Consider the following 144179-nt stretch of genomic DNA (forward strand, 5'->3'; position numbering starts at 1 on the left):
AAACAGTGGTAATGTCTTGTGTATTCAGCAGGGGGAGCAGTGTTTACATTCATTTACAGGCCTGCAACATTATTTATTTATAATTGTTCCATTTGTTCAGGAATCTCATTCTGACAGAATCATAACATTTAGCCTATTGAAAACTCACAACAGCAGTCACCTCGTAGCACTTTACATTGTAAGGCAAAGACCCTAAAATAAAATGGAGAAAGACCTTAATAATCAGATGAGCTATAATGAAGAAATGCTTTTTCAACAGTGGGAAGGAAAAACTCCCTCTTAACAGGAAGAAACATCGAGCAGAACCAGGCTCAGGGAGGGGCGGCCATCCTCGATCGTATCAGGATAAACCCACGCCGTAGAAGAGAGCCTTAGATGAATAATAACTAATGATTAAATGCATAGAGGTTCATAAACACAGTGGGTGAATAGCGCTCAGTGCATCATGGGAATCCCCCACCAGCCTGCCCCTATTGAGGCATAACTAAAGGAGGATTCAGGGTCAGGGGCAGTTATGTACAGCTACTTTTAATACTGCTGATATTTATTTAGACTCTTTTTCTCTGATTGATCTTTCTGAGTTAACTTCAATAATTACTTCCTCCGAATCATCAAGGCTGCTTAAAGAAGTCGAAACATTAATGAATGATTCAGTTCTACATATGATGAATCTTTCCCTGTTACTGGACTCACATGTCCTCTACCAGAATCTCTGAACAGGTCTGCAGAACCAGCATCCCTACAGTTCACAGCACAGTGTGTGTGCTGTGGAGTGAGTTTGTATGTTTGAGCGTTTGGAACATGCTTTGTCCAGTCCCCAAACCTTTGACTCAACCGCTGCCCCCCCCCATTGTGCTCCAGTCAAATTGGATTGATTTAAAGTTTTTATCTCTGAAATAACTCTCTGGATAAATGCTTTTGTTATGTAATTGGATTGCACTGTCAGGCCTCAACCCTGACCTGACCAACTTAAGTGTTTCACCTGAAGGCTAATCTTCTGCTCGTCTAGCTCTTAGGGTCACTGAGGCACGCAACTGACCACATAAAGCTGGAACTCTCTTAGGGGAAAAAATGAAAAATGAAACAACAAAAAAATAAAATTAATTTTTGCTCATTAGATTATAGCAGCTAAAAACATGAAATTTGCATTAATTGGATGGCCTATATCAAATATATTCGAACCCAACAATAACACCTCTCACTATTGCCAATTGTTATGGCCCTGGGCATTGGAGGGAGTGAGACTGCCTTTTTGTGTTCATGCAAATCCATGTGTGCCATGACTTGTGGGTGATTGGTTACTGGGAGACCCGTGCCAACCCTCTTTTATGCAGAATGAAGTGTGCCAGACCACGCGGACGATTGGCTGCCCGGTGATCCCGTGATGCTCCAAGAGGCAATCAGTGGCTGATCGTGCCCACCTGTGGCTACAAAAGGCTGGAGGTCCTTCACTCAGTGGCTGCTGCTTAGGACTGAACATGCAGTTTGCCCTTCATGGCTCCCTCTTCGATCTTTGTTGAACTTGTTCATAATGCTGAACTTTGTCAAACCTTGGTGCATGCTTAAACTTAGCCTGATTAGAGTTTTGAGCTGCTAGCTTGATGTGAGTAGAGTTTTGTAATGCTGGCTTGGTTTAGTTAACCCTTAGCTTTTACTTCTGACTGTTTTCTTCTTTATGTAATAATTGTTTGCCCAGTGGGCTGTTGAACAGCCCTGTCGGTTTTCTGTTTACAGTTTGAAATTAAAACCTTTTACTTTACTCAGTTTTGTGTGGGGGGCTTGTGTATGTTAATCCTCCCCTGATGCCTTGCAGAGGGGGTCGTAACACCAATATTAACAAAACTAAAAGGAGTAGGCCAAGTTATGAAAAAGGCAATGTGGCAAAATGTTGTAATAAAACTATTACAACAACTAACACCTGAGTAGAAAAGGTTTTTTAACTGTATAAAAAACATATTTAACAAATTATTTTCATAACATTTCTTAATGCATGCTCAATCACCCAGGTACGTAAAACCCCAAAAGTCTTGACCAAAGACCACTGATCGATAGTTTTTGATTGATGACTGCGACAATTTGAATATTAATGATCACAAAGCTGAGGTTACAGCCTATTGTTAGACTGTGGGCAGGTTTTAGTTATTGTGCAAATGTACTGTTTATAAGATTGGGGAAACCTCCAGTCAGTTGATACTGAAGAAGTCACTTGGATGAGTGACGAAACGTTTCTCTGACTGAAAACGCAACGTCCAGATGAACAGATTCAACCTTTTTGTAATTTTCTGAACTGAATGACTGAGTGTATATCGAGGTATTCTTCTGTTTTAATTACACATGATTCATGATGAAATGCTTTGCTTACTTTGCAACAAAAAACAACACCATCAAAGCTGCCCAAAGAGGCTATTCATACAATGAATTATATAAATGTAGTTTGTTCATGCCCCTTAATTGTAAATCAAACCACCAAAGCAGAAAAAAGCAACATCATGTTTTCATGCTCCTTCAGCACATTGATGCTAAACGTTCTCAAACAGCTGATTTCATGCACTGACCTGTGCAAGTGAAATGAGATAAACGCTGTTAATCAATAACTTTTGCAGCTTCTGGCAGTCTGAACTTTGGAATGAAGCACACTCCGAGTTGTAAGGGCTGTAACAACAACACTGGAATCACACTCACTTTTGGTCCAAACTAGCAGCTTCCTCTGAGTGAGTCCAGCTACAGGAGAGAAAAGTGGAAAACTCCAACACTGCTGCTTCAAGCTGCTGACGCTCCACACACTGAATGTGAGTTTGAGCAAAAACACAACTCAAAGGAAGTTTCAGTGAAGGTAGTAGAGGAGGGAGGGGAGCCAGGACTGACTGTACTTCCTGTCTGCTGTTTTCAGCTTCACTCACAGACTCAATGGCTTCCAGATCAGAGGAGGATCTCTGCTGTCCGGTCTGTCGGGAGGTCTTCAGAGAGCAGAGCACAGTGCCAGTGTGTCTCATCTGCAGAGACTCAGAAAAACACACCAATCAGAGATTCAGACCCATCGATGAAGCTGCACAACAACACAAGAAGGAACTTCAGGAAACTCTGGAGCCCTTAAAGAAGAAGTTAAAGGTTTGCAAACGAGTTCAAGTGAAGTTTGATCAAACAGCAGAACACATTAAGGTCCAGGCCCGACACACAGAGAGGCAGATTAAGGAGCAGTTTAAGAAGCTTCACCAGTTTCTAGCAGAGGAAGAGGAGGCCAGGCTGGCTGCACTGAGGGAGGAAGAGGAGCAGAAGAGTGGGATGATGAAGGAGAAGATGGAGGCTCTGAGCAGAGAGATAGCAGCTCTTTCAGACACAGTCAGAGCCACAGAGGAGGAGCTGAGAGCTGAAGACGTCTCATTCCTGCACAACTACAAGGCTGCAGTGGAAAGAGTCCAGCGCTGCCCCCTGCTGGATGATCCACAGCTGCCCTCAGGAGCTCTGATAGACCAGGCCAAACACCTGGGCAACCTGACCTTCAACATCTGGAACAACATGAAGGACATGGTCTCCTACACTCCTCTCATTCTGGACCCAAACACTGCTCATACAAAACTCATCCTGTCTGAAGATCTGACCAGTGTGAGACGAGGAGGAGAGAGGCAGCAGCTTCCTGATAATCCAGAGAGGTTTGATTATTACAGCTCTGTCCTGGGCTCTGAGGGCTTTAACTCAGGGACTCACAGCTGGGATGTTGAAGTTGGAGACAGTACATGGTGGGGACTGGGTGTTCTAGCAGAGTCTGTGCAGAGGAAGGGAAGCATACTGTCTGGATTATGGATAATATGGTTTGAGGAAGGTAAATACTCAGCATGGTCTCCATTAGCAGGATCCACTGCTCTCGCAGCACAGATGATCCAGAGGATCAGAGTGAATCTGGACTGGAACAGAGGAAAGCTGTCGTTCTCTGATCCTGATACTAACACACACATACACACCTTCACACATACTTTCACTCACAGGATGTTTCCATTCATTAGCACTGAGGATGAAGTGAAAGTGTTGCCTTTGAAGGTGTCTGTGTCAGTGGAGCAGATGAGTTGAGGATGATGATATTTCTGTTTTTCCTTTTTCTTCCTTTTAAAAATCCAGTTCTGTCTGGCAGCCTTTGCAATCAGAATTATGATATGAATGCACTGTTGTGCCAAACATATTTTGCTTTTCCAAATCAGCTCTGTATATTCTCTATGGGCTCCCCTTGTTTAAGGTTTAACTGTTTATTTCATCTATGCATGCTATTTTGGTTATTACAATATATGTTGTATAGAGTATGATCCTGTCTATGGCAGGGCAAGAAGGAAAAAGGGAAGAGGCCCTAGATGGGCACCTATGACCGAAGGGTGACAGAGGGCCAGAGTCAATGAGCAGCAGATCCCACTATAGGTGAGAGCCGAGACCAGGGTCCCAGGGCTCCATGTACCGAAGAACTGTCCAGTACACAAGACAGTCCCCTACTTACATGGAAATCTCAAAGCCACCCCTAAAGTCTGGCTGTACTTCACAGCAAAAGATGCAAACTCAGCAGCCTGCAACAAGTGCTTTAAGGCGATACTGTGCAAAGGAGGTAACACCTCAAATCTGATGACGAACCTGGCGATGTATAGTGGGTTTTTTTAAAGCCGGGTAATGCACCGTATTTGATAGCTTGCTGCGAGACCTCACACTGAGCACATCTACTGCGGGTGTGGTGCCTGTTATCGACCCGGAGTTAGCAACATCCCCCAAAACCCGAAGAGTAGAGTCCTGGCCCCCAGCCCTGCCAGCGTAGCAAAAATGATGATGGATGATGATGGCAGCAGCAGCCGTTCTTCTCTGGGTCAGTAGCTTAATGTTGTTCGTGTGTAATTTATGTTTAGTAGGTTAACCACGTTATTAAATTAATGCATGTAAGGTGAACTAGCAAAACACCGTCGTAGTTACATGCGGCTGTCTTCTTGTTTGATGGCAGATACTCCCTTCACCCTGGCCAAAAAGGCTAAAATGACCAAAGAAAAAGTGGAAAACAGCTAAACATGAGAGGTTTTTAGACAAAGTTTGTGTTTTTTCCATTGGTTAAGCACTTCTTCCAGCAAAGAGTGAGACCATATATGCCCTATAGCTGCAGAAAAGGCTAACATTGTTTCTTTTTACAAAAAAAACAGCTAAACGTGAGAGGTTTTTGGAAAAAGTTTGTGTTCTCCATTCTTTATGCACCTGTTTGAGCACCGTTTAAGCACCAGCACCATCTCAAAGTACCAGTTTGGCACCGGTACCGGATAAAACCTAAACGATACCCATCCCTACCCAGAAGTGGAGAGGAAATAACTCCTCCCACCACAGAGAGTAGACTATACTGTGTAGATGAGTCCCACGTCTTGGGGCTGTGACTGTGTCACAACACCAGAAAGGAACAAGACACACTAGTCTGGGTCTGGGACAAGCTGCACTCAGCACTGGTTACTCCCTCACATGGACACCCCATCCCATCCCACACAATGGGCCTGCAGGCACCCATGAGTCCCCCAAGGTACAGGCCTGAAATCTTAGCATGGCCCAACCACCCTACACAGCGAGGCAGCCAAAGGGGGTGCAGACTAACTGAACACAAAAAGATATCAAGCTAGAGAACAGGCGACCAGGGCGCCAGGGCCCGATGCCCCACACCCAAACCTACCTAGAAGAGGTCAGCCACCCAACTAGAGACAAGGACCCACACACCAAGGTTGCTAGGCAGCACGCACCCCAGTCCCCCACCACCACGAACTGAGGCAGAAACCAAGACACTCCAAAACTACAACCATAGCTCTTTAGGGCCCAGGAAGCCGCCAGACCTCTAAGTTTCAGAGAATGCCTTCATTCACCATTAGGGAAACCAGGCAAATGAGACCACCCCTATTAAATAATGGGATGAATGAGTGGGGACCAGAGAGAAACTAATAAACCCAGTTCGTCTTTTGAGGGGGAAAACACTAGCTACAGACTGATGTGATCTAGAAGTAAATGTCAGTATTGATTGATACACAAACTTTTTTTTTTGATTTCACAGTTTTCTTAGTGATGCATACGAAAGTAAGGAGTATATGTGATGTATTTACTTGTGTAGTGTACTGATGTCACCTAAGATGGACAGTTTGGGTGAGGTTGGGATACTGCAACTAAACCATGTGGACAAGTCTTCAGACATCCTCTGCCAGAACATCTAGAAAGGCGTGCAGGACCATATAGCTTGCATATAGTTCTCAGCAGAGTTGTCTTTGCAATGGGTGCATATGTTTGAGTGTGTAAGGCCCATTTGGGCCATTTGCCTTTGTCCTGTAAGTTTGGGCTTTCACTCATTTTGAAGGTATTGAGCACATACAGATGTTTTAATCTGGATTAATGAAAAGATCTTGGTCCCACTTTACGGTTGAGACAAAAATTGATGAATCAATTTTAAATTAAAGCTTATGCATTTTGATAGCCATTTGAGGGCACAGATATTTACACATCTTTAGGTATAGTAGGTATTTCTAGATTCAATTGATTGGGATTAAATTTTTCCAGTATGTCTCATATCAGTTGCTGATATTTAAGAAATTTGTTTGTTGATGATTCCATATCTGGATACAACTTCTTGAAATGAAATAAACTTTCCATTTTGTATAACATGTTCAAGATTTTGTATCCCTTTCTCAATGAACAATGATGATATTTCTAATGTTGTTTCCTGTCAGTGAATTGAAGCTGTTAAACTGCAGCTGTCCTCCTGCTGCCTCGTTGTTCCAAAGCTCTTTGTTTCTCTTTTAGTTCTCACTGTTTCTTTCTGTTTCTGCTGTCCACCTTTTCACATGGAAAATCATTTCACTGTTTCTCACTGAATGACTCCCCAAACTAGATTTGAAATTCTATCAAGAAACCCTGATCCACAATGAAATACTAGGCACAGAATCTCAGCCATCTCTTCCTCATTCTTTTCTGGGAAAACCATCTAACTCTAGATTACACTCTACATTTTTCAGGGTAAAGTCCTTCACTGTTGTCTATGCAAGTCTGAGACACTGCTGACTGTTTTATGACTACATCCACTTTGAGAGTGTCATTATTATTGACTCCAAAATCTTCAGTTAATCAGTGTGTTTATTAAAATAAAAGACATGTGAGCAGCTCAGTTATACCAAAGAAACATTATCTCTTATTAAACCTGTGTGTGTGTGTGTGTGTGTGTGTGTGTGTGTGTGTGTGTGTGTGTGTGTAACAGAGAGCGAGAGAGAGAGAGAGAGAGAGATATTTCCAGTAACTTACTGGGCTACTGCACATGTTCACACCTTTTCAGCACAACAGGTGCAGTTTAATGTATTACTGCCTCCTGCTGGAACAATGATGTCATTGTTAGTGTATCACTAAACTATTACTTAAACTTGATCTGTGTTACTGTTGTCGTGAGACCTGGTTTAGAAAGAAGTTTAATTCCCTCCAGTTGCATTTAAATCACAGCTGAGAGGTTAAAAGGTCTTAATATCTCGCCTTCTGTGAGTAAAAATGATCAGAGTGCTGAAACAGAGCTTTTCTCTATTTTGTAAGAATAATCTGTACAAAACTAGCTTTGCTTTGTCAGTTCCTGCAAACTCTTTATGGTTAAATAATTAAACTTGTGGTCTTTGATGTTCCTGTCAAAAAGCAGAACATCTCTGGAAGTCCACGGGTCTGATTGTCCATCGTGAATACTTCAAAGAGCTTCTTCACTTTTATAATGAGTCAGTGAAAGGAGCGCTGTGTGGTCCATCAGGTGTGTTCCACAAGCAACGTGAAGGGATGGCAAGACAGAGAAATACTGCAGGAGAGAAGACCTGCAGAAAGATTGAAATCGGTTGGCTTCATTTAAGCAGTAATGAATATCATCAAGTGAGAACCAGAAATGATGGAGGAACAAGACATGCAACAGTGGAGGAAACTACAACTGTAGCTCAGATTTTGGAAATGGGAAAGGAGCCGTTTGTTCCAGATGGAAACTCACCAAAGAGAGACTTGAACACTTTATCACTGATGTCTGTGATTTTAAAAGAAATCCAATTCCTTTAGATGATACTGTTGGAAAACTTTATGAACAAACCAAATTGAAGCTAATGAGATTTCACATTTGCAAGAAAGATGAAACAACATCAACCGTTCAGTCCTCATCTGAAGTGGATGAATATGGGGAAGATTTTATGTGAGGATTTTTCTGTCAGCATAACAGAAGAAGATTCACAGTCGACCACGCCTGGATCTCACAGTGAGACAGAAGATTTTGTCCCAGATCTAGTTGACCATGGAGATCAATCTGACAGTGACACTGGTGAACAGGTTTGTGGTATTTTTAAACACTAATACAGGCATGTCCAAAGTCCGGCCAGTTTTAATTGGCCCGCAAGTAATTTTATAAATAGAATAGAAAATGGCCCGCACTTCAACTTTTGCTTGAGTGTATTGCACTTCTTAGTTTTAACACCAGGGGGAGCTGCTGTTGATCAAGGCAGTTGCTCCACCAAAAAGGACAATCACAGAAGAAATTTACCCCCAAGTTACTAAACATGGCAGAACCAAAGAAGCAAAAGATAGAAAGTGAGTGCAGAAAATTTCAGAGACGGTGGGAGAGTGAATATTTCTTCAAAGAATTCAAGGGGAAGTGTGTCTGTTTGATTTGCACTGAAACTGTGGCAGTTATGAAAGAGTATAATGTACGACGTCATTATGAAACCAAACATCAGGCCTATGCATCCTACACTGGTGCTGAGCCACAGCAGAAATTAAAGCAAAGGGTAGCTATCCTGCGGGGTCAGCAGCAGTATTTTTTTCGTGCTCAAATTGTCCAGGAAAAGGCTCCAATAGCAGCTATGAGGTCGCCCAACTCATCGCAAGACATGGCAAGCCTTTTTCAGATGGAGACCTCATAAAACACCGCCTCGTTAAAGTCACCGAAATAATGTGGCCGGAAAAAGTGCAGGACTTCAACAACGTCAGCATGTCCAGAAATACAGTTGTGCGACGCATTGAAGACTCGTCAGCCAACATTAAACTGCAACTGTCTGATAAAGCTGTACTTTTGATTTTTACTCCATCGCATGCGATCCGAGCACTGATGCCACAGACACCGCACAGCTGCTAATTTCTTTTCCAGTGAGTGGACGAGAGCACGAGCGCTTTAGGTGAGTAAAAATATATTCCACAGTACCCGTGTGTTAATGTGCAGGTACACATCAAATATCAATAATGCGCATCAATTCTGTCACTACCCTGCTTTTGCGCACCACTTTCTTATATGCGTTTTTCTTGTTAACACACGGAGTACACACCGCTGTGCACAGCGCACGCACACGCAAAGTCAGCTGATCTCATCTGATGCAGATCTGCTCCTTGATCAAGTGACATTTGTCCGGATTTTTGCCACGAGTGGCGGACGATCAGCACCGCAGCCGGATGGCCCGATTTACATACCCAGCGCAGCTGATACTCACCAGAATAATTTACTCAAATTATATGGACTCCTGTTATTAAGTCCAGTGCAGTCTGTTAATGTTGATAATCGTTTCAAACGAACGTTAATAGATGTTTTGCTAAGCCTAATAACTTAAATAACAAACTTGAAATGTACCCGTCCCATTTTCCCCATTATTGTTTTTCTCTGTGCTGTAAATCTTCTGTCTAAGAAGAAATCTGAGGCTGCTGTTCTGAGAATGAGCTACCAAAGCTTTCTCTGAATAAATCAATAAAGATCCATTTATGGAAAACTGTGATGAAGGCAGTTTTGTCTTTAATTATATTCAACAATATAACACATTTGACCACTTTTAAGTGATTTTTAATACAGTAAAGTTAAGGTTATATACCTAATTTCTAGTAAGTGGCCCAGCCCCTCCTATATTTTTATGTATGTGGCCCTCAGCGAAAAAAGTTTGGACACCCCTGCACTAATATAAGTGTTAAAAAACTACAGAAATTTATTTACACTCGTTTTAGACTCTCTGATTTTAAAAAAAATGTTGCCAAAATGTAACCATGTCTGATATTTTCTGTACAATTATTCTTTGAGATCTCAAAGTACCTCCAGTACTGTGAAACACTTGCTCGATTTCCATTAACCAGAATTAATGTCTTGTTTGTTTAAAGCTTGATTTTGTTACAGCAATAATAAAATAAATACCTGATAAAAACCTGTGGAATTCCACTGTAATATGTCCTTTTACTCTTGGAAGTCAGACATGTAGGCTAAAAATAAAGAGGTGTGGGGTTTTTTCAGTTTCTTAATCTCTAACTGACATTTTACAGACTTTCCTAAGAACATTCATGATTTTTAACAGGTTAAGGTAGAAGATTGAAGAAGATTCTCATAAACTTGAAGGGTTAAGGTATCTGCTGTCAGTTAATGTAGTACTTCCTCCTTTAGAATGACGACCTAAATGGATTACCTACGGATGGTTTTCTGCCTTCATTGTCTTCAGCTAATGGCTTGCCCTCACCACATATGCAGTCCATACATGAGGAAGCACCCCAGCAACCGTGAACATCTATCTTTACATACTGTAGCAATGACAATTTGGCACACCATTTTCTGAGGATGTGGCAGTTTGTGGGTCCATTTTAATTAAAAGGATATTTTCAGTTGAGAGAAAATTTCTGTGTTTAAAATTAAGATAACATTAAACAGAAAATGTATTCTTGAAATCAAATTATTTACATAACAGAGGAGTGACAGATTATTTTTGTGTCACTATTATGTACTCTTTCACAGAAGTGAGTCTCATACTCAGCATGTAAAGAGCATTTGTATTATTTTCTGTGAGGCATAGGTGGAGCTTCATCAGGCCAAAACATTTCAAAAAGTAACAGTGGTATTGTTATATTGTGGAGGTAAGCATGGTCGACACAGAGCTCTCAGTTCTCACTCCTTCTTCTGGCGGGTCCATTTCCCTGGGCCGTGAAAGCGCAAGGCAGCAGGCAGTAACGCGCTCTGGCACCAAAACGCTGATGGTAGAAACAGATGCTCTTCCCACGGTGCCGGCGTGTAGCAATCCCTGCTGTCAGCAAAGGGGCGGATGTTCTGGGGGAGGCAGGTGGAGGCGTGGAAGGTGCCGCCGGCGGGTCCGTAACCAGGGCGTGAACGTCGAAAGTGCGGCTAGCCAGAAGAATGCGATCAGCTTCTTCAGCCAGGGAGCGATAATCCTTTGCAGCCAGAAGCGGGGAGTTGGCGAGGACAGCTCTCACGGCAGCCGGTAGTTGGCGGAGGAAGAGGTGGGCAAAGATGAAGCCCCCGTCATCCGGCGCAAGCAACGACTGGATGTTCACCATGAGCTTGAGAGCCGTACCACCACCCAAGCCTGACAGGGTGAGGAGCTTTTCGGCTCGTTCAGCGTCAGAGAGGGCATAGCGCCGAAGAAGCAGCTCTTTAAGGGCGGCTATTTCCCTCAGGTGGGCGGGCGGGTTCCGGAGGAGAGTCATCGCGCGATGGAGAGACAACTAATATTAGAGAAATATATTTCAACCATATTGAGAACATTGATATTTTGGAATCTATATAATTCATTTACATGTCTTATGGAATGTGCATGTCTTGTCTTGTACTCAGGACCATGGACTGAATTTCATCACACAAGGTTTTTTCTTTTGATTCAAGCAGCCAACTTTCCCCATCAAATTCAGGAGATCCACAGAGCCCCCGACGTGTATCAATTTGCAGGATAAAGGTTGTTGATGATCTTTTGGCTGTATTTATGGACAGCAGCATCATCAATGTGCCTTTAAAGATGAACTTTGTAAATGAAAATGCTGTTGATGATGCTGGGGTGTCAAAGGAGGTTTACACTGCATTTTGGGAGCAATTTTTGGAACAGTGTGAAGGTGAAACTGAACGAGCTCCAAGGCTGAGGCCAGACTTTTGTGAGGCTGAATGGCAAGCAGTTGGACTGATATGGGTGAAAGACTCACTAGACCATGGTGTCTTTCCAGTGAGGCTGTCAAAGCTTTTCATTTTACCTGCATCCATGGAGTGGACTCAGTTGATGTCAACATCCTGATTACATCGTTTCTCAACTATCTCCCTCCTGTTGAGAGATCAGCTGTTGAGAAGGCTCTCCAGGGCACATTGGATGAAAATGATGAAGATGACCTGTTTGACATTTTTACAAGGATGGTTCCCACTTCCTACCACCTAAGAACAACATGCAGCCTGCCATTGAAACAATGTCTCATAAGGCCATTCTCCAAGAGCCAAAGTGGATTGCTTCTCCACACCCATGTCTGCAGCTGAAACTGTCAGACAAGGAAAGTGTGTTGTCTCTGTATGAGACAAAGAAGGCCACAGGCAAAAGACTAGTGCAGCTATTTGAAACAACAAAATAGATGCTGTCTCAGGAAGAACAGACAACCTTTAACCATCTTCAGCATTATGTCAAAAACACTGATGAAACCAAAGCTGAAATAATCCTGCACTTCTGCACTGGGTCTTCTGTCATCTGTGTTGACAAAGTTCAGTTGTGCTTTAATGCTGAAACTGGGCTCAACAGAAGGCCTGTTGCTCACACCTGCAGAGCTACCCTTGAAGTGCCATGCACTTACAGTTCTTATCCTGGATTTCGCACCGAGTTCAACAATGTCCTTTCCAGCAATTACTTTGAAATGGACATCATTTGAACTTGATGGGAGTAGTAATGGTTACAGCTGTAACTGTTCTATGTATTATTATAACTTCTGTCTTTTTTTGTTTGTCATTGAAACACTTGATGCAGTCAGCTGTATAGTGAGCAGTCATCAATATAATTGTCTGATGGTTTATTTGTATGTTACCTCTGATTTCATGAGGAATGTTTACTGTTTAAAATGCTTTGCAAATGACTGCATGTTTCACTTCTTTTGAAAGCAGGTTTGATGTTATTGTTAAAGGGACAGTTCACATCAAACTCAGCTGTACACCTTGTCATTGTTTTGCCTTAGCTCCTGCCATAAGCCCGAATAAAGGCTCGCTTTTGTTTAAAGTTCAGTCTCCTCTCTATCATGGTCTGCTTTTAGGTACATTCTCTCAACACACCAGCGTACCCGCCGTGACACACACTTTCCTTTGGCCTGCTGTTTATCCACGTAGTTGTTTTGGTGTGAGTTGCCCAGTTTTGGGAGATACTAGCTGTAGAGATCTCTTCCTTCTCATAAATATAATGAAACTGGATGGTGCTTGCCTTGTGGTATAACAGCGAAAGAACCCATGAAAAAGAGGTCAGCTGATGGGGACAGCAGTAATTTATATCCATTTCCTTTTCCACAGTCCAAAAATACATAAAGACAATGCTGCTAAGCATTAAGTTTCATTGGAATCAAGAGAAAGGTATGTTTCTACAGTCTATATCTCCAAAATTAGGCAACTCACACTAAAACAATCTCGATTAATGAGTGGTACAGCTGGCGAGAAGAAAAATGTGTTAAATTGATTTTAGGGTGAAAGGTCGATTAATGTTTGTAAAGAATATCACTTTATGGTTGAGAAAAAAAGTGATAAAAAGTTAATGATCAGACTCATTTTACAAATTTTAAAAGCTTATGTAGCCTATAAACATCATCTTGTCACAATAAGTCATATTCTGCTTCATTAGCTTCCGAGATGTTTACTAGTTGTTTTGTTAAAAACCACATTGCCTTCACAAGTTTTTATTTTTAAACGGACTTTGCCAAAATGTGACATACAGATAATCTACATTTTTTTATACTGTCTTACATAATTAGAAATTACCAAGCAATGATTTTTGGATTTACCATTTTCCTGAATAATCAAGATTGTAGGCCCGGATTTCACATTTATTAAATAATATACATAGTTAATAGATATATAGATAGATATAAATATAATATAAAAATAATAATATATATCTAACCTGTGAAACATTTCTGTAACTCAACATCGTGGAGAATGAAATGAGTTCTTCAGGTGACTCAGCAGTCCCCCAAGAATCTGGATTTGTTTTATTCAATTCAATTCAATTCAATTCAATTCAATTCAATTTTATTTATATAGCGCCAAATCACAACAAAAGTCGCCTCAAGGCGCTTTATATTGTATAGTAGATAGCACAATAATAAATACAGAGAAAAACCCAACAATCATATGACCCCCTATGAGCAAGCACTTTGGCGACAGTGGGAAGGAAAAACTCCCTTTTAACAGGAAGAAACCTCCGGCAGAACCGGTCGCAGGGAGGGCGGGCCATCTGCTGCGACCGGTTGGGGTGAAAGAAGGAAAACAGGATAAAGACATGCTGTGGAAAAGAGACAGAAATTAATAACTGATATGATTCGATGCAGAGAGATCTATTAACACATAGTGAGTGAGAAAGGTGACTGGAAAGGAAAAACTCAATGCATCATGGGAATCCCCGGCAGCCTACGTCTATTGCAGCATAACTAAGGGAGGATTCAGGGTCACCTGGTCCAGCCCTAACTATATGCTTTAGCAAAAAGGAAAGTTTTAAGCCTAATCTTGAAAGTAGAGATAGTGTCTGTCTCCCGAATCCAAACTGGAAGCTGGTTCCACAGAAGAGGGGCCTGAAAACTGAAGGCTCTCCCTCCCATTCTACTTTTAAATACTCTAGGAACAACAAGTAGGCCTGCAGTGCGAGAGCGAAGTGCTCTAATAGGGTGATATGGTACTACAAGGTCATTAAGATAAGATGGGGCCTGATTATTTAAGACCTTGTATGTGAGGGGCAGGATTTTGAATTCAATTCTGGATTTAACAGGAAGCCAATGAAGGGAAGCCAAAACAGGAGAAATATGCTCTCTCTTTCTAGTCCCTGTCAGTAACCTTGCTGCAGCATTTTGGATCAGCTGAAGGCTTTTCAGGGAGTTTTTAGGACATCCTGATAATAGTGAATTACAGTAGTCCAGCCTGGAAGTAATGAAGGCATGAACTAGTTTTTCAGCATCACTCTGAGACAGGATATTTCTAATTTTAGAGATGTTGCGCAAATGGAAGAAAGCAGTCTAACATATTTGTTTAATATGTGCGTTGAAGGACATGTCCTGGTCAAAAATGACTCCAAGGTTTCTCACAGTGTTACTGGAGGCCAAGGTAATGCCATCCAGAGTAAGAATCTGCTTAGATACCATATTTCTAAGATTTTCAGGGCCGAGTACAATAACCTCAGTTTTATCTGAATTAAGAAGCAGAAAGTTAGCGGCCATCCAGGTCTTTATGTCTTTAAGACATTCCTGCAGTTTAACTAATTGGTGTGTGTTACCTGGCTTCATGGATAGATAGAGCTGCGTGTCATCTGCATAGCAGTGAAAATTTATGCTATTTCTTCTAATGATGCTGCCTAAGGGAAGCATGTATAATGTAAATAGAATTGGTCCTAGCACTGAACCCTGTGGAACACCATAATTGACCTTAGTGGGTGAAGAGGACTCTCCATTTACTTGAACAAATTGGAGTCTATTAGATAGATATGATACAAACCACTGCAGTGCAGTACCTGTAATACCTACAGCATGTTCTAATCGCTCTAATAGGATATTATGATCAACAGTATCAAACGCAGCACTGAGGTCTAGCAGGACAAGCACAGAGATGAGTCCACTGTCAGAGGACTCATCATTTTATTTCCAATCCAGTTAAACTATTAAGGATTAAGCAACAGTGCTCATTTTTGCTCTTCTGAAATCTGTGTTAAACAACAACAAACATAAATTGGTAACAAAAATACAGCTGAGTAGAGGCTTTACACACCACCATCAGCCATAATGCTAAATTTTAATCTTCAAATGTTTCTGAGCTGTCTTCAACCTGCTTTTAACACAGAAAAGTCCCACAGTCAATGCAGCCTGACTCAATCCTAGATGTTCAGCACACACAGAGACACAGAGGGACTGTTTAAAGTTTAGTGTTAACCCGAGTCACTGATCATTTACAGTATTACAGAGTCTGCCAGTCTTTGCATGATGTCCACGTCACTGTAAGTTTCTAGCTGACTCTCAGGTGTGACAGGTGTGCCAGCAGGAAAGAGTAATAATAACCTGCATCCTGAGGTTTGTCATGCAGGATTAAAGGAGCCAGGCTTTGTTCACACAGCTAGGATTGTATTTTACACTGACCCTGGGTCAGTATAAGTATCATACAGTTTAAACGAAGCACTGAAACTTGCACATATTTATTACAGATGCACTGAAGCTAATCGTGATATTTACCGTCAGTCTGTGGCTGCGATTAATCACTTTACTTGAAACTTTATTAACTAGTAACTTCATCAGTCATGACAGAAGCTAATATTTCTGTCCCAACATCGTTTAAACAGTAACAGCTTTACTACAATATAAGCTAACGTTTACACCGTAACTTTAAGCTAGCACCATAAAGACGGTAAAACACAGGGAGAAATGACGTATACCTTGCCTTTGTTCTCATCCTGGTTGCAAATGGAATACAAGTGTCAACCAAGAAAGGCCAGTCCTGTTTCATTCTCCAACCATCCATGACCTGCCTGTAAGTACACCTCTCCACTTACAACAATATTACATGGGGCAAATACATCTGATGATCCTGTACAGGCAGCACAACCGATCATAACAACTAAGGCAACATGTGCATACTGCTGCTCACCTGAACACCACATTAGTAAGTGTCCTGAGTTCATTCAGAAGACAAAGGATGAGAAAATAAACTGGATAAAAGCAAACAAACGGTGTTGGCGTTGTGCTAGGACTCATCAGGCTGCAAAGTGTGACCTGAGGAAAGCATGTGCCACCTGCATGGGACGTCATCTACAGATCCTATGTGATGTAAATAAGAGATCTAAAACTGAAACTAATCCTGTAGTGAGGACACTGTACTTTGATAGACCTAGTGATTGTCCTAGTGTCCTTTTAAAGGTTGTGAAAGTGCTCCTGCGAAATGGCAAAAGAACTCTTGAAACATACGCAGTACTTGACGATGGCTCCCAGCGTACCATTCTTCTAACATCAGCTGCGCAGCATCTCAACCTAACTGGGGAAGCAGAGAGATTATCACTTAGAACTGTCCGTCAAGAAGTTGAAACTATTCAAGGTTCTTCCGTAAGTTTCAAAATCTCACCCATCGCACACCCAGAGAAAACCTACACAATTAATAATGCCTTCACTGCAAGTCACCTAGCACTTTCAGACCACACCTACCCTGTATCATCTCTCCAACGGAGATACAAGCATCTTCAAGGTATCCCATTACCCATTATTAATAAAGCAGCACCACTCCTGCTCATAGGCTCAGATCATACTCACCTCATCACGCCTATAGCATTGAGACAGGGACCATATGGGTCTCCTGCAGCAGTTAAAACCCAATTAGGATGGACACTTCAAGGTCCGATCACAGATTTTCAGCCCCAGAGCAGTATAGAGCATGTGCAGTGTTTGTTCACATCTCTCAGTTCATCTGCAGATGTACTGCGTTATCATGTTGAGAAGCTATGGCAACTAGACACTTTACCTGAATACAGTGAGAAATCTGTGATCCGTTCAAAGCAAGATCAACTGGCACTGGAACTCCTTGAACAGGCCACAAAAAGGGTTGAGATCAATGGTGTTAATCGCTACACCACTCCTCTTCTTCGGATGGCAAACTTTCCTCCTTTGAATGTCCCTCCAACTGTAGTCATGTCTAGACTCCGCAACACTGAGGCTCGGTTAGCTAAAGATCCTGACAAAGCCATGTCTTACAAGGATCAGATTTTGAAATTGGAGCAAGCAGGCTATGTAGTTAAACTTAGACCAGAGGAGATGCGCAATAGCAAAGAAGCCTGGTATATTCCTCATCATATGACAAGTCAAAACAATAAAGACTGCATAGTCTTCGACTGCTCTTTCACATTTCAAGGTCAGTGTCTCAATAAGTACCTATTGCCAGGACCAATCCTTGGGCCAACACTTCTCTGTGTTTTGTTGCGTTTTAGGCAACATTCAGTGGCAATAAGTGGCAACATCAAAGGCATGTTTCACCAAGTCCGTCTTCAGCCTACTGATAAATCACTCGTCCGATTCCTGTGGTGTGACATGAACAAAGCAGCTCCCCCTTCAGTGTATGAGTGGCAGGTACTCCCCTTTGGTACGACCTGCAGACCTTGTTGTGCAATCTATGCACTGCAGAAGCATGTGAAGGAATATCAATCTGACAAAGATGTGCAGTCTTCAGTAATGCAGTGTTTCTATGTTGATAACTGCTTGCAGTTTCCCATCAGCAGAGTCAGCTTGAACACTCCTAGACAAATTAAGAAATCATCTATCAGAAGGAGGCTTCGACCTTCGCCACTGGGCCAGCAATAATCCTGTTGTGATTAGCCATCTACCATCTGAGGTAAGAACGGCAAGTAATGAACTTTGCCTGACTGAAGACATGCCATCTGGCCCACATGAACGCACATTAGGATTATTGTGGAATTGTGAGACTGACTTGTTTGCCTATAAATACAACTCCAGCCTCACACCCCACCACAGTGCGTCTTATCTATGCAGCACTTGCTCGTCTGTATGACCCATTAGGCTACTTACTCCCATTCACAACACGTGCCAAAACCTTGGTTTCAAGAGCTATGGAGAGAGAGATTGCGACGACCCTTCCCTTCCACACAACCTCTTAGAGACATGGAAGTCCTGGGAAGAAGAACTTTGTTATCTTCCTCAAATTGCCATCCCACGTTGCTATACTTCTAAGGAAATGGATGTTTCTACCACAGTTCGAGACATTCATATCTTCTGTGACGCTTCGGAGCGAGCATGTGGTGCTGTCGCATATTTGAGATCAGATGATCTTGAAGGTCATGTGGAACTGAGTTTCTTGTTAGCTCGCTCACGTGTTGCTCCTAAACGGAATTTAACAATACCCAGACTGGAGCTATGCGCAGCCCTACTAGGCGCACGCCTCTGTGAGCTCATACAATCAGAACTCACCTTACCAGTCAGGACTACCACCCTTTGGACTGACTCGACAACTGTACTTCACTGGCTTCAGTCAGATTCCTGCCGTTTCAAGGTATTCGTAGGAGCCAGAGTCTCAGAAATTCAAAATCACACAAACAGTCAAGACTGGAGATACATCAATTCAGCCACAAATCCTGCTGATGATGTTACAAGAGGTAAATCCTTGAAAGTGTTCCTTAGCCCAAACAGGTGGGCCGAGGGTCCCTCAATTCTGCATGAACCTCCGAATAACTGGCCCACAGTTACAGATCTCCATCCTGATGATGATCAGACTGAGTTAAAGAAATCCTACTTTTTTGGTATTGTCAGTATCCCCTCCCATACATACACACCCAGCTTCAGAACCTATCAAGAGCTATTGGATTTCACGGCTCGTTCACTCTCCAACCAAAAGGGTAACATTCCTTCTGCAGCTGATTATCTAACAGCAGAACAAGAAATCCTTTGTCAGGCACAACTGGACAGTTTCGATGAAGAGTTAGCCCGTTTACAGTCAGACAAACCCCTCTCATCCGACAGCCATCTATTGTGTTTGTCACCTGTGTTGTGCAGGAATTCTGGACTTATCCATGTAGGAGGCCGACTACGGCAAAGCCCAGACTTGGAATTGAATGTCATTCACCCAATAGTACTTGATCCTGCTCATCCAGTGACCAAACTGAGAGGAAGGAAAGCAGTACGCAGGCATCAGTATAGCTGCGCTGCATGTCAGAAATGAAGAGCACAGCCCATCATTCCAAACAATGTCAGACTTGCCTGCTGCTCGTCTTAGGTTATTCAAACCACCTTTCTACTCCACAGGAATTGACTGCTTCTGACCATACATGGTCAAGACTGGCCGCAGATCGGAGAAAAGGTGGAGAATAATATTCAAATGTCTCACGACTCAGTGTATACATCTTGACCTCCTAAACAGCATGGATACCGACTCCTTCCCTCATGGCCCACCAACGATTCATTTCTCGACGAGGAACACCCCTGGAAATCATATATGATCAAGGAACTAACTTCAAAGGAGGAGATAAGGAACTACGGGCTGCTTTTGACAACCTTGCTCCGACTCTACAGCCGGTCCTGATGACTAAAAGAATCCGTTTCAAATTCAATCCCCCGCATGCACCCCATTTCGGTGGAGCCTGGGAGAGGGAAATACGTTCTGTGAAGAATGCTCTGTAGAGAACCATTGGTGCACAAATGGTCACTGAACAGTCCTAATTGAGATTGAAGGCATTCTTAACTCAAAACCCCTAGGCTATGTATCCTCAGACATATATTTGATATTGATCTCATAACCCCAAACCTTCTCATTATGGGCCGACATGATTCTTCACTTCCCTTAGTATCCTATTCTGGTTCTGACCTCCTAGGTCGACGACGATGGCGACATGCACAAATATTGGCAGATCACTTCTGGCGGCACTTCATAACAGACTATCTACCATCCCTCCAAAGAAGATACAATTTGGCAGAAGGAGAACCCAGATCTCACGCTGGACTCTGTTGTAATGATCATGGATTCACGCCTTCCACGTGCCCTCTGGCCCATAGGAAGAGTGACACGCCTCCTGAAAAGCCCAGATGACCGCATCAGAACTGTGGAAGTCTTAGCACAGGATAAAACCTATATCCGCACTGTCTCCTGCCTGATTCCCCTGCCCCCGCTTCCTGAAGAAGACCGATTCTGATCATATCAACATATTTCTCACTAGAAATATGGGGGCGGCTGTTGTAAAGACCCACCTTTTAGCACATCCCAGCACACCCGCTCACTTCACCAGATGCACCTTGTTTCTCTCACCTTTAATTGGCTTGTCCTTAATTGCACTCACCTGTCACACATTATATAAGGACTGCATTCACTTTTGGCTCACTCTTTCTTCACTCCCACACAGGGTGGCAGCAGAGGTGAGGTTTTGTTTAGGTTTTTTTTATTTTATGTATTGTTTAAGGTAAGGAGTAACTTAAATCTCTGTTTTCTTTCAGCATTGGCAGTCCATGTGTGTCTTTCCTTCTTTCCTTCTTTGCTTTATTGATTTGTGAGAATAAAAGGGAGAACCCTGTGAATGAGTAGATGACTGCTTATTCTCATTCTGATCGGATGAGCCCATGATGCTGATTACTTAAACCCTGAGCCTTCCTTTCCTTCATAACAACTAACATAACCACATTAACATTATTGACACTCGCTGACTTTTAATAGTCATTCTATAAATGCTGTCCATTTAAATGGTCTTACCTGTACTGCTGTATCCACCGGATTCCAGCCAGAGTGGATTCTGGAGTCTTCCACGCTCCTGTTAGTGATCCTCCATCTGGATGGATGAGAACAAGCTTCTGAACAATCTAGCAGGTGGAGATGGCCCACATCTATGGGACTGATGTCTGCTAATAACCCCCATTGTATGGACTGATAACAGCCAAAGCGGGTGAATAAAGTCACCCAGTCGCTAGATGTGCCATTACCCAGCATACACCTCTCCCTCCATAAATGCAATAAACGATACAAAAGTAATGGCCTATAATTAATGTATCTGCTGCATCTGCTGTTTATCAGGTAGTTGCTTACATTATATAACAGGCGGCAATCTCTTGTCATCAATAAACAACATTTAGGGAGCAGCATGGTTTTCAATAGGAGGACCCTGCACGTCAGTTCTCGACGCAAGGGGGGTACCCTGCGCGTCGATAAGTGAAGCAGAGGGAGCCTGACCATGCGTCACACATTTGACGAGTTGGGAGTGAGAATGTGTTGCTTCCTCACTTGCTGCTAAAACCTATATTGTCTGTTCCTAGAACCATGCCTGAGCTTATTTGCTTCTTTTTTTGTTTCTGTTTTAACAGCTTGATTTTCCTAATGATTTGCATGTTGGTGAAATAGATTCACCTTTGTGTAACCTTGCTTCTGCTTCTTTAAGCATTGATGCACATCATTAACATAATTTTTGGTTTTAAAGAAGCATGGGTCACATGACCAAAAATACCACTATAGTGGTATTATTTAGTTTTTGGAGTGGCACCACTTCCAGAACTACATGTTGTTGTTTTTATCAATAAAAGTCTTTCAAACATGATCATCATAAAATGCTTTGTTGGTCAGTATATCACAGAAATATGTTAAATAAAAGTTTAACACTTTGGTGCCACTGCCAAACCTTTTGATGAGTGTATAGACTCACAGAACCTGTTGCCCTAAAGGTTTTAGAGGACAAATCTACACGTCCACTTTTTTAAAATTACAGATAGGCCCACTTGAAGATATCAAATATTTACATATACAATATTCAGCTTTAAATTGAAACATTTTCATGTTCAGCAAATCTTTGTAAGATCTCCAATTAGGGAAGGGAAGGTGTTAATCATTAAACTGGTCAGAGCTTACAACATAGAAGAATAGTTTAGATAATAGTGCAGTTTCTAGAGCGAGGTCACTCCCTTCTGGTTTCCTCATTTCACAGTAAAATATATGAAAAGAACAAACAAAGACAAAGACAAACAAAGTCAGCTTCAGTCAACAGGTGCAAAGATAAGCTGTGAGGTAAGTTATCCATCATTCATTCTAAACTTATATTCTTGTATATGTTTATATTCTAAACATTATTCTAAAACCTATAAATGATGATTCAAACCATTTTTTAAAGACACAATAGATTTTAAATATTCAAAAAGTATTGGATAAAATTATTTTCGATATGCATATAAACTATGTACTAAGCAACTTATTAGACTGCAGATAAGAAACCTTAAATGAGAAAAATCTTTGATAATAAATATGTCACAGTAATCATGGTGACTATATCTGTTATACAGAAGCAAAGAATGGAAGAAACCTGTTTACTGATCTTCCTGCTCATCCTCCTCTCAGGTCAGTAATATTAATATCTTAAACATTTCAAATATATCCTATAAACACACTGAGACAGATTGATGTCACTTGGGTAATCAGATTACATGTACAGGTTGTTTTTTTTTAAAATTTAGTTATCAACACACCAACTGCAAGAAAAGTTAGAAAGTCTTTATGTCCTCGTACCACAAGACCTGCGTCTTCCTATTTTAATGCTTCGATTGTGATTCATTGAATGACGTTTTGTTGTTATTTCTATGGTATCTATTGATTCAAATATGTCTGTGAAGGTTCTCAGTCATCCAGGACATCGTAGACTAAGGAGCTTGGAAAGAAAAGCGTCTGGACTTCTTGAGTTGCTTGAAGACGTTTCACCTCTCATCCGAGAAGCTTCTTCAGTTCAAAATGAACTGAAGAAGCAACTCAAGAAGTCCAGACGCTTTTCTTTCCAAGCTCCTTAGTCTATTGATTCAAATAGTTTTTCATGTTTTGGCTACTGATACATGGCAATTCCCCAGCTGTGGCAATAAATAAGATATTTTTTTCCTTCTACTTACTTTCCTTCTCATTCTTATTATTACTGTAATTAACAACAAGCCAGTGTATTCCTAGTGCCGGTCCTAAGCCCAGACAAAATGGGAAGACTTTCTTCGCAGGTTCTTGCACTACATTATCCACTACAATGTTTAACAAATAATTTTTGTTGTTCTTGTTTTTGTTTCTGTTTTGAAACATTACATAAACATTTTAAAAACTATTTATAATAAAAAAAAGCATGTATCAACTGCAAGTTTTAAAATAGTCAACTGAATTTTTTTTATTTAGCTTTAAATACATTTAATGCTTTAAATGTATTCCTTCTAATAAAAACCCAACTAGTTAGGTAGTTTTCAGTCACATTACTAATTTAAAAAAACACCAGGAGTAATTGTTAGATAAGTGACATGAGATGGTTAAAGCAAAGAAAAGAGGAATATGTTGCTGGTCTGCTAAGTTAAAACCAAAGATAATATAAATCCAGTATTATTATTATTAATTCTTATCATTATATAACAAAGGGGCAGTCTGCTTCTCCCTAGGAGTTGGCCGTCCGACTGGGGTCTGGAATGTGGGGCCTCCCTGCTGCTGCGGAGTCGGGGCGGTCTGCTTCTCCCCACCGCAGGGAAAAGGGTAACACCACCTGGGTCTGGGCGCAGTTTCCCCCCTCCAGGGGCAAGGGTACCTAGACCCGGGGCTTAGAGTACGCTTGGGGAGTGTGATTGTGTGTACAGCGTCTCTTCATGTCTGTCTCCACGTTGGGTGAGTGTTGAGTAATTGTATATGAGAGCATGAGGGTGGGAATAGATGTTTGTATCTGTGTGTGCCTGTTTGTCTGTGTCTATATGTCAGGTTGGGTATCAGATGCCACCTCTCTGGGGACATCTCAGGCCCTCCAAGGTTTGGAGGCCCATCTCCCCCCACCACTTCCCCTGCCGGTGGCAGACGCCCTCAGACATCGGTGCGTTGGTGGTTCTTTGTGTCCGGGGGTGGGCGCCCAGGTACCCACCGGCTCACTCCTTGGCGGCTGCTTATCGGGGCATGGAGCCTGGGGCTCGCTCGGGCCACTTCGGGGATGGGGTGCCCTTGGCCTCTCGGCCCGGGGCTCGGTCACTCAGGCACAGCTGGCTGCCGGCGGAGCTCACGGGCACGTCACTGCAGCCCCCCCCGGCTTCTGCTCCGCGGCTGCTGAGTGACCCCTCATCTGGGACTCTCCTCAGCTCTTCTGGGATAGTGGCACGGCTGCCCCTCTGTTGGTCTTCCTTGGTCTCTTGTGTTCTGGGGGCCTCTGGATGTCTGGAGTTTCGATCTCCTCCATACCTGCTTCATGCCCTGGAGGTCGGGGCAGTGGCCCCCCACACCCTCTAGCAGATCATTACATGAAGGAACCTTTTAAAAAGAAGCGCGTTCATGCTCACAGGTGCACACACAGGTGATCACACACAAACTACACCCTTTTTGGCTCCTACCTCAAAGCACACACTGCGCTGTCGATCTCACGTGCTGCACAATAATGTTTAATATTTAGTATTTACTGTCATATTCCCATATATCATTGTGATCTTGTTTATTACTCTCGTTTTCTTCTGCTTGCTTTCTTTTTTCTTTCTCAACAGGTGATCCAGGTGATCGATATATGTATTTTTTGTCTGCTTATTCTGTTGGTTTTTGTTTTTTGCCCTTTTTCCCCGTCCCTCTTCTCAGGTTTTTTTTTTTTTTTTTTTTTTTTCCCCCCTCTTTCTTTCTCCCCCTTCTTTCCACCAGTCAAGTCTGTCCCGTATTCAGCAAGTGAAAATAAAATAAACAATAAAAGGTGAATCAAATGGACCATTACGGCAAGGGTGGGATGGTCCATTTGGTAAAGTAAATCCGTTGGGCATCTTTCTTCGCCTTTAGACAATAATTCTGATGGCAAAAGAACCAAACGGGACAGGTTAAAAAAAAAAAAAAAAAAAAAAAAAAAAAAAAAAAACACACACAAACTACACCCTTTTTGGCTCCTACCTCAAAGCACACTGTGCGCTGTCGATCTTACGTGCTGCACAATAGTGTTTAATATTTAGTATTCACTGTTATATTCCCATAGATCAGTGGTTCCCAAACTTTTTTTGCTTGTCCCCCCTTTGTTTTACATGAAAAATGTTCGCGCCCCCCGCGCGCATGCGCACAAACACATCCTCCAACCACACACAACCCCTATTTTGCTCCATTGCGGTTTATTTCACACCTCAAACATTTAGTAAACAATTAAGCAAATACAAGTAATCTGCAATAAATTACAGGTAGTAATAAAATAAACTACTAACTCCCTACGTCCACACCTATACGGGTATTTTTGAAAACACAGGTGTTTCGTTCACACGTAAACAGCGTTTCGAATCACCAAAAACGGAGATTGTTTTAAAACTCCTTTTTTGCGTTTCTGTGTGGACGAGGAATACAGAGTTCGTCACGCAACGTCAAAGGTATGTGCCTTTTTTCACGTCATGCCGCGTTATTGTTTACATGAGATGAATTGCAGAATTGCAGATAGAGACAAAATACTGTTACTGTCATGGCCCTGGGTCGGTGACCCAGTGTTTTTGGTTCTGTACTTTTACTTTTGATGGTTTTGTATTATGACTGTTGTTTTGGGTTTCCTAGGGTTTAGTGGTGTTCCCTCTGTTTGGTGTCTTCCCTGCTTGTGCATCCCCTTAGTGTAGTTGGTCTCTGTGTTTGGTCCCCATCTCTGAGTCTGTGTCATCACGTGTATGTGTTTCCTGTTTTACTTTGAAGGTCTCTGTCTTATGTCAGCGTCTTCTGTTTACATTTCCCCTGCCCCGTCAGCTGTTATGTCTCCCAGGTGTGTTTCCCTCCTGTTTCCCATCCCCTGATTACTGGTGTGTATTTATAGTGGGTGTGTCCTAATTCAGGGGAAGGATGCTTAAAATGCCATATTTGGAGGCAATGAGGTCACAGAGACGCGACAAGGACTGTCCGAATTCAAAGAGCACTCAAATGTGGCGACAAACGTGTCCTACTCCTCCGCGAATTTGCGGGTTAGTCGTGTCCGAATTCAGGGGAAGGATGCGCCAGTGCCACATCTGGAGGCAATGACGTCACGGCGACGCGACGAAGGGTGTCCGAATTAAAAGAGCACTCAAAATGTGGCAACAAATGTGTCCTACTTTGCCCTGAATTCTAAGGATGGTCCGATGTATCCTCTGTGTCCTACTATATCCCAGGATTCATTGCGGGCCACCTGCCGCATAAATTCCGAACCAGTAGAATGATTTTTGAGCGGAACAATGGCGGGCGAACCAGGCGTGACAGTGGGAGAGGAATCCACATTCAAATGTAAGTACTTGAAAACTGGTGTTACAAAAGTTAAACCCCCGTAGCGGTTTTGTTGGTAGTCCCTGGGCATATGCCTGTTCTTAGCTTATAATCCATAGAATCCCCATGATAGATTGCACGTGAACTAGTATGGTGGCCCCAGCAGTCTGTCATGCATTGCCACTCACATACAGCTACGTTATATCTTGCTAATTAATCGTTTTGTGATACGTTGCAGGGAACAAAGAGCAAACAACACTCCTCATCCGATTACGAGGGGAAAACGACCACCTCTTCACTGGGGTGAAGAATTCTGCCACTGTGGCATGGAGGTACAGGAACAAATCAATCCACACCCATATATGAGTTTAGTTTCATTAACCCTCATGCTGCACAGAACCTATGATGTCCAGACAGTATTCCTCTGGCGTTCTGCTGTGCAAACGTTCAGATGTGGGGATCAACATAGTTGCCAAAGTTTCTGTCTGCTCTCATTTTTCGGGTGTGATCAGGACTATACTGGAGAAGATGGGCTTGCAGGGGACAGTCACCCCCTCGCAGGCAAGGAAAAAGTGGGATATCCTCAAGACAAAATACAAAGTATGTTGTCCTCAAGCAGATAAGTCATGAGGACACAAGTCAGTAAATGGACACCTACTAAGAATTGTTGTGGTGTTATCATGTGTTAACTGTCGTGTTTTTATTCCCCCTGCCTTTAGGAGTGCAAGTATCCAGGGTCAGGAGAGGGTGTAAGTGGTAAGCCCACTGCTGCCACCTGGCCCTGGTTTGCCCTCATGGACGAGGTAATAGGACAGAGGCCGTCCATCAGGCCCCCTGTCCTACTGTCCACGCTCCGTGAGGACACTCCAGGGCCAAGTTCAGCAGTGGGTGACCGAAACGGAGCAGAGTCTGACACTGATGAGGGGGAAAGTCAGCCGACCACATCAGCAAGGAAGAGGAAACGGGATCGGGATGACGAGCTGCTCCACCTCATCAGGGAGGGCATGCAGCAACAAAGGGAGGCGGAGGAGAGAAGGGCGCAGGAGAGCAGGGAGCGAATGGACAGACTCTTCTCAATCCTGGAACGTCTGATCCCAAAATGAGTGCTGTGCCCCTCTAATTTCCTTTGACAGTTTTGTGACATTTGTGTTGAGATGATTCCCCAGGCACCAGACGCCTTCTATTTCCTGCATTGCAGACACTTTCCTTTAAATTATTTTTTTACATTGTGCCCTTTGTGTTGGAAGTTACGAGTCTTATTTTTGCAATAAATGGAATCAAACAGTAATGGTAACTGAATCCATTTTATCAACAGTTATTGTGCAACAGGTACATGATGCCAAGTCATAATAAGTAATGGACATTCACAGAGTACAAATCAGGAACAACAACAAAAAAACAAAACAAATGTGCAATGCATAAGCAGCATTTGAAGACTACAAACTTTGCAGCTATGTACATGTGTTCACACAAGATTAAACTGAGTCACCTGTTCCCAGACCATTACATTCACAACCCCAATACATGCCAGGAAGTCCCTGGCAGTGTTGCTGGATCTGCTGAAGACAGAACTGACATGGATGGGGTGCTGCACCTGTGACCCTCGGTCTGTCTCGTCTAGTCAGCGAGTGGAGGATCACACAGGGTGGTCTGCAAAGGGGGCTTAGGGATGCGTCCTCCCAGTGTCCACTGCAACGTCCATCCACAAGTTTGCAGTGCTGGCTCTATCGACGGCTGCAGCATCACTAAGATGTCAGAGATATGCAGACAGGAGTGCCATGAAGTGCCATATGCCACCAGAGAAAAGGTTCCTAGACAAATTTGCACTTGCCTGTTAACAGTAGTCGTGGTCTGGTGGTACCTCCTCCAGGGCTGACACCTCAGATGACAGTTGGTCCCGCCAAAGAGCACCACTGACTGCCTCCAACCCAGCCTCCCCCTCCCCATCCTCCGCACCATCGTCCTCAGGCTCATCCACTGGGGCCACGATGTCACCGGCACTGAGGCAGATGTTGTGGAGGATGGCACAGGCTGTCACAACCTGTAGTGGTTACAACACACACGTGTGTGTGTGTAAATACATATACACACACACACACATACATACATACATACATACATACATACATACACATATATATATATATATATATATATATATATATATGTGTGTGTGTGTGTGTGTGTATATATATGTATATGTATATATACACATATGTATACATATATATATATATATATATATACACATATACACATGTATATATATGTACACACACGTGTGTGTGTAAATATGTATGTATGTGTATATATATATATATATATATATATATATACACACATGTTTACACACACACACACTTATATATGTGTGTAATACACACACACCATTTGCGCACAAACATTAGATGTTGCAATATTCACATGTCATTGGATGGTCACTTACGTGGGGTACAAAGGTGTGGTGCACCTCCAGCGCTTGCAGGAAGATGGCCCTGAACCTCGTTTTCATCATTCCTAACGCACGCTCTATGATGGAGCGTGCCCTGGAATGGTGGCTGTTGAAGCGCTGGGCTCCTACACCTCGGACTGGCCTCTTGTAGGGTGTGATGAGGGGGAGTGGACATTGGAGGCATGGGTAACCCCCATCTGCGAGGATGAAATGTCCTGGAGGAGGGTAGACTGACTGTCTGTACAGTGGGCTGTGGCTGAGCACCCTGGCATCGTGCACCGAACCAGGCCAGCCCACGTAGGTGTCGATGAAGCAGCCCCGATGGTCACAGACTGCCTGCAGGATGATAGAAGGAAACAGTTTCCTGTTTCTGTAGCACTGACCATCAGGGCCGCTTGGACACTTGATGCGGATGTGGCAGCCGTCGATTGCACCCACCGCTTTCAGGAAGGCTCTGTGACGTGCCAGCCCTGCAAACCCACGGGACACTGCCTCCAGGTCCTCTGGTGTCTTTGGGAGGTGGATGACCTGGTGGCGAATGGCCACCACTTCTTCAGTGACACGGTGGACAATGGTGTGGACAGTGGAACGAGGCATCCCAAACACTCTTGACACCACCCTGTAGGATGCTCCACTTGCCAACCAGAATGTGAATACCAGGATCTCAATTGTGGCACCCCAACCATGGCGCCGATCCTGGTCCAGGAGATTTAGCAACACTGCCAAGGACTCCCTGCTTAGCCGAAAATCGGGCCTCGTGTCCTCCTGGTTGTAGAAACGGTCCAGGACGGGAACACTCAGGTTGATCCTGCAGTATATGGTTCTACTCTGCTTGGATGAAAGGTGGAGAACGACATGAACAGTTATGGTGGCAGCGTATGGTTTCATTTATTTTGAGGGATCCAAGCATTATTCTGATTATTATGGTTATGTGACATGTACTACTGCACTGTGACAATACTTATGCTTTCATGCATATACAGTTCATCTGTGTAACTCAGCATGTTTCTGTATTCTAGGGTACCCTGTTTTCAGCTTTGTGGCATTTTTACTGCCCTTCCAGGTACACACATGAGTTACGGGATCCAATTCATGATTGTGAATGCATACTGCATGTTGTCATATCAGCTTCAAGGACATTTATTTTATCTATTTCTTCATGGTGACTGTGTACGCATGACTGGCTAGTATTCAGTTATTGACATTAGCAAATGGACTTAACAGTTGATTCTGTTCATTTGGACGTCGCGTTTTCAGTGGGGGACACGTTTTGGTCACTCATCCAAATGACTTCTTCAGTCTCAGCTGACTGCTGGTTTCCCTGGCTGGGATGGCTGAGTGCTTCCTAAAGGTGTGTAGTTTAGGGTAGCTTATTTTACCTGGATGTGACTGGCTCTGATGAGCCTGAGGTACCACACATGCCGGCGACGTTGGTGCTGGTTTTGTAGCTCCTCTTGGATTAGAACAGTGCACATGGCACGGAGCAACATTATCCGATCCATTTTTCCCGTTCTCGCACGTGCCGTTTGCGTTTGGCATAAACGTTGAGTTGTGGGCAGACTCGAACGACGGCAGGTTGTCCGCAGCCGTTTGGATGTTGTGACTCATTGTTTGTTCAATAAAGTTTCTATGGAGAAAAAAAGGGGGCTGTCCACAGCCGCTCATTTCCTGACTACCCGTCCGTCTAAGGACACTACCTTGTGACGTAGGTAGGTAGGTAGTGTCCTTATGAGCATCCTTCCCCTGAATTCGGACACAGCCAGTGTGTGTTCACCCGTCCTCGTTGCTGGTTTGTCTGTGTTGTTCCCCTCGGTCTCCCTGCGTCTCTCCGTCCGTCTCTCTGTGTATTTCCCCGGACCTCCCTGCATCTTCATTCTGGTTCGTTTTGTTAGTTTGCCCAGTTTAGGTTTTCCAGTTTCATGCTCACCCGTCACTTCTGTTTGTATCTACTTCTGTTCAATAAATATTCACCTGCACCAGAGCTGCCGCATTTTGGGTCCTATCTTCAATACCACACGTCTGCCACACCGGACGAGACAGTTACTGTTAATCTGACTATCTTCAGGTTTTACACGCTTACATATTCACACACAGTTACTGTCCTTCTATTTAGAAAGGCAGAGGTGTCACGGTGTAATTATTTTACGTGTTGTTGTTTTTTTCCTGTGTAATAATATTCAACATTGCTGTCAATACATTTTTCCAAAAATGCCTCTATGTGCAAAATGGGTTTAAAAACATAAACAGCTGTGGGATACTGTTTGTCCGTGATTTGAACTGGGGGACAAATCGTGGCAGGATCAGCCTGATATTATTTGTATCCCACTGTAACTCTACTGTATAAAGAGCTAACATCTCCAAAATGTCAGGAGTAGTTAGTTATTACAACAAGTGTTTGTGAACTAAAAATCAAGAATGTGGGATACTGTTTGCCCTTGATTTGAAGAGCCCAGTGCGTGCTCCCGATGCAGGGAAAACTAATTATGCAGGGGAGACCTACCTTGGCACTTGTGCAGGTGAAATCAAAGGGAAGATATGCTTCACCATATTTTCTAGTCTTTGGCTTAGAATGAAGTTGGTTTGGAAACATATTCAGCTATGCTTCATCTCCTGCTTTGCATATGTGTGGGCGCCCCATGCTAGCAGTGTCCAAGCGTTTTGGGTTTTTCCCCCCCTTTCATACCACGCCCCCCCTGCAATGGCTCTGTGCCCCCCCCCTAGGGGGCAGGCCCCACACTTTGGGAAGGTCTGGCTTACGCTATAATTCAGCACAGCAAGGGAGGGGGCTAGTGAGTCCTGAGAGGTTCGCTTACGCTACGATTCAGCACAGCAAGGCAGGGGTGAGTAAGTCAAATGAGTTTTTGAGAACAGCTTCTTTTACCTGTCACTACGATGGTCTGTTTATGTTTTGATTGAGAGACTCTTTTTGGGCAGCTGAAGAGGAGAAGTCTATCTTATGGCCAACCTCTGGCTGTAGCTTGGTTATATTTCCCAGCAAAACCCAGTATGCAGGTTCATCTGTAACAGTCCTTGTGCCACAGATCCTCACTGTTGCTTCTACTTTAAACAGAAGAGCAGCGACATGGGTGCAGGTATGCACGACTCCGGCCATACAGGTGCAGTGGGCGGCTTCAACCTTACCTGTGGTGCTCACAATGGCTGCAATGCTGGTTCATTCAGTCTTTGAGAGTGCAGTACCTGAAATGCACACAGACAAAGTTAATTTAAAGACAGGAACTTTAATGAGCCAAGACTGACACAAATGTGTTTTATCTACTTTCAAATCCATTTATAATAAATGTAAGAAATAAAGTGTTTAGAATGTTAGCACATACATGTAATTTTTTATCTTTTTATGTATCCATCTATAGATCGTTGCATGTTATATTCTAAATCTGCCTGTTTTTTTGTTTTTTTTATAAACCTATCAGCAAAAAATGAACCTAAAGTATGTAATGCCAGGATGTAATCACTTTCAAGATGGAGAAAGCATAAAGTTCGACTTTAAGTGACAATTATGGACACCTAATATGATAAGGGGGTTCTGCAGGTCATTAATCAATGTATAAAACTAAAACAGAATGTATTTTTAGTGACACAGGACACAAACAAGGAAGCAAGATGTGTAATTAGGATTATTTATAATAAATATGAATTAATTAGTGCAATTTCTTTAACCATAAAGAATAACTAAATCCTTCAGGACAATGTCACATCAGTGCTCTGAACTCACTATGTTATCCCTCTAACAGAGCCTCCACATGTTCTCACTGTAATTCCCCCCCCCCATGAATTAATTTATGCTTGCACTAATCTGAATGTTCGGTATAAATCAAATGCATTTTATTCACAGTACTCAAGCTGACTTACCTTTGTTTGGATGATGGCGTACTCATAACGTGGAGGCTTAAAAATAGCCAAATCTTGTACCCAGTCCTTGGTGAATTGGATGTGCGCCTCCAGATTTTTATAATTGCGAAATTGGTGCGCCGTGTATGTGCTGACTCCACAGACAAGGTACGAGAATATATCATGGTAAGTAAATAGAGGCTGGTCTTCAGGGTTTCTACTCCACTGCCGTTATTTCATATGGGTCCACATTTCCAATGCACACTATTTTTTGCAAGTACCGTCTATTTGCATCTGGATACAATCTGTCTCTATACCATCCCTTTTCTTTTGAGCTGCTTTTCAGAATGGTCCATAGCAATCTTCCTTCCACCACAGTGTTTGTTTTGATTCATGGCCTGCCAATATGGTGCTGCGCTCCCACAATGCATTGCGGCATTACGTCAACTCCAGGACAGTATGTGCATGCGCATTGCCATGGTGATTTTAAAAATAAAGATAAAATGAAAAGTAATTAATAAAAAGTAAATATTTAAAAATTCCCACGAATGTGGAATAAACGTGCAAAAATTCTGTTTATTAGTTGTTGCTGAGTCTTTCCTTTTTTTTCTTTTTTTTTTTTGAAAAATGACCGACGTCTCTGAGGCGCGAATTCCAACCAATGACTGTAGAAAACAAGGACGACGCGTAGAAAAAATATCCCACTTGTGGAGGCTGCCATCTTGCATTTTTGGCGCCAGAGTCTGCGCAGTAGTGACTTGAGGTGGAGCGACTGCGTCAAGCTCCCGCCCACACACTGAACATGACTGCAAAAACGACCCCTACACTTTTTATGTAGCCCAGCTGCTCCATTTTTTTACTGATGGGTTTACGGCGACTGACGACTCGTTAAATTAAGTACAACCACGTCACTCTAATGAAAAAGACACACAGCTTATCATCTTATAGATCTACAACATCTAAAATGACTCTGTTGTTAATTCGTTTGCTAGATTAGCCACTAGCATATGCAATGTGTTGGGGGCTTGTTGCTAGCTAGTTAGCGATGTTACACACCTGTTACTCTAATAGTCTGTGTTATTGAATGATTCAGGACTCCTTAGGTTTTGTTATACATTTTTAGACAGCGATAAGATCAGCTGCAACCTCCACAGAGGCCCAGAGTTACTGTTAATATCAAAAATGTAATGCTGTCCTTTGAGATTTTAACATTTAAGGCTGTGAGTGTCATGGATCTAAAACGGTTTAAATCTTCAGAACCGTCTACAGTCAGGTAACATGGAGACTTTAGTGTAATTTGTTCTTTTCATTTAATAATAGTCCATATCATATCAACAGCTACATTCACCCTGGGGAGAAACTAGTGAGGCAGACCATGGGGACTAAGCTGGGTTTCTGGGTCCAGAGGTTTGGAGAAACTTCTTTCCTTTTTTCAATCACAGCTGTCCACTGCCAGAAGTTCCGTTGACCCACTGAGAGAGGCATCATTTAAGAAACACCAGGAAGACTGAAGCTCATGGCATTGATCAAGCAGGACTCATCATCTTCACCAGCGGCTATATGATAACCCGACGGGCGGGGCTGAGATAGATTTTGGTCACCCGACCGAAGATATCGCTAGCTCCGGGACGTCGGGCTAGCGATTTTGCGAACCCTGAGTTCAGGAGGTTAACTCAACCAAGTAGTCTACTTTCATGTACTGTTTAGAATACCAGAATAGGGAGGATGGTGTAGGTTTAAGTTTATTAGATTGATACATATATACCAACAAGACAGTGTACATCACTGTGACAACAGCGTTTGTTTTCATTCAAAGGCTTTATGGTTTTTCCTATAATACCTGGTGGGCTGGTCTCTAGTCAAAATGCCCGGGCTAGTGGTGTGCGATACTGCATATTTTGGTATCGATCCGATACCAATTAAATACGGGCCAGTATCGCCGATACCAATACCGATACTTTTCAATAAATAAGGTGGATGCGTAATTGAATTGCTAAATCGCAATTAATTTTCATGACCTTAAGTGTTTTTTGTGATGTTTCCCTTTTTATTATAAAATAGTTAAAACCCAGGACATAATTAAGAGAAATAATTTATTTATAATTAAATTAAAAATGCTTTATTATTGTGGCGGGTGGTGGTCTGCCATGCTGCTGCAGGTGAGATGGACTCACCTTCACGGCATCTACAATCATACCTGGCCGGCTCAAAACCTGTGCGCTGCTTGTTCTTTTGTTGTTTTTGGTGTTGATGTGTACAGCTGGCAGCGGGAGAGCTGCAGCCGTTGAAAGTACTGTCACAGCACCCGTGTGATTACTGTAAGGGTGGACAGCGCGCGGCTCGGGGTGAGCCGGAGGCTGGCACGCCAGTGGGACCTGCCAAGCTGGAGACGGAGGTCAAGGTGCGCGGGGGTCATGCCAAGCCTGAGGGCGCTGTGCTGTCCGCTTTGGCCACCTCCAACTGAGGCTGGCACGCTGCACGGCTGTCTGCCCAGCTGCCTGTGAACCACGGCTCACCTCCATGCCTGATGTTTCCACGCCGCTGCTTGTCACAGCAGCGGCTGCTCCGGGGCTTCCGCTGGAGGCGCGGGCGACCGCCAGAGTGGACACTTCCCCGTTGCTGGGCCGGGGCATGGGGCGCCGATGGTCTGGGCCGATTCCCTCCCCTGCTCGTGGAGTGAGGAGGATGAGTCCCCGGCCTGAAGCGGGCGATGGGGGTATGTGGCGGGGCGTGATCTGCGATGCCGCTGCAGGTTTGGTGGTGGTGATGTGTACGGCTGGCAGCAGGAGAGCTGCAGCCGTTGAATGTACTGTTACAGCAACCGTGTGATTATTATAAGAATAAATGATGCTGTGAAGCATGAAAATGCCATCAGGTCTGGCGATCTTTTTTTTTTTTTTTTTTTTGAAAATCCTAAATGCACGCAAACCAGTAAACAAATTAAAACAAATACTGTTGATAAACTAATTCAAAAATTACAATTAAACTTCTCAACAACAAAAACAACTGGTAAAAATATGATTAATATGTAAACAACTTAAAAAACCTCAAAGTGTCTAAGTCACTTCACGTGACAGCACAACACCGAAACAAGAGTGGGGGAGAGGGAGCAAAGTGTGCCTGCTTTTCGCTGACACAGGAGCGGTGAGTCCAGCAACCTGGCTGTTTCGTCTTTGCCGAAAGCACAGTGTTGTAAATGAGCAGAACTCAAAGTAAAGAATCAATCTCACCAGGCTAGAATCGATCCGATACCGACTTGGTATCGATACTATCGATATTTGGATCGATCCGCCCACCACTAGCCCGGTCCAGCCCGGGCTGGATCGGTATTGGAACAGGTCACCCAGATTAAATTACTTGGTGTTACCATAAACCACCACCTTTCATGGTCTCAGCACATCAATTCTGTTATTAAGAAAACGGGACAGGGCATAGCTATAGCTAGGAAATGCTCCTTTTATATTACTTCTTCAGTTATGAAAGATGTCATTAATGCACTAGTATTATCTCATCTAGAGTACTTTCTGTCATTTGGTCAGCAGCTAATAAGACAGATTTGAACAGACTTCAGTTAGTCCAGAATAAGGTGGCCAGATTAGTGTTAAGGTGTTCATACTATACAAATATGCATGATAAACTTTCTTGGTTTTCTGTACAAGCTAAATTATACTATGGCTTACTTATATTTTTAAAGAAAGCAATACTGTTAAACACACCATACTTTTTTCCCGCTCAGTTGCAGTATCCAGATGAAATACATAATCATACTACACGATTTTTAACAAATCGCAATTTAGTAACTCCACGAGTTAAAAGCAACTTTTTGAAAAAGTCTATTATATTAAAGCATCTTTTCAGTGGAATAAATTGCCTTATGCAATTAGAGAACTGTCTTCTCTTCATAATTTTAAAAATCACCTAAAAGCCTATTTAGGCAGCTTTTAATTATTGTAAATATTGTAAGAGGGCAATGTCATTTGTAATGGAAATTTGTGTATTTTGTCTTAGTGTTATTGATATTTATACGCTCATATTTTCACAATTGTAAAACCTTACTGTGCATGTAAGAGCCAAATTATGTGGATATTTTGCTTCAACTTTATTGTGTAATATTTTATTTGATTGTATTTGATGGTTTGAGCCCCAGGAAGACTAGCAACCTGTCACGGCTCGGGGCAGCGGCCGTGTGAGGTGAGGAAGGAGGACTCAAATGCAGCACTTAAGATGTGAGGGTGATTTATTAAGAATACTAAACATAAGGTGGGGATGGCAAAACAGAACCAAGGATGAACTAAACTGGGAGAAACTAAACCAAAGAGTAGCAAACCTGAAACACGAGAGGAGAACTGCAGGGAGAGCACATAGAGGAGACAGAGTAATGCAGAGTATGCAGGGTAACACGGAGGATGAACACAGACGACGCGACGAGGAGCACAGGCAGACATGCAGTATAAATACACACACCAGGTAATTAGGAAATGGCAGACAGGAGGGGACACAGCTGGAACTGATGGACATAACGAGACACAAACCTACAAAGTAAAACAGGAAACTCACAGACTGTTTTACACAACTAACTGGGGACACAAACAGAACACAGAGGAGAGACACAGGTAGGAATGAAAGAAACACACAACTCACACCCTAAGAACAAATACAAAATCAGAATAAACTAGAAAAAGGATAATAATAAACTTAAAAGCGCTGGGTCACCAACCCAGGACCATGACAGTACCCCCCCCCCCCCCCCTCAAGGGCTGGCACCCGCCAGCCCCAAAACACAAATGAACCACCAAGCCCGGGTGGGCGGTGGGAGGCCCAGGACGGAGGATCCGGACCAACACTGTGTGTTTGTGAACACACAGGGGAGCAGAGTCCGAAACATAGTTCAGGTGGCCGGCCTGGGGCCTGATAGCACAGAAGGCCAGGACGGGACAGTTCAGAAGGCCGGCCATGAAGAAGGCCATGTCGGCACGCAAACAGTTCAGGAGGCCGTCCCCAAAGAAGGCGGAGGCGGCCACAGAAGTCCGGAGGCCGGCCACGCGGAAGGCAGTGGTGGCGCGCAAATAGTTCAGGAGGGCATCCACGACGGCGATGACGACCAGCCAGCGGCCTAGAAAACGGCCAGTGAAGATGAGGCACCAGATGTGGACCGGATGGCGGCGTGCCAGCAGTGGAACCAGGCAAGGGTGAGGAGAAGGATGAGGCAGAAACTACTGCTGAAGCCAAACCAGGCGGGGCTGGAGCTGATGCAGGGGCTGGGCCAGGCGAAGCAGGACTGGGCGGCAGCGTGGCAACTGCGGAAGCCAATGATGCAGACGCTGCAGGCGTGGATGAGGCTGATGCAGACGCTGCAGGCGTGGATGAGGCTGATGCAGACACGGAGGCTGGACCAGGCGAGAATGTCGCTGAAGGCGGCGGCGGCGGCTTGAGAGCCGGAGACGTAGGCGCTGCAGGCAATGGTGATAGCTGGATGGGCTCCTCGGTCCCCCCAGCGAAAGCAGCAGGCTGAAGCGGTTCCCGAGACCCCTCAGCGGAAGCTGCTGATGGCGAAGGCTGGATGGGCTCCTCGGTCTCCCCAGCGAAAACAGGCTCAAAACCAGTAGGCATGGAAGCCCCTGGCATACACAGAACAAAACCAGCAGGCTCGTGGGCCTCTGGCACACATGAAACAAAACCAGTAGGCACGTGGGCCTCTGGCACACACGTGGAGGGCTGTAGCTGCACAGAGCCCTGACCCTGCTCAGGCAGTGACAGCCGGGTGCAGTCCACAGCTGGCAACTTGGCCTCCAGGGGTCCAGAGTTAGCTGAGGGTTGTAACCCAGCCTCTGGGGAAGCCCTGGAGCAAGTAACAGTCTCTAATGTTGACAGCTTTAGAGGAACAGGTCCATTTTGAAACAGTTTGTCTCCCTGCTCAGAAACAGCGGTGGAAAAACAGTCCTTTAAGGGGTGCATGGGCATAGCTTCCTGTAGAGGGGCGAGTGAAGATCGTGACTGAGCCATGGACTGACATGTGGGTTGTAGTGATGCTAGTGGTGATGGTAGCTGAGTGGCTGGCAGAACAGGTAATTGTGCTCCTAGGGAGGCTAACGGTTGAGCTACAGAATGGGAAGCAAATGGCTGAACACAAAACTGAGCTGGAGAGTGGCAATAAAGTCCAGGCTCGGATGGAGCGGCAGAGACAGTCTTTAGGTTTAACAGAAGGTTTATAGACACCCACTTGGGAAGGGTCTGTTACCACAAAGGTAGGTAATCTACACAGACTGTCTCTCATCCCACTCTGAATAGCCCCAGAAAACAAAGTCCCGGAATCTGGGGAAGCCAAAGTATCCCGCTCACTCACCGCATCTGGCTGCTCGAAAGTGAATGCAGACGGGGGATGAAGTCCTAAATCCAAAAGAAGAAATTCCTGCTCCCACGGATATAGCGAGCCCAGAAGCCATGGGAGACCGGTCACCAGACGCTGTAGCTGTCTCTCTATAGCGCGTTGGGACTTGTCATCCGGGTTTTCCAGCCACAGGTCGATGAGTTCTTGTGTGGCATCGATGAGATTCTCCCGTAGCTCCTTAGACGGGTTAAGTGCTGCTGGGTCCATCTTGTGGTCGCGTCGTACTGTCACGGCTCGGGGCAGCGGCCGTGTGAGGTGAGGAAGGAGGACTCAAATGCAGCACTTATTAAGATGTGAGGGTGATTTAATAAGAATACTGAACATAAAGTGGGGATGGCAAAACAGAACCAAGGATGAACTAAACTGGGAGAAACTAAACCGAAGAGTAGCAAACCTGAAACACAAGAGGAGAACTGCAGGGAGAGCACACAGAGGAGAGACAGAGGAGAGACAGAGGAGAGACAGAGGAGAGACAGAGGAGAGACAGAGGAGAGACAGAGGAGAGACAGAGGAGAGACAGAGGAGAGACAGAGGAGAGACAGAGGAGAGACAGAGGAGAGACAGAGGAGAGACAGAGGAGAGACAGGGTAACACGGAGGTTGAACACCGACGACGCGACGAGGAGCACAGGCAGACATGCAGTATAAATACACACACCAGGTAATTAGGAAATGGCAGACAGGAGGGGACACAGCTGGAACTGATGGACATAACGAGACACAAACCTACAAAGTAAAACAGGAAAGTCACAGACTGTTTTACACAACCAACTGGGGACACAAACAGAACACAGAGGAGAGACACAGGTAGGAAAGAAAGAAACACACAACTCACACCCTAAGAACAAATACAAAATCAGAATAAACTAGAAAAAGGATAATAATAAACTTAAAGCGCTGGGTCACCGACCCAGGACCATGACACAACCACTGTTGTGGAAGCTAATGGGGTTCCTTATAAATAAACAAATAATCAGAGACCAGTAAATTCACCTGTAAATTCATCCTGTATCACAGCAGGTGATTCAGCATCCAGCTGTGATACAGGAAAGTTTACAGACTACTTAGAAGTGACAGCTGCATTAATTCTGGAATCAGAATTGCATAAGAAAAATGCAATTTGCAGTTTATTGTCTAATAGGTCAAATCTCCTACTCAGATATTCAGCAGTACATATCATGTATTTGGCATTTGAAATTCTTTTTTTAAACAATTGATTTTAATATTTTTTTAATATTAACAGTGCAGTGTTTTTGGTGTAGGCCGAGAAAATACGTTTTAACTTATGAAATGTACTTAGCATTACTTTTTGCAATCTTGGTAATCAGTTGTGTTAATATTTTTACATTTTATCTGACATGTTTGTTGAGTTTTAAATGTCCAGATCTTTGATTTTTTTTATAATTAAAAAAGATTATAAAAGTGAACATTAAATATTGAGTTTTGCTAAAGAGAAAAAGTGACTCGGTTGTACTCATTCCTTTTAAGTTTTGTTCCCCAAACATTTGTAATACATGTATTATTAGTTTTACTATATTAGTTGTGAATGGTTGCACTACACATAGATTTTGCAGTTTGACTACAGAGAAAAAGAAATAAAATTAAAAAATATAGCTCATTCACCAGGAGTACTTTCTTTTTTGTGTTATCGTTCCCTCCATTTAAACTCCAAGAACTTTGATGTTTGAAGTTGCACAGTGATGTGAAACACAAACATCCACCAAATGTGATAAACAAAATGTTATAAAAAATAAAAGGACAAATCTATGTAAAAATGTAAGGAGTAAAAGTAAAATATTTGAAAAATCTACTTGAGTACTAAATAAAGCATTTAAAATGTGTTACTTCCTGCCTCTGGCAAACCTCCATTTAGTATAACTATTTAAATGGTTTTAATTTTTCAGTAATTTTCAGTGATTTGTCTAACAGCCCAGTTTCCACACTCAAAAACTTTTTATTTTTCTCAGGAGGACTTTCCACTCTTCCTCCCCACTCCAGAGAATACCACTTTGTGAACCAGAAAATGACCTGGACTGAAGCTCAGAGTTACTGCAGAGAACACTTCACTGACTTGGTCACCATCTACAACAGCAACATCAACCAAGTGCTTGTGACAATGGCGCAAAATATTAATGATTGGGCTTGGACAGGGCTCTATGATGATCGTTACAGCTGGAAGTGGTCCATGCAGGAAAATAATTTTTATGTTGGCAGTACACATGAATTTTTGATCTGGGCTAACGGCCAACCAGACTGTCTAAATGCAAAGGAATACTGTGTGGCTCTTCAGGGACAAACACAGATGAATGATAGACCCTGTGGAGATTCTTACCCTTTCCTGTGTTACAATGGTAGGAAAAAAGATTTGTTGCCCTAGTTATCTCTACAATTTTTGAGATTCATAGTCTGTGTGTTTCAAAATTAATCCTTTTCTTTAACCTTTCACAGCCAGCAGTACAAGTTACATCTTAGTGATGGAGAGCCGCTCCTGGTCAGCGGCTCAGTCGTACTGCAGGACATACCACACAGACCTGACCAGTATAAGAAGCAAAGAGGAGAAATCCAACATCACGCTCACTTTGAATGGATCAGTGGTTCAGTATGTGTAGATTGGCCTCTACAGGGATCCCTGGGCCTTCTGGTCTGACAACACAACCTCTACATTCACTAACTGGATGTCTGGTCAGCCTGCGAATTCATATTCATCTGAGTACTGTGGAGATTTGAATTTAATGTCGGGGAAATGGAATGACTGCAACTGTGCCGTCAGAATCTATTTTTTCTGTTTCACAGGTGAGGTCCAGAATGCAAACACTGTAAGATCCTGTCATCATGTAAAACACTAATGTTTGTGTTTTTATATGTGGTTCATTTTTAGCAGTGACAAAGCAAACAGTGGTGAAAATGAAGCTTCAGTCAGAGGTAGACATGCACAGCACAGAGATCCAGCAGCAGGTTTCACAGCAGGTCAGCAGTTCAGTCACCAACACAAACTTGACACAATTTCAAACTATGCTTCATGTTTTTCATCATCTGCACATTTTGTCCAGCTGTCAGGCCTCATGCTGTCAGAAGGACTGACAGACTTCAGGATTCGATGGAGGAAAGTCCAGAGTTACCGTGATGACCAGTCAAAGAAGCAGGATGTGGACGGTGACTGCAAAACTGAAGTCTGACTGGACTGAACCACTTCATGTGTGAAGTTAATAACATGCTGTGCTGAGCTGTCTCATCCTTTAAATCTTTCAATATTTCAGAGTGTAAAGTTCCACCAACAGCTCATTTGTTCAGCTGCAGTTGTAGTTTGGTAGAAATTCTTTAATCAGAGGTCCACTCACTAGTTTTCCTGATAGGCTCTAGTCTCTTGTTTTGTTTTCCAGCATCACTTTCAACACTTTAGACACTGTCCGTCTGTGGACATCACTGCACAGGCTTTGTCTGTTTGCAGTTTGTTAGGATTCATAGTTCTATTTCATTGTGACAGCAACATCTGCTGACTTACACAAATGGTAAAGAAGAAAGTGAGGAGACTCAGAGCTCTGCTTGAGAAGGTCAGGGTGGACAACAAAACATTGCACTGTTTATGTCCTGTTTCTACTTTTACTGTTTGTTAACTGTAACAGCCATAAATGAGACCATAACAGTCCCAAACCTTACCTGATATACATTTGGATCATCGCTTTCAAGGAAACCCAGTTGCAATGCATGCTGGATGTCCTCGTATCTGTCACTTTAACTTCACTGTTACTTTGGAGAAGCAGAAAAAGTCATAAGGAGCTTACTGTAGGAAGTAGAGCAAGTGATGGGTAAAGTTTGTGCTGGTGTTGCCATAGTATTTTCTCCTGTGTTGACATATTTGTCTACTTTTGTTATTGTTGCTTTCAGCTTTCTTGATGTTATATTTTAAAGGGTTTTTATGTGGTGTGTGGTTCATTCAGGTTATTGTGTGTTAGAAATAATAAACAGCTATTTGTTTGAAAACAATGCATCCATATAGGAAGTACAAAAAGTAATGCAGAACGAGAGAGATATATTAAAGTAGTAAAATTGAGTAGTATAGATTAATTTCTTATTTAATAATATAATTGACTTTAACAAATTTACATTTTGCCAATATTGACATCTTTGTTTGTTTCATTAGCTTAGCTGGAATGAACTCATGAAAATAATTTTATATTATTCTTTTGAACTTAATGTGTGGTGTAGGTGATTTGAGCTTATTTTTCAATAACAAATGAATGAGTCCTTTATGGGGTTTTTCACTGAGTGATAAATCAGGTCACATTGATACTGATCCATGAAGCGCTGAAGCGTATCCTTGCTGCCATGGTGCAAGATGGTTGCCAGTCTATTACAGGTTTAATACATAGAGACAAACAACCATTCACACCTATGGGCAATTTAGAATGACCAATTAACCTAACACCAGGGTTCAGGTTTAGAAAGGAACCAGTTCTGTTCTCTATGAAGGAACATAACAACATCCCTGCCAAACACACTGGAGCCAGTGGCATTTTTTTAATGTAAAAATGCCAAACTTTTTAAACCAGCTGTTAAAAAGTAAAGAGGAAGTTTAACCTCTGGTTGATGACAGATTCATGTTTATATGTCCGAGGGTTTTTTATTTTTTTAACCAAAGCCAATCTGTGTGTCACGATCTGCAGGGCACATGAAGAAAAACAAATGATGTACTTTTGTGAGATCCTGACAATAACTGCTTCCCTGCTATTAGCACACATCCATCAGTGCAGCTTGCCAGAATACAGCAGCTGGTTGTTGTTGCCTTAAACTGACACAGAAGTGCTTGGAAATTAATTTTAAAACGCTTGCAGAATCTCACAAAAGCACACCTTCATTTGTTTTGCTCTAATGTCCCTTGTGGGGCTCCGTAAGATATGAATCAAGGGTTGTAGCGCATTATGTTATCACGGAAAGCAAACCACAGCAGAGCAGGGAGGATGGGAGAAGAGTGGCGCGTGTGCAGACATGGTTGCCGTCTGATGAAGCAGGCTGAGCTCAGAGACACAAAGTAAAGTATCAATCCTGGTCCTGTCGATCAAACACCAATAACACAGCGTCGCTGTCGCTTCTATCAATTCACCGCAGCTGAAGCAGCCATGTGTTCACTTGAGTCTCTGAGAGAGTTCATAGAGGAGAGGCTGACTGCTGTTTCTCAACAAATCTTCTGCGAGGTTCAGAAAACCGTCGTCTACTATGAGGAGGAGATCCAGCATCAGCGCAGACTGCTGGATATTAGTGATGGCCAAATTAAGCTTTCTGAAGCATTGAAGCTTGTATTAAAAAATGATTCATTACTCGAAGCTTTGCAGCCCAGTCCTCTCTGGGGACATCTGGTGGCCAAAAATATGAAGAGCCGCTTGAATCTACAAAATAAAACGAACTGCATCCTTAAGATTGCCCATTCTACAGAGTGGAATTTTGTCTGATATTGGGCCACCGTTGTGAACATGTTTTTTTTGTGGTGAAAAAATTGTTGTTTATTTGTTTAATAAATAATTTTGATCAATAAACTTCCCTTGTTTAAACATGCACCATGGTGTGGTTGTTACGCCCCAGTCTAGGGGTACAGGAACGCAACATAAGTTTGAAAAGATTGCCCCGCCCTGGTCCCCAAAACCATACACAGAGGGAAAACCAATTTCTTAGTGAACGGTGGTTTATTTTTCTACACTGCAAAATGAAGCTCCGGGGTGAACAAAGGCCAAAATAACAAACAAAACAAGCTAAGTCAGGAGGAGGTGCTATCTAAAACACTATGTGAAATCAAAAACCAAACAAAAGACAAGCGCTACACCTAACTCCCTAACTGAGATAGACAGGAGAAAACAGTGCAAGGGAAAACAATAAGGCAGCTTGCCCCTTCTGTTCCAGTGCTATTTACAATGAAAACTAATGTACACACTATATACAGAATTCAGAAAGTTGCAAAAGTCACAGGCACAAATGTCACAGGTTTTGGAGGCCAGGGTCAGGTCTGCTGCTGCTGTCAGTGGCTGCCCCGGGACAACTGCTGGTGAGGGATTTTGAAAGCGACCACGTGATCAGGGGACCAATCAGCAGCCATCAGCTCATCCCATCAGGGACCTGCAAAGACTTAAAGACACAGACAAAGAAAACAGCCACCAAAACAGATCATGGCCAGGGCCACAACACCCCCCTTCCCAAGACCAAACATCTCCCCTATAGATGTTTGGCACTTAGGAGTTCAGAAAACCACGCGACAGCTCATCTGCCATTACATTCTCGGTCCCTTTTTTGTGATGGATCTCCAGATTGAAATCCTGCACTAAGAGGGACCATCTAATGAGCCTTTGGTTAGAATTTTGCATCCTAGTCAAAAACATGAGGGGGTTGTGATCGGTGTAAACAATGACGGGTGATGAACTAGACCTCGAAATGCTGTAGAGCAAGCAACAGAGAAAGAGCTTTTTCAATGGTACTGCATTTCTGTTGGTGGGAGTTGAATATTTTTTGAAAAGTAACCAATTGGGTGATCAACACCCTGCCTTTCCTCCTCCTCCAAAATTCTTACAGAAGCCACGATAATAGCCGGCCATTCCAAGCCATTCTTATATATATTTTTGAACTGGGGGTAGAATTGACTGTGAACTGAAAAGGGATAATGCATATGTACTTGCAAATTAAAAACATGATGCATTTAAGGTAACCCTTTTATTAAAGAAGAAAATGTGTTCCTCTGTGTAATGGCCGAGTCTTTTTCTCTTCATGGAGATAATTTCTCCTGCCTTAAAGAAAACCCTCTCACATGGAACAGAAGAGACTGGACTGCACAGGAACTGTAGAGATGCAGGTATATGGTCTTGCTGCGGCCAACAAACTATCAGCTAAAAAGAATAGTTGAAAAAGAATTTTCACGGATAAAATAAACACGCACAATACAAAAAAACCCAAACAAGAACATAAAGCTGGCAAACCCAACCAAAGGTGACCAAAATCAACTCAAAATACTCCCACATGACAGAACCTCCCCTCTTCCTCACTGGTTCCATATCTCTGAATAGAATGATCAGTGGTTCGCTTTCTCTCACCATCAAAACACTCCACAAATCCCGCGAATGATTCACTTCCTTATAAACCACTGAATCAGTTACGTTCTAAATGAAGCTTCTGAAGCAGTGTGTTGATTTTTTTGACACACCGGAGCGTCAGCTTCAAGCGGGCCATCACTAGAGGATATCAGCCGGAGACCCGACACGCTCACACGGCACAGGTACGGACATGTGTGCAACTCTGTTGTTGGAGCTCAAGTTCCTCACTGTTGATGAAAACATGAAAGCTTGTCAGCGTCTCCGGGATTTCTCTGATGTTAATTGGGAGCAGAAAGCTGTTACCTTGGTGATAAATTTTATTTCAGAGTCTAATTTGTATAAAATGTCGGACACTGGGCATCTATGGAACGACTGACAAAATGAACTAATTAAATACACCATTAAATAGTTAATTAATAATTAATTAAAATGGGAAATAATGAATTTAAATATATATTTATGATACATTTAATTAATTAATTATTGACATATTAAATTAATTAATAACACATTTAAAAAATTGTTTCCCTACAGAGCATTTTTAGGTGAGCACACTTTATCAGCGGCTGATGTCCAATCACCGGCTGAGGTGAAACAACTGCAACCACATAAGCTAGCTCAATAGTATTTTGCCCATTGATCATAAGTCAATTAGCAGATGATACTACACGATTTTTAAAGAACATGTCACAGGTTCTCTCGCCCTAAATGAAATTTCACTATTTTCAAAGGCCTCTGGTTTGTACCTGAATACTAGAAAATGTGAATTATTATCTATTCATGATTGTAAACCCAGTATCTCTCTTAACATAGCTATTAAAACTGAAATTAAATATTTGGGTATTATAATCTCAAAGAATACTAATAATAGAGAAAATCTAAATTTGGAGCAAATTACCCAGAAATCTAAAAAGATTTTAATCAGCTGGTTACAAAGAGACCTCTCCATCTTTGGACGCGTCTTGCTTACTAAAACAGAAGGTATGTCTCGACTGATTTATCCATCACAATGCTTATATGTTTCCAATAGACTAATCAATAATATAAATCAAATTAACTTTAATTACATTTGGAGAAACAAGTAACATCATATTAGGAAGAATGATGTAGTGAAGTCATTTGAAAAAGGAGGTTTGAATGCGATTGATTTTGAAGCAATGGATGGTTCCATCAATCTCAAATGGTTGCAGTCTTTCATAAATAACTCAAACAGTATTTGGTTTTGTTTCCCCAAAGTAATTTTCGAGAAGCTTGATGGCATTGAATTTCTCTTAAAGTGTGACTTTGAAATTTCCAAATTACCAATTAAATTATCCAATTTTCATAAACAGGTTCTCCAGTACTGGAAAATGATTTACAAGCATAATTTTTCTCCACATACAAATTCGATTTGGAACAACAGATGTATATTGATAAAAAGAAAATCCATCTTTTATAAGCATTGGATGGATCATGGAATTTGGACCGTTTTACACCTTTTAGACAATGACGACAATGTATTATCATATGATAAATTCATAGATAATTATGGCTTATCATGTAATCAAAGTAAATTCACTAAAGTTGTGAAAGCCATTCCCCCTGCAATGATTCAGATGGCTAAAGCCAGTTTAACCTATTCTTCCTCTATAATTCGTGAACCGTCCTTAATTATTGATGATCGTCGATTTAAAGGAAAGACATGCAATAATAAATTTTTAAGGACAATTCTAACCAAAGAACTTTTTCCTTCTCAATTAAATAGAAAATATTTGTTTAAAGGTTATAATTCAAGGTTTTTGACTAAGTATCTTTCTTTTCCAATTCCACCAAAAGCAAAAGAAAATCACTTTAAAATCTTAAATGCCATATACCCGTCCAAGGACTATCTTCACAAGAAATTCAATATATATACAAACGCATGCACTTTTTGCAACACTGATATTGAGAACAGTGGCGGTCCTAGCCTGTTTGGCGCCCCGGGCGAACACTCCCTCTGGCCCCCCCCCCCCCCCACCACACACACACACACATAAACATATTAAGGATTATACATTAACATAAAACTGTTGTCGGAACCATACTGAATTTCGCCAGAAGCACACACACACACACACACACACACACACACACAAGAGAGGGTATGCATGGTATGCAAACGGCTACCAAACAGCCATCATAATTCGTCATACAATGAGAACAGGACAAATCAACAATTGACACTGACTAATTAATATTAAAATCTGTAACATAATGTATTGTTTGGAGTTTAGTCTGTTACTGTTACTATTTTTACCATTTCTTCTTGGAGCAACGGTAACCCACATTATTTCCTTAGGGATTAATAAAGTATTCTGATTCTGATTGTTTCAGGATGACCTGCCATTATCCAATGACACATCTGCTTACCTGTATCTTTGGCTCGTTTCTCCTCCTCTTCTTTTCTATTTTTTCTAAACTGAGCACCTGATGGCTTTGAAATTATCTTGTCCATCTTACATTGGTTTTAATTGTGGACTCCAGTATGAACACAAATCCCCCAACTCGAGGATCGCCACAACATAACCTAATAGACCTACACCTTAGTTCACAGATTCACTTTGTCTAAGGTGTATTACTGGGATTTCGCACAACCCAGGATTCAAATCATGAATACATAATAGGCTTGGATTTACAACATTATGAATGAAATGTGCTCTATTTGGAAGCAGCCCCCCCCCCCCCCCTTTCGTGTGTTAGATTTTAAATCATCAAACTGTAAATTATAAATTTTAAATTGTTATTGATCCCTTTACCCCGAGTCCTAAAGTGTAGGGGAGACCGGGGATAGTTGTAACATTTTTGACATTTCTGTCTGTAAATTGGAGCTCTTTTAAGATAGTGGATTCAAAATTTAATGCAAAGTATTTACATGTCTCTGCTATTAAATAGTGCAGCTATTTTCTCTGCAGCACAATTACTCATTGCATGGTATGGTCTCAAACACAAAGAGGGAAATGTTACAATTAACCCCATAGTCTGGGTTAGTTGTAACATATCCTGGGGTGAAATGTAACACAATGAAATAAGGGTACTGACAAAACATTAACATGTAATCTTTTTTATTCAACACATGAATGCACTTAGAGCCATTAATGTAGCTGTGTGTGTGTGACAGAATGCAGAAATCTAGCTTTTGAACATATTCCAACCCCCCAAAAAAGACAAATTATGGAATTTTCTGCAACTGAATATTTCATTAATTTTGGTTGGTTTTCCTTGAGTTTGGCCTCATTGGCTCAGTGGGCATTATAACCTACAACTCTTGCACCAACTTTTGAACATAACAATGAAGCTGAAAAAATGTAGCTGTGCACCAGCATCGCAATTCCATTACTTTTTATCATGGCTTACCTTGGTGTGGTTTGCAAAGTGCTTCAGAAAGATGATAAAATCTGTTTCTTGCACCCATCCTGATTTATTTCCACTACCAATACTTCCTACTGGTCCATCTCTGACACAGTGGTCTGCATAATGTATGTGTGGGAACACAAACAGTGGAGGAATTGTGTTGCCAATGGCATTAACACTAGAATTACTGAGCCTTTTTTCCCTGGTGCAAGTCCCTATTACTAGATTTACTGGCCTGCGCAGATTTGCGTAAATTCCCCCCGACCTTAACACCTCTTGGCACCCCGCTGAGATTTTCACAGGTCGTCAGCTCCATTGTTCTCCTGCTTTTGTTGTGCAAACACACCCTCCCCCAACCCCTAACCATGAGAGATTCAAGTTTTTCCTTCCCTGCAAGGCTACTTTCCTTCCTTACCTGCCTGCATGCCTGTCCATAAACATATATACACAGAGTTGTACATATATTTATATATTTATATAGCCACACCTTATATAATATGCATAAAGTCTAGTTATACACACAGACACATCTATATCATATATACACACACACACATATATATATACATACACATATATGTGTGTGTATGTGTATATGTTATAGATGTGTCTGTGTGTATAACTATGTATGTATATATATATATATATATATATAAAATGTTTGTATAGTGCACTTTCTATACCGTGCTCTGTCCACTTTTTTGCAATGACAATGCAGATTTTCCACTTGTGGGACAAATAAATGCAGATTTGCTGTGCGTGTGTGTGTGTGTGTGTGTGTGTGTGTGTGCGCAACATTGGCATTTGTTTACTCAGATCCAAGGCAGGCCAAACCTCTGTGTTACAACCTACATACAAAAGACAGACATTCACAATATATGGGTACACAAGTCTGTTTTATTTCAAAGTGTTTCAAACTTTACAGGGTTTGCAGACCCAGTGTCCATCATCCCTGCATTTGGCACAGGTGAATTTCTTACATGTTGCACAGGTAAATCTGCTGCGATTCCTGTTGCAGCTCTCTTGCACCTGGCACTGTGTTGTCTTTACAGTCCCTGGCACAGCACCTGCCTCTGTGCTAAGATTTCCTTGTGCTGCATGAATCGGCAACGAAGTTGCTGAGCTAGAAGACGTAGAAACAATCTTCTTTTGCCTGTCCACCCTGTACATGCCTTGTACAAAATGTAGGCATTCACTGCCGCCAGGTCCAGCATATTGTAGAAAACCGCTACTGGCCACCTGCGTGTTGCTGATCTTACAGAATACATCCGTGCCATTTGGTCCAACACGTCTACACCACACTGTAAAAGCAGAGCGAGAGAGTCATGAGTATATGTTTTTTTCTATAGGCCTGTATAGCACACATCAGAAAACATTGTAGCACTGGTGTAAAATTGTACACACATTCACATACCTTCATGTGGTTGTAGTCTGTGATCGTGTTGGGTTTCCTCTTTCTGCCGTCACCGATCGTCACGTCTTGGTGCATGGAACTTAGAACACACACAGTCTTGGTTTTTTTAGGTGCATAAATTGTCAAGGACACACTGCCACTTCTAAGCACTGAAGTGGAGAATACCTCTCGCTTTGCAGTATCTTTTGCAAGTTGAGGAAGTTCACGCCGGACTTTATTCACCATGCCCAGTAATGTTGTTTTGCGCTGCAGCAGTCTGTGCGACAGTGACAGTGAAGTAAAGAAATTGTCCGTTGTGACATTTCTTCCATCATCCAAAAACGGCTCCATCAGTTTCATGACCACGTTCTCTGCCAGCCTCTCTCCCTTCTGACGACTGGGGTCCTTTCCCAAGTAAGGAGATGCACTGCAGACATATTTGGTGTCCAAATCCGTGGCCATCCAGAACTTGATCCCAAATTTGTCTGGCTTGGTTGCAATATACTGGGTGAATGGACAACGAACCTTGGTAGGGAACAGCTGTTCATCTATGGTCATGTGTTCCCCTGGAGTGAAACTCTTAGCACAGTTCTCGTTGAAGCGTGTCCAGATGTCGGAGATCGCTGCAAATTTGTCTGTTTTCACCCGTTCTGCCCGCGTGTCCCTGTCATCAAATCGAAGGTGTTGCATAATTGAAATGAATCTATCTCGGGGCATTGTCTCTTTGATTAGTGGCACCAGAAAACTTTCTGACCAGCAATCCACAATGGCACCAACAGGACACATGATTGCTCTTACAAACAGGATTGAAATGAATGCCATAAGTTCATGAACTTAAAGCATAAAGTCTAGTTATACACACAGACACATCTATATCATATATATATATATCTATATCATATATCTATATATCTATATCATAGATATATATATATCTATATATATATCTATATATATATATCTATATATATATATATATATATATATATATCTATATCTATATATATATATCTATATATATATATATATCTATATCTATATCTATATCGATATATATATATATATATGTATATGTGTGTGTGTGTGTGTGTGTGTATGTATATACATACATACACACACACACACACACACACACATATCTATCTATCTACGTGTGTGTGTGTGTGTGTGTGTGTGTGTGTGTGTGTGTGTGTATACATACACCAATATTTTTGAATACACGTGTCCATATTTATGTTTCCAGATTGTTTGTATAGTGCACTTTCTATACTGTGCTCTGTCCACTTTTTTGCAATGACAATGCAGATTTTCCACTTGTGGGACAAATAAATGCAGATTTGCTGTGTGTGTGTGTGTGTGTGTGTGTGTGTGTGTGTGTGTGTGTGTGTGCAACATTGGCATTTGTTTACTTAGATCCAAGGCAGGCCAAACCTCTGTGTTACAACCTACATACAAAAGACAGACATTCACAATATATGGGTACACAAGTCTGTTTTATTTCAAAGTCTTTCAAACTTTGAAACGAACCTTGGTAGGGAACAGCTGTTCCCTACCAAGCATTTCTTGCAGCTGGCAACAACGGTCGTGCATTCAGTATAGTTGTGACTTCCGCAAAAAATGTGGTCAAAATCTCATGAGTAAGTTGAAGCATTTCTATCAGGCATTTCTGAAAGTTGTAACACAGAGGTTTGGCCTGCCTTGGATCTGAGCAACTCTGAGTGAGCAAATGCAAATGTGCCAGGCCTCAAGGACAATGGGTGGTTTGCACAACAAAAGCTGTAGGAGAAACAAGCTGACGACCTGTGAAAATCTCAGCAGGGGTGCTTAACACCTCGGGACTTGCACCAGAAAATAAAAAAGCCAGTAATTCTAGGGGGTATTGGGTTTAGGGAAGTTACGCAAATTTGCGCAGGATAGTAAATCTAGTGTTAACCGCATATACAAAGGCGACCAGTGAACCTCTCTCTGCTGATGTCGTTGCCCCAACTTGTTTAATATAAGTTAAAGTAATAGTGTGGTAAGTTGTACCATCTGCATTATTGTTACAACTAACCCAGACTGTTGCTGTTACAACTGACCCAGACTCCTATAGCCATGAGCAAACATTACAGCCAACGGCTAAAACATTAGCACTAAAGACCTACACAGAATATATCCCCATAGACATACAAATAACATAATTTAAGTTTGATGAGTTTAACTGCAAAGCAGATAATGCTATTAGAAATTGAAATAAAGTAGAAAAACTTACTTTTTGGCATACAAATTACTTTTTTCCTGTTAAATTGTCTGTGTTTAACAAAATGTGCTGATTTTTCACATGTGATAGCAGAACTGAATTGGGCATGTACAGGATGAATCACATCATTTGAAACTTAGCCCTGATTGGAGAAATTGGAAGTGTTACAACTGACCCAAGTTACATCTATCCCCGGTCTCCCCTATATTTATTTTCTTACTCTTCTTATATTTATTGTTTGTTTACTTGCACTGCTGTAACTGGAGCCTCGTCGTCTCGTCTCTCTATATCCTGGACTGTATGTAGCGGAGATGACAATAAAGTTTACTTTGACTTCAGCAGCGAGCAGGCGCACCGAGGGCTCTCGCGCTCACTTTTCGTGTATAGAATTTCGAAAAAACATCGGTGCAAATTATAAGTCTGTATCATAATGTCTGCTGTTTTCGTGTTTGTTGTTTTGTTTTTATTTAGTTTTATTTTGCGAGTTGGTTATTAGATGCTGCTCCAGCCAGCCACAGTCCCCCGCCGCCCCTCTCCTCCCTGAGCCGCAAGCAGCAGGCGCACCTTGCAAACGAGGGCGCCCTTACTCCCAGCAAATGGGCGATAGAAACCGATCGGTGCCTATGCCATTCCCATATGCGCTGGCTGGTGTCGGGGCAGCATGAGTATGAGCAATTTTTTTTTCTTTTTTGCCGATGCCCGTGATGCCGCCCCCCACCACGATGCCGCCCCGGGCAACCGCCCGTGTCGCCCGTATCTAAAACCGCTACTGATTGAGACTACAGAGCACCTTTTTTATTCATGTGAAAGTTCCAGAACTTTTTGGGATGATTTTCAGTACTGGTTAACCTTTAAAAATATTGACTGCCCTTCTCTAACCTTTCAAGTAATTAGATTTGGCCTACAGAAAATAAGAAAATAGAATTTGGGATTAACAACTTATTTATAGTTGCAAAATGTTTCATTCATAAATGTCGCTTCTTGAAAATTACTCCCATTTTTGCTGGCTTTAAAAATTAAGTCCTTCTATTGAAGGCTTCATTAGACAAGTGTAACTTAAATAAAGCTCAAACCTTACTTGAATTTTTGATGCTGCTTTTCAACTGATGTAGCTAGACTGTGTGTGAGTACTTTTGTTTTTGTTTTGTTTTCTTTGTTTTTTGTTTTTTAATTTTTTTTCTCTTACTTTATATGGAAGGTCATGAAATGTACTTGTATGCTGCTTTATGTTATTTCTGACCTATAATGTTATTTTCTTTTGTTCTTTGTTCGATGGCTGCTTTGTTCTTAACCACCTATACTTGTACATATCTTTTTGATTTGAAAGATATGCGCTGTATTTGTTAATTTGTACAATTAAAAAAAATGAATAAATAAATTTTTAAAAAGTATTTTGCATATGAAATTGGAGGAGTTGCACTTGCATCTTATGCCATCAGCTTGTCACGGTTTCCACATATAGCTTTACAAAATTGTATAAAAAGCACTTGCAGCAACAACAACGTAATATTTCAGAAACATGCTTTGCCGATCCGATCAGCTGTTCATAACACTTCCTACGTTGGAATAGACGTCAGCGCCAACTATCGCATGTCCGCCATTACCTGCCCGAAACCGGAAGTGACGGAACCGGATTTTCTGATGGACTTGGTTCTATGGCAGGTCTTAAAGGGTTAAGAACTATTGCTCAGGACCACTTTATAAAGTTACAAAAGAAAATTAAAATTATTCAGGAAATATGCTTTTTAAAATGTAAACACAGTAATGTTTACATGTAATGATTTTCAAGTTTTAGAAGTCAGAGAAGTCCTTTTATTCAGAATGGAACCTAGAAAACATTTTTTAATATTTACATTAAATAAATTTCAAGCTTTTAAGGAAACAAAAGTCTATTTTAATTTTGATGGCAGCAACATGTCAAAAAAAAGTGAGACCAGGACAACAAACAGCTGCAAAACAAGTGCTTAAAAGAAACGGCTAGAGGAAACATTTGGAAAAGGTGCTTGGAAACAAAAGCGTCTGGACTTCTTTAGGTTGCTTGAAGACATTTCACCTCTCATCCAAGAAGCTTCTTCAGTTCTAAGGTAAAATGGTGGAGAGTCCCAGAATAAAAGAGCCAAGAGCCTTATGCTCTTTTAAGGGGAGAGTACCCAGCCACTGTTACAAATATGTAGAAGACACTTGGGTCAAAATCAAAACACAAGAAGTGGAATCCTTCTCTGCGCACATTAACGCCGTGGATAAGAACATCAAGTTCACCAGGGAAGACACTAAGGACAACTGTTTGCCTTTCCTGGACTGCGCTGTGCACATTGAAGAGAATGGCAACCTCAACATCAAAGTTTACCGGAAGCCCACACACACGGACCAGTACCTCCTCTTTGACTCCCATCACCCTCTGGAACACAAACTTGGAGTAATTAGGACCCTACACCACCGGGCAGAACATGTTCCCTCTAAGCCTGAAGGGAAAAAGAAGGAACACACACATAAAGGAAGCACTCAAAACATGCGGTTATCCTAATTGGGCGTTTATTAAGTCAGCAAAGATGCACAGAAAAGAAGATCAGACACCAGTGAGGGAGGATAAGAAAGACAGATGCAACAACGTTGTCATCCCCTATGTAGCCGGTGTATCAGAGAAACTCAGGAGAGTTTTCTCCAAGCACGACATCCCAGTGTACTTCAGACCCAGCAACACACTCAGACACAAACTGGTTCACCCGAAAGACAAAACTCCTAAACACAGACTTAACAACGTGGTGTATGCTGTACAGTGCAGCGAGGAATGCCCAGACCTCTACATCGGAGAGACCAAACAGCCACTTCACAAGCACATGGCACAACATAGAGGAGCCACCTCAACACGACAAGACTCAGCAGTCCATCTGCATCTAAAGGTCAAAGGTCACTCTTTCAAGGATGCCAATGTTCACATTTTGGACAGAGAGGACAGATGGTTTGAAAGAGGAGTGAAAGAAGCCATTTACGTCCACTGTAAGCAACCATCTTTGAACAGAGGCGGGGGTTTATGACACCAACTGTCTGCCATCTATAATCCAGTTTTGAGTTCCCTTCCCAGACGCCTTAACGCCCACTCACATCCTGGGCCATCTGACCTCAGGAAATCACATGATAGGGTGGGGCCAGGTTTCACAATGAGCTCACCGGAAACCCGTTTTCACACCTTGACTCATGTGATTAGGTAGAGGATCACCAGGGGGTCCTTTTTAGGGGGATACTCACACTGGGTTTAAATCTGGGACTCTCGGCCATTTGACCTTAGAACTGAAGAAGCTTCTCGGATGAGAGGTGAAACGTCTTCAAGCAACCTAAAGAAGTCCAGACGCTTTTCTTTGCAAGGTCCTTTGACTAGATGACCTGGATGACTGAGAACCTTCACAGACATATTTAATTATTGTGGAAAAACATTTGGATTTCTGTGCACTTGTTTTACACGTGCATTAAATTAAAGTCAATTACGTCGTTTAAGCATCATGAGGTGGAGGGTGGTTCCCCTTTTTTTTTCTTTTTTTTTCTTTCTTTTTTTTCCCTTTTGGCTGGGAGTTGGCAACCCTATTACTTAGGTTGTTTGGTATTTTAAAGAGTACTTAGCGGAAATATTAGAATTGGAAGGATGGTGTAGGTTTAAAAGGGAACCCCGGCTATTAAGACATGTTTATCTAAAATATGTACTGTACTTTCAATAACACATTTGGCGTATTTTAATACCACAAATGTTTTCCTTTTAAGCACATTTTATATAAAACCGATTTACCAGTAGGCCGCCATTGTTATTTGCATCTCAATGCACTCTGGGTAGTGACGTCATACGGTTGCACCGCATCGAGTTCAGTTAGCGGCGCACTGCAAATGGCTTCTGTTCAACATTTCCAGTTTGAACCAGAGCAACCGAGAGAGAGGATGAAAATAGTCAACCAGCACTTAGTTTAGATCAGAGCTTCCCAAAGTGTGGAGCCTGCCCCCGAGGGGTGGGGGGTATGAAAAGGGGGGGAAAAAGAACGCTGGGACACTGCTAGCATAATACACAGGTTTTTGACGGGGCGCCCACACAAATGCAAAGCAGGAGATGAAGCATCACTGGATATGTTTCCAAACCAACTGATAGGTTTGTAGCTTAAACCTATTCGCTGGAACGTTCAAGACAATTCATTTACACAGCAAAAAGCATTAAACACCAAGCAGAGCTCTTTATGATTCTCGTATATGAGGGAGACCAACTGGACAAACGCCGTTCCTTCGCTTGACCCCAGTCGTCTGCTTCCTCGCAACACTGCTCTTTTATTGAGGTTACATGAATATACATAGGTTCATTAACATATGACGTATACAGACACACAAAGAGTACCTTGTGTGTCAAGATGTGAGCCTGTGAAGACTCCCCAAAGCTGGTGCCAGGAGTCTAGTGGTCAATCTAAACAAAAGGCTCTTATACTTAACCAGGTACACAGTAGGTGTCCTCTTATACCATAAATCAGTAAGATCAGATATAACGTCTCTCCTGACCTTAAGTTGTGTGTGCATGCCAGAGTGCTCTGGGAGGCACACAGAGTCTCCACAGACTACTAAGGACAGCGCTGCAAACCCTTGGCTTTCTCTCAATGAGCTTCATGATGTAGTCACCTGAAATGGTTTTCCCTTTCACAGGTGTACCTTGTCAGGTTTCATTTGTGGAGTTTCTTGCCTTCTTAATGGGGCTGGGACTGTCTGTTGTGTTGTGCAGAAGTCAGGTTGCTACAAAGCTGACACAGCAGTTGTCCGAAAGTGCAGTTACAAAAACCATCAAGATCTACAGTGGGATGCAAAAGATTGGGCAACCTTGTTAATAGTCATTATTTTCCTGTATAAATCGTTGGTTGTTACAATAAAAAATGTCAGTTAAATATATCATACAGGAGACACACAGTGATATTTGAGAAGTGAAATGAGGTTTATTGGATTTACAGAAGGTGTGCAATAATTGTTTAAACAAAATCAGGCAGGTGCATAAATTTGGGCACTGTTGTCATTTTATTGATTCCAAAACCTTTAGAACTAATTATTTGAACTCAAATTGGCTTGGTAAGCTCAGTGACACCTGACCTACATACACACGTGAATCCAATAATGAGAAAGAGTATTTAAGGGGGTCAATTGTAAGTTTCCCTCCTCTTTTAATTTTCTCTGAAGAGTAGCAACATGGGGGTCTCAAAACAACTCTCAAATGACCTGAAGACAAAGATTGTTCACCATCATGGTTTAGGGGAAGGATACAGAAAGCTGTCTCAGAGATTTAAGCTGTCTGTTTCCACAGTTAGGAACATATTGAGAAAATGGAAGACCACAGGCTTCCAAGCTCAAGTTAAGGCTCAAAGTGGCAGACCAAGAAAAATCCCGCATAGACAGAAGCGACGAATGGTGAGAACAGTCAGAATCAACCCACAGACCAGCACCAAAGACCTACAACATCATTTTGCAGCAGATGGAGTCACTGTGCATCGTGCAACCATTCGGCATACTTTACACAAGGAGATGCTGTGTGTGAGAGTGATGCAGAGGAAGCCTTTTCTCCACTGTTACGGGTTCGAAATTGAGGATGAGAGCAAAACAATGATGGTCCAGAAAAGGTCAATCAAACAATTGATTTTAATGAATGCACGCAGCGTGGAGAGGTGCAAACTGCAAAACAGTTGTACATCTCTACCCAAAATACACTCTAGATTGCTTTTATAACATCAGGGTATTGTAACGCCCCTTCTTGCGTTTACAAGCACATAATTTGCATGTACAGAACATTCATGTATTTTAAGAATTAAATGCAACATAGAGGTTCCTCCTTGTGGCATACTCTTCCGAATATGGTGATGACCTAAGGCCTTTGAGGTCACCATGGACTGGACATCCTTCCGTCACCTGTAACTAAGCAAACTCAAATGCCACAAGAAGCTGAATACATTCAGGCCTTTGCTCAGCTACTATTTTACTGTAACAATATACTCAGCATATGAGTTATGATACATATATATTTAACTCAATCATTTTAAAGTAGTTATAACTGCACCTGTAATAAACATGTTAATATTTGATTAGGATAACCCCTATAATATAAATTATAACATATTGCCAGCAACTTCAATAAATGCTTGGATGAAATGATAATTAATGCAATGACAAAGATGATGGTTATATAAAAAAATCCCTATTATTCTACAATTCCCCCTTTTGACGTCTTCCAAAGACGTCACTACACCATTCCCAGGTCCACTACCTTCGCTCTGACCCTCTCTAGCCGCCCCCTGACTCAGCAAATCAGACAATAACCTCACGTCATCTAGGTGGTCCAGCAATAAAACACCAGCTCCCACTTGAAAACACTTCATGCTTAAGTGGTCTCTGCTCCTTTTCTGGGTCCCTCTCTAGTGGAAATCTTCTCCTGTAAGGGATAGAAAACAAACAACCTTTCTCTGCTATACCTTACTAACTTACTGTGTTCATCTCAGGTTCCTGTCATTATTCAAAGTTGGTTCACAATATCATATCAGGCAAAATCACAAACCCTACTGCCACGTCTGCTTTGTTAAGCCCTTCAGCTAGACTCTGTACCGGTTTGCCAATCTGTGTGTACATGTCTCTACACTTTTAATGTCTAAATGCACATCTGGATGTATGTGCACTTGTATGTCAATCTACATCTATCAGTCAATCATTTTTCAGATATAAGGCGTTAATGTGAGAAATGTTTCCTGACTATTAACTCCTGATACTCAAGGAACTTTCCTGTTTGCCGAACTTCCTAGGTTTGGCCTTTTACACTTTTACTAAAGAAATTTTACCAGAGCCCAAAGAGATTTTTATTTTGCTCCTGTGCTTGACAGGATAAGGGAAGTTGTTTTTTGTTTTGTTTTGAAATTCTTCCCTTCTGTGTGTGTGTCTACATAAGTAAGCATATTATAATCAACATAACATCCCTGATTTGCAAATTATTTTCTGCCCCCGCTGCAGGGCAACATCCTACATCATTTTGTGGTGAGTCTATGTTGGCTAGTTTAATGCAAATATGTAACAGTTGCTTCATTACATTGCCCACTCATAGTTGCGCAGTGTCAATGTATGTGGAGAGTTCAATACACATTTCTTGGCTAATTATTTTCCCAATAAAAGTGAAATCACACATTGCATTTGATTTCACTTATATATTATCATGTTCTGGGCTCTATCCATTATATTAACTTTCTTCAATCTCAATACTCTTTATGTGTGTGTGCAACGCTTTTAGTTTTATTAAACACAACCCAAGTAAAATGCACACCATCCCCATGTCAGCCTAAATCTCCGCTAAAAAGCACACTTCAAAGTTTTCTATCTGGTTTTACGCCTCTTTTGGCCTCAAGCATATACATAACATGCAAAAGTTACTGTTAATGCCCGTTAGACAAGTTTCCATTATCTACAACATTTTGTTTCACCCGGCTCACCTTCACACATTTCCTGTTCACTTATTGCATATTTATCTTTAACACCTTTTACCTCAGGAGTTGCTAAGCAGAAACAAAGCAACCTGTGGTCCACCTTTACCCTGTAAAATAAACCCCTGTCATGATTGTGTCTGTAAGCATGTTTTGCATTCATTCATTACACTCCACGCCATTCCTACAAGTTAGGAGCTGTAAAGTTGAAAGCTACATCAAGTCCAGGCCTCTGGCCTGGCCTATATATTAATCATGTGTGTTTGTAAGCGTGCGTGCAATTCACCTGCTATGTTCTCATCATCCCTCAACATGTATCACCTAGACACTCTCACCAGTGAAGCTTAAAACCTGTTTGGACGGAACATCAACTCTAAACAAGCACAGTTATGCATTGTGTATAAAATTAACTCAACCTCATGCTAACCTACATAAGTACCTGTCTTAAGAGAGACCTCTGCACAGCTCAGACGCCAATTGCAAGAGCTCTCTAACATTAGAATCATCAACTGTGACTTATATAGTGTTATTTCGGTACTTTATACTTCACACATTTTTGAACGTTGTTTATATGGGGAGTTCCTCTTTTTGTGTCTATATTTATTAATATGCCTTGTGCACTAAAGCTTCCTGTTATTCAGTCTGGCTGAGCACTCGTTTGTGAGTATAAACTGGCCTCTACAAGCCTTCATTAGCAGATACACATTACAAATGCTTCATATATACAGAGAAGAACCCAATAATCCACATTTCACTATTTTGTTCTTTGGTTCAGATTTGGATTCTGTATTGTTCTTCATTTGTTATTATTTTGTCATAAAATAAATCAACCAAATAACTTAAGCTGTGTGACAGCACCTTTCATGTAGCTAATCGCATATATTAACACCCCCCTTTTTTTGACACATCTCATGTGTTACAAACTCAAAATCCTTCACTCAGGTTAGGGAATTAAAAGAAAAGTTTAGTCCTATCATATTATGTATAAATGCTCCATAACTTCAAACCTGTATTTAAGGAATGAAATCAAATTAATCATCATGTCAAATCCTTTCTTGGCTCCATCCACAGCCTGCATCCTTGACCTGGAAACAAAACCTGTGTGTTAACCAGAACATCACCTTTTATACTCAGTTTTCCACTTATGATCCAACCTGTGTTATAACAGAAAAGTTAAAACAGAACAATTATCAGTCATGTGTCCAACCTTAGTCCAGTCTTTTGTCAGTGTCCAGTCGGTCCAACCTATGGTCTGCCTGGTCCGTCCAGTCACCATCCATTTACACACATTCACTCACACGCATTACCATCAGGTATTGCTGACAGTGGAGACTATCTCGCAAATATTCAGTCTTCACTCTCAGCAACATCAACTCATTTATTTGTTTTACTTTGTTTTTAAGAAAATAGTTCTTTCTGCTTTTGGACTGGATTGGCTCGCGGCAATCCTTTTAGACAGAGAGTTAGCCTTCTCCTCTGCCTATTGTAATCTGGAGAAGGTCACCGAGAATTTTCAGCGCTGTTATCCACTCTTTTGCAAGCCTGCTTAGAACAAAAATGAGAAAAAGAGAGCTGATTATTAGCTCATCAAAACACAAAACAAAATCACCTGACAGGTTTTTTCTAAGTGCACTGTTATAGAAACTATGGGCCCTTTTAGACATGTCCATGTTTATCAAAACTCCCTCTATTAAAAATAAAACAACAACCTCAAAAATCTTCAACAATCTGAAATTTCACCCGTTCGACACACTGAAAACCTCGCCAAAAGCTGCACCGTTTCGTACACAACAATATCCCCCTTTAGGCACTTTACCATACTCAGATTCAGCCTAAGATCTTACAACAATGTGTCAACACTAATTTATAAACCTCCTAATCAAATTTGCACCTCTGAACAATCTACCCCTCCTTTAAGGCCTCAATCACACACACACAGCAAGCTCCTCTGTCCACATTCACACAAGCTCTCAAACTTTTTCCATACTCAGCCATATCTCAACAATTTAACTTGGCAAAAGAAATACTTTTTTAAACCTCATGCCACTATTCAATTATTTTCATTTTCTTTCTATACTAATCACTTGTTTTGATCACTCAGTGCAAAAGCACTCCTAAGTCACCCTTTTAAACTAGTTTAATCAGTTTATTCAACATTCACACCATTCTATCACTCATACAAGTAGCAAGCCGATCTTCATTGCGTATGTTTGTGTGTGCTATTTTGCATATATGGCTTCACAGTCTCACAGACACTTTCCCATTCTCCAGTTAAAGAGTCAGTTTTCTCCGTCCCCCAATCACTAACCCAAATTTTACTTCCCCACCTTAAATCACAGCCCTGCTGGTCTTCCACCACCAGTTAGGGCTTGCTGTCAGGTTCCTGGACACTGTAAACAATTCAACCAGAAACTTGCCTTAACATATCCATTCATGTTAACCTGTAGTTTCATCCGACTCCTGGATCTGGAGAATTGGTCCAGGTCTGCTTGCCCCTAAAAATAACAAAACTAAGACATTTTCATTATTATCACAAATGCTTAAATGACCCATTTCTCTATCTCTGGTCAGAAATACCAATTATGCCATGTATGTAAGCGTGTTCTTCCTTGCGTTTTATGTTAATTGAATGTAAGCTGCTTCTTCATTGCATCCTTATGTATTCATTGCATTTTCATGTATTCATATTTAATTTATGCATTTTTCACTGAGCTCTAGATTCAAACTATCTCACTTCTGATTCATTTCAAAAATAATCTCACATGTAACAATTTGTATGTGTGTTTTCTATTCATTAAGGTAATAACAATTATTTCTTTCATTATTCTTACCTTTTCTAATGTTTACCTCTTTGTTATGCTATGATGGACATCCCTAAACAATTCATGAGTTCAGGTTTCAATTTTCAATCCAATTATATCCTATATTCTCGCAGTCAAACTCGTCCAGCTTCATCTCTCACTGGTCCTCTCTGCACAATGTCCTGTTCGGGCTTCAAAGCTCCCGCAAACACAGTCTCAACTCAGCTGTTGTCTTCTTCTCTGTTTCTTTACAGTCTTTCTTTCAGATTAAGTCCCAGCATGGCAAAATATCACTCAATGTCCAGTGCTCTTCCACAATTCTTTATCCCACTGTTCAACTGCCCAGCCTGTATTTTCACAGTACATGTTACATTACTCTTACATGCTGCTGCTGGTCGTCAGTCGTCATCAGTGTTAATGGATCAGTGGCACTGTCATTTGCCTGCTGTATTCAAGTCCACGATGTTCTATCGGTCTTCATCAGGCGATTGACTGTCCTTTGAACTTCTTCTCCGCTTCAGGGACAAAGTGAGAGATCCAGCCGCACAATTTCGAGCCAAAAACTGGCTTATTCTCCCAATTCTTTTAATCTACTTTTCTGCTGCTGAACTCAAGGTTGCAATGTTGAGAGAGTCCACCTGTATTGACACACTAAAGCATACAATTAGTAATATATTCATTTTTGTCTTAAAACCTCCCTTTTGCTTCATCTGCCCAGAGTTAAATCTCTCTCTACTCTGGGTGCACACTTGTCACCGTGAGCTTCCCTTTTTATGGGCATGCATTTCCTGTCCCACACACACACATACTTCCTGTTGCAGCAGCCTCGGTACACAGAGCCATATTTCCTGTTCCTCAAACTAATCTAACTCCTTTGTTTTTTGTTTTCTTGAATTAAAAGCACTTTCAAACTTTAGCACATCCTACTTTTCATCACACAAGAAATATATTTCACACTCCTTTATTCCATACACACCTTTTAAATGCTCTAACCTCTTTCAGACGCCATAAATCGTCTCACACGCACTGCCTTTCTCTCTCTCAAACTTCCCCTTTTCACTTACTCAGACAAATCACCCAGTCACTCAAATCAAATACTGACAGCATTCACACAGTTAAAATCACACAAAATACGCTTTCATACGAGTATTTTGGACATGCCTTCCATGATCAGAAAGAGCAAGTCAAAAGAAAAAAGAAAAAGAAAACTGAAACCTCTCATAACATCACTGAAGGTCAAATATCTTCATAGACCCAAAAGTAAGCATATTATTTCCCTAGTCAAAAGTCAAACCGTTACTCACAGTAATTTTTAATCTAACAGCCTTTGTGTTTTGAGTCATGGTCAGTGGCCCCTATTTCACAGCAAACACGCACCTCTGTTTCAACCAGCCCTGTCTGACCATCCGTTATTGGAGTCAACACAAGACTAAACGTAAAGCCAGTCATATCTCTGCTATCTTCTTCCGAAACTCCATGGTCTGTTTCCTCCATGGAGTGTACAGGTTACATTACAAAACTACATTTGAAAGCCACTCGCACACATGCAAAATGAGACAGACATGTATCATAAAGTAGTCATCGTATTTAACAACCGTAATGCCAACAAAGTAGAAATAAAAGCAATTCTTCCCTTAAAACACCAATATAAGTCGTCCTTAACCCAGTCTCTGCAGTCAGTCATTAGTTACTCATTAGTAAACAGGAAATGTCACTCTAAATAAGTCACAGGCATCTCATTTACATAGACACAGACACACTCTCAAAATAAACAGCCTGCTGCAGTGCCCGTGGCAGACAGAGCCTATATACAAACATAGAAATTATAACACAGAGACGTCTGATAAATTAAATAATATTTACAAGGCCTTAAATTGCACAACCTACATAATTTAGACAAAATTTGAATTAACCCTCCAAGGGACAAACTCCAAGTTTTTGATAATCAGTGACCCAGTATCAGGTCCAACCTGTGTCTGGTCTAATTGCTAAAGTTCCTAAGTAAATTTAAAAGCGTCCAACGCCCAAGGTCCAACCTTTACTACCCAAAAAAAGTGCAAACACCGTTCCAAACGGTCAACTGATCCAATCAGTAGCTATTTTGGACCGTCCTCAGTTGTCCACGATTGCCAATCGAACTATCCCGTCCAACGGAAAATCCTGAGCGTCCTCAGGAAATTGGGAGCGTCACCTCCGAACAATGCACTTTCTTAGAACTTCCCACAGTTCCGTTCTACAGAAATTTAATTATGTTTTTAAAGACATCCTATGAAACCACCAAACCGACTTTATTGATGCCCAAGCCCAGCTTTATATTCAATTATGACTGTATGACCATATACAGATTTCAAATGACCTATATCCTAAATTCAGTAGTCCAACTACTTTAAATTCTCTTTCCTTAGCAGTCCAACTGCATTTCCTTTAATCAGTACTGTCACTTAACCTTACATTATCATTACTTCAACTTCAATTCTCATGAGATTTTCACCAAAATCAAAACAGACTTTTACCAGTAATTTTCAGTGAGTAGACTTTCAATTTTGTCAGAACCAATTCAGCACTGTTTGGAAATAATTCAACAGGTAGTGCCTTACCTTTGAATAAGCCGGCTTATGTCCACTCACTTCGACCACTGACTCGTGTCTGCCTGTTTGAGCACCTTGGACCCTCTCAGTCTCAACCTCCAACTCTCTCTACTCAACCTCGGCCAATGCACCAAATGTTACGGGTTCGAAATTGAGGATGAGAGCAAAACAATGATGGTCCAGAAAAGGTCAATCAAACAATTGATTTTAATGAATGCACGCAGCGTGGAGAGGTGCAAACTGCAAAACAGTTGTACATCTCTACCCAAAATACACTCTAGATTGCTTTTATAACATCAGGGTATTGTAACGCCCCTTCTTGCGTTTACAAGCACATAATTTGCATGTACAGAACATTCATGTATTTTAAGAATTAAATGCAACATAGAGGTTCCTCCTTGTGGCATACTCTTCCGAATATGGTGATGACCTAAGGCCTTTGAGGTCACCATGGACTGGACATCCTTCCGTCACCTGTAACTAAGCAAACTCAAATACCACAAGAAGCTGAATACATTCAGGCCTTTGCTCAGCTACTATTTTACTGTAACAATATACTCAGCATATGAGTTATGATACATATATATTTAACTCAATCATTTTAAAGTAGTTATAACTGCACCTGTAATAAACATGTTAATATTTGATTAGGATAACCCCTATAATATAAATTATAACATAATGCCAGCAACTTCAATAAATGCTTGGATGAAATGATAATTAATGCAATGACAAAGATGATGGTTATATAAAATAATCCCTATTATTCTACACCACCCACAGCACAAACGGAGCCACTTGCAGGGACTGGGAATCTTGTCAAAGTTGAGGGAAACATGGATTCCACTCAGTATCAGCAGATTCTGGAGACCAATGTCCAGGAATCAGTGACAAAGCTGAAGCTGCGCCGGGGCTGGATCTTTCAACAAGATAACGACCCGAAACACTGCTCAAAATCCACTAAGGCATTCATGCAGAGGAACAAGTAAAACCTTCTGGAACGGCCACCTCAGTCCCCAGACCTGAGTATTATTGAAAATCTGTGGTGTGAGTTAAAGAGAGCTGTCCATGCTCGGAAGCCATCAAACCTGAATGAACTAGAGATGTTTTGTAAAGAGCAATGGTCCAAAATAGGAAGGATGCTTAAAATGCCATATTTGGAGGCAATGACGTCACAGCAACGCGACGAAGGCTGTCCGAATTCAAAGATACTCAAAATGTGGCGACAAATTTTAAGGATGGGTTCGATGTATCCTTCGTGTCCTACTATATCCCAGGATTCATTGCGGGTCATAGAGGAGATTTGTTTCGGGTGGTCGAAGCGGGAGAGGAAAACACTTTGAAATGTAAGTATATGAAAATCTGGTTGTACAAAAGTTAAATTGTTATAGCGGTTGTGGTGTTAAGCTTTGGGCATCTGCATAGACATGTTTCTTTAATTTAAATAACCATAAACCAGCTTGTATGGTGGGTCCCGCGGTTTTTCATGTATTGCCGCTTACATACAGCTAATTTTGATTTTTTTCGAGTTGGTGATATGTTGTGGGGAACAAAGACCAAACGGCTTAATTTATTAAAACGAGGAGAAAACAAACACAAAACAAGAATTGGGCCGCTACAGCATGGAGGTACAAGAATAAATCAATTTAAACATCATATTCATATGTGTACTTTTCTATTAACCCTCATGCTGTACAGCAGCGGTCCCCAACCTTTTATGCGCCACAGACCGGTTTATGTCAACACTAACCGGCCTTTAAGGTATCGCGGAAAAATGCAACCACATAAAATGATCCGACCAAGACAAAAACTGTGGTATTTTGTAAATATATAATAATAAACGTGACTGTACTGTATAATTGTGTAACTTTAGCAGCGTCCTCCTGAAAATGCGCCAACAACATTGAGAGTAACATCCTCCTTTCTGCCGCTTAATGCTCTCTGGTCGCTATGGTAACGTGTAAATATTTCTTTCAAAATAAGACACACAACTACAACAAGGGAAAGACCCAGGGAAACAGAGTTAATGATAAAATCCCTGAAAACCATAAATGTCACACCGGAGCTTCAACTCTCGTGGCCCGGTACCAAACGACTCACGGACCGCTGCTGTACAGAACCTGTGATGTCCAGACTATTCCTCTGGTGGTCTGCTGTGAAAACCTTTGGATTTAGGGATTAACATTGTTGCCATGGTTTCCTTTCTTCTCTTATTTGTTGTGTGTGATCAGGACAATTCTGGAGAAGATGGGCCTGCAGGGGAAAGTCACCCCCTTGCAGGCCAGAAGACATGAGATAACTTAAAAACAGACAAAGTACGTGTGTGTGTTATCAAGAAGATAATTCTTAAGAACCTAAGTTAATACATGTGCAGTTACTAAGAGTTGTGTTGTTTTTATTTGCCTGCTGTCATTTTTGAAATATCCAGGGTCAGGAGAGGGAGTCAGTGGGAAGCCCACTGCTGCTACTTGGCCCTGGTTTGCTGTCGTGGATGAGGTGATAGGACAGAGGGCTTCCATTTGGCCTCTTGTCCTAATTTCCTCTCTCCCTGAGGACACTCCAGGGCCAAGTGCAGCAGTGGGTGACCAAAACGACAGCGATGACGAAGCAGCTCAGCCACCTACGACAGGGAGAAAGAGGAAAGGAAACAGGGACGATGAGCTGCTAGACCTCATCAGAGAGGACATGAGGCAGCAAAGAGAGGCTGAGGAGAGGAGAGCAGGGAGAGGATGGAGAGACTTTTTTCATTTCTTGAAAGATTAGTCCAAAATGACTTATGTATTGAGAAATTTATTTATTTGAATTTATTTGTTACATTGTTATGTCTTGCATTGGTTAAAAGGTTTTATGTTTTTAATAAATTGATTCAAACAAACAGTAATTGTCACTGAACTCAATTTGATTTAGTTTTGGCAGGCGACACTTTTTTGGCACAACGTGGAATTAGCTAAGTAATTCCTAAATGCGTGTAGATTAAAGGAAATTATTTTACCTGGATATGATTGTCTCTGATGAGCCTAAGGTACAAAACATGGGGGCGATGATGATAATGTTTTTCTAGCTCCTCGAGAATTAAAATTGTCCAAACAATGGAGCAACATTTCTGAGTCCATCTTAAAGTTTTCGCACTGTGGTGCTAGCGACCGGAAAAACACTCAAGTAAGGGTGGAGTTGAAGGCTAGGAGGCTGTCCACAGCCCATCTGTTATGTTGGATACTCATTGTTTGTTCAATAAAGTTTCTATGGAGAAAGAAAGGGAGCTGTCCACAGCCGCTCACTTGGTCTGCGCTTGAGTCCATCTACAAAACCGTGTCAACAAGTGTCACTCGGTGGTGCAGCTGTTTGTCTGCTTCTATTTTAGACTTTGTTCTAGTTCTTGTTCAGGTTCCCAGCAGTGGGAGTGTAATGCAGTCACACACACACAGGCGGTGTTAAGGTGGATTCACTTTGTTACAGACAGTGGTGTTATTTCTTGTAACTTAGGGTGTGTTTCATTCCAAAGTTCAGACATTAAACTGCCAGAAGTTGTAAAAGTTACTAATAAAGAGCTTTTATCTCATTTCACATGCAGGTCAGAGCATGAAAGCTGTGATGCAGCAGTTTGAGAAAAACTTGCTGCTGATATAAAATATTTTTTGTGGTTTTACAAAATATATACAAGAGCAGAAAGAAAAGAAATAAGTGTAAAGAGTGCAGCAAAATGCATGTTTTAGTGTGAGTTGGTTCATCTGATCTGGTTGTGTAAAAGTCACTGCATGACACTGAGTTTGACTTTTGTGTTACTGACACTCATCTCTGACTCAGAGAAACGATTTCTCCCCTGTGATGTTCACACAGTGGTGAGTTACATGTGTGTGGAATTTTTACTCTTTTATAGAATTAAAGTTTTGCTTTTCTCTTACTTTCTTTTTTCTGTTATTTACTAAAAAATCTCTCAAAGAAATAATGAATTCTCCACACGTGTTTGAAGGTTGCATGCAAATATCATGTGATCTAAAAGTCAAATATCTGCTGATGGAGCAAAACAAGGCCAGATGTTCAGCAGCTGTATCGCTGCGTGACATCAGCCCACAGCAGCAGAGACCGTGGAGCCAACATGTGAGAAACAAAGTAACACGCTGAACATGTGAACCACAGCAGGAAGTATGACTCTTTGTAGACCTGTGGACAGGAAACACACAGCAGGTCCTGATCAGTAACAGGGTCCAAATACAAACATGTGTTTATCAGCATCTGTATATATGAGCACACAGAGAGCTCAGCTGGATACACACTTCAGTCCTCCATCAAACACAACACACCTACACACTGTTTCCACCAGCTGCAGCACAGTCCAGTCTTTGCAGACAGGGAGGGCTTTTAATTTGAAAGGCACCATGGAAGTTTCAGAGGAACAGAAGAAGAACCAAAGGATTGTCTGTGATGTTAAGGTTAGGGTGATCAGCATCAGCTGGAAATATGAAACATATCAAACATGTGAGGAAGAAGCAGCAGCAGCTCACACGTTTACCACAACCACACACAGTCCTCTGAGAGCAGCGTGGCCTCCATCTTTGAAACACACAAAGTAAAACTCAAACGCACAAACTCACTGTTTGATTATTGATTCATTATTTTTCAGAGATAAGTTATCTGTGTGTTACAACAAGGATTTTAAAACAAATCCTAAAGTCTACTGGGAGTGAGATCTCGCAAAGTTTCTTGCAAGATCTCACAAGGCGCCATCACTTCCAAAGATGGGGCCTTTGCTCGGCTTGACTTCTACCTGCCTACGTTGTATTGTATTTTATCCTTTTATATCAACCCTGACATTTAATATATGGAGCCATGCTGATGTGATTTACGACCGTTCTTCCTTGCTCCACATCAAAGAGTCTATGGAACGTCTTTATGATGACTGGGACAGTTATAGAAAAACTTTCCCCCCACTATTTGTTCACTCTTCCACCTCACTGGACTACTTCTTGCTACCTACAAAACGTGCCCTAAGTAATTCCAAGAAGAAATCGAGGAAAAGAGGCTGTAGGGCCGGCATCCAGGTACACATCAGACGAGCCTACAGATCGGAGATTTCCCGACTCGTCTGGAGGCGTCCCCGGTTTCTGCTGCCAGTTACCCTTCCGGATTTGGTTGGAAACACGTACTCGCTGCCACTACAGCGTGGATCCTGCCCACCTGATGCTCTGGATTTTGCCAATTATTTCCCCACCGCTGCACCCTCACAGCCTGCATTGCACAACCAGTGGTTGGTCCCACCGGTTCCGTGGCACTGCTAGAGACCTCACGTGCGGACACGGTGTTTGCTGTCAGTTCCACTCTGACAAGCTGATGGGAAACCTGCGCTGCCAGCTTTTAATTGTATTGCGCTCTTGAACGCCCACTCCATCGCAAACAAATCCTTCTCCCTGAGTGAGCTCTTCACAGGGAAAAACCTGGACTTTCTGTTTCTCACTGAAACATGGCAGAGGGATGGCAAGTTTATTCACCTGAACGAACTGCGTCCTGCAGACTGCTCTTACTTGGGCGCCCCCTGTTTAGGTCACCGTGGTGGAGGACTTGCTGTTGTCTTTAAGGACAGTTTCACCTGCAGAGGTATGCAAACTGAAAACTATTCTTCTTTTGAGTCGCAAACAATTAAGGTGGGCTCTACGAACATCTTTTATTGTGTTTTAGTTTATCGCCCTCCTGGCCCTGCTACTGAGTTCTTAAAGGATTTTATGGACTTCTTATCTTCTATTATCAAGGTGGAGAAAGTTTTAATTCTTGGGGATTTTAACATTCATATTGATGATCCCTCATCTAACTCTGCAGCTGAACTTCTATCTATATCTGAGTCTTTTAACTTTGTCCAACATGTCTCCGGTCCAACCCATTTAAAAGGCCATACCTTGGACCTTGTTTTTTCCTTGGGCCTCAACATTGGCAATGTGTTTGCTGAGGATGTACACTTGAGTGATCATAATTGTATCTTCGTTGAACTCAATTTTAGCTTTAAACAAACGCCTGTGAAGTTAAAAACTCATAGACTCATAATAACTGAGACTACTGCTGAGAGGTTCTCTATTATGTTTGACAGTTGTCTACTTTTTACTGGAAACAATGTAACTGCTCTTATTCAGTCTTTTAATAGGGAATGCACATCCATCTTGGATCAAGTGGCACCTATTAAAACAAGCTCGGCTTTACAAAAGAAGATAGACTCATTTATCCAAGGGCATATCTTAAACTTAAGGAGAATATGCCGCAAAACGGAACGACTATGGAAGAAAACCAAACATGACGTACACAGGCTCCATCTTCAAGATCTCATGCTCTCCTTAAATGACACGGTGAAAACTGTTAGATCTGAATATTTTTCAACTCGCATCAAAAAACAAGAGAAATCCCAAGTTTCTTTTTGACAAAATTAGTGCTATTGTCTCCCCAGACGTGGTACCTTTAGATGTACACTCTAAAGTACAGTAGATAGTAATAAACTCCTCCGATTTTTTGTTGATAAGATTAAAGACATCAATGCTAAAATCTCCCCAAAGCTTTCTTGTTCTCCGAGTCAGGCACTCCATTTGTACTCCTGGTCGACTTTTACAACTGTAACACATGATGAAATAGCAGCCCTGGTGGACAAAATGAAGCCATCCTCAAGCCCCTCAGACATTATCCCCACTAAGCTTTTTATTAATGGCTTTGACACCATTCGTCATTGGGTTGTGAACCTTTTTAATGTTTCTCTTCAGACTGGGGTGTTCCCCAGCTTTTTTAAACATGCCATTGTGGAACCAAGGCTCAAAAATCCCAACCTGGACCCAACACTACTTCAAAATTTAAGACCTATCTCCAAACTCCCACTTATGTCAAAACTCCTTGAGAAGGCAGTAGCTGTCCACCTTACGGCATACTTGGAGAAATATAACATCCATGACCGTTTTCAATCTGGGTTCCGTAAATTGCATTCCACTGAGACAGCACTACTGAAAGTCACTAATGATATTATGATGTCAGCAGACTCCAGAGAATACACAGTCCTAGTCTTGTTAGACCTTACCTCAGCCTTTGACACAGTCAACCATACCATCCTGATAAACAGACTGAGAGACCTGGTTGGGATGTCTGGCTCTGTTCTAGACATCTTATTTATCTGAAAGGAGTTTTAGTGCGTCTGCAAACCAGATCATGTTGGAATCTACAGAGTTGTTGTGTGGAGTTCCTCAGGGCTCTGTGCTGGGACCTATTCTGTTTTTAATATACATTCTTCCTTTAAGTTAGATAATACAGCAGTTTCCTGAAGTATCTTATCATCTTTTTGCTGACGATATTCAGCTATATTATTCTTTTAAGCCTGCTGAAGATCATAAGCTCTCCAATCTGACTGTTTAACCAACATTAAACAATGGTTGAACAATATTTGCTTACAGCTAAACCCAGCCAAAACAGAAACTTTGATTATTGCACCAGGCAGTGTAATACCCGATATTAAACGGCGACTGGGTGACTTAGGTTCCTCACAGAAACATAACCTTAGAAACCTGGGTGTTATTTTTGATGAAGCTTTTTCTTTGGAGGGATATTAAAATCAGAAAGTAAGAACCTGCTTTTTTCACTTGAGGAACATTTCTAAACTTAGATCCATCGTGTCAACAAGTGAACTCGAGATGATAATACATGCTTTTATCTCCACAAGACTCGACTACTGTAACAGCCTGTTTACTTGTCTAAACATGAAAGGGCTAGCCCGCCTACAGGTTGTTCAAAACTCTGCAGCGAGGCTACTGACCCGCTCGAACAAGGGAGCTCATATGACCTCTGTTTTAAAGTCGCTGCACTGGCTACCAATCAGATTCAGGTTCCATTTTAAAATTCTACTTTTAACTTTTAGAGCATTAGAGAAACAGCCCCCCCAACACACACACACACATTATTGCCGATTTGATTCGTGCACATGCCTCCACTCGTAACCTGAGGTCATCAAACCAAAACCTTTTAGTGGTCTCCCGCACTCGTTTTAAAACCTGAGTGGATCTATCTTTCCAAGCTGTTGCACCCAGACTGTGGAATGCACTTCCTCTAAAGAAGGGCATCAAAAAAGCCAAGCACCATTACAAAAAGAAAGTAGAAGAACACTTCTCCAACTCCAACCCTTGACGCATGTGGCAAGGACTCCAGACCATTACAGACTACAGGACCACCAAACCCTCCCCCACATCCTCTGATGCCTCCTTCCTCAACGTGCTCAACAACTTTTATGCTCGTTTTGAGCGAGGGAACCCCACAACCACAACCAAAACAGACACGACGCCAGACCACCAACCTCTGACTCTCTCCCCCACCGATGTAGGAGCGGTGCTGAGCAGGATCAATGTCCACAAGGCTGCAGGTCCCGATGGCATCCCCGGGCGTGTTCTCAGAGCGTGTTCTGGGGAGCTTGCAGGAGTGCTCACAGACATATTCAATCATTCCTTGGCCCATGCTGTGGTATCGGCCTGCTTCAAATCCACCTCCATCGTCTCAATACCCAAAAATTCCAACCCATCTAGCCTCAATGACTACCGCCCAGTAGCACTCACCCCCATCATCACTAAGTGCTTAGAGCAGCTGGTCTTAGCACACTTCAAATCCTGTTTCCCCCCCACCCTGGACCCCCACCAATTCGCATACCGCCAGAACAGGAGCACAGAGGATGCAGTCTCCATCGCACTGCACTCTGTCCTCTCACACCTGGACAACAACAACACCTACGCCAGAATGCTGTTTATAGACTTCAGTTCAGCGTTCAATACAATCCACCCCTCACAACTCATCAGGAAACTGACAGACCTGGGCATCAGTTCCCTCATCTGCAAATGGTTACTGGACTTCCTGACCAACCGCCCCCAACATGTCCGGCTGGATAACCGCTGCTCATCTACAATCACAATGAACACCGGTGTACCACAAGGCTGTGTGATGAGCCCTTTCCTCTACTCCCTCACCCACGACTGCAGACCTGCTGATGGTTCCAACACCATCATTAAGTTTGCAGATCACACCACGGTGATTGGCCTCATCAGTGACAACGATGAGACCGCCTACAGGGAGGAGGTGGATCGTCTGGCTGAGTGGTGCGACACAAACAACCTGCTGCGTAACACCGAGAAGACTAAGGAGCTCATCGTGGACTACAGGAGGAATGCTGACCCACATCCACCCATCCACATTAAGGGGACGGCTGTGGAGCGTGTGAACAGCTTCAAGTTCCTGGGAGTCCACATCTCCGAGGATCTCATCTGGACAACCAACTGCTCCAAGCTGGTCAAGAAGGCTCACCAGCGCCTCTTCTTTTTGAGGACTCTGAGGAAGAACCACCTGTCCTCAGACATCCTGGTGAACTTCTATCGCTGCACCATCGAGAGCATCCTGACCAACTGTATAACAGTCTGGTACGGGAACTGCTCTGCCTCGGACCGGAAGGCGTTGCAGAGGGTCGTGTAAACTGCCCAGCGCATCGCCGGAGCACCACTTCCTGCCATAAAGGACATCTACAGGAAGCGGTGTCTGAAAAGGGCTGGGAAAATCATCAAAGACCCCAGTTACCCATCACATGGACTCTTCACCCTCCTGCCCTCTGGGAGGCGCTACAGGAGCCTCTGGACTAAGACCACCAGGTACCGGAACAGCTTCTTTCCTACAGCTGTCAGACTCCTGAACTCTGCCTCATGACATCTGACCCACGTTAAACTCATGGACTGAACATATACACACCCACACACAATGGACAACTGTACCCTCATACACATAATAATAACATGGACTGAACCACCACTCACAACCACTAGCACTTTATATAGCCTCTGTAGAAATTATCCACATATCTCACTTACCCTAACTGCACTACTGTATAGTTCTGTGTAAATAATCATTCTGTACATACAATAATTTTTAATCCTACAACTGTTTATAACTTGCATAGTTCACATTTCTGTATAGCTGTATATCTCATATTTCTGTATAGTTTTTTTCATATTTATATCCTGTTTATAGCCTGTACATAGCTTTTACTCACTACAGCCTGTACATACTTATAGTTATAGCATATTCATAACATACTTCATACCGTGTACATTATAACATACCATAATAGACCCATTTCTGTAATATACTTACATATCTATATTATTGCTAATATATATTGTAATATATCTATATCATGGCTAAAGCACTTCTGGATGGATGCAAACTGCATTTCGTTGCCCTGTACCTGTGACATGTGCAATGACAATAAAGTTGAATTCTATTCTATTCTATTCTATTCTCTATTTCTACGGGGTTTGGACTTGGTGGAGACCTTAAAAAAGCAGCTAAAGACATTTTTATTTCAAAAAGCTTTTAATTAGACCAGGGTTTTTATGATGTATTTTATGACTGTATTATGTTTTTACCTTGTAAAGCACTTTGTGACATATGTCTGTGAAAGGTGCTATATAAATAAACTTTACTTACTTACTCACAAAAGTTTAAAGTCCACATAGCAACTTAGAAACAACCACAGCGATGGAGGACACACCCATGTGAGAGATTCATTGATTTTTATTTTGAGCTTGAACTAAACTATAAAGACATTTAAACAGTGCTTGGCAGTAGACACTGTTTTAATATAAGTTTAAATATTGAGGGAATGTAGAGACTTGCAGGACGAAAGAGACACGAGAGGGAGAAGAGGTGGAGAGGAGCAGGGAGTTAATGAAATGAGAATTGTGTAAATTCTATAATTTAGAATTAAGCAATTGGCCGCCTTAACGAAGAACTCCACAATCAAGACTAGAGTAACATCTATGTTCAAGATGTTGACGTGGCATATGAAAATTTATCTATAATATTAAGTCTTTATAATAAACATTGTCCCCTGGTGAATAAAGAAAACTCAAAACTCAAAAAACACGGCAAACAAAGTGGATACTGAACGCATGTAAGAAAAAGAATATAAGACATTTTCAAAGACAATAGAAGCTGAACAAACTTAAAAGAAGTATAAGAATAAACTGATAATAATTATGAGAAGCAGCAAAAGAAATTACTACAGTAAACTTTTAGATGAAAATAAAAACAATATGAAAAACATGTGGACAGTACTAAATAATATTGTAAATAAAGGAACTAAGGGATTTGAATATCCAAATAACTTTCAAATAAAAAACACAATGATCAGTGACATGAAACAAATGGTTTTAATGACTTTTTTCTTTATGTTGGTCTCGGCTTGGCTAAAGAAATTGTAACAAATGGACACCCTCCTAAAACGAAAACTCTAAATGTAGCAAAGTCAATGTTTATGAGGGGAGTAGATGAGCCACGGTAAGGACTAATGTAAAATATCACAGTGTTACAGTAACAGGAGTTAGTGTGTGGAACACTAACTCCTGTGTGTGTGGGAAAGTACATCAATACAAAAATACACACGATTGTTTAAAAATAAGTTGCATGAATATAGTAAATCATCCTCTCAGTGACTGAGTTGTCTCATTGTGATCTATTTAAGCTTTGACCTAATTTTTATAGACCAAGGGAAAAGTAACCCAAGCTTAAAGTGTTCATTCAGGTATTTGTCACATTGATACAAAATAAGATCAGATTATGCAGGTGTAAACCACAGGATGCTTATTTTATGTAAAAATGTAGTTTGTTGTTGGTTTGGTTTATTAGCTGAAATTGTTTTATGTGAATATGTTTATGTGTTGTATGTGAGTGTAGACTTGTATATAGTTACACCTATATGGATCATATTCAGTGGGATGCAAAAGTTTGGGCAACCTTGTGAAGTGAAATGAAGTTTATTGGATTTAAAGAAAGCGTGCAATAATTGTTTAAACAAAATCAGGCAGGTGCATAAATGTGGGCACCAGAAAAAAGTAATGAATCAATATTTAGTAGATCCGCCTTTTGCAGAAATTACAGCCTCTAAACCAGGGGTCTCCAATCGCAGTCCACGAGGCCCGGTGTCTCTGCGGGTTTTAGATGTGTCCTTGATCCATCACAGCTGATTTAAATGGATAAATGGCCTCCTCAACCACTGTGTCCGAATTCAGGGGAAGGATGCTCATAAGGACACTACCCACCTACCTACGTCACAAGGTAGTGTTCTTAGACGGACGGGTAGTCAGGAATATACGAAGTATTCGGGAGAGGGGTCCGGGGCTCCATGGTCCAAGCAGAAGGGGAAGGGTCAGAAAACACACTCCACTCTCTCAGCAACGATCCCACTCCTTTTCCTCTAACGCTCCTCTCGCTCACTCAAGGATACAGGGAGGTGTCCAGGGAAGATCTACACACACACAGAAAAATCCAATTAGTACAAGGTCGCAAGAAAACTAACAGACTCAGAATTGCTGATCACAGAATAACTGACGCTGGTGGCTCAACGTTCCACCAATGAGTAGCGTAGGTCTTCCATCTTAAGAAGTCCTTCTTATTGTAGCAATCGGCGACAGGTGTGATGATGAGCACAGGTGCGTGGGCCAGGGGTGGGAGCCCACAAGGAGCACCGCCATGGCAGGGGGAAGAGAGAGAGGGAGAGAGTGAGTGAAAACAAAAACATGTTGCATAACACGGAGTCAGTCGGTGAGGTGAAAAACACCTTAGTTAAAAGGGTAACAGAGACATTGCTCTCCTCCCCTCGCGTCACTCAAATATGACAAACCAGGAAACAGGCTGCTCTTTGTCCTCAGTAAAGAGAGACGCACAGACGATCAGACTGAGTACAGATCAAACTAGCAGCTTCCTCTGAGTGAGTCCAGGAGACAAAAGTGGAAAACTCCAACACTGCTGCTTCAAGCTGCTGACGCTCCACACACTGAATGTGAGTTTGAGCAAAAACACGACTCAAAGGAAGTTTCAGTGAAGGTCGTAGAGGAGGGAGGGGAGCCAGGACTGACTGTACTTCCTGTCTGCTGTTTTCAGCTTCACTCACAGACTCAATGGCTTCCAGATCAGAGGAGGATCTCTGCTGTCCGGTCTGTCAGGAGGTCTTCAGAGATCCTGTTCTTCTGTCATGTAGCCACAGCTTCTGTAAAGACTGTCTGAAGAGATGGTGGAGAGAGAGACCAACACACGAGTGTCCAGTTTGTAAGAGAAGATCTTCAAAGGAGTATCCACCTTTAAACCGAGCTTTAAAGAACCTGTGTGAGTCGTTCTTACAGGAGAGAGATCAGAGAGCTTCAGAGGCTCTCTGCAGTCTGCACTCTGAGAAACTCAAACTCTTCTGTCTGGACCATCAGCAGCCAGTGTGTGTCGTCTGCTGTGCCTCAGAAAAACACACCAATCACAGATTCAGATCCATCGATGAAGCTGCACAACAACACAAGAAGAAACTTCAGGAAACTCTGGAGCCCTTAAAGAAGAAGTTAAAGGTTTGTGAAGAAGTTCAAGTGAAGTTTGATCAAACAGCAGAACACATTAAGGTCCAGGCCCGACACACAGAGAGGCAGATTAAGGAGCAGTTTAAGAAGCTTCACCAGTTTCTAGCAGAGGAAGAGGAGGCCAGGCTGGCTGCACTGAGGGAGGAAGAGGAGCAGAAGAGTGGGATGATGAAGGAGAAGATGGAGGCTCTGAGCAGAGAGATAGCAGCTCTTTCAGACACAGTCAGAGCCACAGAGGAGGAGCTGAGAGCTGAAGACGTCTCATTCCTGCACAACTACAAGGCTGCAGTGGAAAGAGTCCAGCGCTGCCCCCTGCTGGATGATCCACAGCTGCCTTCAGGAGCTCTGATAGACCAGGCCAAACACCTGGGCAACCTGACCTTCAACATCTGGAAGAACATGAAGGACATGGTCTCCTACACTCCTCTCATTCTGGACCCAAACACTGCTCATCCAGAACTCATCCTGTCTGAAGATCTGACCAGTTTGAGAGGAGGAGCGAGGCAGCAGCTTCCTGATAATCCAGAGAGATTTGATTTGTTCTGCTCTGTCCTGGGCTCTGAGGGCTTTAACTCAGGGACTCACAGCTGGGATGTTGATGTTGGAGACAGTACAGTTTGGGTACTGGGTGTGTTAGCAGAGTCTGTGCAGAGGAAGGGAGTCATAGACTCTGGATTATGGACAATAATGTTCTATAAAGGTAAATATTCAGCACGCTCACCATCAGCTCCATCAACTGCTCTCTCAGTAGAGAAGAAGCTCCAGAGGATCAGAGTGAATCTGGACTGGAACAGAGGAAAGCTGTCGTTCTCTGATCCTGATACTAACACACACATACACACCTTCACACACACTTTCACTCACAGGATGTTTCCATACATTTTAAGCGCTGGTAAAATGAAGTTGTTGCCGTTGAAGGTGTCAGTGTCAGTGGAGCAGATGAGTTGAGGATGATGATGTTTCTAATGTTGTTTCCTGTCAGTGAATTGAAGCTGTTAAACTGCAGCTGTCCTCCTGCTGCCTCGTTGTTCCAAAGCTCTTTGTTTCTCTTTTAGTTCTCACTGTTTCTTTCTGTTTCTGCTGTCCACCTTTTCACATGGAAAATCATTTCACTGTTTCTCACTGAATGACTCCCCAAACTACATTTGAAATTCTATCAAGTTTCTAATCATTACAAGTGATTCATGTTTCTATTTGATGTGTGTAAATGGAGATGATTTAGTTTGCTGGGATATGGACTGACATGTGTTGAATGGGAGGAGCAGTTTGTTGTTGTCTTCTTGTCTGTTTATGACAACAATAAATATATTGTTGAAACAATGATTCATGTTTAACTCCATATATGAAATGTTTCTGATCTTTGAATTCTGTTTGATTAAAGACTTTCTTCATGACACAAATGAGATTTCAGTGTATTAATAGAACTAAATAAGCTCAGAGTTGAAAGGCTGGAGTATTATGTACGTGCTTCACTGTCAGTATCTTCAGGGGGATTCAAAGGGAAACATCAAACTGCTGTAATGAGATAAACTAGTTGGGCTGAACACACTTATCTGTAGTTTGTCTCCATCCAGGATCATCAGAATTTAATGAACATGCGTGAAGAGCCAAAAAATGCTGCTCCCCTCTCAGCATGATGAGCTCCAGCCTTTGTTAACAGGACAACAGGAAACATGAGACATCTTTCAGAGACAGTAACCAACTGTGGCCACAAGATGGCAGCAGCTGATCTGAGATCCTTTATTGGACAGAACGACTCTGCTCTGTGACGTCATCAGAGAGACGGCCTTCACTTTGATAGATCTGACGTCATGTCTGCACTGCGATGATGAAAGCTGATACACACATTGTTATTTATCCATTAAATCACCTCTGTCCTCTCCAGGGGTGATTCTAGGATCAGAGCTTTGGGGGTGCTGAGCACCCAGAGAGCTGCCCAGCCAGGCAAAATAAACTTTACTCGTCACGATGAGACTTCTTCCCTGTCTGTGTCAGTCCCTGCATCCTTACATGTCTCCAGTTGTCCCGAGTTCTCTCTGTCTCCTTGGTGCATTTAAACCCCTGTTCCTCCCTGTCCTTGTCATCTGTTGTCTTCATCTCCATTATCAGTCATCATAATTTTATCATCTCTGTGCAAGTCTGCAAATTTCTTTATTAAATCATAAGATTCTTAAATTCATCAAGTCTCTCTGTGCCTGGGTCCTCGTCTCAAAACATGACATCACTGGTTTGTACATTTTAACACAATTTAATCCCAAACATTCGTGAAAGAAAAGCAAAACACTGTTTTTAAAGTCTGTAACCAAACCATCAAATCTGATAAAGGTTATTTAAATGCTGCAAATGAAGAAGAGGGGAATGAAGGGGGGTGGCAATTTTGATATCCTCGGCTTTGAACTATTAACATATTTCGGAACATAAAGATAAGGAAGGCAGATAAATATTGATAACGGGTAAAATTCAGGGTATAATGATTACTGTCTTAAATGTGTATATTCCCCCAGGCAGTAATTGGTCCTTATATGGGCAGATTTTGAATTTGGCAACAACAAGGAATCAGGGTATTTTCATTTGCGGTGGTGACTTTGACGTCACATTAAATGCCAAACTAGACTCTTCAAATGGAAAAGGCGATCAGAGGAGTATTGGAAGAAGAATGGTGCACTTTATGGACGATTTTGGACTACTAGATGTGTGGAGAGATTTTCACCCAAATGATAGAAAGTATACCCACTTCTCAATTCCACAAAATGTATATTCTAGGCTAGATTATATTGTCATGTTTAAGAAAGATCTATTTAGAATTAAAAGCTGTGAAATAGGCGCTTGTACCATCTCAGGTCATAACCCGGTTTATCTTGAGATCTGCCTGAATAGCAAAAAAAGAACAACCTTATGGAGGCTGAATACAAACATTTTAAACTATCCAGATATTAAAGAGAGTTTAAAAGAGGAAATAGAAACCTATTTAGAGTATAATGAAAATGAGGCGGTATCTCCAGGAATATTATGGGATGCATTGAAGGCAGTAATTAGAGGAAAAATAATTAGTATATCCTCTTACCTGAAAAAATCAAGGTGGGAAAACCGTTGTCAATTAGAAGACAAATTGTTAGAGCTACAACATCTACATTCTGTGACGCTGGATGATGATATTACATGTGACATAATAATACTTAAGAAAGAAATAGATGATCTAAATACGATGGATATACAAAAGAAAATCGTCTTTATTAAACAACAGCAATGCGAGGTAGGGAGGAAATCACTAAGACTTCTCCTCTTAATGGACAAATAGAAACTGAACTGGGGAAAATTAAACTATGCTTCCAGAATTACTACAGAAAACTTTACTCCCAACCCTTTGTAGACAACAACCCTAGTGTCAGTACTTTCCTGTCTGGTCTAAAGTTGCAAGGTGTGACAGAGGAACAAAACAAAATGCTGTTGTCCACAATAACTAAAGAAGAAATTTACTTAGCAATTAAAAGACTAAAGGGAGGGAAAATGGCAGGGCCAGATGTGTTCGGCCCAGAATGGTATAAAATAATGCAGGATCATTTGATTCCCATGATAAAGACATTTAATTGGGTAATGGAAAAGAAAACTATCCCTCCTTCATGGAGGGAAGCAATAATTTCTATTATACCAAAAGAAGGAAAAGATAAATTACAATGTAGTAACTATCGCCCTAGTGATGGTAAATTCGATTCCTTTTAGTGAATCGAGTTTGAATGAGTCACTCACCAAAATGAATCGGGTGTTTTGAGTCATTTGAGTCACTGAGTCAGTTGCTAGGAGAGTGCAAAAAATGTACATTTTCATGCAAACTTAATTTGTTTCTCTTTTCATGTAAACCCTATTGCTAAGATGAGTGATTGAAAAAGACAAACAACTCTTTTATAGAGCAAAAAAATAAAGATTTGTAAAGGGAACATTTATTTTTATTTCAATAGAATATCAATGAAATGTCTGACAGATAGAAAATGAAATGTGAATCAACAAAATCAAAATCAAAAATATAAATAAAAAAAATAAAATTCACAGATTAATGCGTTCAAAAGTACTAGTCCACTTCAAAATGAATTGTCCCTTACAGATTGGCATTGAGGAAAATAAGCTCCCGAACTTTTCCAGGGCTGAGACGGTTCCTCCTGTCTGTAATTATTTGTCCTGCCTTTGAAAAGATCCGCTCTGATGGAACGGAAGTTGCCACTATGCAGAGTCTCGTCTTCATAACATCGCAGGTTTTTTTGAAGACAGTGGCACGGGACTTCCACCACTCCAGGGGGTCAGATGTTCGGGGTAGGAGTGGCTCTGACAGGAATCCTTTAATCTCCAGCATTGCCTCTGTGAAGGGGTTTTGGACTCCTGGCCTCAGTGATGCAACCCGCTCCTCAAAATCGGTCCAAATCACAGGCACTGTCTCAGTAGAAGGATTGGCCTGTGGGACACCCTCTCCTTCCTCTGTGCTGGATGTTGCCAGTGGCAGTGGTCTTAAGGACCTCGATGCAGCTCCCACAACTCTTGTAACAGCATCTTCTGCATGTCTATCATGCAAAAATGCATGCTTCTTGAACCTGGGACCCAAAAGTGTAGCATCTGCAAGCAGGCTCACTTGTTCGATCCCCCCCAGCCGTTTGACAATTTCTGTCATGAGGATGTCTACCATGTTGCGGATTGGCTGATAGATGGAAGGACTTCTCTGTCTGTGTGCAGTAACCCTCTGCAGCCCTCTTGCCATTAAAATGGCTTTTGATCCAGTAACAAACCTGTTGAGGAGAAATAAAGGAAAGACTATAGTTCCATGCTTTTTAATGCAGTTACAGCCCCTGCAGTGCAGTGCATTAAGCATACATTGTCATATAAAACCATTTTACAGTTTACATTTAATTGTAAGCTGTTGTAAGAAACATCTTAAATACTATTATCTGGGAAAGAATTGAAAAATGTGTTTAGGCAAATGTAATGACACAACATGAAATATATACATGTATTATGACACTATTTTAACATACCTTTCGGCACTCAGTTCCACAGTCACTTCCTCAAAAGGCTGCAGGACCTCACAGGTTTCCTTGACCATCTCCCACTCTTCAAGTGACAGGGTTTGCAGCTGTGGATTTACCAAGGCCAGGGTGGAAATGAGGGGATCCTTCACTTCTGCAATCCGCTTCAGCATGTAATAAGTGGAATTCCACCTGGTTGGCACATCTTGCTTCAGTCGTAGTTGGGGCTGTCCCATCTGCTGATGTGTCTCTCTCAGTTTAGCAGAAGCCACTGTGCTGCGGCGTGTATGTTCAGTTATTGCTTTTACCTTTCTGATAATTTCTTGAATTTGAGACTGCTGGATTCCCTTTCTGACAATTAAATTCAAAATGTGTGAAAAACAATTTAGATGGTTCCAGTGCAGAATGTCACCCACAGCCTTCTTGACATTGGCTGCACTATCACTTACACATGCTACTATCTTTTCCATAATGGCCCATTCAGTTGCAATCCTTTCCAGCTCTCTAGCCAGGTTTTCAGATGTATGGTTGTCTGTTAATTCAAAACAGTCCAACAAGTTTGACTGCAGCTTAAACTCGGTCACATAGTGGCATGTAACAGACATGTAACTTGTTGATGTGCTGGAGGTCCAGCAGTCAGTTGTTAAGCACACAGCAGGTGCTGTCTTGATTTTTTCCTGAACATCAGCTCTTATCTTCTGAAACAAATCGGGCATCAGCTGTCTGGATACTGTACTTCTACTGGGAAGAACATATGAAGGATCAAGTGCCTTGGTGAATTCCCTAAATCCTCTGTCATCAACGATTGAAAGGGGCTGAAAATCTTGGGCAATCATTTTAACCAGAGCCTGGTCAACCTTGCTCTGCTGAAGTGGCATCATGGGCCTTGACACAAATGCTCCCATGTAAGACTGCCTCTGTCTTCTATTTGCTGATTGCTGTCCTTGCCCTGCTGTGTGTGTGCTTGTATTTTCTTGCTGAGTACTTGTTGATGTGCTGCTGGAATAAACAGGTGATGTGACTGCTGTTGATAATGCTGCTGTTGAAGATTGTTGCTCCTGCTGCTGGCCGCTAGGTTGTCCAATGGCAGTAGCTGGGTTTTGACTGTGCTGTTGTTGTAGCATGACTGTGGGGTGCTTGCTACTGAGATGTCTTCTTATATTTGATGTGCTTCCCCCTCGAAAAGACAAAACTGCCTTGCAAATGTTGCATTGTGCATGTGTTGCACTTTTCATTTCAAAATGCATCCAAATATCACTTCTTCGACGACTATCCATTTTTCCTCATATCATTAAGTCGCACTGCCTGCTGTTAAAATCTCCCAATTCTTTTAATCTTTGGGCTGAAGGAAGGACAATACTCGGTGTATAAATGCTCAATCAACAATACTTTATTTCCATATAATTCAACACTTAAGAGCATAAGAACCATCATGATGGGGAGACCTGCCTGCAGAGGGTCACAGCAAGTCTCAAAATGGTGACGGGTTACTCAGCCTTTTATAGCCCCTAGTGGCCCCCACCTAGTCGTAAAAGCCTAAACATTCACATTCTTTCTCTCACACGGCGCCTAAGTTATGACCTCGGCTCCTTGTTTTTCTGCTCTCTGTAAAGGTGGGGGTATGGAATGTAGTCTGTTTCTTCTATTCTAGACACAAGGTCCTCTGCACACAACATTCTCTTCATGATTCAGCAGTATGAAATGTCAAGAAACCATGTAACACATTCAACAGTGTCGAATAATACAGGTCAATCCAATAGATCTAATGATTTTCACACTCTTTTAAGTCAGAAGTATAATGCAAACTAAAACTACATACTGATCACACACTCTATATTAAGCGGTATAATATGATCTACAGCAGTATCATAATTCGACTACTTTGATTACAGATATATGGTAACATATGATAACAGAATAATCTCACAATTCCCCCTTTTGATCTCTTTTTTAAGAGATCACTTATAACATACACTCCAGCGTTACAAGGTCCAGCTCTTCTTGGTCCTGAGGCCCTCTGTCCCCCTTTAACGGGTGCACCGTATGTGGGATGACCTCTGTGTTTAGCAGTTCAGATGCAAGAAAAATTAGATTTACAACAATAACAGCAGTTACAGATGACACTCCCATCACTCCCCAATTCTCCCACAGCTTTATTTTGGTGCTCCAGTTTCCCACTCCCATTTTTGGTGCCACCTTATACCTTTGAAATGTACTCAGACTAGAACCTCTGTCTAAGGAGCTTTTAACCTTTATTTTATTGCTGCAGCTACCAGTATCTTCCAGTTGGGTGATTCTCAGCTTCTTTCTTCGACCTCCGGGGTTAGACCACCCTTTAGTCGTTGCACAGATCAGGGGATTATTCTGCCCCGATTTCAAACAAAGATCTGTGTATTTTGGGGTCACCGCCGTGTCCCCCTTTTTACCAAGATCCTCTCGAACCTCGTTGGTCTGGTGTTCCTAGATTTTCGCCAACCCCTTCATGGTTATTGCTGTGTTTATGGGATCCATCTTCTCGAGGAGCCCAAAGGCCATGACACTTGACCCCAGTTGCTGTCTCGGCAGTCCCTACATCTGTCTCTGCTGTGAAGGGTCCTCGTATCTCCGTAACCTCGTCTGGTGTCTGTTCCTTTCTCTGTAAGAGACAGAAAACCAAAACACCTCTCTCCCCAGCCTTGATAATCTAATGTTGTTATCCATTGTTCCTCTAGTGATTCAAAGTTGGTTTAGAATCTCATGTTCAGGTCTCTCTGACCCAGGGACTCATTCTAATCATAATTTATGTGTGTGTAAGCGTGTTGGCATTTAGCCCTCTGCACTCAAAGTCAATACCCACAATTTATCAGTCCGGACAGTCACGCCGAACGAAGCTTATGACCTTCAAAAGACTGAGTGTCAACTCATTATGAGCACATTTGCAATGTGTTTATGAAAGTGATTATAACCACTTAGTTTAGTCAAGAAATCAAAAACAAAAACAAATTAACCATTTTTTTATTCTAACACATTATAAGCTTACCATACCTAAATTATTAAACACAAATAAAGTCATAAAAATTTTTATAAAACCATTGTTTGCTTTTCAGACTCAACTCCCCCTTTTTGACACACTCCCATGTGTCAATTCAACGAAGCTAGAAAATTAAAGGAGAAGGTTAATGACATCATATCCCAGAACTCAAAATCAGCAACCAAAGGGTTAAGTCTGCAGTTCCACACTCTCATGTGAAGCTACCGTCTCCTCCTCCAGTCTCTCTTATCCTCCTGCTCCTGCAAAAACAAAACAAAACAAAGCGAAGCATCCACCCTTCTCTTGCCGGCTGGGTGAATTGTTTGTTGGCATTTACTAATCCTAGAGTTGGTGCAGTCTTTGTCTCAGTATCAAGTCAGTCAAAACTTTTAGTCCGTCCATCACAGTCCAGTCACATGCATTCATTCACACCCATTCATACCAGATGTTGCTGATAATGGAGTCTCACGCGCGACCTATTTGAGCATCCATCACCAGCAAGATGACGTCATCATTTTAAAGGAAAACAATTCCTTGTTTTTTGGACTGGATTGACTCGCTGCAATCCTTTTAGACTCAGGACTTACCACGTGATCAGTGTCCCCTATAAGTGACTTTCTCCCAAGCCAATTACAATCATGGAGAAGCACACTTTGCAACTGTTTACAGTAATAATATTTTATAGCGCTTTAAATTTCAATCTTTCAGGCCTGGTTTAAAGAGCTGATTGTTAAATCATGAACTCACAAAATATCACCACCGGTGGATCACACCTCTCAGATGTTTTTCCTCAGTGCACTGTAACAAAAACGAAAACAGACGTAACCAACAAAATACTAATAAAAATAACACAAACTAGGGCCCGTTACAGACATGTCCAAACATAAAATCATCCCTCTCTCGCTTAGAGAAAGAACACAAGCCAAAGCTCACTGATAAAATCAAGCTAGCGCTAAGCAAAACCAAAAAATCAACCAGAAATTCACAGGAACGTTTTGCTTCCTGCCGGGACAATATTGTGTAGGAATGAGAACCTCAGGTACCATAGCACCTTTGTTCCTCCTTGAATTAAATTTCAATCACAGAAAATGTGGTACTTCGACTTAAAACTTACACTATTAATTCATCATTTTCACTCTGTGCCTCTGTTGCTCACCAGGCTGTGTGAAGCACAGCAAAGAATTCAGTCAAGGCCTTGAACCATAAACAGACATCACGCACAGACATTGTTTTCATAACCAAACCGTTTCAGACCTTACCCCTAAAATCTACTTAAATGTCCTCTGGGTGACATAAAGCACATTTTAAGTAATCAATGGTAATCAATGGCTCCTCATAAAAATTATTTTTGGATGTTTGTGTGCAGCATGTTGCATATCAGCATAAGCATTTGTTAGCAAAGCATTCTTCATTGCATCAGCGTGTGTGTGTGTGCGCGCATCACTCTTCGTTGCACAAGCGTGTGCATGTGTATGTGTATGTGTGTGGATCACTTCTCAGTGAATCAGCATTTCGATGTGTGTGTGTGTGTGTGTGTGTGTGTGTGTGTTCATCACTTTCCTGTTCTGGTGTCTTGGGTAAACCACAGCCTGAAGCGTGCCCTGGGGTCCTGCCCTCCTCCTTTTCAGTCCGGTTGCGACCATTGCTGCTGCTGCTGCTGCTGCTGCTCAAAGTTCAGTCCGTCCTGGTTCTGACCCCAATTGGAGTAGTCCTTTCTCCAATGTCCATGCTCACCGTAGGTGAAACCTGCATCTTCCTCTGTGTTTTTGTCCATTCTGAGGTGCCTTTTGACCTCACTTGCTCCTCCTGTCTCGGCCACGCCCCTTTTGCTGCCCGAGCATGCGTGTTGGTCCATCACTGTCCTGCACAGTGTGAATGCAGAGTTATCAAGATCAGCATTCTTTTGTTCGGCCTTACTTTTCATTCGGGCTTGGCGGGCGTCTCGTCACAGCTCTGTCAGCTGAAGCTGTCGGAGAATTTTCCCCCGTGTAGTGAAACGGGCCTTAGGTTTAGTGCTCTCCGTCTCTGCTGCATGAGATCCTTTTCCTACAGCACTGTTGACATTTTCAGGTTGTTGTTGTGGGTCCAGCTGTTGCAGCATTTGGTCAGGGTCACGTAGAGGGAAGAGCAGGAGTCCAGGTCAGCCTCGGCTTTCAGGGCCGGCAAAGCAGCCTGTAATTAAACATAAAGAGAAAGAAAAAAAACAAAACAAAACAAAACAAACAAACAGAAGTGTACGAACAGGAAAATGATGTTGTGTTGGCTGTGTTACAAAGAGAGGGGAGAAACTCCGGGCCAGGCCCTGTGTCAGCCTTCTCTCCCCCTTTTGTTTTTTTTTTTCTCCTCACGATATAATCAACTCATAACCCACCAAGTTGACAGGACAACATGCACATGTTCAAATTCTTAAGATCATGTTTAAACTCACAAAAGAGAATTTTCTTTCCGTCAGTAATCACTTGTGTTGTTCAATCATCAGAAAACATCTCACAGTTTGACTCTTAACCACTAAATTTGTTGTTTCATCACTGGTTGGTCATACCAGTCTCTTTATTTTCTTTTTCTTTGAAGCTAAATTGTTGTCCTGCAACCCAGAGGGTTTCTTTGTCAGTAATGGATAAACTTCATCATTTAACAACAGAAGTATGTTAATTTTTTGCTGCTTTAACCTTGCTGGAAAATCTTCACATGTTCATGAGTGTAAGCTGTTTTTTCATTGCATGTGTGTGCATTTGTAGGCAGGTTAATTTTAACTTTTTCTCAAACTAGGCGTTACCTTAAAAGGAGTCTTTCTCTCACATTTCTCTGCTTGTGTGTGTTTTTGTTGCACCTTTTGTTGTGATGCTCCGGACTCCTTCCCAACCTCCACAAGTCCATTGACCCCAAAATTCAACCCAATTTCATGTGCTCTTAAAACCTTCATTTCTCCTCTAATTCTCTCCTCACTGCTGTCTGTTTCACAGCTGCTGATTCGTGCTGGGTGTGGTTCCCATTACTTATAATTTTGCTTCGGCCGCTGTGCTTGTGGGGGCAGTTGGTCCAGGTCAGTAGCTTCCTGTATTAACACACTAAGAGATTTATTTAATATCATTTTCATCATTGTTAAACAGATAAGCAGGCAACACGCCCACCTTGACAGCGCAAACTGCACGCCAGTCTCCCAACACATTCCTCTCTCTGCTTCTCAATAATTCTCCACTACACACCTCTTACTCTCTCTCTCTCTCCTTTTTTTAAATTATTTTTTATTACACCACAGAGTAATACACCCAATTATGCCCGTCTATCTCTACGTGGCTTCAAATTCCCTCTTTATTTAATTTCACACTCGTCAGGGGACAGGCACACAACAATTTCAACCACTGAAACGAGGAATTCAACCTTTTATCTTTTGACTAATATAGAACTCAACCTTAGATGTCAAAGCATTCTCTTGTTCTATTCCAGAATAAATGTGAACCCGTGATTACACGGCCGTTCCAGTGTTACTCTGTTATCGTTTGAGGGCCCTCAGCTCTCAGGTGATAAACCTGGACCTCCAGACGCCGCTGGTCCGTACGCCGCGTCCAACGTACGGTGGGGGAGCCAACCCCACGGCAAAATTAATTTCCACAGGTACACTAGGCGTCAACCTTTGATCTTAAAGCATTCTCTTCGCACTAATGTCCTCCTATTCACACATCAACCGTCACTGTCACTGTGTTCACGCTTCGCACAGAGCAGCACCCAGAGCGCGCCTCACCAGCAGTGAGACCCACAGAGAGTGCTTTTCACCAGCGGAAATTTACACAGAAACCTCTGAGCTCAACTGTTAGAACTCTTCCGAAGCACACCAGGTACCCCTTTCACTGCGCTTATGGCCGCCACCACGGGGCAAAATCGCATCATAAACAGAAGTGATGCATACGTCCCCGAGGCTCAAAACCGACACCATAAACCAGCGTCTGCTTTACCTTTAATCGGGGTGAAGTAAATATTTTACTTATAATTTTATGACCGCAGCCCTCGAGGCTCAAAACCGACACCATAAACCACCGTCTAACCTCTATTCAATGTGCTGAAACCAGCAACCCCTCACTACTGTACTTACGGCCGCATCACCAGAACACGGCCGCATCATAAACCAAAACCTACGGACGCGTTACGCGTTACGCGTCACTGGCGCTCAACCGCACCGTAAGCCAACATCTGCTTAACCTTAATTTCATACTAATTTCATGGCCGCATCAACGAGGACTCAACCGACACCATAAACCAACTTCAAAACCTCTATTCAATGTACTGGACTTATGGCCGCATCTCCAAAAAAGATTCTAATGTATTATTGCTACAGAAGCCAGTCTTAGACAAAGTTAAATGTGGAAGGTAACGTGGGCTGCAACTAGCTCAACGTAGTATATTATTAGTTTCTTGGTAGAAGCAGTTTATCTAACACACTGGAATTCGGCCTCAACTTATGTTGTTAGTATCTCGTGCCAAAAACCAGACACCGACAAATTTAATGTGAAAATACGTGTAACTCAGCGAACAGATTAATTTGGAAAGCCCAATATGCACATTTGGTATTTATAATACAACAGGCTGTGCTTACCTTTCTGTTTGGACCGGTCCTTTCTGTTCGCCTCGCCCCACGATCTCACCACAGGCCAAATCTGCCCCTCCTCAGCACACCAAAGATCCGGGTCACCAGGCACCAAGTTGTTAAAATCTCCCAGTTCTTTTAATCTTTGGGCTGAAGGAAGGACAATACTCGGTGTATAAATGCTCAATCAACAATACTTTATTTCCATACAATTCAACACTTTATGAGCATAAGAACCATCATGATGGGGAGACCTGCCTGCAGAGGGTCACAGCAAGTCTCAAAATGGTGACGGGTTAATCAGCCTTTTATAGCCCCTAGTGGCCCCCACCTAGTCGTAAAAGCCTAAACATTCACATTCTTTCTCTCACACGGCGCCTAAGTTATGACCTCGGCTCCTTGTTTTTCTGCTCTCCGTAAAGGTGGGGGTATGGAATGTGGTCTGTTTCTTCTATTCTAGACACAAGGTCTCCTGCACACAACATTCTCTTCATGATTCAGCAGTATGAAATGTCAAGAAACCATGTAACACATTCAACAGTGTCGAGTAGTACAGGTCAATCAAATAGATCTAATGATTTTCACACTCTTTTAAGTCAGAAGTATAATGCAAACTAAAACTACATACTGATCACACACTCTATATTAAGGGGTATAATATGATCTACAGCAGTATCATAATTCAACTACTTTGATTACAGATATATGGTAACATATGATAACAGAATAATCTCACACTGCAAACAACACCGTAGTACTGCCCCCTTGCCCCATACACGTGGAAAAAAAACACAAACACCTTTAAAATTTTCTTTTTTTTTTATTATTAGTATTTTCCTCAAATGTGTCACATATATATTTTCTTATCTAAATAATTTAGTGAAATAGTGAATTTCTAATTTTTTAACTTACATTATTGCAGCAGCAGAATGCGAGTCTGAGTATTTTTATTTTTTTAATAGTGGTGGAACTGAGTTCATATATTTTTTCCTTTAGTCTGCTTATAATCTTATAAACGCGAAAATTCACAGTTGACCAAACCTGGATCTCACAGTGAGACAGAGGATTTCGTCCCAGATCTAGTTGACCATGGAGATCAATCTGACAGTGACACTGGTGAACAGGTTTGTGGCAATAAGAAAGATATTATAACAAATAATGATAACTTTAATGTTACAGTGTTGTGTTTTGTTGTATTTAGTTGTGTTTGTTGGCGACGTGGGACAGTTTCTAATTTCGTTGTACTATTGTACGAGGTCTGACTGTGCAATGGCAGTAAAGACTTGTCTTATCCAAGTGCTTTATATACATCTACGAATAATTGCACTTCTGTAGGATGAAAATTATTCCAGGAATTTGTTGTAAACTTGTGTGGTAAGGTACGTTTAATACATCTGTGAAAGACTTACAGCTTTGTATTCATTAACATTTAGTAAATATTTAGCTGCTGAAAACAAGAATTAATTTCTGTTTGATTTTTGGTTTGTTTTCTGGTTCACAGATTCAAAATTTCCAGATGGAACCCAAACCAAAAAAACTGAAATCTCTCTGTGAGGCAGTGACAACACAAAGTCCCAGAGAATCACATCATTTGCAGACATTAAAAAAACTGTATTGGTACAGCAGCAGCAGACTGACTCCACTGATCATGATTTCCCTGACCTGCTCTGAAGTTACTGATCTGACCAGTGGAGTTTCTAACGAATCCTCCCAACTAGAGTCCAGCACACCTGTACAGAAGATTTGGAATTTGTTGCAGACATAGATGAAGCGGATACAGTTATAGAATCTTGATGAGGATCTTGTCAGAGCAGATGGTGATGACACAGTTGTGATAACCCTGAATTATACCAACAATGAGGATCTCACACAGGTAAGACCATGGGCAGTTGTGGGTGGGTGTTTTTAAACACTAATATAAGTGTTAAAAAACTATGGAAATGTATTTACACTCGTTTTGGACTCTCTGATTTTAAAAAAGTCAGGAAAGGAAATAACCTCCAGTACTGTGAAACACTTGCTCAATTTCCATTAATCAGAATTAATGTCTTGTTTGTTTAAAGCTTGATTTGTTGCAGCAATAATAAAATAAAGACCTGATAAAAACTTGTGGAATTCTACTGTAATATGTCCTTTTACTCTTGTAAGTGAGACATGTAGACTAAAAATAAAGAGTTGTGGGTTTTTTTTTTCAATTTCTTAATCTCTAATTGACATATTTTACAGACGTTCCTGAGAACATTCATGATTTTTAACAGGTTAAGGTAGAAGACTGAAGAAGATTCTCATAAACTTGAAGGGTTAAGGTGTCTGCTGTCAGTTAATGCACTACTTCCTCCTTCAGAATGACAACCTAAATGGATTACCTACGGATGGTTTCCTGCCTTCATTGTCTTCAGCTAATGACTTGCCCACTAAACATATGCAGTCCATACACGAGGAAGCACCCCAGATTGCACAGGTAAGATTTGTCATTCAGGCAACCATGAACATCTATCTTTACATACTGTAGCAATGCCAATTTGGCACACCATTTTCTGAGGATGTGGCAGTTTGTGGGTCCATTTTAATTAAAAGGATATTTTCAGTTGAGAGACAATTCTGGTGTTTAAAATGAAGATAAGATTAAACAGAAAATTTATTCTTGAAATCAAATTATTTACATAACATAGTAGTGACCAGAGATGGGCAGTAACGTGTTATAAGTAACGCGTTACTGTAATCTGATTACTTTTTTCAAGTAATGAGTAAAGTAAGGGATTACTATTGCAAAAACGGTAGTTAGATTACTGTTACTTTCACGTAAGCATGCTGCGTTACTGCGTTACTAAAACCGTGGTTTTTTGCGAGAATGTCTCATGACAGTGACGTAAGCGAGTGCGACGTTCATGACAACAGCTGTCTGCAGATCAACAATGGATAATATATCAAGTGCGGGAGAGAGTATGAGCATGCAGCGTTTAAAGCGTGGAAGTACTGACCTTATTTTGATTCCATAAAAAGTGACAAAAACATTAGTGTCCGTTGTGTGTGGGAAGAAAACTTCTTTTTACAGCGAAAAAAACCCCTAAACTTCCAAGCAAGCACCGAGTGCACTACGACTGTAATGGGAAATTCACAGAGAAACCCGCAGATTCTTCCACTGACCGCTGCGGCACACCTGCACCAGGGCAAACCTCCGCCTACCCCACTCCGGTTTTATAGGTGAAAATAGAGCAACAGGAACGCTAGTCTTTGATTTTATTTATTTTCTGCTGTGTTTTACTTGCATCTATTTGAAAGAGTGAGTGTAAACACAAAAAAATATTTTATTTTATGTGCTGGAATGTGCAGAATATAGGTTTAAATGTTAAACAAATTTCTTCCAGTCAGAGAATGTTGCATATCATTAAATTTTTGCTTGATGCATAAAGTTAAAAGATTAAAACTAATAAAACAAATTTTAAAAAGAGACTTTTCCATTTGATTACATTTTGTATGATGGATTATGCAGAAAAAGTAGAATTGGGCTGAAAGATCTATCGCTTTATTACCTATTCAGGTTGTAAGTCGTGTTTTTAAAAAGTAACTAAGTAACTAAGTAATTAATTACTTTTGAAAATAAGTAATCAGTAAAGTAACAGGATTACTTTTTGGGGGAAGTAATCAGTAATTACTTACTGATTACTTTTTTCAAGTAACTTGACCAACACTGGTAGTGACACATTATTTTTGTCTCTACCTGTTTTTCACAGACGTGAGTCTCATGAGTCTCATACTCAGCATGTAAAGAGCATTTGTATTATTTTCTGTGACACAGGAGGAGCTCCATCAGGCCAAAACATTTCAAAAAGTAACAATGGTCATGTTATATATTCATTGTCAGTGCAACCGTGGTTTGGGAATGGAGAGACAACTAATATTAGACACATACATTTCAACCACATTGAGAACATTGATATTTTGGAATCTATATAATTCATTTACATGTCTTATTGAATGTGCATGTTTTGTCTTGTACCCAGGACCATGGACTGAATTTCATCACACAAGGTTTGCCTTTTGATTCAAGCAGCTAACTTTCCCCATCAAATTCAGGAGATCCACAGAGCCCCGACGTGTATCAATTTGCAGGATAACGGTTGTTGATTATCTTTTGGTTGTATTTATGGACAGTAGCATCATCAATGTGAGTTTAAAGATGAACTTTGTAAATGCTGTTGATGATGCTGGGGTGTCAAAGGACGTTTACACTGCATTTTGGGAGCAATTTTTGGAACAGTGTGAAGGTGAAACTGAACGAGCTCCAAGGCTGAGGCCAGACTTTTGTGAGGCTGAATGACAAGCAGTTGGACTGATATGGGTGAAAGACTTACTAGACCATGGTGTCTTTCAGTGAGGCTGTCAGAGGCTTTCATTTTACCTGCATCCATGGAGTGGACCCAGTTTATGTCGACATCCTGATTACATCGTTTCTCAACTATCTCCCTCCTGTTGAGAGATCAGCTGTTGAGAAGGCTCTCCAGGGCACATTGGATGAAAATGATGAAGATGACCTGTTTGACCTTTTTACAAGGATGGTTCCCACTTCTACCACCTAAGAACAACATGCAGCCTGCCATTGAAACAATGGCTCATAAGGCCATCCTCCAAGAACCAAAGTGGATTGCTTCTCCACACCCATGTCTGCAGCTGAAACTGTCAGACAAGGAAAGTGTGTTGTCTCTGTATGAGACAAAGAAGGCCACAGGCAAAGATAACTGTAATGGCTTCTCCTGCTAAAATACAGGGCCAAGATTAAACAGTTAACAAGGTACATTTTCCCTCTTACCCGCAGAGATATTATAATACAAGTGTGAACTCAAATACATACAGTGCATTAATCCAGCAGAAAACGGAATACAGGTCCCTCTGAGATGAACGGTGAAGTTGGTTGCAGCAACTCCTGGTGCCTTAACTGTTCCACACTTTGCATCTAAAACAGACCACGCAGCGAAAAAGGCATTGCACACCCACATAACACCAATGCAAGCTAGCACTTCTGTGAATGTCTCTGTAGATCCCCATCATCCCTTGCTCTCTCAGAGGTACCCCAAAAGAAACAGTGCCATCCAGTGGCATGTCCCATAATATCGACCTTCCACCTGGCTACATATGTAATACTCCCCAATCACTTTCGGATTACTATTTGTTATGTAGGCGTTAAGCCAGATTATTTTTCTCGAGAAACCAAGAATACTCTTATTGATACAGATACCATACGGCTTCAGTTTATCCATGAGTTCTTGTGCCAGATGAAGTTCGGCTCTTTTGAAAAAAAGTTCCTTCGCCTGAGACGTCTTGCTTGCCTCAGGGCAACTGCTCGAGGATCCAGCTCCTTCATCACCAAGCGCACATCCTCTTTCCTTACGCGTACTCCGTGTTCCCTGCATTTAGCGTACATCCATCGGTACCTGTGTAGCTGCCCAGAGTACTGCAATTGGTTGTCAGTGAATTCAACCATGACTGCCAGGTCAGAGTAGCTTTGTGACGAGTGTGTCCCCTTGTGCTAAGAAGTCTCTTCAGATGTCTCTCAATTATATTAAAATGGTTTTAACACACAGAACACTAAATGATCACAACCTAGATTATTTATTTCAACTTCTTATAAAATATACTGCTTCTCATTGTCTCCGTTCACTGACTCATAATGTGTTAGTTGTTCCCTGTACACGACTAAAGACTAAGTGTTGTTGAGATTTAAATATATATTCTTAGTGCTTATTTTTTGATTATATTGTTTTATGTATTTTAATAATGAAGGCTTGTAAAGCAAGGCCACTTTTGACTCACAAACTAATAACTCAGCCAGACTGAAAACAGGAAGGTGATGTAGAGCTGTACAAGCACATTAATAAATACAGGAAGCCAGACAAAAGAGGAACTTGTTCCATATAAGGGTTTGTCTGTATCGAAACTATGGGTGACGTGTTGCAAAATATATATAGCGAGACAGGCTCCTGATGTGCCAGACTTGAGCTGGTGTTTCTGTGTGTGCTCAGTCTCCATTTTCCGGAGAATGTCAACTTAAAGATCATTTTTTAAGTTGGACCACTTTGAGCCGTGTCTTTCTTTGCCGAAAAGAATACAAAGAAATGAATTTAATACTTGGTGCCGTGACCCGGATTCTTTTGCGGCAGAGAGAACAAATGTGGCCGAAGGTTGGATCTGATATGAGGTGAACAGAAGACCGGTCTAAAAAGATTTAAAGGTAGGCACAAACCTGTTCAGAGAAAAAGCAAATTTGTGCAGATTGGATGAATTCTAAATTATCTGTTCGCTGAATTGATGATCTTAACTATTAAATTGGCTCAGTAGTGGCAAAACATAAGTCTTGTGAATAACGTAAAGCTTTGAAGTAATGATAATGAAACGTTGAGAATGACAGTACTGAGTTAAAAGTAATATGGTATTTCATGGGAAAAGAGAAAAGAAGTGATGTGTGTTTAAGAGAATATAGGTTAATAGGCAATTGGTCATTTGTTGGTGGTATTTAAGTCCCTATTGAATATAAAGCCGGGCTTGGACATCCATAAAATCACTTCTGTGGGCTTTTGTGTGGTGTTTTAAGATATTAAAATTATTGTAGAACGGAAGTTTGACTTCTAAGACTGCATTAAGTTCAGAGGTGGAGACCTCCCGCTTTTTACAGACGTGTAAAAAGACCCTCTATGAGGATTACTCCAGGTGGCACTGCCAAGACCTGAGACCTTGGTTAAAAATAGCTACTGGTATCTACCAGTTTGTTGTCCGGGATGATTTCATGCAGTTTTTGGGCAACAGAAACCGGGTTTTGGGCATGAAACTTTAACTTAAAACTTCGGGTAAAGCCTTGGCTGTGAAATGCCAAAAATAGAGCTTCGGGCAAAGTTTGGGTTGGTTGACCCTTTAAATTGACTTAGAGTTTTAGAAATTGGGCCACAATCCGGGACTGATACTGGTAAATTGGTCATAAAGAAGGTCAGACCCTAGTGGTGGACTCTTCATACAGTAGGTCAGAACCTGGGGTTGGATGCTACTAAAATTTGTTTGTGTTATAAGACATCTTTGTAATATAAAATAAGTATTTTGGGCATTTAAAAGAATTTTGCAATTTAACATTGATTTAAAGGCTGGAAGAATGCTGAGAGTGTGTGTTGAAATGACAGTATGCATGCTGTGAAATGCTTTTAATGATTGCTGATTATATAAATATACTTTTGTGAACCTCGCTGAATTTGTGGGTTTTCTGATGCTGGCTTATGCATATTAGAACATAATAAATAAAGTTTGGATTTGTCTTAGGGAAGGTTGATAAACTGATTTATTTTTGGGCCTATAGTGGGTGAACTGTGCAAACTGCAGAGGTTGTGGCCAAAAAAACTGAGGCATTAAAGGCAAAAATATCTCTGTTTGAATAGCAAGTTCAACCAGGCAAGAATTTCAGCAATAAATGCTGGTGTGTTTTCTTTTTTCCATTTTGGTGTGTGATGTGAGAATTATTAGAGGTTTTAATTGTTTTTCTTTCAGTTTAAGGCTGAATACGCAGTTGACAGGGTGCGGTCTACTTCCTCTTTCTGATTCTAAACAGCATGTTTGATAAAAATACTCTTAGGAAAGCGTATTTTGAGTGATTCTAAGTGTGTGAATGTTGTGGGTACTGGGTTTGAGTGATTCTGTGTGATTCGTACAAAATAATAAATAAAGTAATAAAATTGTGGGTTCATATCAGAGTGTGTGAAAAGAGGAAGACTGACAGAAGAGAGTGTGTGTGTGTCTGGCAGGAAGTGAACAACTTTGCATGCCCATAAAAGGAACTGGCTGATGTGTGTAATGTGAGAGAGAGACTTGTTAAACTCTAGGCAGAGGAAGACAATGAATGTCTTAAGAAATAGTAATGAAAATGATATTAGATAAGTGTTTTAGTGTGTTAATACAGGTGCCCATGGACTTACTCAACCTCAAAACATCAGTACAGTGGCAAAATGATAAACTAACAGAATTGGGACGACAAACAGGCCAGGCTTTGGCTTAAAATATTACAACTTGACCTCTCATTCTGTCCCCATCCTGAGAAGAAGCTTAAAGGACAGTCAATCTCCTGATGAAGACAGAAGACAGACAGAACACCGTGGACTTGAAGAATTAACAGCAGGCAAAAGACAGTGCAACTGACCTAAAACACTGAAGGGTCAAGCAGCAGCATGTATGAACACCACTGATGGAACATGAGCTTTGAATCAAAAGCTGGAAACTTGACAAGTGACATGACTGTTTGAAGGCACTGGACGTGATATTTGCCATGCTGGGAGTTAACCTACAAGAAAAGACTGAAAAGATTAACAGAGAAGAAACAGAGAAGAAGAAACAGCTGAGTTGGGCCTGTGTTTGCTGGAGATTTGAAGGTCACACAGGAACAAGGACAGGGACCAGTGAGAGGTCAAGCCCGGGCGAGTTTGAGTGAGAGCGGATGGGGAATTGGATTGAAAATGGAGGCTGAACTGGTGGAGGTTTAGAAATGCCCAGAGCATCATAACAGAAAGGTTTTTTTTTGTTTTTTTTTTAAAGAGAGAGAGAGAAGGAAACACACAAACTAATAATTACATTAATGAATAGAAAACACACATACACAAATTGTTACATGTGAAATTATTTTTGGAAAGAATCAGAAGTAAGACAGTTTGAATCCACAGCTCAGTGCAAAGATGCATGAATTAAACCTGATTAAAAATACATATGCAATGAAGAAAGCTTACACTCAATGTTAATATGAACACAAGACATAAACGCAATGAAGACACGCTTACACTTATGAATGTGAATACATGACATATATTGGTGTTTCTGGCCGGAGAGAGAGAAGTGTGTTGTTTAAGCAGTGATGATAATAATGAAAATGTGTTAGTTTTGTCACTTTTAGGTGCAAAGCAGACCTGGATCAATTTTCCACATGCAGCAGTCGGAAGAAAGTTATAGGTTAACATCACTGGAAACGTTCAGGCCAAGTTTCTGGTTTAATTGTTTACAGCGCCATGTGTCACTAAACCTGATAAGCGAGCTCTCACTCCTGGCTGAAGACAAGGAATGCAGTTCCAAAGAGCAATAACATGGCAGTTAAAGAGAGACAGTGGAGAATGCAGGACAAAGCGGAAAGAGAACTGCCTGGTATTGGACTGTTAAAGTGGGAGAGGACAATGGAGTGAGAGCAGTAGGTGAGAACACAGAGGAATGCTGTTATTTAATGTGGGAAATCAAAATTTGGGTTAGCAAAGCTGGGAAAAAGAAAACTGACTGTTTAAGTGGGAAAATTGTGAAGGAGTCTGAAACACTGCAAAAAGAAACATGTACAAAATCACACACACAAGCAGAAAATGCATTAACCTTACAAATACAAGAGAGCTCATGAAGATTAGACAGCATGTTGAGCATGTGAGTCTGTTTATCATCTTGTCCAAGTCGCTTAGTGTGATGAAAAAGTGATACAAAGATCATTGGACTAATAGCAAAAGTAGTTAAAATGATCCCATTATAGCAGAGAAATGTGTAGGAAAGAGCTTTGAGAACATGCCCTGGTGGATCTGCAGCTCCAGTGCACAGACATGGATTCAACCTGACTAATAACACACATGCAATGAAAATCAGCTTGTTATCTTTCATTAGTGTTAAAATAGAGTGAATTTAACACACTTAAACCCTGAAGTTGAGGAATAACTCAGGAAAGTTCCATGACAATAGAGTGATTTTTGTGAAAAGGGAAAAGTGATTAAAGTTTAAAGTAGTTTTTAGAATAGTGAATTAGAAGTGCTCTTGTACAGATTGATCAAAACAAGTGATTACTGTAGAAAGAAATAAAATAATTCAATAAGGTGGTAATGTTTAAATATTGTTACGATTTAATGTTGTCAGTGTTTTGTTTTGTGTTATGTTTAAGGATTTGTTCTCGTTTCCTGTTTTATTGTGAAGGTCTGCGTCTCATGTGAGTGTGTTCAGTTTTACCTCTGTCTCGTCTTGTTGATTATTCCCAGCTGTGTTCCCCACCTGTGTGCAATCTCCCTGTGTTTCCCTGTGTGTATTTAAGTCGCGTCCTCTGTCTTTGTAGTTTGGCTGGCCCGTCTGCGTATCCACCATGTCTCATCCGTGTGTTTTCCCTGCTGCCCAACCGTCATCTGTTTTCTGCTCGCGGTTATTTGTGTTCAGGTTTGTGTTTCTGTTCAGGGTCAGTAGTTTAGTTTTTCCCAGTATAGTTTAGTTCTCCGTTCACCATTTTGTCCATCTCTTTTGTTGTGTTTGCCTTAGTGGCACCAGCCATTTCTAGCCAACCTGGTTGTCCATTTTAAGATAAAGCCTCTTCTCACCCACAACCTGGTATTCATCTTTTTTTTTTGTTGCGGCCTTGAGCCGGGTCGTAACAATATGCATTTCTCTTGTCACAGCAACTTCTTGAGATATGACTCAGTATGCAAATTAGTTCAATGACGGGACAGGAAAAGAAAAAAGAGGAACTTATGTTTCCTGTCTAATTGTATGCATGAAGCTTGCACTGAAAGAGACCCTGTGACTGTGTGAGCAGTGAGGCTTGGTAACATACAGGATAATTAAGTAAAGTGGTCAGGTCTGCTATTACGTGCAGTAGTCCAGATTTGGAAAAGAAATTTAGAATTTAGTGATGATTGTTATAATGTGTTTAGAAAGGGCTTAATGAGAATATCAATGGTGTGCAAACTGTGTGGCTTTTAACAAGATTTTCTGTGTATTTAGCAGGTGAAATTATGCCAGTTGACCTCAGAGTATCAGGACCCTGAAGAACCTGAGGCAAAACCTTTCTGTGATTAAGATTTTTGGGGTTGTTGTTTGAGTGATGGGCTGATTCTGTCGGTTAGGTTTGGCTGTTTTCTTATTTTAATAGAGGGAGTTTTATTAATCATGGACATGGTTAGAACTGGGCCCTTTAAAATTGTGACAGTGCACTTAGAGAAAACCTGTCAGGTGATTTTGTTTTGTGCTTTCATGAGCTAATAATCAGCTCTCAAGAGTGAATTAACAGCGCTGTAAAAAATTTCTGGGAGAACAAATATAAGGTGAACTTTTCCAGATTACAATGGGCTGAGGAAAAGGCTACCTGTGGGGACCTGATCAGGTTGTAAGTCCCTGTCTAAAAGGATTGCAGTCAATCCAGTCCAAGAGCATAAAGAACTATTTTACTAAAAAACAAAACAAAATAAAACAAATGAATGAGCTCATGTTGCTGAGGGTGGAGAATCTGGTTATTTGCGCGGGAGTCTCCACTGTCAGCAATATCTGCTGTGAATGCATGTGAGTGAATGTGTGTGACTGGATTGACTGGACACTGAGATAAAGACTGGACCAAGAGTAGGATGAATAAATGTTGACAAACTATTCACCATGCTGGCAAGAGAAAGGGGATGCTTTGCTTTGCTTTGGTTTGTTTTGCTTTTCTTTTGCCATTAGCAGGAGGAGCGGAAGACTTAATTCTGGGGATGCTGATTTTGGGTGGCTGAGGTTTGCTTTGAGAAAATTCTGTTTTATTGACTGGGCATAGATTATGGTAGTACATTATATAGTAGGGAAAATACCAAATGCTAAAAGGGAAAATGTCGGATGTTACTCATGTTACTATTAACAAAAGCAGGCCACTATAGAAGTAAATTAAATTTGATAGAAGAAAATAATTACAACCAAAGTAATATTCATGAGTCAAATATGGGATCGCTAGACTTTTCATATAAAATGCAATTATAGAATAACAAAGGTTTTATGAAAGCATATATATTTTGGGTGAGTCTGATAAAGTAAAATAAAATGTACCATTACATGAAGAGGAGCAAGAAACCAAAGGGAGAAAAATCCTGACGGTGGATTACACTAGGTTGAAGCCTGAGGACCTGACTGAGCATGCCACCGGCTTCAGTGACAGTAACCTCTGGCTGGACTGGGTGGCTCAAAATGCTAAAGAACAAGATGTATCTGACTGTGTTGCCGGTGCTTCAGCTAGACCACGTTTGTTCACGGAGCCCGAACCACTGTATCCAGAGGACAAGTGGGGCTATGACTGTATGCTGCGGTTGACTAGGGAAGCGGTGAGTACTGGCAACTGCACTCTTTTATCAAGCTTATTTCTTCCAATTCACAAGCAGACGCAAGTAGGACCATTCATGCCCAAACAAAACAACTACACATGCTTTAAATTCAAAACGGATACGGTAAAGTACAAGAGGGAGAGATTGACCCAAGTTGGTGCTCTGTCACACTCACGGGCAGAACCATAAACAATGTAAGCAACACAAACACTTTAATTGGAACATGGGCAAGAGGTGGGCTCTATTATTATTGTGGATGTAACACCCTTTTGGTTCGTGCCCATATGGGAAGTGAAGGGATGTGTGCAATGGTGCACAGCAAATCCAGCATGTCCAAATTAACACTGTCAGATTTGATTTCAACACTATTAAAGTGTCTATATGGGTCCACACCAGAGAGTGTTAATTTAACTCTTTTTGGAGAGTTGGTAAGTTAACTCTGATTTAGTGTTAAACACCAAATCTATCTGGAGTTGATAATTTAACATTTACTAATGCTAACTAGGTGTTAAGAGTTTATATATTAACTCTCAAAGAGTATTTTAGTTTAACTACATAAGAGTTATCTTCTAATTAATTCTAAAAAGTGGAAATTCTACTGTTCTGAACTTCTAGAAATTCCTTTGGAAATAAACATTAAAAAGATGCAATGGTTTTTGAAAAACATTTATTCTGAACTGTGCACCACAATTTCAAAACATTTTCTGAAAGATGTAACAATGTACATGTTCTCACTTTCATTAGAATTTTGTTTATCAAAAAGTCTGACATAGGTGAGCTGGTAAATGCAAATAAATAACAGCATTGTCATCACTTATTTCTTCAATACAATATGCATGTCCTTCATTCGTCACTTTGTGGAACTTCAACGCACTTCTGCTCTCCCCCATATTCCACCTTCATATTCACGGCATATTCTGTGTGGAGATTGATTAAAAATTAGTTGACACTAATTAATTGCACAAATAATCCAGTAATCAATTGCAGCACAGTAAAAAAAAAAAAGGAATAATTTTTGAGCCATTACTTGTGTAAAGTATTTTCCCAAAAGACAAGGACACAGACAACAGGTAATACTGAACTAAATTTAAAACCTCAACCTTTTTCATTTTTACCTAAACCGTGTGCACAAAACTCTGGAGGGATCTAAATGCTAACATAGAACCCAGTCAGGACATATATAGAAAAGAACGAGCAAACAGCAGCTACTGCTGTTTGCTCGTTTTTTTTATTTTTATTTTTCTTTATGGGAGATCGTTTTCAGGCTTCAAGTAGCACCATTATACCAACATTTCACAGTCTAGACATTGTTTTAGGTGTATTTAAGTTGACCAAAAGTTTGACTGAAAATTCACATGCAAGCTTTTTTCAAGGCTGTAGTATTTGCCCGCAAACAATACCTTTCAGCTAGCTAAAACAGAATATTATGCTATCACCGAGCAACATGGCTAATGCCTTTCACACAGCTTGGTCTCAACTCCAAAGCGCCACAGAAGTAAAAGCTAATAATAATAAGTGAAACAATCTTTGAAAAAATGACTTACCAAGCATGGAAAACAACTCAGAAATATGTAGAGCAAAATGTTCTTAAACGCTTCACTTCAGCTTCGATTGGAGTGCTGGGGGCGGAGTCTGTGAATTTACTCTATTAGTGTCATAGCCCCTCTAGGAGTTCGGAGTTAAGAGCTCAAGAGTTAATGTTTCCATTGTAACACCTCCAGATTTGACATAGAAACACTCATTTTTAACACTCGGTTTTAACTACTATAATTTTACACCTCAGAGTTACATTAAAGGAATGTGACTCTACTAAGAGTAAAATTAACTCTACTTTTGCAAGAAGACTACTAACACCAATACATTTAACACTTTTGAATTTGCTGTGTGCGAATAGGAGCTCCAATTATGCTAATCGGGAACAAAGTAAAAGCCATACCACAACGCAACACATGCACACTGGCAGCCAGACGTAAGAGACACATTTTGGCAAAAAGAGGGACACAGGGGATACATGCTTATGACCCTAGAATGAACTCACCTCACTGGATTGACTCAATAGGAGTGCCCAGGGGAGTTCCAAATGAGTATAAACTAGTGGACCAAATAGTTTGAGGATTTGAAAGTATGTTCATATGGATAACTCAAAATAAGAATGATTGCATAAATTTTGTTCATTATACTGTGCTGAGACTCTCTAACCTAACCAGAGATGCTATGGAGGGGTTCGCAGAACAGTTGGGTCTGACCTCGCTGATGGGAGTGCAAAATCGAATGGCCCTTGACATGTTGTTATTTTACTGCTGAAATATAGACTTAATCATTAACATTGCATTAAAATGTTTATTAAAGCTACTGGCATTGGATTAAAATTTTTATTACAGGTGCAGCCATAATCATTGTGTACACACATTGCATGTCGTGCTCATTAAAAGAGTTGTTAAGCACTCAGCCCTAAGAAGGTCAAAAGCGTCGTTCAGCGTGACTGTCTGAACTGCTATATTGCAGGGATGGTGTGGAGTGTAGTGAATGAATGCATAACATGCTTATATACACAAACATCACATAGATTTATTTTCTAGGGTAAAGGTGGAACACATCTTGCTTTATCTTTGCTTAGCAACTAGTGATGCAGAAGGTGTTAAAGATAAGTATGCCATGAATAAGTCAACAGGAAACGTGTGGGGGTGAGATGGGTGAAACAAAAATGTTGCAGATAACGGTAACTTGTCTAACTGTCATTAACTGTAACTTTTGCATGTTGTGTATTTGCTTGAAGCAAAAAGGGGCGTAAATCCTGATAGACAAAAAATTTGGAGTGTGCTTTCTAGCGGGGATTCATGCTGATATGGTGATAGTGTATATCTTACCCTGGGTGTGTTTAAAAATAAATAAATAAAAGTGTTGCTGATACACATAAAGAACATTAAAATTAAGTAAATTAAGATTAAGTAAAGATTAAGTAAAGTTAATATAAAGGATAGAGACCAGAACATGATATTTTCAACCAACTTTGAATAAGTAAGGGAACAATAGACGAACACAGTAGGTTAGTGAGGTGTAGCAGAGAGAGGCGTTTTGTTTTCCATCCTTTACAGGAGAAGATTTCAGGACCACAGCGACCACAGGGGTGGTGAGAATCCTGGAAGCCCCAGACCGAATGGAACCAACCAGAGAAAGTGGGACCCAAAAAGAACAGAGCACAGAGAACCACAGTCCCTGAAAATGTGTTTAGGAGACTAAAAGCTTGTTAGATACAGGTTAAATGTGACCATAAAAATAATAAAGAGTAATATTAGGGACTTTAGTAATAGTTCGCAGGATTTCTATGTTATGTAAATTGCCCAAAAATAGTGTTAAGGCCGGATAGGCGCTGGCCCTAAAGGGGGTGGGAAACAAGGTAAAATTTTAAAGAGGAAACAGGTTAACTTTATAGAGGCTGTTTCCAAAGAGTGACAAAAGTAATGTAGGACCTTTTACCAGGAAAAAGCTAATTGTATCTGTTTAGATTTTACAGTGTGCACTGAGAGAAGTCAGTCTTCAGTGGGAGACTGCGGCACCCACGGTGTGGGACGGAGAGATTTCGCAGGTCTTTCCTCCCCACTGCTGTCAGACTCCACAATAAAGACTTTAACTGATCAAACACACACATCCACAAATATGCAATAACACTAATGTGCAATAATCTTTTCTGGCATCGTTGTATTTTTACTCAGTTGTATATAACATTTGTATTCTATTTTTATCTTATTGTATATTTTATTCTATTTTATTCTACTGTATATAGTATTTTATTTTATTCTGTAACAGTTGTGTACTGTATTTATTCTTATTTTATTTTATTCTAATTTTTGCTTCATAACTTTTGCACTGTCCACTTCCTGCTGTGACAAAACAAATTTCCCACGTCACGTGTGGGACTAATAAAGGTTATCTTATCTTATCTTAAGTCAGGAATAGTTTGAAACTGGGTGAAAAAGGGGGTGTAGGAAGTAGATTTAGGACAGCTCACAGCCCGGCATAAATGCAAGGTGCTGTCTCACAGCTTGATTTATTTGTTTGATTCATTCTTTGTGGATAGAAGTAATTATGCCAAAATAGTAAGGGAACATTGAAAATATACAACCCGTTGAGGGGACGGATGACCTAAATGGTTGGGCAAGTGAAAGGTTCTGTGTTGTTTAGCATAATCACTTATGTCATACCATAGTCTTTGAACATGCAAGTAAACTTAAAACTACCTGTTTATTTTACTGTCTTATTGAATCTTTATTTTTGCACATAATGTTCGTGTTTATTTGAGCCTTTTGTGTGAAGCACTTTGTGTCCACTGTGAAAAGTGCTTAATAAATAAACTTTAATTACTTATCTCTGAAAATCAATCAATCAATAATCAATCAGTGAGTTTGTGTGTTTGAGTTTGTGTGTTTCAAAGATGGAGGCCACGCTGCTCTCAGAGGACTGTGTGTGGTTGTGGTAAACGTGTGAGCTGCTGCTGCTTCTTCCTCACATGTTTGACATGTTTCATATTTCCAGCTGATGCTGATCACACTAACCTTAACATCACAGACCATCCTTTGGTTCTTCTTCTGTTTCTCTTAAACTTCCTTCATGCGCCTTTCAAACTAAAAGCCCTCCCTGTCTGTAAAGACTGGACTGTGCTGCAGCTGGTAGAAACAGGGTGTAGTTGATATGGGTTACATCTAGATGTGTTGTGTTTGATGGAGGACTGAAGTGTGTGTCCAGCTGAGCTCTCTGTGTGCTCATATATACAGATGCTGATAAACAAATGTTTGTATTTGGACCCTGTTACTGATCAGGACCTGCTGTGTGTTTCCTGTCCACAGGTCTACAAAGAGTCGCACTTCCTGCTGTGGTTCAGATGTTCAGCGTGTTACTTTGTTTCTCACATGTTGGCTCCACGGTCTCTGCTGCTGTGGGCTGATGTCATGCAGCAATACAGCTGCTGAACATCTGGCCTTGTTTTGCTCCATCAGCAGATATTTGACTTTTAGATCACATGATATTTGCATGCAACCTTCAAACACGTGTGGAGAATTCATTATTTCTTTGAGAGATTTTTTAGGAAATAACAGAAAAAAGAAAGTAAGAGAAAAGCAAAAATTAATTCTATCAAACAGGAAAAATTCCACAGACATGTAACCAGTGTTAGGGAGTAACGGAATACATGTACCGCCGTCAGGGCTGGACTGGGACAAAAAATCGGCCCGGGCATTTTGACTAGAGACCGGCCCACCAGGATAGAGATTGAAAATGTGACGTCATTCAGGGGTAAAACCGCAAAGGATTCTGGGAACTTGAGGCAAGAGGTACTAGTGCACGCAGGCTTTCAATTGAACTCAGTTACACAGCGATAAAAAGAAGCCCAAAAAATGGCAAGAAGCTGTTGTATTATTAACTGCAATAGCCGGTCGCATGACAGCCACGGGAAGCCGACGGGTAAAGAGATCGTTTTTTTTATCAGATTACGTCGTTGAAGAGAAATTTTTTAAGCCATGTTTCTGAAGTAAGAGCCGACGGATGGTCTGGATATACCAAATATAACGTCTCAGAACACTCCAGCTCACATGTTAGTCTGCTCCAAGGATTCCCACAAAGGTCAGTGTTTTGTAGTAGTTAATACATCACTTTTCTTAACATAATTGGTGATATAGGTTACAAGCAAGTCTGGCGCTGAACAGAAATTGTCGCGCTATGCTTCTTTGTTTAATGTGCATAAATAGTGAATTGTCCTGACACAATATTGCGTTTCGCTTCTGTTATTACCACGGTACATTGACGAAAACATATACTTTTATTCACAGGATAAAACAGTTGTTTTGTATCACTAATTGTCCAGTGCGATTACAACATACAATATTATTGTCACTGCTACATTTCTGTAATGCGTACCAGAAATTATTTCCACTACTAATTAATTACCGTTGAGTTCAAAGGTTATATTAATAAACGGTTAACGAATGTGTATTTATGACGACGATTTGTGAGACTGGTAAACTTACCTTTGTTTGTATGATGGTCTTTCGTTCTACATGGTGCATTTCAAGGTCCTGTACCCATCCGTCGGTAAACTGTACCTGGGCTTGTTGCAGTGACCTCAAGTTACTAAAAACTTCATGAGTGTATGCACTCACTCCAAGAACCGTATAATTATAAATCTGAGCATGGTGAAAGTTGGGCAGCACGCTAACGTCTTTTGTCCACTCTGTGCTCGTAAGGGTCTGACCCTTTCACTCCTTTGATTTTTTCCTCGTATCTTTTCTTTGCCTTTTCGTCGAGTCTGTCTTTGTACGGTCCGGCATTGTTCTCCTTAGTTTTGTACATTCCTTTTTTGTGCGGCAAAGAAAAATCAAGAAGGTATTGGAACCGGAGAATTAACGTTTTGCGGTGCTGCAAATGCTTGCATTTGATGCGGTACTTGGATTGTTTTGCCTCGAGTTCCCGGCATGCAATGCGCGAAAGTCACGTGATCTGTCAATCGCTATAGGAAAAACCTTAAATTAAGACCAAGAACACTAGAGGTGAGACATGATCATTAATTAATATTAAAATTAATAAATGACAGATTTAGTGATATTTTCATAAACACCTCCTTTCCTTTTTTTGTTCTCCATTTTCTTTAGTTCGTCTATAAGATTGCTAAACAAGGGGGAGGGTGCATCCGGCCTCCTCGGCTGTAATTGGTCCAGCCCAGAGTCGATCATGACCAATTGGCCAATCCAACACCTTTCATTATATATACCCTTCCTAACAAAAAAAACAAAAACAAAAAAAATAAAACAAACAAAAAAAAATCCATCGGCCCATAAAAACAAAAAATCGCCAGCGGCCCACCGGGCAAATGCCCGGTATGCCCGATGGCCAGTCCAGCTCTGACCGCCGTTACGTATTCAGAATACAAAATATGAGTAACTTTATTCCGTTACAGTTACCGTTTAAAAAGGTGGTATTCAGAATACAGTTACTTTGTTGAAATAAATGGATTACACTGCGGTACTTCCCTGTTTCATATTGTCGCGGGTCAGGATTGTTTGGGTTTGTTTGACAGCTAGGTTCTGTTGTTCCAGGCGGCAGCGTTACGGTTGCCATGGTTACAGGGTGACGCGCTCTCTCTCTGCGTGTTTCCTGGGTGAGAGCGCCTTTTTGTTGTTGTTGTTGTTGTTGTTGTGCTAAGCTAATAGACAGAATGCTACAGAATGCTACAGGCATAGCTCTAAAGAATGTAGCATCATGGGCAGTGTAGTCCGTGCTGCAGGGAGAATGGACTACCATACCCGTTATGTGTCTGTGAGCGAGGGAGGGAGAGAAAGGAAGTCCGAGCTGTCACGGAGCAAAAACGGGAGCTGGAAGCATGTAAATATAATAATAACCACTGCAGCCAAGAAGAGTGCCTGACGAGCCCATTTGTAAGTAAGCTGTTAAGACTCAACTGTACACTGTGTTCGTGTTTTCCTCCGGAAAAAATAAGTTCCGTTGGAGCAGCCTTTCAACGCCTCTCTCTGTCTCCCGCAAGCAAAGTTGACCCAGACAACAAAGTAAAGCTAGTTTTCGGCTACCAGCCCGACACGGAACCCAACGTATTAGCCAGAGGTCCCTTTACTACGGTTCGGAGCCGCGGACCTTCAGTAACAGTAATAAATCACAGCAATAGTACATTCACGTAGTTGTAAACAGCATGATAATATATTAAGTAATCCAAAGTATTCAGAATACGTTACTCTCATTGAGTAACGTAACGGAATACGTTACAGAATACATTTTGGGGCATGTATTCAGTATTCTGTAATGGAATACATTTTAAAAGTAACCTTCCCAACACTGTATGTAACTCACCACTGTGTGAACATCACAGGGGAGAAATCGTTTCTCTGAGTCAGAGATGAGTGTCAGTAACACAACAGTCAAACTCAGTGTCATGCAGTGACTTTTACACAACCAGATCAGATGAACCAACTCACACTCAAACATGCATTTTGCTGCACTCTTTACACTTATTTCTTTTCTTTCTGCTCTTTTATATATTTTGTAAAACCACAAAAAATATTTTATATCAGCAGCAATTTTTCTCAAACTGCTGCATCACAGCTTTCATGCTCTGACCTGCATGTGAAATGAGATAAAAGCTCTTTATTACTAACTTTTACAACTTCTGGAAGGTTAATGTCTGAACATTGGAATGAAACACACCCTTAGTTACAAGAAATAACAACACTGATTCTTCTGAGACTCACACTTATCGTTGGACCAAACTAGCAGCTTCCTCTGAGTGAGTCCAGCTACAGGAGAGAAAAGTGGAAAACTCCAACACTGCTGCTTCAAGCTGCTGACGCTCCACACACTGAATGTGAGTTTGAGCAAAAACACGACTCAAAGGAAGTTTCAGTGAAGGTCGTAGAGGAGGGAGGGGAGCCAGGACTGACTGTACTTCCTGTCTGCTGTTTTCAGCTTCACTCACAGACTCAATGGCTTCCAGATCAGAGGAGGATCTCTGCTGTCCGGTCTGTCAGCAGGTCTTCAGAGATCCTGTTCTTCTGTCATGTAGCCACAGCTTCTGTAAAGACTGTCTGAAGAGATGGTGGAGAGAGAGACCAACACACGAGTGTCCAGTTTGTAAGGAATTATCAGTGCAAGATCCACCTTTAAACCGAGCTTTAAAGAACCTGTGTGAGTCGTTCTTACAGGACAGAGATCAGAGAGCTTCAGAGACTCTCTGCAGTCTGCACTCTGAGAAACTCAAACTCTTCTGTCTGGACCATCAGCAGCCAGTGTGTCTCGTCTGCAGAGACTCAGAAAAACACACCAATCACAGATTCAGACCCATCGATGAAGCTGCACAACAACACAAGAAGTTACTTCAGAAAACTCTGGAGCCCTTAAAGAAGAAGTTAAAGGTTTGCAAACGAGTTCAAGTGAAGTTTGATCAAACAGCAGAACACATTAAGGTCCAGGCCCGACACACAGAGAGGCAGATTAAGGAGCAGTTTAAGAAGCTTCAGCAGTTTCTAGCAGAGGAAGAGGAGGCCAGGCTGGCTGCACTGAGGGAGGAAGAGGAGCAGAAGAGTGGGATGATGGAGGAGAAGATGGAGGCTCTGAGCAGAGAGATAGCAGCTCTTTCAGACACAGTCAGAGCCACAGAGGAGGAGCTGAGAGCTGAAGACGTCTCATTCCTGCACAACTACAAGGCTGCAGTGGAAAGAGTCCAGCGCTGCCCCCTGCTGGATGATCCACAGCTGCCCTCAGGAGCTCTGATAGACCAGGCCAAACACCTGGGCAACCTGACCTTCAACATCTGGAACAACATGAAGGACATGGTCTCCTACACTCCTCTCATCCTGGACCCAAACACTGCTCATCCAAACCTCATCCTGTCTGAAGATCTGACCAGTGTGAGAGGAGGAGGAGAGAGGCAGCAGCTTCCCGATAATCCAGAGAGGTTTGACTATTATAAATCTGTGATGGGCTCTGAGGGCTTTAACTCAGGGACTCACAGCTGGGATGTTGAGGTTGGAGTCAGTACATGGTGGAGACTGGGTGTGTTAGCAGAGTCTGTGCAGAGGAAGGGAAGCATAAAGTCTGGATTGTGGGGAATAATGTTCTATGAAGGTAAATATTCAGCAGGTTCTCCATCAGCTCCTCTCACTGCTCTCTCAGTACAGAAGAAGCTCCAGAGGATCAGAGTGAATCTGGACTGGAACAGAGGAAAGCTGTCGTTCTCTGATCCTGATACTAACACACACATACACACCTTCAGACACACTTTCACTCACAGGATGTTTCCATACATTTACACTGTTGATGAAGTGAAGTTGTGTCCCTTGAAGGTGTCAGTGTCAGTGGAGCAGATGAGTTGAGGATGATGATGTTTCTAATGTTGTTTCCTGTCAGTGAATTGAAGCTGTTAAACTGCAGCTGTCCTCCTGCTGCCTCGTTGTTCCAAAGCTCTTTGTTTCTCTTTTAGTTCTCACTGTTTCTTTCTGTTTCTGCTGTCCACCTTTTCACATGGAAAATCATTTCACTGTTTCTCACTGAATGACTCCCCAAACTAGATTTGAAATTCTATCAAGTTTCTAATCATTACAAGTGATTCATGTTTCTATTTGATGTGTGTAAATGGAGATGATTTAGTTTGCTGGGATATGGACTGACATGTGTTGAATGGGAGGAGCAGTTTGTTGTTGTCTTCTTGTCTGTTTATGACAACAATAAATATATTGTTGAAACAATGATTCATATTTAACTCCATATATGAAATGTTTCTGATATTTGAATTCTGTTTGATTAAAGACTTTCTTCATGACACAAATGAGATTTCAGTGTATTAATAGAACTAAATAAGCTCAGAGTTGAAAGGCTGGAGTATTATGTACGTGCTTCACTGTCAGTATCTTCAGGGGGATTCAAAGGGAAACATCAAACTGCTGTAATGAGATAAACTAGTTGGGCTGAACACACTTATCTGTAGTTTGTCTCCATCCAGGATCATCAGAATATAATGAACATGTGTGAAGAGCCAAAAAATGCTGCTCCCCTCTCAGCATGATGAGCTCCAGCCTTTGTTAACAGGACAACAGGAAACATGAGACAACTTTCAGAGACAGTAACCAACTGTGGCCACAAGATGGCAGCAGCTGATCTGAGATCCTTCATTGGACAGAACGACTCTGCTCTGTGACGTCATCAGAGAGACGGCCTTCACTTTCATAGATCTGACGTCATGTCTGCACTGCGATGATGAAAGCTGATAAACACATTGTTATTGATCCATGAAATCGCCTCTGTCCTCTCAAGTGTAGCTGTTTACAGCGCTAAAGAAGTCCTTCATCATCAAAACAGAAAAACATGTATTTTCTGTATTAAGTGACGTCATCCTCACTCTAACCTCTTACATACATTCTATTTAGTTTTCCTGCTGTAAGAAATAAACTGTGTGCAAATATAAATGCAGGGAAACATCCATTAATCACAGGTGATCCGTTTGTTTCTGACTCACATTAAATGAGGCTTCAGGTGTAAATACCTCAGAAGTGTTTCTGAGTTCAGTAGAACCAGACCCAGTCAACCATCATGGCATCCACAGCACTACACAATGCAACAGAAAGGCCTTCATCATCTGCTGAAGCACCTCTGAACCACGACGCTCTCCCTGCATCTAAAAGCTGTTAGTCAGGATGAGATGCTGCTGTGATCGCTCACAGTTTACCTGTGAGATCTTTGTAAATATTGTCTTTGTTTCTGAAGGAAACCAGTGATTCTTGAGATAAGGGACGAAACATGTCCGGCAGATAAAACCCAATTTTGTGGTTAAAAATATGCATACAAGTGTTAACCCAACTGCCTAAATGACAAACCAAGGAAATTTTTATACAACAAAAGTATGATTTTGCATTTTTTATACATATATATTTATTTTAAATGGTACAAAAGGAGCCAGTTGAGGTGGTTCGGGCATCTGACAAGGATGCCTCCTGGGTGAGGTGTTCCGGGCATGTCCCACCGGGAGGAGGCCCCGGGGCAGACCCAGGACACGCTGGAGAGATTATATCTCTCGGCTGGCCTGGGAACGCCTTGGTGTTCCCCCGGATAAGCTGGAGGAGGTGGCTGGGGAGAGGGAGGTCTGGGCTTCTCTGCTTAGGCTGCTGCCCCCGCGACCCGGCCTCTGATAAAGTGGAAGAAGATGGATGGATGGAACAATACATTACCAGTACCTTAAAAATCCATTGTCCAGAAGCAGGTGTGATAATATTAAAATACAGAAAAAAAATTAAAAGTAATGTTAAATTAAACATCATGGCTCTCGTCACTAAGTATTTAAGTCAATACCTTATATAATATCAAAATATGTAATTGAAAATTTATTTTTACATATTTTTTAAGTGATTAAAATCGTGTCCAGAGTTTTTGTCAACACCATCAGATTTTTTTTAAGTACAAAAAAAATCTGGAATTCTTGTGGACCCCTCTGAGGACCCCTTTACCACTTCCTGTTTGATACACATATTAATGATAGGTTTGTAGCTTAAACCTATTCGCTGGAACGTTGAAGGCAAAGTAATTACACAGCAAGCAAGACACGAGTAGGCTTTATGTTTCACGTGCACGGGAGAGAACTGGACAGGCGCCGTTCCTTCGCTTGACCCCAGTTGCTCTCTCCGCTCTCCCGTAACACTGCTCTTTTATTGTGGTACCATGAATATGCATAGGTTCATTAACATATGACCTCTTATATAGGTATACATGTGAACAAAGAATACCTTGTGTGTGTGTGTGTGTGTGTGTGTGTGTGTATCTGTGTGTGGGGGTCAAACTGTGACCCCAGGAAGACTCCCCAAAGCTGGTGCCAGGAGTCTAGCGGTCCATCTAAACAAAAGGCTCTTAGACTCAAACAGATATACGTGTGTATGCTATACCATATATCAGCAAGAGAAAATACGACCTCTCCTAGGAGGTGTGTGATCTATGCCAGAACACTCTGAGGAGGAGTGAACGCACTCCCCTCTTCATGCTACACAGAGTTGTTACAGACCTCCTAGGATGAGACATTCTTTCAATCTACAAATGATTATATACTTCTAAGCATATATGAGTAAATATTTCTAAGCATAAATGACAATAAACAATACAAATCTAACATTTCCCCCCTTTTGGCAATTATGCTAGAAAAGTCCCCAGTTATGATCACGTCACGTCTGACAGTGTCAATGCAAACATTTTTATACTCAGCATATGTAACCGTACACAGTCTGACAAACATATTAGCAGTTATCCAAGTTCTCATTGATCTCATTCAATGGTAAACTGCATCCTACGAGCAAACAAATGAATTGTTAATGGTCAAAAGAGAAATTAACATTTTCAAGATCACTCCAGCTTGGTGGTGCTCCTCCGCAAGACATGTAAATCACACGTCTCTCTGCAGAGTGGTTTAAGTTCTGCAGGGCGTCATAAATGTGCCTTCCAGTTGTTTCCATCACTGTTCATAGGACCAGAGTCCAAATGTATGTAGAATAGACATTCAAACATACCAGTTGAGTTTGTTGTTTGTCAACATGGGTCTCAGCCATCGTGAAAGCTGCAGACCTCTTCAGCACTCTAGTTTTATGGCCTCTGCCAACCCCCATCACCTCACTTCAGGCCTCTGTCCTGTGGGGTATACATATGACTCCATTGTCCATCCTCTGCAGGAAAACCCTCTGTGGAAAGGGTGCTGGATCCAGTTATCTTACTGCTGCTATGATCCCAGCAGTCTTCAGAGTGTCATCGTATGCACAGTACAGTGACACAGCATTAGGTGATGTTCATAGGAAACTGCTGTCATCACCACCATAGCTTCTGGCTCCTGTGCTTCTCACAGAATCATGATGTCATCCTTGGACTCCCCCTGCGCTGTCGGTGGAGCTTGGCACGCTCCCTTCATCCTTCAGGTGCCCGTCTGTCGTCCACAATCTCCTCTGTTGGCCTCTGGGAAGCCCCCTTGGCACAGCTCTCATCCTTCGCAGCTTCATGGTCCTTGCTGTGGCTCCGAAATCTGATCTCCCAATGGGCCCCAAACAGCTCGACCTTTGACCTCAACCACTGCCTGGGCTGTCAGCTATGCCTGGAATGGGTTGCATCTCACTGGGCCTCAGAAGATTTCTCAGGAGATTCCTTTCAGCAATACTTTAACTGCTGCACCTGTATTTCCTTGCTAGGAGGAAAAACTCCTAAAGCATGTCAATCATCATCAAACCACATTCTTTAGTTCAGTGAGCTTCATTTATGGACCATCAAAGCCTCATCTGAACATGGATGCACCACTTGCATAGGTTTAATACCCGTAAATGAACTGTTAATCACACAAAAATCATAAAAACATAGTTTAGAAAACATAGAAAAGATAATTTCATGTAATTCTGGACCCCTCCTCTTGACGCATGGACACTCCCATGAGTCAACTCATCAAACCTAGATTCCTGTCTTGAAGAAAAAGGTTAGCTAGATCACGTCCCAGGCAACATCAGGGCATCTCCTCTGGAGTAGCTCCATAACCCTGCAATAAAAGATGTTAGTGTGTTTTGCATATTAAGTTTGCTTAACATCTGGCTCCGCCTGGAGCCATCATACACACCATCATGGCCTGGAAAACAAGATCTGGAAGTGAAAATAAACTTCACACCTATAAACAACTGTATCATAAGAGTAAAGCATTCAGCGTCAACAGGACAAGTATCATGTATCATGTACAGGTTTTCTCAAATCAGTAAACTACAATTATTGGCATAATTTGCCTCAGACATGGATCATCCCATGTACTCAGTTAACATTAATGTAATCGGTGACTTCCCTTAAGCAAAGTCACTCCATGTATTTAACACTAGGAGCTCAGTAGTGGCCAGCTAATGAGCCCCATATTAAACTATTCCACAAACACTGCATCTCTTATTTGCTTTCTCATGTTACTTGTCCGTCTCTGCTGAATCCTCTACATGCACTCTTAGAAAAAACAAACATTAGCAACACACATGGACAATCCTGGTGGTCAGGCACAAGTCGACAGGTTCCAGAGGTGTTGTAAAAAGACCATAAAGTTAGCCATCCATAGCTGTGGAAAGAAGTGACACTAGTTTCAACACAGGGAATGTCTCACATGTTATTCACATCGTCAAAGTAACCTTTAACATTTTCCCAAAAACACAGTTTAACAGCATCACCAACTCATAACCTGTAAACACAGTTTTCTTCACACATAAACCCAGAAATCCTGTAGTAGAAAACATCAACCAGCTATCCTGGTATAAATCACATGATCAAATCACATGAAGACTGTGATGCTGTAGAAATGTTAGCGCTGCGCAGGTGTATACACACTTTCTCACAGTTACCTCTGTGAACAACACAAGGTAGTGAATAACACCCCTGGTAGATGCACAGACACAGAAAGTGGCATATAAAAGGTTAAATCAGTACAGCCAAGGCTCACGCAACCTCGAATGTTGTTGTCATCTTTCCGCTCCTGTAAAAAGAAACACACATAGATTCATCTGCACCTTTGTCAGGTGGGGGTTAACTTCGCACAGTGATGTCAGTCAGTCTGTCAGCTTCTGTCCGCTTTCACCAGTCAGTCAGTTTTATTTTCTCTCACTCATTCATTCATGCATTCATTCTTTGCTGACAGTGGAAATTATCATCGCATTTTCATTTCCACTTCTCAGCAAAATGACGTCATTTCAAAAAGAAAAGAATTTAGACTGGATTTTCTCGTTGAATCCTTTTGGACAGGAACTTATTTTCTAATTGTCCCAGATAAGTGACTTTCTCCTGAGCCCATTTTAATGTGGAGAAACTCACTTGCAACAATTTTCTCGACGACGTGTCGTATAGCGCTTCTGTTCTAATCGTGCAGATCTGCTCAAACAGAGATCATCAAACAAAACTTTCAGTGCACTGTGAAAGTATCAAAATAAAAAGGCCTCGTTCAGTCATGACACATGCTCCTCATCTCAGGAGGGTAAATCATACCATTAGCATGCTTTATCATACCATCATACTAATTGGCAGGCTCAACTTCACAACAAAGGAAAAGTCATCAGCTAGATTAATTCAAAACCAACCATCAGCCGCACAACACACAACATAAGCCTCATGTCTCATTAGCTATGAATTTTAATCCCCAGGACTGTACTTTTCACTCATTTAGGCCACAAATTTTATTTAGTTTTCCTTTTTCCCCGTCATCATCACAAACATGTGATATGTTGTCATGCATTTCGCAAAAGACGTTTGTTCTTATATATTCAGAGTTGTGTAATTGGGTACAGGATTCACTCGCACATCACAACAGGAAACTCAGTGTTTTAGAGTCTCCACTCTAACAAACTCCAACACATCCCATTCACTCGTGCTAGAATTCAGTCACCTTTCATTAATCTAAGAACCATCAACTAATTTGCATATCAGCTATTAACCCACTAAGTTGACAGGACAACAGAAATGCATGTTCAAAATATTATCATAGAAACAGAATTTTCCCTCATACAGTAAATTACTTGTGCTGCATCAACCAGGCAGAAAGCATCTCCCAATTTACTATATTAACAACTAAATTTATTGTCTGATCACTGGTTGATCAAACCAGAATCTTTTTTCCACAAAAAATAAACTGTTGTCCTGCAACCTAGAGAGTTAACTGTCAGCATTGGATAAATTCAGCATTTGATAACAAGTCTCTGTTAAATTTACACTATTTTAACACTGATGAGAGATAACAAGCTGATTTTCATTGCATGTGTGTTTGTGTTATTAGGCAGGTTTAATCAATGTCTGTGGAGCTGCATCTCCAGCAGGGCATGTTCTTAAAGCTGCCTTTCCTACACACTTCTCTGCTATTATTTGATCATCATTTTCAACTAATGTGCTATGAGTCCACTGATCTTTGCATCACACGAGGTGACTTGTACAAGATGATAAACAGACTCACATGCTCAAGATGCTGCCTAATCTTCATGAACTCTCTTGTGTTTGTGTTAGTAGGGTTAATGCATGTTCTGCTTGTGTGTGTGATTTTGTATATGTTTCTTTTTGCAGTGTTTCAGATTCCTTCACAATTTTCCACTTAAGCAGTCAGTTTTCTTTTCCCCAGGTTTGCTAACCCAAATTTTGATTTCCCACATTAAACACCAGCACTCTCTGTGTTCTTACCTCCTCTCACTCTGTTGTCCTCTCCCACTTCAACAGTCCAACAGCCGGCAGTTCTTCTTCAGCTTTGTCCTGTGTCCCACTGTCTCTTCTTGCCATTTTCTCCAAAGGTGACAAATGTCAACCTCCAACAGTCTCCTCAGTTCTCCTCAAACGTTCTTTTCCCAAGCACAGTGACTTTGCAGCTTGTTGGAAACACAGTGTCATTCATCCAGTCAGGATGATGGTTTGCTCTTCTTCTCCACTGCTGTTTGTCCACACTGCTGCTGCTTGCTGGGTCTCTTTGCTCAGGACTTTGCTGATATCTGTTATCTGCCATGTTATTGCTCTTTGGAACTGCATTCCTTGTCTTCAGGGAGGAGTGAGAGCTCGCTTGTGAGGATGAGGGACACATGGAGCTGTAAATAAGTTAGCCAGAAACTTGGCCTGAATGTTTCCAATGATGTTAAACTATAACTTTATTCCAACTGCTGCATGTGGAAAATCGATCCAGGTCTGCTTTTCATCTGAAAGTAACAAAACTAAGACATTTTCATTATTATTATCACTGCTTAACCAACACACATCTCTCCTTTCTTAAAAGCAGAAAATGAGATTGTAGTTGTTCTTGGCTAATAAACACAAAACCTTTTTCCAATGATTTTTCATCTACAATGTAGATTTTGTCTCTTTTTTACTCTTCTTTTTCTTTACACTAGCTGGTGACCTGCAGAATCACCACTCTCACAATTTATGACAATTACGTTTACACAGCGCGCACACACACTGCAATGTCAGGCACATTCACACTCACTCTTTTCATCTGCATAAATAAATCATATGGCTGATGACATGTGCCATGGTGATCCATAAGTATGATCACAAGTTTATTTAATTATTTTTCAACCCAACAAAGCAAATAAACAAAAACATGATGCTGATGCTATGACCACTCTACACACATGAATCAAGATCCAGGAAAACTGCTGCGCATCTGAAAGAAGAAGCTGAACTCACGGATACGCTACATACTTGAGTTATCATAGTTCTCTTCCCCTTTCTTTGATGAGTTCTCAGCCAGCTCCTGATCTGATAATGTGTAGCTTGCTCATCAGCTCAGAAGAGACAGCAACACAACCTCACACAGTGGTTGCATGCTTTGCCCACAGTGGCAAAGACTTACATTTTCATATTCAACTCAGCTTCTCCATCATGTAGTTTTCAGCTGCTTCATACAGGGTTCAACATATTAGTTGTTTTCACAGGTGTGCTCTATATCTCAACAATGGCTCATATTAGGATGACAGTTTTCAAACAGGTCAAGTGCCTCTATGCACGTAATTAGGTAAAATATTTATCTATTTTACTTCATCTCATATGTCATTGTACTGTATTTGAGCAACCTTAAGCTTAATGCAGATTACTGTTAACAACTGGTTAAAGTAATGGTCTGGAGCACAGGCCGCTGTTGATCAGGGAAATCATCTAAACATTTTGTGTCAGCATGGGGTGAGAAGGGTCTGGCTGCAGCCACTGTGGAGCTCCACAGTAGCCGGAAACACGTGACCTCCACAGTAACCGGAAACACGTGACCTCCACAGTAGGCAGAAATACGTTCCTGCGTGGATCATTGACTGTGGAAATCTTGCAAGTGGATCGTAAAGGTTGGGACAGAGTCTTTCATGTATAAATTTGCCGTTAATATTCATATAATTTTAGGAATCATCTAGTTTGCTTACACTGATTATGTTGGCACTTTGTTAGCGTTACAACAACTGTCATACCCCCGATGTATCTAAACTTAAGTGAGGAATGTGTGTACTTTTGACACCTCTGGTTAGCATTTAGTGGTCAGTTTCAAACTTATTTATTTTTTGCTTGTTATTGAACTACTTTTCACTATCTGTAACATCAATGCACATTGTTCCATTTACTGCATATTGCACTTTATTCATGTCTTTCATTCCACCTGCAAAAACATTGTAAAGGTCGTCACAAAGACGTTTATATATGTATAAATACTAATATTCTCTATTCCATTCTGTTCTGCTTTTTTATTGCCCAGATTTTAGTTAGCCTTTGTTAAATTGTCTGTAATATGTCAATAGATACGTATGCCACAAATAAAAGTGTTTTGTAAATTATGTTTTTTAAAGAATTTTCTCCACAAATCTCTTACATGCTAACTGTAATGTGTTATTTCTGCTAAAACCTGAACTTAAATGTGTATATGGTGTTTATCTGTTTTTCCCTCTGTTTTAGATGCTCATATCAAATTGGAGTTCTGCCTCCAAGCCAGAATTGCAGGAATGCACAACATGTTGCAGAAGACTTTCACTGCCCTCTGTGCCCCACTCTCAGCCCTACTATCAAGGCAAAGATTGAGGAGCATATAAATGGACACATTAAAAATGCTTTGCCTTTCAAAGGTATGTTGGTATTAAATATACCTCATAGTTAAAGTTATAAATATCCACTTCTTTTCAGCACTTCTACAGTCTCTCTGTTGACTTAAAAGTTGCTTTTCACATTGTACAGTTCAGTGCATTCATCAGCGAGAGAAAAAAAAGCGTGTTTTCCTTAAATATTTTTTTTTCCTGTTCAGCACATTTCCTGACAGCTCTTGTAATCTACACCATTTTGCTTTCAATATTGAGGATGGCTTGGATATTTTTGTTAATATGTACAATCCGATTGTTAGATAAACTGATTGCATTCTATACAACTACATTTAAATTACATGTTGTTGTTTGTTTTGTTTTTTTCTCTCTCTTACAGACAAAATGATATGCCGGTGCATTTTCACTGCCCTGTCTGTAACATGACAGTCATACAGCGTGGGGATATGGCAAGGCAATTTTTCTCATGTCAGCATTCAGGACTGCTCCCCGCTGAACTCTCCATGGAGCCACATCTCCCTCTCGATGTCTTGTCTCCAGCATCTAAACCATTTTCTGAATCTTCAGTAGAACACATTCATGTGCTCTACCCTCTGTGCTAAATGAAACTGTGGCTTGTGGAAAGTCCTTGTCTTAGTCTTCTTAAAAAAAAACTTCAAGGCTCACACGATGAGGAGGCATTCAAACAGGTCAATAGATGTTTGCCTGACCTGTCATCTGCAGTGTTTTTGTGTGGAGGGGACTTCTTCCTCTTTGTTTTTCAGTTTGCAGAGGACATGGAGCTCTTTTTAAAAGCTTGTGCTGATGAGCAGGGGCTACGGGTCAATGCGATGTTTGACATTTAATGGACAGATGAAGTCACTGGCTGTTTGTTTGTGTTTTTTATGTGTTGTTGTTTGTTTTTCAGTGTACAGAATTCCAGTTAAACTTATTATTAAATATTCACTTGTTTCCATGTCCATACCTATAGTAAAAAAAATTAAGTGTAAATGCAACAGCATTGTTTACACTTGTAACTTCAGAGTAAAAAGCTTATTGGTGATATTAACATTAATGTATTATCCTGTAATCAATAATATTTTTATACATTTTACGCATTAACCCTCTGGGCTCTATCCTGGCCATTTGTGGCCACTTGACTTCTCTTTTTTTTTCTTTTTTCTTTTTTTTTTGACGACTACACTGCAGTGGACCAAAAGAATGACACAGGTTTGATCTTAAGGATCTAATACTTGTGTGTGTTTGTGCATGACATTGCAACGCAAATATGTATTTGCAAGATAGACTGAAATAAATAATGACGCATCAAATATTACACAGGCTGCAGTGAATTTCTGTTGATACAGACTATTGAGCTTTGAGTTTCCCAGTCAAACTTAGCTTTGAAGCACATGCTAGAAACACTTTTACTCTTGTACATTTCATAACAAGACACCATAGCCAAAATATTAACAAAATATATATTAATAAAAAATTCAAAGCTGCAGCACATACAGCAACAAACACTGTTAGTAAATGTGTCCTGGAGTTTATGCAGGTGCAGAAAGTGCTGTTGCTGTAAGTAAGCCTAACAGCTTCCAGATCACTTATTTTTCTGGAAAGATGGTAAGAAGGGCATCACTGCTCATTTCTACAGTCTCCCAGGTCTCGGAATACAATGCCTTTGTACCATGAAATCACTTCACAGTACTAGGAGTCCACTAAAACCTATAAAGAGAGTGATCCTGGAAGAAATGGGGCACACACTAGTGCCCTCAACAATTGCAAGACAGCCTTTTCCCCGATGCTGAGATGGGGAAAAAAAGCAAGTTTCATGAAAACATTAGGACTTTATCACCGTTTTATCTGAAAAGTTAATGGTAATATATAACCTAACTGGCTATAAAGAGTAAAAAATTTAGATACAATTTTGATTTTGATGAAAAGGACTGGTGCTATTTTAAAGAGTCACGTCGGTAAAAGTAGATAAATGTTTTAAGAAATATACATTTTATAGCATTTTGTGAACATACACAAAAAGTGGACATTTTTGGCAACGAACAAACTGAACAAAAATAACAGTGCATAATAATCAGTGTTGATGTTAATTAAATGTCCCAGACTCTACTATTAATAATAAAGCAGTCCCTCGTTTATCGCTGGTGTTACGTTCTAAAAATAACCCGCGGTAGGTGAAATCCATGAAGTAGCCAACTTTATTTTTTACAATTATTATAGATGTTAAGACTGTAAAACCCCCTCACTACATGCTTTATACACTTTTCTCAGACAGGCATGAACATTTTCACACTTTTCTCTTTTGTTTAAACACTCTTAGAGTTCAAACCTTCGTAGAAACATAAGTCCAGTATTATGGAATGAAACCAAAAGGTGCATTTGAGGGTGCAAAACGTTTCGTCGGCATTGTTGTGTTTGTTTGGAAGAAAACTTACAAACATACAGTACAGCACTTCAGAGTTACACTGCTAGCGATCGAAGATTTATGTAAATTCGACAAGCTAAACGCATTCTGTACTGTACCGCAGCGGTCCCCAACCTTTTTTGCACCACGGACCAGTTTAATGTCAGACAATATTTTCAGGGAACGACCTTTAAGGTGTTGCGGATAAATACAACAAAAGAATAAAAAAGAAACTGTGGTATTTTGTAAATATAATAATAAACGTGACTTGAGCTGTGCGCCAACAACAATGACAGTGACATCCTCCTCTCTGCTTCTTAATGCTCTCTGGTCGCTACGGTAACCCGTAAATAGTTCTTTCAAAATAAGACACACAACTACAACCATACATTTCACACCGGAACCTCAACTCTCGCGGAACGGTACCAAAGGACTCACGGACCGGTACCGGTCCGTGGACCTATTAGTGACCGCTACTGTACAGGAGACACTGGACTAGATTGATTGACAATGGTCTACAGCAATCAGAACGCACAACATGATGTACTGTAAAAAAAAAAAAAAAAAAAAAAAAAAAAAAAAATCAGCGAAACAGCGAGTGTCGGGGAAGGTGCGCCGCGTTATAGCGAGGGACCACTGTACACTTTTGGCCACGAACAATTTAGGGGATGGTGAATTTTTTTGAACAAACCCAGAGTGTTAAAAAAATCTCCACTTAAAACCATTTTTATTTCTCAGCAGCATCAATAGTAACAAAAACGCAATTTAGTTTTCGCTGTCAAAGTCGATTTAACTGAAGTTACGTGTTTCCGGTTACTGTGGAGGTCACGTGTTTCCGGCTACTGTGGAGGTCACGTGTTTCCGGTTTGTGTGGAGGTCACGTGTATCCGGTTACTGTGGAGCTCCACAGTGGCTGCAGCCAGGTGCTCTTGCACGGGGTGGGGGAAAGCCATTCACCAGAGCATATCTTAACTGCTGCTGATGTGGGCTGGCCTTCTCCACACGCTCTTCAAGGCTGCTGTTTTCCTGAAAACTTAATCTCTTCCATTTATAAGCACGCGATTAACCGCACGGCTCAGGTCCGCGTGAAACCCGCGCGACCGTGCTCGCGTGAACCCGCGCAGCTAAGGAGCGGTCACTCTTTTTTTCGTCACTCATTAACACAACACAACAAATATCCTCGCTCACAAACAACAAAAATTAGGCCTATTTTCTCAACGCAGTCTCACACAGTGGCTGCGCGCTTTGCCGCACTCAGTGGCAAAGACTTTCAACGCAACCTCACACAGAGGATGCGTGCTTTGCCGCACTCAGTGGCAAAGACTTTCAACGCAACCGCACACAGTGGATGCGTGCTTTGCCGCACACAGTGGCAAAGACTTGAAACTTACTCAGTGTTGCTTAGCGTGTAATATCAGCCTCGGATCCCGCCGATTGTCATTCATCGAAGAGAGAAAATGGACAGCTAATCCACCGGCCCGATGACAAATTCTCACGTCTCGCTGACGTCAGGGTTCTCTCCTCGGTGAATGTCGACTCCAGGAGGACCAATTAATGATAGGTTTGTAGCTTGAACCTATTCGCTGGAACGTTGAAGGCAAAGTAATTACACAGCAAGCAAGACACGAGTAGGCAACGTTCTTTATGTTTCACGTGCACGGGAGAGAACTGGACAGGCGCCGTTCCTTCGCTTGACCCCAGTTGCTCTCTCCGCTCTCCCGTAACACTGCTCTTTTATTGTGGTTACATGAATATGCATAGGTTCATTAACATATGACGTATACATACACACAAAGAGTACCTTGCCTGTGATTTTGTGTAAGCGTGTGTGTGTGTGTGTGGGGTCGAGATATGACCCCGTGAAGACTCCCCAAAGCTGGTGCCAGGAGTCTAGCGGTCCATCTAAACAAAAGGCTCTTAGACTCAGATATACGTGTGTTTGTTATACCATATATCAGCAAGAGAAGATACGACCTCTCCTAGGAGGTGTGTGATCTATGCCAGAACACTCTGGAGAGGAGTGAACACACTCCCCTCTTCATGCTACACAGAGTTGTTACAGACCTCCTAGGATGAGACATTCTTTCAATCTACAAATGATTATATACTTCTAAGCATATATGAGTAGATATTTCTAAGCATAAATGACAATAAACAATACAAATCTAACAGCCATGAGGTCACTGCTGTGATAATTTTTTAAAAATTTTTATTTCATTTATTGCTTACCTTTCTGATAATATTCTGTGTGACAACCATAGTGCGTCAACATCAAAGTTGATGTTTTTTTTTGTAAAAAGAGCTTAATTTAGGTAGATCATAGATCCCATAACCAAATGATGAAAAACAAGATGGCTTCTGTCAGAAAAACATGTGTTATGAGAGAAAGTAGAGTATTTTGTCAACACCATCAGGATTTTTGTCTGACGGTGTTGACACTTTTTCTAATGGTGTTGACAAATGCCACAAAAATGTGTTATATTTATATTATTTTAACTAAAATTTCAGATATATTACTTCCTGTGTATTTTACTGATATTTCTGCTTTACAGATGTGTCAAATATTATCAAATTTGCCTTATCTTGAATCTCATTGTTTATGTATATATTATTAATCCTGTAGGAAAATGCTTAGTCCTCTGCATTTAACCTATTCACTCAGTGATGCAGTGGACAGCGACAAATCCAGGATAGCAGCTGTTCGTTGGATTTGAACGCACAACCTTCCGATCATGTGGCATCTACTGAGCTATCTCTGCCCCGAGAGCTGGTCTTTAAGTGTTGATGTATGAATCCTGCTTCCGGGCCTAAACTACTCTGTGTTTATTAAGCCTGTTGTGCTTTTAACACGTTTTAATGCTTTTTATCTTGTTCTATTACATCTGAACAAGCCCCTAAAAACAGTCAGTGATCACTGTCAGCCTAACCATCGGGAACCCTCACGTTAACTTTTATCAAGTGGAAAAAAGTTAGCATTCATCCTCCAGCTTCACTGTGTGTAAATTAACCAACAGGCCAGCATTTACTGCTGTGTCGCACCAGAAGCTCGGGAGGAATGATCCACCCAAAAAAAAAAAAAAGAAAAAAAGGAAAAAAAACGGCTTCCCGTAGTTGCGCAGCGAGAGCGAGCGCAGGAGAGCGAGCGAAAGCAGGAGAGTGAGCGAGAGCGAGCGAGAGCAGGAGAGTGAGCAAGAGCAGTAGAGCAAGCGAAAGAGAAAAATAAGGCGAGTAGCCCATCCAGCTACATCTACCCCCCCTTTTTGTATTGGCACCCCGACAATAACTCAAGGAACCTACAGTAACACCATGGCCTGAATACGGCAAGCTGAGCATTAGCGACTGGTGCAGATTCAACAGGACGTGGCAAGTGATGTACATTTGAGTGCTGACCAGCTGTCGAACGTGCTGTTCTCCGCAAGTGTGGCCCACTCCCCTCAGACTGTTCAACAGAGCCTGAGGAAGAACCTGGGGGAGCAGAGGTCGAGGGTGCTACAATCACACTGGAAGTAGACCGGAGCTCCACCGATGGAACTCTGGAGGCATCGGAAAGTGACGCCACGGGTGCTACAGGGTGTGAGGGTACTTCAGGGATAAAGAGCCACAAGTCGTCTCACTCAGAGAGGTCAGCTCTGAGTCAGCAGGCACAGGTGGGGGTGGAACCTGTGGAACAGGTGTAGGAGGCCCTAGGCTGACCTGTGCCTTCAACATGTCGCGATGGACATGTCGAACCTTCTCCAAGTCTCCCACGGGGGCAATGGTATAAACAGCCCCATTCTCTTGGGGTGCCCTCAACACCTAATAGACCACAGAGCTCCATAGGTCCTGGATCTTGTGCCAGCCCCGGGCGCTGTGATCTCGAAGATACACCAGCTGACCGACCTTTAAAGGAACAGGGTGGACTCTCTGGTCATGCAGCTCCTTGCGATGGTCAGCAGCCAGCGACAACCGTGCCAGAGCTCCCTCAAAAGCCACTATTAACCTGGCTTGGTGCCCGGCCACCCAGTCTTGTACCTCTCCAGGCACTGGGTCCTGAACGCGGCCTAGAAGGAAATCAATAGGCAGCCTAGGATCCCTGCCAAACATCAGGAAAAACGGCGACTCTCCACACACCTCTCCACACGCTATAATAGCACACCCCTGATGGGGTGTGCTATTATAGCAAAAGAGCACGTGTGGTAAGCACGCAGCCCAGTCGCGTTTCCGAGATGATGGCAGGGTCCGTAGGAGGTTGTGGAGGGTCCAGGTAAACCGTCCGCACTGCCCATTACCCGCTGGGTGGTAAGGGGTTGTACGGGACTTGGCTACCCAATACAACTCGCATAGCTGTTGCATCACCAAACTCTCAAAGTTTCTACCCTGGTCAGAGTGGAGGCGGCTGGGAACGCCAAAAAAAAACAAAAACAAAACACTCTGTTAAAAGGGCCTGGGACACAGTAGAGGCCTGCTGGTCCCGGGTAGGGACTGCAACAGTGTATTTGCTAAAAACGTCAGTCATAACCAAGATGTTTTCAACTCCACTACGGGAAGGTTCCAACACCATGAAGTCTATAGCCAGGATTTTTTTGGGCCCAGACGCCAACAGGTGACCTATATAACTATGAGACCCCAACTCTGAGTCCTTTGCGACCTGACAGCGTTCACAATGCTGAACCCATTGCTTGATGTCAGAGGACTTCCTGGGCCAATAGCAACGCTGCCTGACCAGTTCAGTGGTACGCTCAATACCTTGGTGCCCATGGTCCTGGCGCAGCTGCCTCAAGGTCTCAGGCTTCAGAGCCTCTGGAAGAACAAGTTGGAGGGCTTCCTCACCTCCACCCGGACGCAAAATACGGCGATAAAGGATGCCATCCTTCTCCACCAGACGATCCCACTGACGCAGCAGAACCATTACTGGTTTGGGGACCTGACTCCTTTCCTCCGAAGAGGGCGGGGACTGCCTCCTCCAGTATACTAAGAAATCCTTCAGGAGGGGGTCAGCCTCCTGCAAAGCACGGATATCCCCCGGAGAATGAGATGGAAAGGCCCCAATCTCCAACTCAGTAACGGCGGGCAGCACTGCCGGACACGGAGCCTGCTGAAGCGAAGTCGGGACGGGTGTCCCAGGCAACACGCCCTCAGCCAGGCTGGAGCTCATCTCATCTTGTCGGGAGAGAGCATCAGCATTCCAATTACTGCGGCCCGAGCGATACTTTATCTCAAAATCGAATGCCGCCAGCTGGGATGCCCACCTCTGCTTGGTGGCACCCAGCTTAGCTGAAGAGAGGTAACTGAGTGGATTGTTATCAGTGTAAACCACACACTTCTGCCCCAGCAGGTACTCCCGTAACTTCTCGGCCATGGCCCACTTGAGCGCAAGAAACTCCAGCTTCATGGAGCTGTAATTGTCCATATTGTGCTCATGGGGCCAAAGACCTCGACTGGCATAAGCCACTGGCCTAACAACACCCTCTACGTCTTGGGAGAGAACTGCACCCAAACCACTGTGACTGGCGTCAATCTCCAAGATGAATGGGCGTGCGAAGTCAGCATACGCCAGCACAGGGGCAGCGACAAGCTTGGCATTCAGGGCCTCAAAGCTCTCCTCACACTGAGGTGTCCAGATAGCACTCAAACTCTGTCCCGAGCCCTTCTTTGTCTTGGTGCCAGCCAATTTAGCCACCACTTGATGCAGGGGAGACGCCAATGTGGCAAACCCCTCCACAAAGCGCCAGTAATAGCTGGCGAAACCCAAAAAGGATCGCAACTCTGACATGGAAAGAGGACACTGCCACTTGGCTACTGCGTCTGTCAGGAGAATTATTCTAAGACACTTCTTCAGTTGAGAATCAGAGAGGAGAAACACAGTTTTACTTGTATACAAGGGCAGCACAGAGCAGGGCTCTGTGACACGCACTCTGAGACTGCCCTGGCCTTTATTTTATACCTCAGTGGGTGTTTGTTCTTTACATTGGAATGTGGATGTTTAGGTATGTGTATGTGTGTGTGTATGTGTCCTCCTGGTGACCAAAAGGGTCATAAAAGCAGGAAGCTTACAACACAGAAACAGATCTTTCAGATAGGATGTATCTACAATAAAACACTACAGCCCCTCACCCAGAACCTCGAGGATCTGGGGAGGGGACTGTGGAATTCCTTTCATTCTACCGTAAAACAATAAAAGAAGGTACGACCTTTCCCATGCTCCAAGAATGTGGGGGGTGAATGCCAGAACACTCTGGAATCACACAAACCTCCTAGGATGAGACATTCTTTCAATATACCATCAACTACATACTTCTAAACACAAATGATTACATGCAGCATTCTACCATAAGTAAACTTATATTATTAAAAGATTATACTGAATACCAAGTAATAATTTTATATTGACAGCGTCAACCTCAGCTGGATCGGTGGAGACACTCTCACAAGAGATTACATGGCGCAAGTAGTTAATCTTCTGCTGAAAAAAGGCACACTTTTCAAGCTTAGCCTTGAGCCCCTCTTGCTGCAGCCTTGCCATCACCATCTCTAGCCTTTGCAGGTGCTGAGAGACGGACGAGGAGAACACAATGATGTCGTCTAGGTACAGCAGTAGCGACTGGCACTGCTGATCCCCGAACATCCTCTGCATTAGACGCTGGAAGGTACCAGGAGCATTGCACAGCCCGAACGGCATACGATTCCACTCAAACAGGCCAAAGGGCGTGCAAAAAGTGGTCTTGGGCTTATCCTGCTCAGAAACTGGCACCTGATTCTACCCGCTGGCCAGGTCGATTGTAGAAAACCAGCATGCGCCAGCCAGGGCATCCAGACTATGCGAGGTAAGGGGAAGGCGTCCTTCCTTGTTTTGCTATTCAACACGATGGGAGAGGCATAAGGACTGCTACTCCGCCTAATTACCTGGGCCTCCAGTAGCTGGTTGATATGGGCCCTGACAGCCTCAAGACTCCAGCACAGCGCCTCTATCCCGGCGCAATTGCTCATTATCTGCTTTTAACTGCGCTACCAAGTCTCTAAGTTGCTGCAATTCTTCCTCCATAATAAATTTTAGACCACAAACAGGGAAAATTAAATTAGCAAGGTACTAAAATCCTATTACTCTTCCTCCTAAACCTGGATGCTGCCGTCTTGTCTACAATCACACACTAAAAAAACTAGAGCCTTTAAAGCAGGTAAACTAAGCTCTCTGCAAAAAATAAAACAATTTACAAGACTAAACGTCTACCTCAAATGTGCATCCTGTCGACCAACACCAAGTATGTGACCAAGTGGTCGGCGGGGTTATAAAAGAAATAATAAAATGACAATGCCACCTGGGGGAATTTAACCCCTAGGAAATATATGTTTAAGAAATAGATAAAAGGAATAAAAAGAGTCTGCACAGATTCAAGGATGCACACTGAGGCAGGTTGGCTCCAATATTAAAACAGTTTTATTTATGGTAAAAGATAAAGAATAAAATATTAGGAGAACAAAATGTAGCGTCTTTGTTGACAGTGTCCTAAAAGTACAATAAAACAATGATGGAACTTGGACTTACCAGCAGCCGTGGACCCAAAAGAAAATCACACAAAAAGAAAATCACTGCAGCCCACCCAGTGCTGTACAAAAGAAAGTGTGAAAACGACCCACCACCTGAGGTCCCAGGGCCACTAGCGCGTCCTCCGTTCACTGAAATAAAACACAGAAAAATACGTTAAAGGAATAAAAGGACACTGAGCGTCTAGCTCGCTACAGATCATAAAAAACTACAACACACTTTAATAACAGAAATCGCACATGCACACACACACACCACACTGGAAGGCTTATGCCCCACGGGTCAAACTACCACTCGTGCTGGTAGTAGTTGTCCAAGCCTCAATCGCAAGCTGGTCTGGCTCCCCACAGGCTAAGACCAGCAATGGAGGTGATTTAAAATTCCCGGCACGACACTCGGGCACAGGATCGCTTCAGCCCAATCACAGAAGCGTGGGTACAAACGACAGTCCAGAATGAAATAGAATAAAACCAGGCAAACCAGGAAAAGGTAGGCCTACTTAATAAAAATAGTCTCATGACAAGATAAAACAGGGTAAGACAAGATAGGACAAAAGCTAGGCAAGCGTCCCGACTCTTCGCTTAAAATCAGGCAGTTGGTCCCTGAAAGGGTCCAGCAGCAATCAAACCTTACAAACAAAAAAGGGCAAAGATAACCTTAATCTTCTCTAATTTACAAATACTAGCAGCTATAATATAAGACTGGAGGCGGTGTACTGCATAGTGGACGCAACTCACGCGTCTCTCCACCACGGCTGGAGTAAAGAAAAGAAAAACAGCTGCGCTGTAGCGGGCTGCAGAAATATGACTACTAGTTACCAACTTTTGAGAGAAATCAGAGGTCAAAAGGAGGCCTACCTGTAGCAGTCACACGATCCGATCGGATCGGTAAATTAACCAACAGGCCAGCATTTACTGCTATGTCGCACCAGAAGCTTGGGAGGAATGATCCAACAAAAACAAACGGCTTCCCTTTATACAGGTAAACACCACCCTGTAATCAATATGCAGGTGGGTTCCTAATTAACGTACTTGCGCAACGAGAGTGAGCGCAGGAGAGCAAGCGAGAGCAGTAGAGCGAGCGAAAGAGAAAAGAAAGGCAAGTAGCCCATCCGGCTACACTTGCAAGGCAGACCACTGAGATGGCGTACGTTCAGGAAACAGAGGAACACCACAGGTTAGATTTTGTAAACGCTCCTGGTTTTACTTGCTTACGCCAACACACATTGCTTTGACCACATTTACTTCAACCTGTTTAAAGGATGGAACCTCTACTTCTTCCCTTTGTCCCTCTGTATCCTCAGATACTACAGGTGATGGATAGCTGGATAGTGCATCTGCACTCTGATTAATACGCCCTGGCAGATATTTGATCTCAAATTGAAAACTCGCCAGGTGTGCTGCCCATCTCTCCTCTAAGCTACCAAGTTTAGCTGAACTCAAATGTACCAAAGGATTGTCTGTGTAAACTGTAAAGGGTGCACAATACAGATGTTCAGCAAATTTCTTGGTTACTGCCCAGGTCAAGGCCAGAAATTCAAGTTTGAAGGAGCTATAGTTCTTATCATTTTTCTCAGAAGGGCTCAAACTCCTACTAGCAAAAGCAATTACTTTCCCTTTTCCATCCTGAACTTGTGCAAGTACGGACGAGATGAAGGGTAGATTAAAATCAGCAAAAGCCAACACTGGTGCAGATGTTAGAGCCATTTTTAAATCACTAAAGGCTGTGTCACATGTAGAGTTCCATTTAGTGGACAAGGGAACATCCTTCCTCTTAGAATTTTGTGATGCTCCAACTAATATTTGATTTAATGGTTGGGAAATTCTTGCAAAACCTTTCACAAATCTCCGATAATAGCCTGCCAGACCCAGAAATGATTGTAATTGTTTCACAGTAGTTGGGATAGGCCATTCTTGAATACATTTAATCTTGACCTTAAATTACACAGCTTCTGCAGCTTTACGTAGGAAATTTAAAATAAATTGGGATAATGAGAAAATCAAGTACCTGGGAATATACCTGACTGCAGACCTCTCGGGCCTCTTCCAGGCAAACTATGAGCCAATATCTGCAAGTATAAAAGATGATCTGCATAGATGGAATCTGGTCCCTTTTTTGAGTCTCAGCTCCCGGATATCGGCAATCAAAATGAACATGCTTCCCAGACTGCTTTACCTTTTCAGAAATTTGCCAATAGAAGTGTGTGATTATCAATTTATTGAGTGGGATAAATGGATCTCCGGATTTATCTGGCAGGGCCGAAAGCCAAGGGTTAAATATGCCACCCTACAGCTCCCCAAGGAAAAGGGAGGATTGGTGATGGATGCCTCAGGAACTACTATTATGCCGCTCAAATAACCCCTCTCCTATACTGGTGCAACGAAACATATACAGCTAGGTGGAAGGAACTGGAATCCAGCCTAGTGGACCGGCTCCCTCTACAAGCTGCTATGGCAGATAAGGGTTTAATGTGTCAGCTGGAAACCTTGGGGAACCCCTGGCTAACTCACACCCTCCAAGTTTGGCAGAGGATAATTAGCATCTGTGGGATACATAAAATGTTAAAAATTTTCAGGTGGTTTGCTTTCAATTCAGATTTTATCCCAAATAGACATGACTCTAATTTTAAAGCATGGATATGCTATGGCCTTATGACTTTCCTCTCTCTTACTCATAGAAATATTGTGCTCAGATTTGAGGCCCTGCGGGATAACCATTATTTGACAAAATACGATTTCCACAGGTATCTACAGCTGAGATCATATATTGATCATGAATGCAAATTGTCTGACTTTAGTGATGTTGAGTCGCATTTTTTCCTTATTCTGAAAAATGCCACAACCACGATTCCTACTAAATCCATCTCTAAATTATACAAAGCTCTCTCTAGTGCCAGCGAGGATAATACTTTATACACCAAAGATAAATGGGAAAGGGAATCAGGGATTGTTATTTCTGGGGGTGAATGGGAAAATGTTTGGCACTGTCAGAGGGCTACATCCAGTTCTATGAGCTGGAAGGAACATGGCTGGAAGAATATCAGTAGGTATTTCAAGACACCATATCAGGAGAGATACAAAGGGGTCCATATGCAATGCTGGAGACAATGCGGCTCGACCGTGGCTAACCACTTTCATGTCTTTTGGGATTGTCCCAAGTTAAAAAATTTCTGGATGGGTGTCCAGACCTCTTTAAGTGCAGTTTTCAATGTCCAGATACCTTTAGATTTTAAGGTTTTATACATGGGTCTGGTCCCCTTTCTGGAGCGTAAGAGTGAGATTAAGTTGGCACAATTACTTTTGGTGGCAAGTAAAAAAACAATTACTAGAAGATGGTTAAGCCCAGTCCAGCCTACACTAGAGGACTGGTTTGGGATCATTCTAGAGATATTAAGGATGGAAAAATTGACATATTTGATAAGAAACCAAAAGACCAAATTCTACGAAATTTGGAACACCTGGATACAATTTATTACCCCCACCAGAGCTGACTTCACTTGATTTTCACTGTTACCTTTTTTTTTTTTTGTACTATTATTATTCATTTATTTATTTACTTGTTTACCATGACAGCAGCACGGACCTCCTCCCAATTTGTGCTTATAGATCTATGTAATGTGTTCTAAGCATCTCCCTTTGGAGAGCAGGTGAACAACTCTCCCAGTAATGGCCAAAGGAGGGTAATATGTATCTGTTGATTATTGTTGTTTATTGTTGTTGGGGCTAGGGATAGCTCAGTAGGTAGAGTAGTGGCCCCATGATCGGAAGGTCGGGGGTTTGATTCCCCTGAACAGCTACCCTGAGGTACCCCTGAGCAAGGTACCATCCCCACACACTGCTCCCCGGGCGCCCAATGGCTGCCCACTGCTTCACTGACTGAATGGGTTAAATGCAGAGAGGAATTTCCCCACGGGGATCAATAAAGTACACTTTTTTTCTTTATCATCTGCTCTCCTAAACTAAATCTAAAAACCCGGAATGGACTCTGCTCATATGTTACTTGTATACTGCTATGCAGATGCCTTATGTTTTCCTATCTCTACTTGTCCAATCCAAATAAAGATATAATTTTAAAAAAAAAGGAAAGTGAGACAAGATAGAAGACCAGGTATTTGAAGAGCACAAGGCGGTTAATTAAAGGCTTGAGAACCCCCCCCCCCCCCCAAAAAAAAGAATACATTTAATCTTGTCAGGGTCTGGAGCAATCCCTTTTGCTAAAACATGATGGCCCAAATACTGAACCTCTGGTTTTAGAAGACAGCACTTCTTGAGTTTTAATTTGAGGCAATGCTTGGACAGTTTTCCAAGGACTGCATCCAAATGAACCAAGTGGGTGTCAAAATCTGGAGAATAGATTATTACATCATCTAAGTAGACAAGTACAGACTGTAAGTTTTCTTCACCCAGGCTGTGATGGCATCAGCCACACAGGGGTAAATTAGTCCATTTTTTACTTTATTAGTTTGCTTTGCAGTTTTCTTCATTAATCTAATTCATTAATCATTTGGTTAAACCTAACACTGGTATTATGAGGCGTGCACATAGTAACATTGTGTGGTTTTTCTAAAATGTTTTGTTATACTTAGGCTATGTCCACACGTACCCGGGTATTTTTGAAAACGCAGATTTTTCTATGCGTTTGCACCTTTCGTCCACACGTAAACGCCGTTTTCGGTCACTGAAAACGGAGATTTCTAAAAACTCCGGCCAGGGTGGATATTTTCTAAAACTCCGTTTTTGCATTTACGTGTGGACGAGAAAAACGGAGAAAACGCAGCGTCAAAGGTGTGCGCCTTTTTTGACGTTACAGTGTGCGCCACGTTGTTGTTTCGGTGAAATGAATTTCTACAATACTGTTACTGTTAATTGTCCTCTCTGCAGTGTTTAAATGCTTACATATACACACACAGTTACTGTCCCTCCACACATACGACTCGGTTCTGCTTCTATGCCCCATCTTTGTTTACTATTTCCCACCGAGGCTTCTAGACTTCTGATTGGCCAACATTTCTACACGGTTAGGAATATATCGCCACCTGCTGCTTTGGCATGTTCCTAGCAGCGTTTTCCTTCATTTCTGCCTTTGCGTGTGGACGGGATTATTTTTTAAAACGAAAACGGAAAATCTCCGTTTTCAAAAATACCCGTGTACGTGTGGACATAGCCTAATTATGTTTCTCTTTTTGAGTTACCTGGGTGTGGGCGGTGGCTGTTTCCTGTCTGGACAAAAGGCGAGGCTGAGGACTGGGAACAAAATGCCTGCTCAGCAGGACCAACCATAGGCTTACCAGGAGCAGGGGTGTTTTAGGTTTAGTTAGATTATTCTTCACTTAGTTAATATTAGTGTGTTTGTGTTTTCCCCCCTATTGTGTGTAAATGGTTTGGCCAAATCATTATAAAAGCTACCCTCGTGTCTTTGTAATTAGGTCAGTTTGTGAGTTAAGTTGTGTCTCACTTTGTTTTGTTTGAGATTCTGGAAAATACTTTTTGTAGAGTTATCTTTAGTTGACCTCTTTTATGGGGCTGCTAAGTATGTTTTTGAATTTTGTTAATTTTGGACTTTTTTTAGGGTTAAAATAAAGAAAACCCTTTTTTGAAGATACCTTTTTACCTGTGTCCTCTTTGCTTTGGCTGCTTGGTCCCTCACACAGGCATACATGCATCAACCTTTGGAAGGTGGCTGGTGCAATTGACAAGCCAAAGGGCATTCTGGTGAATTCAAACAAAGCCATAGGTGTAGTGAAGTCTGTCTGGAGGGGACACCCCAACCTGCCAATATCCACTGGCAAGATCAAGTGTGGGAAAAATACTTTGCGTTACCCAAACTGGCAAGTGACTCTTCTATTCTTGGTAGAGGGTAAGCATCTTTATGGGTCACAGCATTAAGTTTACGATAATCCACACAAAATCTAAGTGTCTCATCCTTCTTACGGACTAACACAATTGGAGAAGCCCAAGGACTGTAACTAGGCACAATAATGTTAGCATCCAACATACCTTGAATCAACCTCTTCACCTCCTGATATAACTTTGGTGGAATTTGTCTATAGCGCTCACGGACTGGTGCAGCATTGCCCGTAGCAATTGAATGCTGCATGGTGCTTGTCAATCCATAATCTTCCTCATGCACAGCGAACACTGCTTGGTGCTTATGCAATAAAGCCTGCAGTTTCTCCAATTCCTCTGTGGACAAATAAAGACCAGTTAAATGAGGGAACATGCATTTCTCCTTGGGCAGGGCTTGCGTTTGGTCCATACTCACTCTGTGTTTACACCAACACGAGTCATGTCCACACTATTCTCTTGTATGATATCTGCTGGGTCAATAACAAAAGTCTTAGCCAACTTCTGATGTCTGTAAAGGTACATCGGTGAGTCATTAAGGTTTTGGACCCTAATCAAAAGCCTCCCATCCTGGACTGTAGATAATGTTCTAGCAATTAAGACTTCACCCACCTCGACAGGTTCCACCAGGCATTGATAATCCCTGCCGTCCACTCCAGTCTTCGTACGACCCCAAACCAACATCTCACTCCGAGGAGGAATCTGTAAAGGATGGCGATTTATGGTACGTACACACCCAATTGACCCATCTGAAGCTGCAAACCATGCCTGACTGGCACAAATCTGAAAAGCAGTAGTCCAAACTCTCTCTTCTGCCTCACTAGAGGAGAGGTAGGCTAATGGCTTCTCCTGATCCATTTTTTCGTAACACTGTGAAATAACATTCATACCCAGGACGCCTTCACTGTCGGTTAAACATTGGTCCTTAACCACCAAAAAGCCACATTCATGGAGTTCCACCTGTCCAACCTTCACATGTAGCAATACATAGACCAGGTATGGAATATCTAGTCCATTAGCAGCCTCGAGTGCCAGCCAGCTGCTTGCATCCTTCAATTTCATACCATTACTGCCAAAGTGTTTAGAGAAGTAGCTGTTCTTTATCAGTGACACATTTGATCCAGTATCAAGAATACACTGTATTGGGACATCATCAAGACACAAGCTGACTTTAGGAACTTTTCCAATCAGTTTTTTCACATCAGTTTGAGGCCCATTGGCATCGACACAACCCACTGTCTGGGCCACCACAGTGGTGTCATCTAGTTTAACAATCCAGATCTTTGCTTGCTTTTACAGAACCGTGCTGTGTGGCCTGGCTGGGAACAAGTGTTACAGATGGGGCTACCTTGTTCGTCATACCTGTTTGAGTGGACTCTAGGTCTGCTCCCTCCTTTCTTTCTTGACCTGTACTGGTCAGTCTGTTTCCAGTCCAAAGTCTTTGTGTAGCCTGATGAAGTTCTGATCAGATTTCTTTTATCAAAGTCTGTGATAAATCATTGAATTGTGTGGTCATTTGCTTGTTCATGTCATCCCACAACTCTGACTTGATGTGTTCCATATCCTTAACATTACAGGTCTTGCATCTTTCCCCTTTGGCAGCAAAACAATGGACTGGCTCAACCGTTTCACGATAAACGTGTTCCCTCAGAATTAGTTCTGCTTTAATTTCTGCAAATGTCAACTGATCATTCATTAGAAGTTTTGTTCTGAATTCACCTCTAAGGGCAGTGGCTCTCAAGCCTTCAACCAGATGATCTCTGAGAAGAATATCTTCGTCATTCATACCTCTAGGGTCCTTCCTCTTTAACCTGAGAAAATGTTCTTGTAATCTCAGTGCAAATGAACTGATGTCTTCATCTGTTTCTTGACGAGCATTGAAGAGCTGAGAGCGCAGGACCGAAGCAGTCGTTTTATCCCCATACAACTTTTCTAACTCATTAAAAATCAGCTCAGGTGAATTACGCTTCTCTGGTGGTAGAATTAAAATCTCTCTTTTAGCCTTTCCTTCTAAGCAACAGAGTGTCAATTCTGCTCTAAAATCTACAGGAACTCCTTGCAAAGCAAACGTTGTCTGCAAATTGCTTTTCCATTCACCTAGACTAATATCTGAATCCTTCCCTCTAAATTTAGTTGTGACCATATTAAACATAGGGATCATACCAAAGGGCCTAAACCCTGCGCTAGAAACGGGTGCTTCTCTATTTGGGCCAGACTGTGATTCACTCTGCTCAGTCATCCTGCTTTTGCCCACTACAGATTATGGTGGCCAGACCCTGTCGACAACGCCAGTTGTAACACACACCCAAAAAAAAGATTCTAGGTCTGACCAACCGTCTCAGCCGTGGGCAAAAAGCTGACAGTCAATAAAATACTAAAAGATCATTTATTGACAAATAATCAAGAGATAAGATAAAACAGTCCAGTGTCCCATTAATGAATCAAATAAAACACACAGTCCCAAGGCCAGAACCAGCTATGCCACACTGCCAGTTGCACTCCATGTGTTGCCTTCAACAGGGTTAGAAGTTGTCCTCTGAGACCCACCACCCTGCAAGCATATAGCCAGTGGTCACTCCAGCCTCTGCAACTCTGCTGCCTTTAGGCCTGGCATATAATAGGTCCTGGCATGCACAGAGAGACAAAATGACACAGCAGTGTTTGTAGTGTGGGCTATAAGTAGACCAGTGTATCAGTGCAATCAAGTACACATGCCTCTAATTAGTCCAACCCCATTCCAGCCATTGGCTCACCAAAAATGTGACACACACACACACACACACACACACACACACACCCAACCCAGTGCAACTTCACGCAATAATATTGAGCTGAATTAACACAGGCACATTAGTCTACCATGTTACAATGCTGATAAACAAATGTTTGTATTTGGACCCTGTTACTGATCAGGACCTGCTGTGTGTTTCCTGTCCACAGGTCTACAAAGAGTCGCACTTCCTGCTGTGGTTCAGATGTTCAGCGTGTTGCTTTGTTTCTCACATGTTGGCTCCACGGTCTCTGCTGCTGTGGGCTGATGTCATGCAGCAATACAGCTGCTGAACATCTGGCCTTGTTTTGCTCCATCAGCAGATGTTTGACTTTTAGATCACATGATATTTGCATGCAACCTTCAAACACGTGTGGAGAATTCATTATTTCTTTGAGAGATTTTTTACTAAATAACAGAAAAAAGAAAGTAAGAGAAAAATTTATTCTATAAAAGAGTAAAACTTCCACACACATGTAACTCACCACTGTGTGAACATCACAGGGGAGAAATCGTTTCTCTGAGTCAGAGATGAGTGTCAGTAACACAAAAGTAACACTCAGTGTCATGCAGTGACTTTTACACAACCAGATCAGATGAACCAACTCACACTAAAACATGCATTTTGCTGCACTCTTTACACTTATTTCTTTTCTTTCTGCTCTTTTATATATTTTGTAAAAGAACAAAAAAATATTTTATATCAGCAGCAATTTTTCTCAAACTGCTGCATCACAGCTTTCATGCTCTGACCTGCATGTGAAATGAGATAAAAGCTCTTTATCAGTAACTTTTACAACTTCTGGCAGGTTAATGTCTGAACTTTGGAGTGAAACACACCCTTAGTTACAAGAAATAACACCACTGTCTGTAACAAAGTGAATCCACCTTAACACCACCTGTGTGTGTGTGACTGCATTACACTCCCACTGCTGGGAACCTGAACAAGAACCAGAACAAAGTCTAAAATAGAAGCTGACAAACAGCTGCACCACCGAGTGACACTTTATTTTATAAAATTATCTAAAGGTTTCATGCTCTGACCTGCATGTGAAATGAGATAACAGCTCTTTATCAGTAACTTTTACAACTTCTGGCAGGTTAATGTCTGAACTTTGGAATGAAACACACCCTTAGTTACAGGAAATAACACCATTGATTCTTCTGAGACTCACACTTATCGTTGGACCAAACTAGCAGCTTCTTCTGAGTGAGTGCAGCTACAGGAGAGAAAAGTGGAAAACTCCAACACTGCTGCACTTCCTGTCTGCTGTTTTCAGCTTCACTCACAGACTCAATGGCTTCCAGATCAGAGGAGGATCTCTGCTGTCCGGTCTGTAAGGAGGTCTTCAGAGATCCTGTTATTCTGTCATGTAGCCACAGCTTCTGTAAAGACTGTCTCAAGACATGGTGGAGAGAGAGACCAACACACGAGTGTCCAGTTTGTAAGAGAAGACCTTCAAAAGAGAAACCAACTGTGAACCTGGCATTAAAGAACCTGTGTGAGTCATTCTTACAAGAGAGATATCAGAGAGTTTCAGAGGCTCTCTGCAGTCTGCAATATGAGAAACTCAAACTCTTCTGTCTGGACCATCAGCAGCCAGTGTGTGTCGTCTGCTGTGCCTCAGAAAAACACACAGATTCAGACCCATCGATGAAGCTGCACAACAACACAAGGAGGTACTTCAGGAAACTCTGGAGCCCTTAAAGAAGAAGTTAAAGGTTTGTGAAGATGTTCAAGTGAAGTTTGATCAAACAGCAGAACACATTAAGGTCCAGGCCCGACACACAGAGAGGCAGATTAAGGAGCAGTTTAAGAAGCTTCAGCAGTTTCTAGCAGAGGAAGAGGAGGCCAGGCTGGCTGCACTGAGGGAGGAAGAGGAGCAGAAGAGTGGGATGATGAAGGAGAAGATGGAGGCTCTGAGCAGAGAGATAGCAGCTCTTTCAGACACAGTCGGAGCCACAGAGGAGGAGCTGAGAGCTGAAGACGTCTCATTCCTGCACAACTACAAGGCTGCAGTGGAAAGAGTCCAGCGCTGCCCCCTGCTGGATGATCCACAGCTGCCCTCAGGAGCTCTGATAGACCAGGCCAAACACCTGGGCAACCTGACCTTCAACATCTGGAACAACATGAAGGGCATGGTCTCCTACACTCCTCTCATTCTGGACCCAAACACTGCTCATCCAGACCTCATCCTGTCTGAAGATCTGACCAGTGTGAGATATGGAGGAGATGAACA

General features: G+C 41.7%; 6 protein-coding genes and 1 long non-coding RNA gene across 8 annotated transcripts; 5 read left to right on the forward strand and 2 right to left on the reverse strand.

Annotated features, from left to right (window-relative positions):
* Nucleotides 1-2493: 2493 nt before the first annotated feature.
* Nucleotides 2494-80963, forward strand: LOC109194390 (nuclear factor 7, brain-like). Of its 2 annotated transcripts, none has more exons than XM_025905357.1 (2): nt 2494-2789; nt 79183-80963. In XM_025905357.1, the coding sequence occupies exon 2, from the start codon at nt 79200-79202 to the stop codon at nt 80586-80588; it is 1389 nt and encodes a 462-aa protein (XP_025761142.1). In that variant the 5' UTR covers nt 2494-2789; nt 79183-79199; the 3' UTR covers nt 80589-80963. The 2 variants fall into 2 exon arrangements, with proteins under 2 accessions (XP_025761142.1, XP_019211873.1); XM_019356328.2 differs by lacking the exon at nt 2494-2789 and adding an exon at nt 78932-79081.
* Nucleotides 3443-4479, forward strand: LOC112846120 (nuclear factor 7, ovary). The gene has a single exon (XM_025905379.1). The coding sequence runs from the start codon at nt 3517-3519 to the stop codon at nt 4063-4065; it is 549 nt and encodes a 182-aa protein (XP_025761164.1). The 5' UTR covers nt 3443-3516; the 3' UTR covers nt 4066-4479.
* Nucleotides 26532-27768, forward strand: LOC109196807 (uncharacterized). The gene is made up of 4 exons (XM_025905375.1): nt 26532-26662; nt 26880-26973; nt 27154-27241; nt 27361-27768. Exons 1-4 carry the CDS (start codon nt 26614-26616, stop codon nt 27742-27744), a joined length of 615 nt encoding a protein of 204 aa, XP_025761160.1. The 5' UTR covers nt 26532-26613; the 3' UTR covers nt 27745-27768.
* LOC106096528 (putative nuclease HARBI1) lies at nt 28442-30856 on the reverse strand. Its single transcript, XM_019351242.2, has 3 exons — nt 30473-30856; nt 29088-29921; nt 28442-28682 (listed from the first exon to the last, which is right to left on the reverse strand). The coding sequence occupies exons 1-3, from the start codon at nt 30593-30595 to the stop codon at nt 28476-28478; spliced, it is 1164 nt and encodes a 387-aa protein (XP_019206787.1). The 5' UTR covers nt 30596-30856; the 3' UTR covers nt 28442-28475.
* Nucleotides 41221-42245, forward strand: LOC109200850 (L-selectin-like). The gene is made up of 2 exons (XM_019356410.2): nt 41221-41680; nt 41778-42245. The coding sequence occupies exons 1-2, from the start codon at nt 41353-41355 to the stop codon at nt 41936-41938; spliced, it is 489 nt and encodes a 162-aa protein (XP_019211955.1). The 5' UTR covers nt 41221-41352; the 3' UTR covers nt 41939-42245.
* A 24023-nt stretch (nt 80964-104986) lies between the features above and the next one.
* Nucleotides 104987-106223, reverse strand: LOC109200920 (uncharacterized). Its single transcript, XR_002060973.1, has 2 exons — nt 105881-106223; nt 104987-105253 (listed from the first exon to the last, which is right to left on the reverse strand). It is a non-coding gene; the product is annotated as an uncharacterized LOC109200920 (long non-coding RNA).
* A 6368-nt stretch (nt 106224-112591) lies between these two features.
* LOC109200710 (zinc-binding protein A33-like) lies at nt 112592-114223 on the forward strand. The gene is made up of 2 exons (XM_019356309.2): nt 112592-112698; nt 112800-114223. The coding sequence occupies exon 2, from the start codon at nt 112817-112819 to the stop codon at nt 114203-114205; it is 1389 nt and encodes a 462-aa protein (XP_019211854.1). The 5' UTR covers nt 112592-112698; nt 112800-112816; the 3' UTR covers nt 114206-114223.
* Nucleotides 114224-144179: the final 29956 nt, after the last annotated feature.

This window comes from Oreochromis niloticus, linkage group LG3 (assembly GCF_001858045.2).
Source record: "Oreochromis niloticus isolate F11D_XX linkage group LG3, O_niloticus_UMD_NMBU, whole genome shotgun sequence".
Classification (NCBI taxonomy): Eukaryota; Metazoa; Chordata; class Actinopteri; order Cichliformes; family Cichlidae; genus Oreochromis; species Oreochromis niloticus.

Excerpts from the sequence above, each read along its gene's own strand:
- LOC112846120 (XM_025905379.1), top strand. The coding sequence starts at position 3,517 with ATGAAGGACATGGTCTCCTACACTCCTCTCATTCTGGACCCAAACACT.
- LOC109196807 (XM_025905375.1), top strand. The coding sequence starts at position 26,614 with ATGGCGGGCGAACCAGGCGTGACAGTGGGAGAGGAATCCACATTCAAA. Across the intron at positions 26,663-26,879 it reads AGAGGAATCCACATTCAAAT|GGAACAAAGAGCAAACAACA; the intron begins GTAAGTACTTGA and ends GATACGTTGCAG. Across the intron at positions 26,974-27,153 it reads TCTGCCACTGTGGCATGGAG|GACTATACTGGAGAAGATGG; the intron begins GTACAGGAACAA and ends GGGTGTGATCAG.
- LOC106096528 (XM_019351242.2), bottom strand. The coding sequence starts at position 30,595 with ATGGATCGGATAATGTTGCTCCGTGCCATGTGCACTGTTCTAATCCAA. Across the intron at positions 29,922-30,472 it reads TCAGAGCCAGTCACATCCAG|AGTAGAACCATATACTGCAG; the intron begins GTAAAATAAGCT and ends TCATCCAAGCAG. Across the intron at positions 28,683-29,087 it reads ACCACACCTTTGTACCCCAC|GTTGTGACAGCCTGTGCCAT; the intron begins GTAAGTGACCAT and ends TAACCACTACAG.
- LOC109200850 (XM_019356410.2), top strand. The coding sequence starts at position 41,353 with ATGACCTGGACTGAAGCTCAGAGTTACTGCAGAGAACACTTCACTGAC. Across the intron at positions 41,681-41,777 it reads CCCTTTCCTGTGTTACAATG|CCAGCAGTACAAGTTACATC; the intron begins GTAGGAAAAAAG and ends AACCTTTCACAG.
- LOC109194390 (XM_025905357.1), top strand. The coding sequence starts at position 79,200 with ATGGCTTCCAGATCAGAGGAGGATCTCTGCTGTCCGGTCTGTCAGGAG.
- LOC109200710 (XM_019356309.2), top strand. The coding sequence starts at position 112,817 with ATGGCTTCCAGATCAGAGGAGGATCTCTGCTGTCCGGTCTGTCAGCAG.